Below are 144179 nucleotides of genomic sequence, written 5' to 3'. Positions count from 1 at the left end.
CTGCCTCTCACCACAAGTCGTGGTGGCTCTTCAGGTCGCATGGGTGCTAAGCCTTGCATAGCCTGGGCATTTTTTCAGATCGATAAAGATGACCCAACTCGTGTTATCTGTAACATTTGTCAGCAAAAGCTAAGTAGAGGCCAAAAAATACATAGTTTGAGTACTTCATGCATGAACCGGCACATGGACATGAAGCATAAGTTGCAGTGGGAAGCTCAGTGTGCTACAATGCGGTCTAGCCAGCCGGGCCAACCACCGTCTGCCATATCTTGTGCATCCGCGGCCTCTTCATCCTCTGTGACTGGGGGGACAGCAGTCACACCTGTTTTGGGGCACAGACCTGCCACCTCTTTACCCGCAACAGCCAGCGTGATTGGCAGGTCATCATTTTCTTTGGAGGTGGTAACACCAGCTGGTCTTGAGCGCTGTCCGACATCGATAGCACCACCTTTGGATCAAGGCAACCTAACATGTCCGCCTGCATCTTCCTCACAGACCGGCAGTTTGCCGGGGACACCCTTATCAACCCCGTCTAAGCACAATAGCCAGCCCTCGGTCCCTCAGATGTGGACAAGTAAAAGACCATTTCCTCCTAGCCATGAGAAAGCTAAGAGGTTGAATTTCACCATCTGCAAGCTCTTGGCTACAGAAATGCTGCCTTTCCGCCTGGTGGACACAGAGGATTTTCGAGACCTTATGTCCGTCGCAGTGCCCCAGTACCAGATGCCCAGTCGGCACTACTTCTCAAAGAAAGGTGTGCCTGCGCTCCACCAGCATGTCGCACACAACATCACCGCTTCTTTGAGAAACTCTGTGTGTGACAGGGTGCATTTCACCACAGACACTTGGACGAGTAGGCATGGACAGGGGCGTTACATGTCGCTGACTGAGCACTGGGTAACTATGGTGACAGCAGGACAAGGGGCTGCTGTCCAAGTCTTGCCGTCCCCACGAGTTGTGCGTCAATCCTCTTTATGTCAAAGTTCCTCCACTGCTTCTGCCTCCTCAACCTCCTCTCGGTCTTCCACCTGCACCCAAAGCCTGTCTGGTCATGCCACAAGCTTTCTAACTGCGCAGAAGGGATCCTGCACACCTCCTTACTATGCTGGCAGTAGGGCTCAACGTCATCAGGCGGATTTTACATTGAAATGTCTGGGAAATGTGAGTCACACAGCTGAGGAGTTGTGGTCAGCTCTGGAGAACCAATTTCATGAATGGTTGTCTCCACTGGACCTGAAACCAGGGAAGGCCGTGTGCGACAATGCTGCAAACCTGGGTGCGGCCCTTCGCCGGGGCAATGTCACACACGTGCCTTGTATGGCTCATGTGTTGAACCTGGTTGTCCAGCAATTTTTAGCCCACTATCCCAGACTAGATGGCCTTCTGCAGAGGGCACGGTCGCTGTGCGCTCACTTCCGCCGTTCGCATCCCGCAGCTCAGCGACTTACATCTCTACAGAAGTCGTTGGGCCTGCCACTTCACCGGCTAAAATGCGATGTGCCTACCCGGTGGAATTCAACTCTGCACATGTTGCAGCGACTGTGGCAGCACCGACATGCCCTGGTGCAATACGTTCTGACGTATAGCCTGGGCCAACGAGATTCAGAGGTGGGGCAAATCACGCTGGAGGAGTGGTCTCAGATCAGGGACCTATGCACCCTTCTGCACAGTTTTGAAATGGCGACGAAGATGTTTAGTGCTGACGATGCCATTATCAGCATGACTATTCCGGTGATTTACATGCTGGAGCACATGTTAAACAGAATTCGGAGTCAGGTGGTGGCACAAGAGGAGGTGGAGGAAGTAGAGGAGGAGGAGTTGTATGCGGAAGGGCTAACATCTGCAAGGTCCAGACGGTCGGCAGCACCAAGGCGGCAGGCATGTGAGGGTGGGGGAGATGATTTTACCAGGGCGCATGGTAGCAGCCAAACTAGTGAGGAAGGTGCAGGAGCCCAGGAAGAAGTGGAGGACGAACTGATGGAAGACTCATCAGATGAGGGAGACCTTGATCACATTTCTGTTGTGCGAGGTTGGGGGGAGAGGACAGAGGAAGGAAGCATGATTGTTACCTCGCCACCAACACAACAGGGACTTGGTGCTCCTGGATGCGCAACACACATGAGTGCCTTCTTGCTGCACTACCTGCAACATGACCCTCGAATTGTGAGAATTAGAAATAATCCTGACTACTGGGTTGCCACACTGTTAGATCCCCGGTACAAAAGTAAATTTGCAGAAATTATTCCTGCCATAGAAAGGGATGCACGCATGCAGGAGTATCAGCAGAGACTGTTGCAGAATCTTACATGTGCTTTTCCACAAAATACCAGTGGTGCACGTAGTGAATCTCACAGTTCCAACTTGCCAACCGTGGGACCGTCAAGTGTTCAGCACTCAAACCGTAACAGAACCACAGTATCTGCTGGTAACATCAATTTTGCGGAATCATTTCACCACTTTTTTAGCCCATCCTTTGCAAGGCCACAGGAGACAAGAAGTCTGACACATAGTCAACGCCTAGAGGCGATGGTACAGGAGTATCTCCAAGTAAACATTGAAGCCACGACTGTGTCACTGGACCCTTGCTCTTTTTGGGCTTCCAATCTGGATAAATGGCCGGAGCTAGCCACTTACGCCTTGGAGATCTTGTCATGCCCCGCAGCCAGCGTTCTGTCTGAACGTGTGTTCAGCGCTGCTGGTGGTGTGCTGACAGATAAGCGCACGCGGCTCTCCACTGATAATGTAGACAGACTCACGTTCATAAAGATGAACAAATCATGGATCCGAAACGACTTTTCTACCCCTGTGTCATCCTGGGGAGAGTAAAAGCTTGATGATTGGTTAAAATCACCATACCAACCGTTTTAAGCTTTCAAATTACTAATCATGTTTATCTGTATCTTGACTGGAAAATAATTTGGGCTTTGTAGCAGTGTGCAGCACTGATCCTATTAGGCCATCTATAATAAGCTTCACCAGATTTAAAATTAAAAATAATTTTTAGCTGCATCTAGCCCGGAAAATAATTTTGGGGCTCCGAGATGCGCAAGACACATAAGTGCCTTCTTGCTGCACTACCTGCAGCATGACCCTCATATTGTCAGAATTCGAAGTAATCATGACTACTGGGTTGCCACACTCTTAGATCCCCCAAACTTTTCGATCAACCTTTTCATTTTAATAAAGACCAAAAAAATGGTCATTTTTGAAATTATAAGCATTAGCAGGTTGTTAGAAACTGAAATCAAACAGTTTTCAACTCAAAACTTTATTCTAGGTGATGTTACATTTTCACATAGGACCCCTTGTTCGAAAGGAGCTTCTGAACTCTCTCGTCCATTGAATTTGTCAGGTTTTGGATGGTTTCTGCTTCAATTGTTTTGCATGAGGACAGAATACCCTCCCAGAGCTGTTGCTTAGATGTGAACTGCCTCCCGCCATCATAGACACTCCTTTTAATGATGCTCCAAAGGTTCTGAATGGGGTAGAGGTCAGGGGAGCATGGGGGTCACACCATAAGTTTGTCCCCTTTTATGCCCATATCAGCCAGAGATGCAGATGTTTTATGTGCAGCATGAGATGGTGCATTATCATGCAGAAAAATGATCTTGCTGTGAAATACACAGTTCTTCTTCTTGAACCATGGCAGGAAGTGCTGTTTGAGAAAATCCACATACATTATGGAGTTCATCTTTAGCGCCTTCAGGGATCCTAAAGGGGCCGACAATCTCTCTCCCCATGATTCCAGCCCAAAACATTACTCCACCTCCTCCTTGTTGGCGCTGTAGCCGTGTTTGCGTGGGGTGTCCATCAACCAGCCATCCTCCACTCCATTCATCTGGACCATCGAGCGCTGCACGGCACTCATCCGTGAACAAAACAGTTTTGAAATCAGTCTTCATGTAATGTTTGGCCCACTGGAGCCGTTTCTGCTTGTGTGAAGTGGATAGAGGAGGTCGACAGGATGGCGTATGCACAGCTGCAAACCTCTGAAGGACCCTGCATCTTGTTGTTCGGGGGACGTTGGAGGCACAAGCAGCTTCAAAAACTTGTCTGCTGCTATGACAAGGCTTTTTTGCCGCTGCTCTTTCAACCTGACGTAATTGCCTGTAGGAAAGAGTCCTCAATTTGCCCTTATCAGCACGCACACGTGTGTACTGTGAATCAGCTACATACTTCTTGATTGCCAAGACACTTCATCCTGATCATCGCACAATGTTGATTGTAGTCATGCCTTGACCTAAACACTCCACAATTTGTTGCTTCTCAGCAGCCGACACATCCTTTTTCTTTCCCATTTTGGCAGAAAATGTAGGCTGCTTAATAATGTGAGAGAGCCTTCTTAAGTAGTCTTGCCTTTCATTGGACACACCTGCCAAACTAATTAGCACAGGTGTCTGCAATTGCTTACAGTGATATAAAGAGCCCTGACACACATCACCATCAATGAGTTTAACTGACAAACAAACAAATTCTTCCCTTATCACTCCTAAACACTTTTTGCATAATAATTTGGAACGCGGTGTACATGTGCTTTTCCACAAAACACCAGTGGTTCACGTAGTGAATCTTACAGTTCTAACTTGCCCACCGTGGTCTGTATGGAATTGTTCAATAAAGGGCCCAAAATTAAGATAACATAGATGGGAGAGGTCTCTATGAATAGGAATTCCTAAGTATTTGATACCCTGTGAGGGCCAGGCAAAGGGAAAGTTGGACTGGATGGAATCCTATATGGATTTAGGGAGGGAGACATCGAGGGCCTCGGACTTCGCTGCATTGATTTTAAAATTTTACCATGTAACAAAGTGATCTATTTCAGCCATAACAGCAGGGATGGATATATGTGATTGAGTGATATATACTAGGACATCATCAGCAAATAGAGAGTACTTGTACTCGGTGCCTCCCACCTCAATCCACCTAATATTGGGGTTATGGCGAATTGATGAGAGCAGGTGCTCCGTCACTAGGATGTATAAGAGAGGGGACAGAGGACATCCCTGCCTTGTCCCATTGGTGATTGTGAAAGGTGATGAAAATGTTCTGACGCACCCCCTGGGCCTTGGGACACCCGGAGCCGGACCCTTTTCGGTGGATGCTGGTGGTTGTAGTCTTCGTGGCGGCGATCCGGTTCCGTGGCTCAGGGCGGTCAAACCAGTGGCGGAACTATTTATGTGGTTTTGATGTTTAAATGTCCGACTACGCCACCCGTGGATTGCGGTCAGAGTGAACCGCCGCTACAGGGCAGACCGCTAAGGCTGGTGTTGTGGGTGCAGCAGAGCGTAGCATAACTCCCCACGGGAGGAGTATAGCCTCAGGGCAGTGTATGCGGAGGATGGGGGTGATGGTGCAGGGCAGCAGCAGTAACGACACGGAGTCAGTGATGCAGTTCAGGGCCTTTACTCACAGTTCTTATTATCCAGACCACGTCTACAGGTAACGGCTGCCCACGTCGTACTGTGCTCACCAGGTGAGGGGCTCAGACAACTCCCAGATAACTTTGGAGCGCTTCACAGGACCCCCTTTGTGTGTCCTTTGTCTGGCCTTTCTTACCAACACTTCTGGCCGGCTGCCTCGGGCCTCCTCTTGGTAAACTTGGCGCCAGTTTCCCTGACCCTATGTGGTGCCTTCCTAGCGGGTGGAGCAAGGGGCTGCGCCACATAAAATGTCAGAGCCTCCGGTTTCTAGCTGAGGGTCGTTTCCTGCCTCCACTAGTTCGGGGACCGGTCTCCCCCTTTGGCCTGACCCCTCCACGCAGGTGGATTCGGGCGTGCGGTGGCGACTCGCCCGTCCGCACCCCTGGGATCCCTTCATTCCTCGTTCCTGGAGCCTTCTCCGCTCCTCTTCCTTCCTTCTCCCTCTTGCAGGCCTGGGCCTCTGTTACTAGGCCCGCCTCCGGAGCAGAGCTCATGCAGAGCCCCTGCTCCCTGCCACTTCTGCTCAGACTTCTCTGCACTGAACTAAGATGGTGCCCACCTTTTATACTCCCTTCTCAATGCACCCAGGAACTGCTTCCTCCCTGCTCCTGCACTGCAGGGTTCCCCTTCCTCAGTGTTCCCTCCCCCCACTCCAGCCAGGGACAGGGACTGTCGTGCCCATCTCAGGGGCATATTGGTCGCCCTGCCCCACGGCAATGTGGTGTAATGCATGCAGGTGTCGGGTCCTGATCCACACTCCATCCTTATCTGAGAGTGAGATATCACACCTCTGGGTGAGGTGCAATACGTCTGTAGCAACCGAGCCCTCGGTGCTACAGTTCCATTTATCTTCAGCCTAGGTGACGTATTGTGATACAGGGCCGTGATTTTGGCTATAAAAGGGTCCCCTAGACCCCTACCCCAAGCTTTTTAAGAGAATCATATATGGCGTGCCAGGAGACTCTATGGAATGCTTTCTCAGCATCCAACGAGAGTATCTACTTACAAATTTTTAACTGCATCTAGCCCAGGAAATACTTTGTGCCTAGTAGCAGTGTCTGCTAGTCAGCGGATTATCCCGGCTGTTAAGCAAGCTACACCACCTGTAGTTTGGACACTTAATTTTTTCAAAGGAAATGCTTCGGGACCACGGGATACTTAGTGAAGAGCATCAGGAGGCACCCCAAGGCATAGGGGCTGGGACTGGCAGTAGGATGCCTTGCGGTGGACAGCCGAGCTCGATCCTTATAAAAGCTTTTTAACTGCAGCAGCTTTAGTGGACGCTACTGGAGCTGGAATTACGCGGCTGCTGGCATGAGACTTGCCCTCCAATAGATCCTTGTAAATGGATTTAAAGTGTATTCATTCAAATTAGAGGGACAATTTAAATTAAAAAGCTTAGAGCTGCCTCCACCACAGGGGGGCTCTCTCGATCCACCAGCGGACAGGCACCAGTATTGGGAGAGGGGGGCTGGCCGTCAGGGTTCACCGCGGCTCTGGCACAAACCCGGCGACACGGAGGTGGCACGGGCAGGAGCGGACTGGCCGTCTCGGCTTCTCAGTTTTTGGATTTTAGAAGGGCATGACATGCCTATATCTGTGTCTCCCCCTCCTTTTACTCCTCCACCTCTTTTCTTTTCGCATGACTATATGTACTTGTCACTTTTCCATGTGTTAGTTGTGTCTTCTGAGCAGTTTGTCAGCTCTTGGACACCTTTGAAGGTGTTTTCTATGTGTTTCTATGTGTTTTTGTTTGCCTGCCATTGGTTTTAACGGTGTTCGAAGGTGTTCGACGAACAGTTCGGCGAACACACGGGTGTTCGACGAACCGAACCGAACTCGAACACTACGGGGGTGGCTCAACACTAATCATAATCTAAAGTGCTATTACGCTTAGTAGAAAGAAAATGTCTAGATCTCACCTATTTTTCGCATGTGAACACCATCCAGGATTTTCCGTCGGTCCTGGTCGATCTTTCTTAGGGACTAAAAGACTACCCTGTCATGTCCCTGGTGTCGACTCCCGATCTAACAAGGGCAGTATCCAATTGTACCTTCCAACATATCCCACAGAAAATCCCTCCCAGCGCGTTTATTTCTCCTTACGGAGAATTCATCAGGGAAGCATGTTTAGCATTTTGGGGAGGCAATAACAATGCAAAAGAGCGAAGGTGATTCTGTGCTAATAAAATGCCAAGTGACATAAAAATGAAATTTAATGAACCTGACAGTGGTGAGTGTTCATCCCAGTAGTGCAGAATGCTGCTACCACTTTCAAAAAATATCCCCAATGTCAACTTTGCCCTCCTGCTTTGTTAGTCTCTCCCCAAAATGCTTAACATACTCCCCTGATGAATTCTCCGTAAGGAGAAAGAAACAAGTCGGGGGGATTTTCTGTGGGATATGTTGGAAGGTACACTTGGGCACTGCCCTTGTTAGGGCGGAAGTCAACACCAGGGGCACAACAGGGTAGTTTTTTAGTCATTAAGAAAGATCTAGTAGGACAGATGGAACACCTTGGATGGTGTCCTCATTAGTGATGAGCGAGCATACTCGCATGGACTCGGTACTCGCCCGAGCATCTCAGTACTCGAGATGCTTGGAGCTCGCCGAGTACTTGCGAGATGCTCGGGCGGATGCTCGGGTCCCCTCCCTGCATGATTGGCGCTCTTTAGAGCGCCAATCAACATGCAGGGATTGCTTGCCACTCACTGTAATGCCGCAGCCATGTAGGTTGTGGCATTACAGTGATTGGCTGGCAGCACAGTTTCATCAGGTCTATATCCGACGTGGCAAGGCAATGCACGTCAGTCTACTCAGGTACTGAGCTAAGGAGAGATTTAGTTGTGTATTAGGTAGTGTAGGGAGAAAACAAGTACATTACACATATCCATCTCAACAAACAGTCCTTCTGAGGACTAATCCATCTGCAGAGATATCAGGCAGGCAGTGTATAAAGCCAGGGAGGCAGTGTATATAGCAGACTGCAGTGCATATAGCATAAGAGGCTCCATTCCAGTTCTGCCTTCTGCTGCTATTAGACATTTCTAGACAAAGGCCCAGGTGTCAAGGGCCAGGAATAATTTTTTTTTATCTTAATCCTCATTATTTGCTTAAAAAGCAATCCAGAGAACACCGTTTTTCTGCGCCATTTGCTTGTTTGTCCGTCACACGGATCACATATAATTGCGCTAAAAATACTGCCATTTCTGGCCTCCATTCTAATTTTTTTTCAGTGTGTCAGCAAAGTTTTTGACACCAGTTTGCTGTTCAATATAGTTACCTACAGGCCAGGTATTTAAAACTGTGGTTTCTCCATCACACGTATTACATATACATTTTCTGAAAATTCTGCCATTTCTGGCCTCCATTCTAATTTTTTTTCAGTGTGCCAGCAAAGTTTTTGACACCAGTTTGCTGTTCCTACAGGCCAGGAATTTAAAACTGTGGTTTCTCCTTCACACGGATTACATATAACTTCGCTCCAAATTCAGCCATTTGTAGTGAGCGTGGAAGATGTTGTCCTCTATCTAATATGGGCAAGTCGCATGGCAAGGGACGGGGAACTGGACGTGATGGTGATGGTGCATGAAAAGGCCGAGACTGAGGCCGTGGGCAAGCTGAAATTGTGCCACAACAAACACCCACATCTTCTTGCTCAACCTTCCTGTCCCAATTATAGGGGACCGCAGAACACCACTATTGAACACAGAGTAGTGTGAAAAGGTTATTGGTTGGATAGCAGAAAATACTTTTAGTAACTTAGCCACCACCACCACCCTGTCTTCCACACGGTCAAGTCTCAGTACTCGTGAGTGTAGACCGCATATTCCTCAACCTGAACGTCCCTCCTCCCACCATGCCGAGTGCCCAGAGACAACTTATCCCACACTTGGGCACTCTGAAGAGCTGTTCACTTTTCAATTTATAGATTAGGGGCTCTCGCCTGGTCCATTTGAAGTGGGGCAAGAAGAGATCGCATGTAGCGATGCCCAAATATTTGAGCAGCCATGGTCACACGAAGGCGACGGTGGGAAAGTGTCACAAGGGGTGGACGATGATGAGACACAATTGCCAGAAAGTCAGGAGGAGGACCAGGGTGCGTAAGTGGAAGACGAGGTGGTGGATGATATAGAAACTGACCCACCCGGGCAGAAGGACATCAGAGTGAGGACAGCAGCACAAAGGGGAACGGAGACAGAGCACCTCAATAGGCAGGAAGAAGCAGTGTGGTGGCCGCAGACAGAAGGCAGGCAACCATTCCCCATATCAACAACACGAAGGAAGTTGTCAGTACAACTGTTAGGTCTTCCTGAGTCTGGTTGTTTTTTAAAGACTCTGCCGATAACCCCAAAAAGGCAATTTGCACCACCTGCCAGGCCAGCATCAGCAGGGGTGGCAAAATTACCAGCCTGACCACCACCAGCATGATCAGGCACATGGCAGCAAAGCACCTGACTTGGTCGGCCGAACCCCAGGATCCAGGAACAGTGTCTGCGTGTGGCACCACTGCTTCTTCAGCAGTTATGCATGCAAGCCAATCCCCTGTCCATGGTGCATGTGAATATGCCTCCTGCCCTGCACCTGTCAATGTACACTCTCATGTGGCTGCTTCAGGAAGCACATCCATGTCCTTGTCCCAGCGCAGCGTTTAGTTGTCCATACCCAAGTCATTGGAAAACAAGTGCAAATGTGCAGCCAACGCCCCACAGGCCACACTACCACACTACTAAATTCCCACATTTCACGACTGCTTGTGCTCAAAATATTGCATTTTATGCTCGTGGAGATGGACGCATTCCGCAACCTGATGGCGGCTGCCATTCCTCTGTACTTGGTCCCCAGCCGCCACTGTTTCTCCCGGTGTGCCGTCCCCGCATTACACAAGCACGTGTCCCAAAACACTAGCCGTGCCCTCAACAATGAAGTTACCGGGAAATCCACCTAACCACGGAGACGTTGCCAAGTGCTTGTGGGCCGGGACGGTACATCTTGTTGATGACACACTTGGTTAACATAGTGGAAGCCGGAACCCAGTCGGACCTTGGGAAGGAACACGTCTTCCCGACGCCAAGGATTGCAGGCCCTAGGTCAATCAGGGTTGCCCCCACAGTCTACAGCTCCTGCACCTCATCCTCTTCAGCCTCCATCTCCGAAATGACCACATCAGCCACAAGCTGGAAGCACTGCAGCACTGCCTCTGCCCAGCAGCAACAAGCTGTGTTGAAGCTAATATGCTTAGGTGACAAACCGCACAATGCTGAAGAGTTGTGGACTGTTATGATCTGCTACAAGAACTAAGGAAAGATAGGAAAACAGTCCCTACAATAGGATTAAGCTGTTTCCCTACGATGCAGCGGGAAACCTGTTCCTTGTGAACAGACCCGCCTTCGTCCTCAGCTAGTCTGAACGCAGACCTATAGATATAAGGGAGGGGTCCCTAAAAGTAGTAAGGATTGGGACAAAATTGGACACCTCCTAGCAGAAGTTGTAGCGGAGCAAAAAACAAACAGACAAAAATACTTAGAGGTCCAAGGACCAAGCAAGCTATAGAGATAGGTACAAAGCACCTGGCTCGATTAAGAGTCAAAGTAACACTGAAGTCCAGCAAAGCCAGAAGGGCGGAGCTGGAATAAATAGGCAGCAGGTCACGTGACCACAAAATAGAAAAAAACTAACAGGAGGGTTCTAACAGTACCCCCTCTTCTATGAGGATCCACTGGATCCTCCAGGCCCAGGCCTATCAGGAAACCTCCTGTGAAACGCTCTGATAAGTATAGGAGAAGAGACATCATCTGCCCTTACCCAGGAGTTATCCTCGGGATCAAAACCTTTCCAAGCGACGAGATACTGCAATCTCCCTCTATGCCTTCTGGAATTCAGGATACTAGAAATTTCATATTCACCGTCTTCCACCACCGGAGGAACTGTGACAGTGGCATCCCTATCCGATACATCAGCTTTTTTCAACAAGGAAACATGAAACACCGGATTAATCTTCCAGGAGGAGGGAACATCCAACCTAACGGCAGACTGGATAACCACCTGAAGCACCTTAAATGATCCCACAAACTTCGGACCCAATTTCTTAGAATGAATCCTCAACCGCAGATTCTTTGAGGACAACCAAACCATGTCACCAACCGTAAACAAAACCTCTTGATGTTTCCTGTTAAAATACTTCTTAGACTTTTTGTTAGCCTCTTGAAGGTTACAATGTACATCAGTCCAAACTCTCTCCAAATCACCAGAAAAATTCTCCTCCTCGGCACAGCCGACACCAATTTGGAGAACGAACCAAACGACGGATGACTCCCAGTACAACAAAAAAATGGATAACACCCAGCAGAAGAGGATATATGGTTGTTAAGAGCAAATTCAGCAAGTGGCAGAAACTCAGACCACCCCTCTTGATTGTCTGCCACAAAACAACGCAAAAACTGCTCAACATCAAATTAAATGATTTCCTTCTGCCACCCAGGCCACCAAAAACTGCGACCTACCAGTCTCTTAGTCTCAAAAATTCCTGGTTGACCTGCCAACCAAGACTCATGATACTCCACAAACAACTCTCTCCTAAAGGTTCTAGGTACAAACAACCTCCCATGGGGAGTGTTAGATGGGGCATCCTCCTGGGCTTTCAGAATCCCATCTTCCAAAACGGAGTCCAATGCCGCTATCACAACTCCTGCCTGTAAAATGCTCTCCTCCTCCTCGGTACCAACCATGGGAGAAAAGCTGCGGGATGTAAGTAACAGAAAATTTAAACCGCGAAAAAAACAGTGCCCACCTAGCCTGACGGGCATTCAAGCGCTTGGCGGCATCTAGATAGATCAGATTCTTATGATCAGTGAAAACCTGAATGGGAAATTTAGCACCTTCCAAGAAATGATGCCAATGTTGAAATGCGAGTTTGATAGCCAGCAATTCCCGATTACCAACATTGTAATTAAGTTCGGTTTCAGAGATTTTTTTCGAAAAAAAAGCACAGGGATGAACCCCATCCTTGTTCTCCTGAAACAAAACCGCACCGACCCCCACTGAAGAAGCATCAACCTCGACCAAAAGAGGCTTGGTCTCATAAGGCTGCATAAGGATGGGGGCAGAACTGAACCTCTCCTTGAGATACACAAAAGCTTCAATGGCCTCAGTAGTCCACTGGACCGTATTCGCACCTTTCCTGGTGAGATCGGTCAGCGGCTTAACAATTATAGAAAAATTCTTAATGAATTTTCTGTAATAATTGGCGAAACCCAAAAATCTCTGTATCGATTTTAAACCAATAGGCCTAGGCCATTCCTGCACAGCCTGAACCTTCACCGGGTCCATCTCAAAGCCCTCGCTGGAGATAATGTAGCCCAAAAACTAATTCTCTGCACAGCGAACTCGCATTTCTCCAGCTTAGGAAAAAGTGAATTGTCACTTAACAACTGCAATACCTCACGTACGCTCTGCCAATGAGACTCCAGATCTGGCGAATAAATCAAAATGTCATCCAAATAAACCACCACATTCTTACCAATCAAAGGTCTCAGCATGTCATTAATAAGGTTCTGAAAAAATGCTGTTGCATTGGTAAGACCAAAAGGCATAACCAGAGTCTCAAAATGACCCACCGGAGTGTTAAAAGCAGTCTTCCATTCATCACCCTCCTTCATTCGCAACAAATTGTATACCCCCCGGAGATCAATTTTAGAGAACCACTTGGCCCCCACTAACTGGTTAAACAAGTCAGGAATTAACGGCAGTGGGTAGGAATTGCGTACGGTAATTTCATTAATTTCGCGAAAGTCCAGACATGGACTTAAACCGCCGTCTTTTTTTTTTTACAAAAAAAAATCCAACAGCCACAGGCGACTTAGAAGGTCTAATGTGACCAGCAGCCAAGCTCGTCTGTATGTATTCCTCCAAGGCTTTTCTTTCAGGGATAGTAAGATTAAATAAGCGACTCTTGGGAAGAGTAGCTCCAGGAACAAGCTCAATGGTGCAATCATAGTCCCTATGAGGAGGTAGAATTTGCGACTCCTCCTCTGAAAAAACCTTCCAAAAATCCTGAATAGGTACAGGTAATTCCCCTCTTTCCACAGCAGCAATGCGACCGTTACAACATTTATCATAACACTTAGGACTCCAAGATTTAATCTCATTAGTAGACCAGTCCAGTAAAGGATTGTGCAGTTTTAACCAAGGCAAACCTAATACTACTGGAGAAGGTAAATTATTTCATACCACTAAATCCAAATTCTCTTGGTGAATACCATTAATAGTGAGGGGGTATTCAAAAACCTTGTGAGTAACACATTTCATAGGAGTGTTATCAACAGCAACCACAGAAATAGGAGATGACAAAGGTTTAGGTTCCAATTTAAGTTTTTCCAAAATTCCCGTATCAATCACATTCAGTGTAAACCACAATCCACAAATACCTGAAATTCAATCAACTCCTTCTGCAATGAGGTACTCCCTGAAAGAAATACTCCCTTAGAGTTTAAACAAGCAATACGGGCATAACTGACCTTTTTTTTTCTTTGCTTAACAGAAGCTCACAGTTCTTAACAAAATGGTCAGATTTACCACAGTAAAAACACAATCCCTTGGAAAACCTGCGGTCTTTTTCCTGAGAGCGGAGTGTCAACACCCCAATCTCCATAGGTTCTCCATCGTCCGAGCAGACCCTCTGATGACTAGGAGCTGCCATAGCAGGAGTTTTCTCCTCATTAACCCTGGCACGCAGTCTCCTGTCCACCAGTATAGCTAATTGCATGGCTTCTTGCAAGTTTCCAGGTGCAGGGAAAGCAATCAGCAGATCCTTAACCCTTTCACTTAGACCAGCAAGAAACAAACATTTTAACGCCGAATCATTCCATCTCACTTCAGAAGATCACTTTCTGAAGTGTGTACAATAATTTTCAACATCACCTGACCCCTACTTTAAACGTCTCATTTGTGTCTCAGCAGAAGAGACTCGATCAGGATCATCATACAACAACCCCATAGCACAAAAAAAATCTTCCACTGATCTAAAAGATGGATCATTAGGTTGGAGAGAAAAGGCCCATCCCTGTGGTTCCTTGCGCAAAAGTGACATGATAAACCCAATGCGCTGTGATTCATTCCCAGAGGACCTGGGTCTCAAACGAAAATATAATAAACAAGCATTTTTAAAGGAAAAATAATCTTGTTGTTTACCATAAAAAAAATCAGGCAGTCCTACCTTCGGTTCAACAAAATGCGCTCCAGGACAGCTACTCACGTGTTGCTAGAGCTCGGCCACCTCCTGAGACAATCCCTGTAGGCGTTGAGCCAATTTCTGAACAGACACCATGCTGATCTCCAGATCTCTTTCCTTAGGATATTTTTTTGATTTTGGACTGTCCCTACAATAGGACTAAGCTGATTCCCTACGATGCAGCGGGCAACCTGTTCCTTGTGAACAGACCCGCCTTCGTCCTCAGCTAGTCTGAACGCAGACCTATAGATATAAGGGAGGGGTCCCTAAAAGTACTAAGGATTGGGACAAAATTGGAAACCTCCTAGCAGAAGTTGTAGCGGAGCAAAAAGACAAACAGACAAAAATACTTAGAGGTCCAAGGACCAAGCAAGCTATAGAGATAGCACCTGGCTAGATTAAGAGTCAAAGTAACACTGAAGTCCAGCAAAGCCAGAAGGGCGGAGCTGGAATAAATAGGCAGCAGGTCACGTGGCCACAAAATAGAAAAAAAATAACAGGAGGGTTCTAACATGGACAGCTCTGAAAGAGCAGGCAGATCTGTGGCTTACACTGCTGAACCAACAGCCAGGCATGGTCGTGTGTGACAATGGCCGGAACCTGGTGGTGACTCTGAGGCGAGGCAAGCTCACACACGTACCATGCCTGGCCCATGTGCTTAACCTCGTGGTTCAGTGGTTTCTCAAATCCTACCTGGAGCTTCCGGATCTGCTTGTTAAAGTACGCCGCCTGTGTGCCCATTTTAGAAAGTCAGCTACAGTTTCCGCCACCCTTGCCATGTTTCAGCAGCATTTCCAGCTTCTGGCTCACCGACTAGTGTGTGATGTCCCCACGCTTTGGAACTCTATACTGCAGATGTTGGGAAAGATTTGTGAGTAGGAGAGGGCAGTTGTTGAGTACCAGCATAAACAAGGCCGTCGATATTCAGTTCGGACTCCACAGATAAGACCTCAGGAGTGGACATAGATGTTAGACATATGTACCATCCTCCAAAACTTTGAGGACTCCAACAAGATGGTGAGTGGTGATGACGCCATAATTAGTGTCACCATCCCACTTCTCTGTCTTCTGAAATGCTCTCTGCTCCCAATCAAAGAGGATGCATTGCAGGCGGAGCCCGATTAAATGGAGCAAGGAACCATACAGGGTGATTACACACAGCCCAGCCTCATCTCATCCCAACGTGGAATGGGTGACAATGAGGAAGAGGCGGAGGAGGAGGAAGAACAGGAGCTAGTTTCATGCGCTATAGATGGTACTACCTGCACAACTGTCATACTGAATGCTCAGCGTGGATGGCCTCAGGACAGAGAGAAGGAGGAGGAAGAGTAGAGCATGGTCAGTCGTCCTCTTGGTGAGGACACGGAAGTCTTGCCTGTTAGCAGTCTGGCACGCCTGGTTGAGTTTATGTTACGCTGCCTATCCCATGACCCTCGCGTTCTCAAAATTTTGGGTGACAGTCATTACTGGTTGGTTACACTTCTAGACCCACGCTACAAGTAGAACTTTATAACTCTTATTTCTGAGATGGACAGGTCTACAAAAATGGGGCAGTAACAGACGGCCCTTGTTGCGGAACTATTAAAAAAATTCCCATCTGAAAACGCTGGCGGCAGAGGTCACAGTTCGCTGGACAACCAAGGAGTACAGGCGAGAGAGGCACAACTTCAATTCAGCAGAGGCAGGAGAACACTGTCAAAGTTCTGGGAGAATTTTCTCAGCCCCTCCCATCGCACAGGCCTGAGGCGCGGGGTACTCTCACAAGGAGTGCAAAGTTTGGTAAGATGCTGAGGGAGTACCTTGCCGACCGTACCAACATCCTTCGTGATTCCTCTGTGCCTTATAATTATTGGGTATCCAAGCTGGACATGTGGAATTAACTGGCTCTCTACGCCTTTGAGGTCCTGGCCTGCCCTGTCGTTAGCATTTTATCAGAGCAGGTTTTTAGTGTCGCTAGTGGAATTATAACTGATAAGCGCATCCGCCTGTCAACTGAAAATGCTGACAGGCTGACTCTTATAAAAATGAACAGGGGCTGGTTTGGGCGAGACTTTAACACCACTGAATGATAGCAGCGTAAAATAAACTCAAATCCAGTGTTTTTTTGTGTGGTGTATTCCCATGCACCTCTTCACACCCACACATGGGTGTATGCTTCCTGATTTTGTCTATTTGCTCTTGTTCTCCTCTTTCTCCTCATCCTCCACCACCATAACACCAGGGTGACCGTGGTCTGTGATGCAACACCCACATAATTTTTTTAAAGGGTATTTATGATGCTCGGAAATTTTTTTTTTCTACAGTATGTTCATTTATACCCCCCAGGGGTAAATGGTTGTCAGCCCATACACTTAGTGCATGGGCATTACAAGTATAGGAGACCCGCTACTTTCCAATGGGAACATTTTTTATAAGGCCCTCCTCCACTTCTCTTCCGAGGGGCATTGGAGTGCCTCCCAATTTTTGGCACCTTTGCATTCACTGCATAGGCCAACACTATGGGAGACCCCATTCCTAGTAATGGGAAAAAAAAATTTCAGGATACCCTCCTCTATGTCTCTTCCAAGGGGAATTGGAGTACCTCTAAATTTTTGGCAACCTTTGCATTCACTGAATAAGTAAACACAATGGGAGATCCTCTTCCTAATAAAGGGAACATTGTTTTCAGGAGGCCCTCTGACCTTGACGTCTCTTCCAAGGGTCATTTGAGTCCCTCCAAATTTTTGGCAACCCTTGCATTCACTGCATCGGCAAACACAATGGGAGACCACCTTCTAATAATGGGAACATTGTTTTCAGGAGGCCCTCTGACCTCCATGTCTCTTCCAAGGGACATTTGAAGCTGTTGAAAGCAATGCAAAAGTGCAAAAATGCATCAAAAATGCTAAGTGTGAACATAGCCCAAGGTGTGGAGTATTTTTGTTTTTGGTTATTTATTTTACTTTATATACAAGTCATTAACCTGGTAAGGATGTTACTTAACATATTTCCCAGGAAAATCCATTTTTATTTTTTTTTTGTATGTTTTGTTGTGAGTCCATAAAAGTGGCGTACTACCTCTGAGTAGCGGGAGTGAATGGACAGCTGAGCAGTAGTGTTGAGCGAAGATGCTCAACACTGCTCGGTACTCGCCTGAGCATCACGCTACTCGGGATGTTCGGCGAGCAACGAGCATTTCCGGGTTACTCGGGCGGGAGCTCGGGTCTCCGCCTTGCATGTTTGGCGCTCTTTACAGAGCCAATGAACATGCAGGGATTGCCAGCCAGTCACTGTAATGCCGCAGCCATGTTGTTTGTGGGCATTACAGTGATTGGCTGGCCGCACAGCGTCACCTCGAGAATTTAAAACCGGGCGCCGACATCTTGGACACAGTCGCTCCGGATCAGACAGTGTAGGGACAGCGCTGCTGATTTAGGGAGAGATATATCCTGCAAAATAGTTAGTGTAGGGTCTGTAAAGGCTGCCAGATCAAACAAACAGTCCTTCTCAGGACTAATATCCATCCCAAATATCATGCTGGCAGGCAGGCAGGCTGTATAGGAGATGCAGTGGTTGTACGAGCAAACGCTGCATTACAGTCCTGTGTGCTCCTGTTGCTGAAATTTCTGGACTTAGCTTCAGGTCCTGGGGGGCCAGGAAAAATATATATTTTTTTCATCTAAATCCTCTTTTCTTTTTCCTCCTTCACACTGTACAAATACCGATCTTATTAACCTTTTGGTGTCCCCCACCTAAAAAAAAAAAAAAAGTGTGTCTGTGACAGTTCAGACACAAATATATCTGTTTAAAATAGTCTGGTGTAGGACAGAGAAACAGAAGTGTAGTTTTGCAGTTCCACGGTTCAAACCTCTGTATTATCCACTTTTGGGCCATTTTTGCCTTAAAAAAAAATCAGTTTGAGTGTGTCGCTCACTGTTCAGCCTCGAATATATCTATTTAAAAAAGTCTGGTATACACCAGTAAATTATAAATATGGTTTTGCTGTTCCACGGTAAAAAATCTCTATTATCCAGCTTTTGGTATTTTTTCCGTAAAGAAAAACTGTAATAGTGTCTCCTGATTGTTCAGACACTAAAATATCTGTTTAAAAGAGTCTGGTATACACGAGTAAATTATAACTGTGGTTTTGCAGTCACACAGTAAAAAATCTCTATTATCCAGCTTTTGGTATTTTTTCCGTAAAGAAAAACAGTAATAGTGTCTCCTGATTGTTCAGACTCCAATATATCTGTTTAAATGAGTCTGGTATACACCAGTAAATTATAACTGTGGTTTTGCTGTCTCACGGTAAAAAAATCTCTATTATCCAGCTTTTGGTATTTTTTCCGTAAAGAAAAACAGTAATAATGTCTCCTGATTGTTCAGACACCATTATATCTGTTAAAAAGAGTCTGGTATACACCAGTAAATTATAACTGTGGTTTTGCCGTTCCACGGTAAAAAATCTCTAGTATCCTACTTTTGTCATTTTTTGCCGTAAAAAAATAACTGTAATAGTGTCTCCATGATTGTTCAGACACAAATATATCTGTTTAAAATAGTGTGGTGTAGGACAGAGAAACAGAAGTGTGGTTTTGCAGTTCCACGGTTCAAACCTCTGTATTATCCACTTTTGGGACATTTTTACCTAAAAAAAAACAGTTTGAGTGTGTCGCTCACTGTTCAGCCCCAAATACAGTTATATGAAAAAGTTTGGGCACCCCTATTAATCTTAAGCTTAATGTTTTATAAAAACAGTTTGATATATGTAATAACTGTTGGACACAGTAATGTTTCTGCCTTCAAATGAGGTTTATTTTACTAACAGAAAATGTGCAATCTGCATTCAAACAATTTGACAGGTGCATAAGTATGGGCACCCTTATCATTTTCTTTTTTTAAATACTCCTACCTACTTTTTACTGACTTACTAAAGCACTTTTTTTGGTTTTGTAACCTCATTGAGCTTTGAACTTCATAGCCAGGTGTATGCAATCATGAGAAAAGCTACTTAAAGTGGCCACTTGCAAGTTGTTCTCCTGTTTGAATCTCTTCTGAAGCGTGGCATCATGGGCTCCTCAAAACAACTGTCAAATGATCTGAAAACAAGGATTATTCAACATAGTTGTTCAGGGGAAGGATACAAAAAGCTGTCTCAGAGATTTAACCTGTCAGTTTCCACTGTGAGGAACATAGTAAGGAATTGGAAGAACACAGGGACAGTTCTTGTTAAGGCCAGAAATGGCAGGCCAAGAAAAACATCAGAAAGGCAGAGAAGAAAAATGGTGAGATCAGTAAAGGACAATCCTCAGACCACCTTCAGAGAGCTGCAGCATCAACTTGCTGCAGATGGTGTCACTGTGCATCGGTCAACTATACAACGCACTTTGCACAAGGAGAAGCTGTATGGGAGAGTGATGCGAAAGAAGCCGTTTCTGCAAGCACGCTACAAACAGAGTCGGCTGAGGTATGCAAAAGCACATTTGGAGAAGCCAATTTCTTTTTGGAAGAAGGTCCTGTGGACTGATGAAACCAAGATTGAGTTGTTTGGTCATACAAAAAGGCGTTATGCATGGCGGCAAAAAAACACAGCATTCCAAGAAAAACAATTGCTGCCCACAGTAAAATTTGGTGAAGGTTCCATCATGCTTTGGGGCTGTGTGGCCAATGCCGGCACCGGGAATCTTGTTAAAGTTGAGGGACGCATAGATTCCACTCAGTATCAGCAGATTCTTGACAATAATGTTCAAGAATCAGTGACAAAGTTGAAGTTACGCAGGGGATGGATCTTTCAGCAAGACAATGATCCAAAACACCGCTCCAAATTTACTCAGGCATCCATGCAGAGGAACAATTACAATGTTCTTGAATGACCATCCCAGTCCCCAGACCTGAATATCATTGAACATCTGTGGGATCATTTGAAGAGGGCTGTCCATGCTCGGCGACCATCAAACTTAAATGAACTGGAATTGTTTTGTAAAGAGGAATGGTCAAAAATACCTTCATCCAGGATCCAGGAAATCATTAAAAGCAACAGGTAGCGACTAGAGGCTATTATTTTTGCAAAAGGAGGATCTACTAAATATTAATGTCACTTTTCTGGTGAGGTGCCCATACTTATGCACCTGTCAAATTTTGTTTGAATGCAGATTGCACATTTTCTGTTAGCACAATTAACCTCATTTCAAGGCAGAAACATTACTGTGTCCAACAGTTATTACATATATCAAACTGAAATAGCTGTTGCAAAAACACCAATTTTTATAAAACATTAAGCTTAAGATTAATAGAGGTGCCCAAACTTTTTCATATAACTGTATATCTATTTAAAAAAGTCTGGCATACACCAGTAAATTATAACTGTGGTTTTGCCGTTCCACGGTGAAAAATCTCTATTATCCTGCTTTTGGCATTTTTTGCCATAAAGAAATACAGTAATAGTGTCTCCTGATTGTTCAGACACAAATATATCTGTTGAAAATAGTCTGGTGTAGGCCCGAGAAATAGAAGCGTGGTTTTGCAGTTCCATGGGTCAAATCTCTGTATTATCCTGTTTATGGCATTTTTGCCGTAATGAAAAACAGTAATAGTGTCTCCTGATTGTTCAGACCCCAATATATCTGTTTAAAAGAGTCTGGTATACACCAGTAAATTATAACTGTGGTTTTGCCGTCCCACAGTAAAAAATCTCTATTATACAGCTTTTGGTATTTTTTCCGTAAAGAAAAACAGTAATAGTGTCTCCTGATTGTTCAGACACCAATATATCTGTTAAAAAGAGTCTGGTATACACCAGTAAACTATAACTATGGTTTTGCCGTTCCACGGTAAAAAATCTCTTTTATCCAGCTTTTGGTATTTTTTCCGTAATGGAATACTGTAATAGTGTCTTCTGATTGTTCAGACACTAAAATATCTGTTTAAAAGAGTCTGGTATACACCAGTAAATTATGCCTGTGGTTTTGAAGTCCACAGTAAAAAATCTCTATTATCCAGCTTTTGGTATTTTTTCCGTAAAGAAAAACAGTAATAGTGTCTTCTGATCTTCTTTTTGTTCAGACACCAATATATCTGTTTAAAATAGTCTGGTATACACCAGTAAATTATAACTGTGGTTTTGCCGTCCCACTGTAAAAAATCTCTATTATCCAGCTTTTGGTATTTTTTCCGTAAAGAAAAACAGTAATAGTGTCTCCTGATTGTTCAGACCCAAATATATCTGTTGAAAATAGTCTGGTGTAGGCCCGAGAAATAGAACTGTGGTTTTGCAGTTCCACGGGTCAAATCTCTGTATTATCCTGCTTTTGGCATTTTTTGCCGTAAAGAAAAACAGTAATAGTGTCTCCTGATTGTTAAGACACCAATATATCTGTTTAAAATAGTCTGGTATACACACGTAAATTATAACTGTGGTTTCGCTGTCTCATGGTAAAAAATCTCTATTATCCAGCTTTTGGTATTTTTTCCATAAAGAAAAACAGTAATACTGTCTCCTGATTGTTCAGACACCAATATATCTGTTAAAAAGAGTCTGGTATACAGCAGTAAATTATAACTGTGTTGTTGCCGTTTCACAGTAAAAAATCTCTATTATCCTACTTTTGTCATTTTTTGCCGTAAAAAAACTGTAATAGTGTCTCCATGATTGTTCAGACACAAATATATCTGTTTAAAATAGTCTGGTGGATGACAGAGAAACAGAAGTGTGGTTTTGCAGATCCACGGTTCAAACCTCTGTATTATCCACTTTTGGGCCATTTTTGCCTAAAAGAAAAACAGTTTGAGTGTGTCGCTCACTGTTCAGCCCCAAATATATCTATTTAAAAAAGTCTGGTATACACCAGTAAATTATAACTGTGGTTTTGCCGTTCCACGGTGAAAAATCTCTATTATCCTGCTTTTGGCATTTTTAACCATAAAGAAATACAGTAATAGTGTCTCCTGATTGTTCAGACACAAATATATCTGTTGAAAATAGTCTGGTGTAAGCCCGAGAAATAGAAGTGTGGTTTTGCAGTTCCACGGGTCAAATCTCTGTATTATCCTGCTTATGGCATTTTTTGCCGTAATGAAAAACAGTAATAGTGTCTCCTGAATGTTCAGACACCAAAATATCTGTTTAAAAGAGTTTGGTATACACCAGTAAATTATAACTGTGGTTTTGCCGTCCCACAGTAAAAAATCTCTATTATCCAGCTTTGGTATTTTTTCCATAAAGAAAAACAGTAATAGTGTCTCCTGATTGTTCAGACACCAATATATCTGTTAAAAAGAGTCTGGTATACACCAATAAATTATAACTGTGGTTTTGCCATTCCACGTTAAAAAATCTCTATTATCCAGCTTTTGGCATTTTTTGCCATAGAGAAATACAGTAATAGTGTCTCCTGATTGTTCAGACACAAATATATCTGTTGAAAATAGTCTGGTGTAGGCCCGAGAAATAGAACTGTGGTTTTGCAGTTCCACGGGTCAAATCCCTGTATTATCCTGCTTTTGCCATTTTTTGCCGTAAAGAAAAACAGTAATAGTGTCTCCTTATTGTTCAGACCCCAATATATCTGTTTAAAATAATCTGGTGTAGGCATAAGCAAAGACTGTGGGAGACACACTCCCCAATAATGGGAATAAAATTTTTAAGATGCTGCACTGTATGGCTCTTGTAAGAGGCATTAAAACCCTCTTTCTAAGCTACTGCAACCTCCACCACTTTTCCAAGGGGCATTAAAACCATCCTGTTAAGCTACTGCGACCTCCGCGTCTCTTCCGAGGGGCATTAAAACCGTCTTGTTAAGCTACTGGGACCTCCATGTCTCTTCCAAGGGGCATTAAAACCATCTTGTTAAGCTACTGCGACCTCCACGTCTCTTCCGAGGGGCATTAAAACCGTCTTGTTAAGCTACTGTGACCTCCACCACTTTTCCAAGGGGCATTAAAACTGTCTTGTTAAGCTACTGCGACCTCCACGTCTCTTCCGAGGGGCATTAAAACGGTCTTATTAAGCTACAGGGACCTCCACGTCTCTGCCGAGGGGCATTAAAACCGTCTTGATAAGCTACTGCGACCTCCAACACTTTTTCAAGGGGCATTAAAACTGTCTTGTTAAGCTACAGTGACCTCCACCACTTTTCCAAGGGGCATTAAAACCGTCTTGTTAAGTTACTGCGACCTCCACGTCTATTCCAAGTGGCATTAAAACTGTCTTGTTAAGCTACTGGGACCTCCACGTCTCTTCCGAGGGGCATTAAGAGCGTCTTGTTAAACCACTCTGAACTCCACAGCTCTTCCAAGGGGCATTGAAATGTTGTTTTTAATTAACTCTAAACTTCACGACTCTTCGAATGGGCACTGCATTTCCTCCTAATTTTTGGCAGCTTTTGCTTGGAAGGCATAAGCAAAGACCATGGGAGACTCACTCACCAATAATGTGAATAATGTTTGTAATATGCTGTACTGCATGGCTCTTGTAAGGGGCATTGCAAGTTCCTCCATCCTAATTTTTGGCAGCTTTTGCTTGGAAGGCATAAGCAAAGACTATGGGAGACACACTCCCCAATAATGGGAATAATGTTTGTAATATGCTGTACTGCATGGCTCTTGTAAGGGGCATTGCAAGTTCCTCCTTCCTAAATTTTGGCAGCTTTTGTTCGGAAGGCATAGGCAAAGACTATGGGAGACTCCCTCCCCAACAATGGGAATAATGTTTGTAATATGCTGTACTGTATGGCTCTTGTAAGGGGCATTAAAACTGTCTTGTTAAGCTACTGCGACCTCCACCACTTTTCCAAGGGGCATTAAAACCATCTTGTTAAGCTACAGTGACCTCCACCACTTTTCCAAGGGGCATTCAAACTGTCTTGATAAGCTACTGTGACCTCCACCTTTTTTCCAAGGGGCATTCAAACCATCTTGTTAAGTTACTGCGACCTCCACGTCTCTTCCGAGGGGCATTAAAACCGTCTTGTTAAGCAACTGGGACCTCCACGTCTCTTACGAGGGGCATTAAAAGTGTCTTGTTAAACCACTCTGAACTCCACAGCTCTTCCAAGGGGCATTGAAATGTTGTTTTTAATTAACTCTAACCTTCACGACTCTTCGAACGGGCATTGCATTTCCTCCTAATTTTTGGCAGCTTTTGCTTGGAAGGCATAAGCAAAGACAATGGGAGACTCACTCCCCAATAATGTGAATAATGTTTGTAATATGCTGTACTGCATGGCTCTTGTAAGGGACATTGCAAGTTCCTCCTTCCTAAATTTTGGCAGCTTTTGCTTGGAAGGCATAGGCAAAGACTATGGGAGACCCACTCCCCAAAAATGGGAATAATGTTTGTAATCTACTGTACTGTATGACTCTTGAAAGGGGCATTAAAACTGTCTTGTTAAGCTACTGCGACCTCCACCTTTTTTCCAACGGTCATTCAAACTGTCTTGTTAAGCTACTGTGACCTCCACCACTTTTCCAAGGGGCATTAAAACCGTCTTGATAAGCTACAGTGACCTCCACCACTTTTCCAAGTGGCATTCAAACCATTTTGCTAAGCTACTGTGACCTCCACCACTTTTCCAAGGGGCATTCAAACCGTCTTGTTAAACTACTGCGTCTTGTTAAACTAACGTCTTGTTAAACTACCACGACTCTTCCAACGGGCATTGCATTTCCTCCTAATTTTAGTCAGCTTTTGCTTTTCAATGCACAGGCGAACACTAAGGGAGATCCACTCCCCAATAATGGGTAGAAGGTTTTTAGTACGCTGTAATCCACGTCTGTTTCAAGGGGCATTGCAGTTTCTCATAATTTTTGGAAAGCCTTCCATTCACTGCTTAGGCCAACAGTGGACAGGAGACCCAGTTTCTAGAAATGGAAAAATTGGTTTAGTTAAGGCCCTCTGACCTCCATGTCACTTCCAAGGGGCATTGGAGTGCCTCTAAATTTTTGGTAGGCATTGCACTCACTGTATGCCCTATAACTGTGTAGCCGAACCGCTCCTTTTGGTACAGAAACATATCCTGCAAGACATGTGTGGTTGACTGGCCTGATATTGATGTGAATGGTCCCTATTCCTCCTGCTCTTTCTCCTTTGCCACCACCTCTTCCATCATTTATCACCTGAAGCTTTGTTTTAACGGGAGTCATAGAACTGGGATAGTAGCAGGAAAATATCCATCAATCCTCTGAGGAGGTAGGATATGCGCAAAAACGCTGACCACCTCAGGCCTAGCAGCTACTACATACATGCGCTTGCATTCCAAGAAAACAAAGCAGATGCTAACTTCTATCATCATCATGCTCCTTACCTTGGCACTCTCAACTCCCCTGATGGAGAAACCAAGGCGCACCGGAGTAGTCTGGTTCTCTGGTGGACTCGTCCAATGCTGCCCTAAAGCATGCCAGGCTAAGAAATGTGTGTGGGAAGGCAACAGGAGAAATAGGGGCGGCTGGGGACCGAGTATGGACACCCGGCCGCCCCCTGGCGGCTGGGAGCCGAGCGTGGACACCCGGCCACCGAGCGGCTTGGGACTGAGTATGGATACCTCGCTGCCGAAGCCACCATGAGGTAGTGGCCAGTTCGGCCTCCTCCAAACGAAAAGGCCCCATTTCAAGTGAAAGCTAGCAGTATGGTATTGCAGCCTGCGGGTGGGTGGGTGGTTGGTTGGCTGCATATTTGCGCTTGCATTGCAAGGAATGGGGAGGTGCAATTGAACACTGCCCTGGGACAAGGACTTGCACGGGGATCGTTGCAAGTCTGCATCTTCTGATGTGGCAAGGATCACTTCTGATGGGCACACTTTTAGGCTGTGACCTGGGAGTCAGAGATGCTTCCAGGGGTCTTCCTTATGCTGTTCCCATGTCTTTTCAGCACTGTATGCATGTGTCACACAGCACATGGCCAGATAAGATTGTAAAATGTTAAGATGACATTTCCCGGTGAATGCATTTGTCACGGTTGAAAGCAATACAAAAGTGCAAAAACGCATAAAAAATGCTACTTGTGAACATAGCCCAAGGTGTGGAGGAGTATTTTTTCTTTTGGTTATTTATTTTACCTTATACACAAGTCTTTACCCTGGAAAGGAACTTCCTTAACATATTTCACAGGAAAACAGTGTCAGTTTCTTTTTTGAACGTTTTATTGTGAGCCCGTAAAAGTGGCTTAATACCTCTGACCACATTGTTGAAAGCAGTGACCTGGGGGTCAGAAATGCTTCCTTGGGTGATCCCCATGCTGTCCCCATGTCATTTGAGCACTATCACTATCATTTTATGCACTTGTTAGGCTTTTAAAAGACTGCCGGGGGTGCCGCCGCAAAAATGCTTGGGTCTCCCATAGACTAACATTGGGCTTGTTGCTCGTGTCGAGCACCTGAGTTTCACAGTGAGCTCGGCCTGAGCTTCGAGCACCCGAGTATTTTAGTGCTCTCTCAACACTACTGAGTAGTGATGTATGATTTTTCCACATTTTATATAACTCACTTTTATTATGCTCTGATGTCTAACTAGACCCAGAGCATAATATTGAATGCTAAATTTGCGGAGAATAACTTTGCTGCAAATAGAATTTCCTGGTAAAATCCGCATGAATTTGCGAATTCGAATTTTGTCAGATCCGTTCGTCTCTAGTTATATCTGTCATCTTGATAAGAAGAAGCATGTTGCAAGATCTATATAATGGAAACTTCCCTTACCTCTTGTGTTCATGCGATACTTCAGTAGTGAGTAAATGAAATAATCTAATGCCATTTCATATTTACCATTTTATAAGGGATCACAAAGTAAATCAGTTTAGGTCAATTTTAAATATTTTCTTTTTGGAATGAAAAACAAAAAGTTAGAAAACAGAACTTAGCAAATCATTACGTCAGGACCCAAAAGACATGAATTCTCTAATCTAAACATACACATACTTTTTACCCCCGTGGGTAATTATACATCTGTGCTAATCAGTCCATGATGGTCCTAGCATAATATAAATCTCATATGCGGCCCTGTTACCTCTCCAGCAAAGAATTTTACATCACGACTAGCACTGTGTTACTAGACCGGTAAGTCAGCTAGACATCGGCATCTTTTTTTTATTATTTGTATATGATTTATTACACTGCATGGATATGGATCAGATATATATATATATATATATATATATATATATATATATATATATATACATATATACAGTACAGACAAAAAGTTTGGACACACCTTCTCATTTAAAGATTTTTCTGTATTTTCATGACTATGAAAATTGTACATTCACACTGAAGGCATCAAAACTATGAATTAACACATGTGGAATTATATACTTAACAAAAAAGTGTGAAACAACTGAAAATATGTCTTATATTCTAGGTTCTTCAAAGTAGCCACCTTTTGCTTTGCACACTCTTGGCATTCTCTTGATGAGCTTCAAGAGGTAGTCACCGGAAATGGTCTTCCAACGATCTTGAATGAGTTCCCAGAGATGCTTAGCAGAAAAATCTTTAAATGAGAAGGTGTGTCCAAACTTTTGGTCTGTTCTGTATATATATTTTATTACTAAAAAATAGTTTCTGGTAAGAAATCATCTACGTTAAACCTTAAGGTTTACAAAATCTAGAATTTTATAATGTTGGTTTATTTTATGTGGTTTATTTTCTTTTTTTCCCTTTAATTTTTTTCCTCATTGTGGATTTTTGAAAAATTTAATTTACCAATAAAGTAACAAGTGAATATCTGCACAACATCCTCTCATGTCAGCAGTAAAGTCTTCCCTTGGCTACTGTCATAATTAGGATTGTTACATAAAAATGTAATTAAATTAAATGTAAGCCTAAAAGTCACCACCTAAAATCTGCAAGTGATGGAAATGATCTCTATAAAAACTTTTCACTTTTCTACCTTGTAGCTGTGTTGAAATGATTAAAGCGTTTCCATATGTATGGAGGAAGGTGTATAAGCCGAGCTGAAAAATACATTTGGGAGGAATAACAAGGACTTCACAGTCAAAATTAACCATTTAATCTTTAATAAATTGCCAAAATAGTAGATTTATTAAAATTTATATTTATTTTTTGTTAGGCTTATTATTGTCTTATTGAACAATATAATCCTGGATTCTAGAATTTTATAAATGAGAATTGAAGGGGCTCACATCTTGTTTTTAGAATGTACAATATTGGAGCTTACATTTTAGTAGTAAGTAGAGATGAGCGGTGTTTGACTAGAACTGTTCGCCAATCTCAAATTCGAGCTGTTTTGGGCGGTGTTCGAGTTGTTCGACGAACCCGAACGATTTGCAAAAAATTCGGCTGTTCGAGGTTATGTTCGATAACTGTTCGTGCACAAAAAGCGTGTCCTGCATGTCTGGCGCTATTTAGAGCACCAATCATGCAGGGATTGTCTGCCACTCACTGTAATGCCACAGCCATGGTGGTTGTGGCATTACAGTGATTGCCCAAATCGATGGGAACAGTGCCAACAGTGAAACATGAAAAGCCGGCAATTCATCAGCGGCATACACCTGTACACGACAATTTAGAACCGAAAGAATAGAGCTTCACACATAGATTAGATAGATAGAAACATGTCAGTCACATATATATGAAGTACAGTGACAGTGTTGCTTACTGTACTTGTCATTTAGTGTAAAGGATTTATCAAAAAAAATAATAGTGTTTTCATGCACCGTCTCTTTAAAAAAGCCGGCCGGCAATTCAGCATCTGTACCCGACAATTTATAACAGACAGAATAGAGCTTCACACATAGATTAGATAGAGAGAAACATGTCAGTCACATATATATGAAGTACAGTGATAGTGTTGGTTACTGTACTTGTCATTTAGTATTAAAATAAAGGATTTATTATTAAAAAAATTGGCGTGGGGTTCCCCTTAATTTTAGGCTCTAGCGGAGGTTAAGCAGACGGCCGGGGCAGATGTTTGAAGCCTGGGAAGGGGGTAATACCCACGGAGCTTCCCAGGCTACTAATATCAGCCCCCAGCTGAATACATAGCCTTTTCTAGCTATTAAAATGGGGGACCCCCCCAAAAAAATGACGTTGGGTCCCCCCTAATTTAATAGCTAGCAAAGGCTAGGCAGACAGCTGGGGGCTGATATTAATAGCCCAGGAAGGGAGCCATGAATATTGGCCCCCTCCCAGGCTAGAAACACCAGCCGTCAGCCGCCCCAGAAATGGCGCATTCATAGGATGCGCCAATTCTGGCACTTAGCCTCGCTCTTCCACGCTGCCCTGGTGCGGTTGCAGGGGGTAATAGGGTTGGGGTTGATGTCAGCTTATAATGCCAGCTGACATCAAGCCCAGGTTAGTAATGGAGAGGTGTCTATAAGACACCCCCATTACTAACCCCATAGTCAAAGTTAAAAAAAACACAAACACCCAGAATAAAGTCCTTTAATTGAAATAAAGACACAATCCTTTATTGTTCTAAATTAAACCATACTTACCGTCACGCCCATTCCAGCTGAAGCCAACGATCTCCTGCAATAAAAGAAAAATAATAAAGCAACCTCATCCTTACCTTTCCATGGTTCCCACGACAGCTTCAGCTCTGCTACATCGAGATGACAGGCTGGACCGCAGCAGAACGCTGCCATCCAGCCTCTCATCCCGCAGACACTGAGAAGCGCAGGCTTGCTTGCGCTGCTCAGCGTCTCTCTGTGACGACATCCAGATGAGCCGAGTTCATGTCCAATGAACTCGGCTCACCTCATGCACGTCACTGACAGCGTGGGAAAATTCTCACGCTGAAGCGGTGAGTGCAGGAGAATTCTCCCACGCTGTCAGTGACGTGCATAAGGTGAGCTCATGTCCAATGAACTCAGCTCACCTCCTGCACGTCACTGACAGCGTGGGAGAATTCTCCTGCACTCAGCGCTTCAGCGTGAGAATTCTCCCATGCTGAAGCGCTGAGTGCAGGAGAATTTTCCCACGCTGTCAGTGACGTGCATAAGGTGAGCTCATGTCCAATGAACTCAGCTCACCTCCTGCACGTCACTGACAGCGTGGGAGAATTCTCCTGCACTCAGCGCTTCAGTGTGAGAATTCTCCCACGCAGAAGCGCTGAGTGCAGCAGAATTTTACCACGCTGTCAGTGACGTGCATGAGGTGAGCCGAGTTCATTGGACATTAACTCGGCTCATCTGGATGCCCTCACAGAGAGACACTGTGGAGCGCAAGCAAGCCTGCGCTTCTCAGTGTCTGCGGGATGACAGGCTGGATGGCAGCGTTCTGCTGCGGTCCAGCCTGTCATCTCGATGTAGCAGAGCTGAAGCTGTCATGGGAACCATGGAAAGGTAAGGATGATGTTGCTTTATTATTTTTCTTTTATTTCAGGAGATCGTTGGCTTCAGCTGGAATGGGCGTGATGGTAAGTATGGTTTAATTTAGAACAATAAAGAATTGTGTGTTTATTTCAATTAAAGGACTTTTTTCTGGGTGTTGTGTTTTTTTTAAATACTTTACTAGAAATTCATGGTGGTCATGTCTAATATTGGCGTGACCCCATGAATTTCGGGCTTAGGGCCAGCTGATAATGCCAAGCTGGCCCTAACCCCTTTATTACCCAGTGAGCCACCGCACCAGGGCCCTGGATGAGTTGGGTACAGCGCCAGAAGATGGCGCTTCTATGATTGCGCCATTTTCCGGGGTGGCTGCGGACTGCAATTTGCAGCGGGGGTGGCCCAGAAAGCTTGGGCCTCCCTGCGCTGCGGATTCCAGCCCCCAGCTGCCTAGTTGTACCTGGCTGGACACAAAAACAGGGCGAAGCCCCACGTCAATTTTCTTTAAATTATTTCATGAAATAATTAAGAAAAAAAGGGCTTCCCTATATTGTTGTGTCCGGCCAGGTACAAATAGGCAGCTGGTGGTTGGGGGCAGCCCGTTCCTGCCTGCTGTACCTGGCTGGACACAAATATAGTGCGAAGCCCCACGTCAATTTTTTTTAAATTATTTCATGAATTTCCTGAAATAATTTAAAAAAATTGAAGTGGGGCTTTAATAAATCCTTTACACTAAATGACAAGTGCAGTAACCAACACTGTCACTGTGCTTCTTATATGTGTGACTGACATGTTTCTATCTATCTAATCTATGTGTGATGCTCTATTCCTTCTTGTCTAAATTGTCGGGTACCGGTGTATGCCGCTGCTGAATTTGCCGGCCGGCTCTTTTAAAGAGAGTGTCTTCTGAGCAGTTTGTCAGCTTTTGGACACCTTTGCAGGTGTTTTCTATGTGTTTCTATGTGTTTTTGTTTGCCTGCCATTGGTTTTAACGGTGTTCGACGGTGTTCTAAGGTGTTCGACGAACGGTTCGACGAACAGTTCCTCGAACATCCCGGTGTTCGACGAACCGAACCCGAACTCTACGGGGGTGGCTCAACACTAGTAGTAAGTAATAAAAAATGATTTTAAGAAGTTCTCGAGGACTACAAAATGGATAGCTTAGACATAGGATAGACCATCAGTTTTAGATTGGTGGGAGTCTAATAGCATCCTTCCTGAGTCCAGCCTTAGATTACGGAGTTCCAAAAAGAGAAGTTTTGCTTAAAATTCGGATTCGAAGATAATTTTTATTTCAAACTAAAATACAACCGGTTTCGACTTCTTTGAGCCTTCCTCAGGTTTAATATCACGCATAAAAATAATCTTCGAATCCGAATATCGAGTTCCATCATCATCCTTCAGGAGCGCATATTGATGGGAAAAACATTTACAAAGTGGTATGGCCCATGAAAGCTCTGTCCAGTGCTCTCATCATATCCCAGATTTCTGCAGCAAACTGAATGGAAAGAGGAATGGAGTGATCCACTGATTGGATTTACATGTAGAACCTCAAGACACCAAAGAGGTGAGTGGATTTATACTGAGTATATACCAGTGGAATCCAACTTCTACACTTAGAAGCCTGCGCTTCCCATTTTCTCTTCCTATAAACCCCTCTCGTTTCAAAAAAAATATATCGGAATTATGGACTTATAATAATCAGTAACACATCTCTATGTGACACATGCAATTTTACGGTGATGTAAATTTCAGTAACTAATAACAAACATTATTTTCTCTTCTCATCTTAATAAACATATGTTTCTAAACTAAAATCTTAAATGTTATTTTTAGTTGACTGTTAGTCTGTGTACACACCTGTGCTGCAGTATATACCACTATGTATGAAGCTTGTGCAGATCATTGTGTCTCCTCATGTAATCTCAGAAAGGCTTGATGATGATGAGATCAGGGCTCTGTGGGCCATATAAAAACTTCCAGGACGCCTTTCTCCTTCACAATGTAGATAGTTCTTAAAGAAGTGCTCCCATTAAGGTTTTTCCCCTAAACATGTGTATATGTGTGCTTCAGTGTGTTAATATACTCACCTACTGCCATCTTTTCCGGTATCCAGCAGCGTTCTGCTCCTCTTCTCAGTGACATCACTGCTCTTCACACTATCCAGTCCACTTTATGCGTGAGCAAGAAGCCTCTTTTACAATGAACATCTATGGAACAATGCTCCTTAGGGTTACAATGTATGAGCCATTTCCGGGTCACCCAGTAACTCATAGAGTCTGAAGAGCGATGATGTCACTCAGAAGAGTAACAGAACGACTCTGGATACTGGAGTAGATGGCATCAACGGGCTAGTACATTAACACACTGACACTACAGATCATATACATTTATACATGATTAGTTCATGGGAGGGCTTCTTTAATTGCATTGTTTAGAGTTATTCTCCTGTTCTAGAATACATTTGGAGCCGATACCTTCCTAATGGTTTTGCATGATTTGTAAGTATCTGCCTGTATTTCTCAGCATTGGGGACACCATTAATCCGGACCAACTCCATTTGCTGAAATACACCCCCAAACTTGCAGGACCCACCACCATGTTTCACTGTTGTAGCAGACACTCATTATTGTACTGTTCTCCAGCCCTGCGGTGAACAATCTGCCTAACATTTTGATGCATCAGTCATAGAGTTTCTCGACCTTGTTTCCATGCAGAAGGAATGGTTTTGGCATCAATCTGTCCATGAAGATCAATTCTGGCCAGATTTTTCCGAACAGTAGATGGGTGTAGCTGATCACATTGGTTTGCTGCCAGTTTTGAGTTGATGGCACTGCTGGACATTTTCCAAATTTGTAGAGAAATAAGAATCCTATGTATTTCATCTGCTGCACTAATCTTTTTTTGGCAAACCACTGCATCAATGGTCCTCATTTTTGTCCATTTGTCTGTGTCCTCAACGTTGAGAATTGCTACTGTGTACATTCCAGTCTACAGCAATAATGTTTTGGCTTTCCTTTATAGACTATCCAGCCATAATTTATCAGTGATACATTTGAATAGAAAAAACATAATTTAACTTTCAGTGAACCCCCCAAAAAAGCAAAACAATAAAAAAACAATCCAAACATTGGGGCTCTGAATCCCCATCTTGAATGCCCCACTTCTGCTGCACTAATTGACATGGAATTGCAGAGTACTGAACGCAGGTATTTCTTTCAGTCCCACAGACAATGAATTGAACAGCAGTCAAGCACACATACCTCCACTTCATTCAAGAAGAGATTACAGAGCCTGTTCTTGGGCATCCATAGCCCTGATCTCAAGATCTTATGGATATGGGATAATTTTTTTCTCAGGGAATAAATCTTTAATGTAAGGAGGAGTAGGCAAAAAACATCTAAAAATATATTTAGAACCTTAAAACAAATAAACTGGGTGAGAAATTAATAAACTTTGAGGGAATGTCATTAAGTATTTGGATTACCAGGAAAACCACTGGTGTGCCAAGGATGACCATCTGATCACCAGATTAGGTATTCTATCTTTACTTTTCACTATTTTAGAATTTACTGATATGATATTTTTATTTTGCTATGGAAATGTTAACGAAGAATGAAACGTCTTTTAAATATTTTTACATTTTACCATTTTCTGGAGAACAATGTATATTCCACTCATTTCTCTTGTCTTTTTCATGGTATATTCAGTCGGAGTACTCGTCAATTCTTCCATTATCACGGTCATATGTCTGGAAATTCAATTACATAAACCAATGTATCTCTTTATCTGTAATTTATCCATTGTAGATATATTTTATACATCAGTCACACTTCCTAAATTACTGCACATGTTATTGTCCGGGGATCACTTTGTTTCCCTCTCACAATGTTATACTCAGTTATATTTTTTCTTATCTGTGACAACTACAGAAGACATTCTTCTTTTTGTTATGGCTTATGACCGATATGTTGCCATCTGCCTCCCATTACATTATCATCGAATCCTAAGTTGCAGAAATTGCATCCTAATAACATTGGGGCTTTGGGCTGCTGGCTTTGTAAACTCTTTATTGCTTGTAGTCTCAACCTTATACATGACCTCCTGCCAATCCAACATCCTTGGACATTTCTTCTGCGATTTTAAATCATTAACAAAGACCACCTGCACAGGCACGCAAATGTTTTTTGCTATATTAGTCATTGAAATTTTGATCTTGGCGTTTATACCCTTTATGTGCACTCTTATTTCCTATGCCAATATTTTCTCAGTCATCTTCAATATGAAGTCAAAAGAAAAACAAAGAAAAGCCTTCTCCACCTGTTCATCGCACGTGACCATCATTTCTCTTTATTACGGGACATGGTTAATAGGTTATCTGATTCCATCTAACTCCGATGTTCTGGATTTAGTCTTCAGTATAGTATATTCAGATATTGTCCCCATGATAAATCCAATCATATACAGTCTACAGAATTCCAATGTACAATCTGCATTGCTGCGGTTAGGGAAGCATTTGTGTTTTCAAAGTAACAAATTGATAAGAAAAGTCAATGTAAATTAGGAAGCTGCCAAACATTGCTTTATAGTATAGACAGTTTGTACTTCAAGTACATAAAAGATCTACTTATCTACTAAAACACCAATAAAATCTACTAAAGATTTTAATAAGAGCTACTAAAACACCAATAAAAATGGAAAAACCTTTCTTTTTCTTCATCGACTTGGCTTCCTGCTGGAATGTGTCCAGCTAAATTCAGTCATTGGTGGTTACTGGTCATGGTATTCATTGGTGTGGCCATCAGCTGGTAATCTGGCATACGCAAGAAATGTGTCCTTTTGTCTATGTTTGTGCTAGTTTAATCAGGATCTTCCGACTATGTTTAAAACTATGTTTTACTGTATAGTAAGTTAGGATTCTTGATTTTATATATTCAATTGCATCTAACAAATAAAATGCCTGGCTAGATGAGGACTTCCAAAGTGCTTAATTCAAAACCTTTGGTGACTGATAAGCAAAAAGAGTGCATAGACAAAGATCAGATGACATCTCATAGTGTCATCAGGAAAATAAAAATTTGTAGATATTATCTATGCTATTGACAAAGGTCATTCTTCAGGGCAAGAACCATTCAGCCAAGACTGAACTGCAGAGCCAAAAGGTTAAGGGTCTGTTTACACTAGTGTTTACAAAAACCTGTCCTCACGGGCCCCAAACCCATCATGCTTTCAGGATTTCCTTAGTATTGCACAGGTTAGAAAACCCATGGCAGTTTCTGATGCCTTAAAATAATCCCATCACCTGGGCAATACTAAGGAGATCCTGAAAACATAATGTATTGGGGTCCGTGAGGACTAGAGTTTGGGAAACACTGGTTTACACAGACCGACCGGCGGTACGATACGACTGCCGATCAGTAAACTTTAACCGGATGGTCATTTGACTTACTGTTTATTGAGGCAGACTAAAGCAAACAATGTGCACTAAGTAATCTATGCTAGATCTCTTAGCGGGTGTAGGCTGTCATTGTTCTTGGCAGTATGAGTCCCGTTTATACAGGACCACTGAGAATGATGAATTTTTTATGCAGCATAAATGATCATTTCACCCTACGAATGAGCATTTTACTTGTTCACAGGGAGAAAGACAGCCTGTTTACATGGCAAGATAATTGTGAGAAAAGCGTTTTTAACAACACTTATTCATAAATATCTTGCAGTATAAATACACATTAAGTCAACCCTTGTTGAATGAAATTCAGATATTGTACAGATAGTAAGGGCCTCCTCCAGCTGAAGTCATAATAATCCATGTTTATTGCTTCATACGATGTTGATATACTATTGGCATATCCTGTATATTTCATTGTCTTGTATGTAGCTGTTGATCTATCTTTGAAACAGTTGTATATCTTTTGATATCTTGTATGGATTTGTATGTTCTTCCAGAAATGTACTGCAGATGCAGAAGGTTAAGTCTACCCTTGTTGGATAAAATCTAAACATTGTAAGGAATACAGTAAGGGGCTCATACAGCTGAAATCATACAAATTCATGTTTATTGCTTCATATATTATTGATATACAGTTTGCATATTATTTCTGTATTATGTCATTGTATTTTATGTAGCTGTTAACATATCTTTTAAAAAGTTGTATATTTTAATATAGTTTAGCCGTTCATATGTTTTGTCTATTTTCACTTAAGTATACTGTATAATTTCACTGAGCCATTTTGTGTGAATTTTTGTACTTTTGCGTCTTTGAATCCATCGTAAAACAATAGTAGACTCCAGATCATAGAAAACATAGGTAAAACAAAATAAAAAATATATACTACATGTATATACTTACCTGTCCCACCATGTAGCCTCAATACCATGATGTTTTTATTTCTGGTTACCAAAGCGGTTTCTACTAAAGTATCTTCGTTGGCCAGGACCTCTGGCATGGAATAGGCCCAGAGATGTCAAGATGCCATATGGTGAACATCATTGTCAGAACTGTCTGTCTCATCACAAAAAAGGAATAATTTTTGGACCATGTTTCTTATTTTATAAAATCAAAAAATTCTGTCAGTGTATTATTAAAAGGAGAGTTTTTTTTACCACTGGCAAATGGTTATTCATAATCATATAACTTGAGGGCACTCCCTTTGACATTGCTATGTTTGTGTTGGCTTGAATGGGGTTATATACTGTCTAGTATCATAAAAGTGTCATACACATATTTTCAAGGCAATTTTCTGAGAACATTGAGCAAAACTGTCAAACTCGAATTTCAAAAGATTTACTCATTTCAAATAAAAAAAATTATGAAGGATCAACACTAGTGTTGAGCGATACCTTCCGATATTGAGAAATATCGGATTGGATTGGATCGGACCGATACCCAAAAAATATCGGATATCGCCTATTCCGATACCGGAAACCAATGCAAATCAATGGGACACAAATATAGGAATGAAAAAAAACCCTTTCTTTCCTTGTAGGTTAATTCTACATGAAGGAAAACAACTAAGAATAATGTAGAATGTATTGGGGGAGGTGGGGGAGACAATAAAGGCATAGAGGTTTAGCCCAATCAAATGGAATAGCAGGAATTAATATTTTTTTTAAGACGCTCTGAGTTATGGAAATATTGACTGTGTTAAGTTTTTTTTATATTTTGTCGGATATTTATGTTTCACTACTTCCATGCTCTTCACCTTCTTTTTTACCTCTCCCACACATTCTCCTTCATCATCCTCAGCATCTTTTTCATCAACTTCTTCTTCACCTTCTTCATCTTCTTCTTCTTCACCTTCTTCGTATTATTCTTTTTTTTACATTCTTCATATTCTTCTTATTCAACTATTATTCTTCTTCATATTCTAATTCTTCATCTTCTTCATATTCTTCTTCTTCATCATATTCTTATTTGTGACAGGCATTCCTGTAGTTGTTATCTATAAAAGTTTGAACATTACACCTTTCGTTCTGCCCGTCACAAAAGATTTACAACAGGATTTGTCCGCGTTCAGTTTGGCCTGCAGCAGCAGGTCTTTTCCAGGGGCACCACTTCTGCTTATAATTTAGATAATATCTTTTGCTCTGATTTTTAGTCTTATGCTTAATGTTCTCCAACTTTTTGCTCTGCAGCTTCTTGTTCTTCTGCTTCTTGGTTTTCTGTCTCTTATTATTCTGTATCTTGGTGGTTGTCTTCTTGTTCTTTGTCCTTTTGGTCATCTTCTTCAGGGTCATCTTCTTGGTCTTCTTCGGGGTGGTCTTCAGGGTCGTCATCTTCGGGGTCCTCATCTTCTTCGGGGTGGTCTTCAGGGTCCTTTTCTTCAGGGTCATCGTCTTCGGGGTCCTCGTCTTCTTCGGGGTGGTCTTCAGGGTCGTCGTCTTCAGGGTCGTAGTCTTCGGGGTCCTCATCTTCTTCGGGGTGGTCTTCAGGGTCATCGTCTTCAGAGTCGTCATCAGGGAGATCCAGAGTGATTACCAAGAGCCATTTCAAAGAGCTTGAACTTGTAAATGTAGCAGAAGGTACAAGAAGGCTGAGGAACTGCCAAGAACCAGCTGACGGTACTGGAACCTGGATGGGTAGCAGAAGGTACAAGAGCCAATGGAACTACCGAGGACCAGCTGATGGTATTGGAACTCAGTTACTAAGCAGGAGGTACCTGTGCCAGAAAGCACTACCAAGGGCCAGCAGACTTTGGTGGAACTTGGATACCGAGAAGGAGGCACCTAAGCCAAAGGCACTGCCGAGAGCCAGCTGACGGTACTGAAACCCGGATGGGTAGCAGAAGGTACAAGAGCCAATGGAACTACCGAGGACCAGCTGACGGTACTGGAACTCGGTTACTAAGCAGGAGGTACCTGTGCCAGAAAGCACTACCAAGGACCAGCAGATGTTGGTGCAACTTGGATACCGAGAAGGAGGCACCTAAGCTAAAGGCATTGCTGAGAACCAGCTGACGGTACTGGAACCTGGATGGGTAGCAGAAGGTACAAGAGCCAATGGAAGTACCGAGGACCAGCTGACGGTACTGGAACTCGGTTACTAAGCAGGAGGTACCTGTGCCAGAAAGCACTACCAAGGACCAGCAGACATTGGTGGAACTTGGATACCGAGAAGGAGGCACCTAAGCCAAAGGCACTGCCGAGAGCCAGCTGGAACCCGGATGGGTAACATAGTAAAATAGTAACATAGTTTTTAAGGTTGAAGGAAGACTAAGTCCATCTAGTTCAACCCATAGCCTAACATGTTGATCCTGAGGCAGGCAAAAAAAAAACATGTGGCAAACACTAAGCTCCACATTGGGGAAAAAAATTCCTTCTCAACTCCATACGACAATCAGACTAGATCCCTGGATCAACACCCTATCAAGGAATCTAGTATTTATAACCTGTAATATTATACTTTTCAAGAAAGGCATCCATGCCCTTCTTAAATTTTAACAGTGAATCACTCATTACAACATCATGCGGCAGAGAGTTCCATAGTCTCACTGCTCTTACAGAAAAGAATCCCCGTCTGTGATTATGATTAAACCTTCTTTCCTCCAGACGTAGAAGATGCCCCCTTGTCGCCGTCTCAGGCCTCAGAGTAAAAAGATCAGTAGAAAGGTCTTTGTACTGTCCCCTCATATACTTGTACATAGTAATAAGATCACCCCTAAGCCTTCTTTTTTCCACGGTAAATAACCCCAAGTGTAATAACCTGTCTTGGTATTGCAGACCCCCCAGTCCTCTAATAACCTTGGTTGCTCTTCTCTGCACCCGCTCTAGTTCAGCTATGTCTTTCTTATACACCGGAGACCAGAACTGTACACAGTATTCTAAGTGTGGTCGCACTAATGACTTGTATAGAGGTAAAATTATGTTCTCCTCATGAGCATCTATGCCTCTTTTAATGCATCCCATTATTTTATTTGCCTTTGCAGCAGCTGCCTGACACTGGCCACTAAACGTGAGCTTGTCGTCCACCAATACACTCAGGTCTTTTTCAGTTACAGTTTTGCCCAGTGTTTTACAATTAAGCATATAATTATACATTTTATTTCCTCTGCCCAAGTGCATTACCTTATATTTATCCCCATTAAAGCTCATATGCCATTTATCAGCCCAAGCTTCTAGTTTACATAGATCCTCCTGTAATATAAAATTGTCCTCCTCTGTATTGATTACCCTGAAGAGTTAAGTGTCATCTGCAGATATTGAAATATTACTCTGTATGCCCCCTACAAGGTCATTAATAAATATGTTAAAAAGAAGGGGGCCCAATACTGACTCCTGTGGTACCCCACTGTTAACTGAGACCCAGTCTGAGTGTTTTCCATTAATAACCACCCTTTGTTTCCTATCACTGAGCCTATTCTTAACCAACATACATATATTTTCCCCTATCCCCATTGTTCTCATTTTATGTATCAACCTTTTGTGTGGAACCGCATCAAAAGCATTTGAAAAGTCCATATACACAACATCCACTGTGTTTCCTTGGTCCAGTCCCGAACTTGCCTCCTCATAAAAACTGATCAGATTAGTTTGACAGGAACGGTCCCTCGTAAACCCATGTTGATATTGGGTCATGAGTAGAGATGAGCGTTGTTCTACTCGAACTGTTCGCCAATCTCAAATTCGAGCTGTTTTGGTCGGTGTTCGAGCCGTTCGGCGAACACGAACAATTTGAGAAAAATTCGGCTGTTCGAGGTTATGTTCGATAACTGTTCGTGCACCAAAATCATAACTGGATTTTTTCTCAGTAATGATGAAAATTAGTGTTAATACGCAGTTTGAGTGTACAGCGGGGTGGGGGGAGGGGCAGGGGATGGATCTCTGCAGGAACAATGAAGATCTCCATTTTTTTTTCTCTTTCCCGCATTTACAGTGGGGAGGTGCAATCTGTCAGCCTATCAGCAGCGCACACACGGAGCGAAGTGCTTTTTTTCACACAAGCAAGGGCATGTGTCATTGGCAGTGTATGTCACATGTCCTTGCCCTATAAGACCAAGCCATTTTCCCCGTCGCCACCATTTTCTCACTGCTGCAGCTGCGTGTTAGAGGGCACCGCTGTTGCTGTGTGCGCTATACCTTGTTAATTTCAAGCCAATTTTCGCACAAATATACAGATAGCTTGGGAGTAGGGAATAGTTGTGATTGCAGTCCTTTTAAGGACTAGGTTACAGCATTTCCTACGACTTTTATCAGGGAGGTCTGTGCTCTTAAATAGATAGGTTGTGGGAGTAAAGACTAATTGTAATTGGAGTCCTTTTCAGGACTAGGTTACATGAGTTCCTATCAGTTTTTGCCAGGCAGGTCTGTGCCAGTGCTGTGCAAGTTTTTTTCACAGCATTTGGCTGAATCTAGCAAAGCTAATCCTTTTTGGCCTATTGCAGAGTGTGTTAGTCAGTGGAGTAGCCTATCTGTGTTGCAAGATATACCACCTGTGTATAGAATACCAATTTTTTTACTGCACCTAGTGAAGTAAAATCTTTTGGGCATAGCATCATTCTATTAGTCCATCTATACTGACCTCCATCAGGTTGCAAATTAAAACTAATTTTTATCTGCATCTACATTACCTCTGAAAAAATATTTGGGCTTCTAGCAGTGTGTGGGACTTGTTCTATTAGTCCATCTATACTGACCTCCATCAGGTTGCAAACTGAATATATTTTTTTCTGCATCTACCTCTGAAAAAATATTGGGCTTCTAGCTGTGTGTGGGTCTTGTTCTATTAATCCATCTATACTGACCTCCATCAGGTTGCAAACTGAATATAATTTTTTTCTGCATCTAGCTCTGAAAAAATATTTGGCCTTCTAGTAGTGTGTCGGACTTTCTCTATTAGTCCATCTATACTGACCTCCATCAGGTTGCAAATTAAAACTAATTTTTATCTGCATCTACAGTACCTCTGAAAAAATATTTGGGCTTCTAGCTGTGTGTGAGACTTGTTGTATTACTCCATCTATACTGACCTCCATCAGGTTGCAAACTGAATATATTTTTTTCTGCATCTACCTCTGAAAAAATATTTGGCCTTCTAGTAGTGTGTCGGACTTTCTCTATTAGTCCATCTATACTGACCTCCATCAGGTTGCAAATTAAAAATAATTTTTATCTGCATCTACAGTACCTCTGAAAAAATATTTGGGCTTCTAGCTGTGTGCGGGACTTGTTGTATTAGTCCATCTATACTGACCTCCATCAGGTTGCAAACTGAATATATTTTTTTCTGCATCTACCTCTGAAAAAATATTTGGCCTTCTAGTAGTGTGTCGGACTTTCTCTATTAGTCCATCTATACTGACCTCCATCAGGTTGCAAATTAAAACTAATTTTTATCTGCATCTACATTACCTCTGAAAAAATATTTGGGCTTCTAGCAGTGTGTGGGACTTGTTCTATTAGTCCATCTATACTGACCTCCATCAGGTTGCAAACTGAATATATTTTTTTCTGCATCTACCTCTGAAAAAATATTTGGCCTTCTAGTAGTGTGTCGGACTTTCTCTATTAGTCCATCTATACTGACCTCCATCAGGTTGCAAATTAAAACTAATTTTTATCTGCATCTACAGTACCTCTGAAAAAATATTTGGGCTTTTAGCAGTGTGTGGGACTTGTTCTATTAGTCCATCTATACTGACCTCCATCAGGTTGCAAACTGAATATATTTTTTTCTGCATCTACCTCTGAAAAAATATTGGGCTTCTAGCTGTGTGTGGGTATTGTTCTATTAATCCATCTATACTGACCTCCATCAGGTTGCAAACTGAATATATTTTTTTCTGCATCTACCTCTGAAAAAATATTTTGCCTTCTAGTAGTGTGTCGGACTTTCTCTATTAGTCCATCTATACTGACCTCCATCAGGTTGCAAATTAAAACTAATTTTTATCTGCATCTACAGTACCTCTGAAAAAATATTTGTGCTTCTAGCAGTGTGTGGGACTTGTTCTATTAGTCCATCTATACTGACCTCCATCAGGTTGCAAACTGAATATATTTTTTTCTGCATCTACCTCTGAAAAAATATTGGGCTTCTAGCTGTGTGTGGGTCTTGTTCTATTAATCCATCTATACTGACCTCCATCAGGTTGCAAATTAAAACTAATTTTTATCTGCATCTACAGTACCTCTGAAAAAATATTTGGGCTTCTAGCTGTGTGTGAGACTTGTTGTATTAGTCCATCTATACTGACCTCCATCAGGTTGCAAACTGAATATATTTTTTTCTGCATCTACCTCTGAAAAAATATTTGGCCTTCTAGTAGTGTGTCGGACTTTCTCTATTAGTCCATCTATACTGACCTCCATCAGGTTGCAAATTAAAAATAATTTTTATCTGCATCTACAGTACCTCTGAAAAAATATTTGGGCTTCTAGCTGTGTGCGGGACTTGTTGTATTAGTCCATCTATACTGACCTCCATCAGGTTGCAAACTGAATATATTTTTTTCTGCATCTACCTCTGAAAAAATATTTGGCCTTCTAGTAGTGTGTCGGACTTTCTCTATTAGTCCATCTATACTGACCTCCATCAGGTTGCAAATTAAAACTAATTTTTATCTGCATCTACATTACCTCTGAAAAAATATTTGGGCTTCTAGCAGTGTGTGGGACTTGTTCTATTAGTCCATCTATACTGACCTCCATCAGGTTGCAAATTAAAACTAATTTTTATCTGCATCTACAGTACCTCTGAAAAAATATTTGGGCTTCTAGCTGTGTGTGAGACTTGTTGTATTAGTCCATCTATACTGACCTCCATCAGGTTGCAAACTGAATATATTTTTTTCTGCATCTACCTCTGAAAAAATATTTGGCCTTCTAGTAGTGTGTCGGACTTTCTCTATTAGTCCATCTATACTGACCTCCATCAGGTTGCAAATTAAAAATAATTTTTATCTGCATCTACAGTACCTCTGAAAAAATATTTGGGCTTCTAGCTGTGTGCGGGACTTGTTGTATTAGTCCATCTATACTGACCTCCATCAGGTTGCAAACTGAATATATTTTTTTCTGCATCTACCTCTGAAAAAATATTTGGCCTTCTAGTAGTGTGTCGGACTTTCTCTATTAGTCCATCTATACTGACCTCCATCAGGTTGCAAATTAAAACTAATTTTTATCTGCATCTACAGTACCTCTGAAAAAATATTTGTGCTTCTAGCAGTGTGTGGGACTTGTTCTATTAGTCCATCTATACTGACCTCCATCAGGTTGCAAACTGAATATATTTTTTTCTGCATCTACCTCTGAAAAAATATTGGGCTTCTAGCTGTGTGTGGGTCTTGTTCTATTAATCCATCTATACTGACCTCCATCAGGTTGCAAACTGAATATATTTTTTTCTGCATCTACCTCTGAAAAAATATTTTGCCTTCTAGTAGTGTGTCGGACTTTCTCTATTAGTCCATCTATACTGACCTCCATCAGGTTGCAAATTAAAACTAATTTTTATCTGCATCTACAGTACCTCTGAAAAAATATTTGGGCTTCTAGCAGTGTGTGGGACTTGTTCTATTAGTCCATCTATACTGACCTCCATCAGGTTGCAAACTGAATATAGTTTTTTCTGCATCTACCTCTGAAAAAATATTGGGCTTCTAGCTGTGTGTGGGTCTTGTTCTATTAATCCATCTATACTGACCTCCATCAGGTTGCAAACTGAATATATTTTTTTCTGCATCTACCTCTGAAAAAATATTTGGCCTTCTAGTAGTGTGTCGGACTTTCTCTATTAGTCCATCTATACTGACCTCCATCAGGTTGCAAACTGAATATAATTTTTTTCTGCATCTAGCTCTGAAAAAATATTTGGCCTTCTAGTAGTGTGTCGGACTTTCTCTATTAGTCCATCTATACTGACCTCCATCAGGTTGCAAATTAAAACTAATTTTTATCTGCATCTACAGTACCTCTGAAAAAATATTTGGGCTTCTAGCAGTGTGTGGGACTTGTTCTATTAGTCCATCTATACTGACCTCCATCAGGTTGCAAACTGAATATATTTTTTTCTGCATCTACCTCTGAAAAAATATTGGGCTTCTAGCTGTGTGTGGGTCTTGTTCTATTAATCCATCTATACTGACCTCCATCAGGTTGCAAACTGAATATAATTTTTTTCTGCATCTAGCTCTGAAAAAATATTTGGCCTTCTAGTAGTGTGTCGGACTTTCTCTATTAGTCCATCTGTACTGACCTTCATCAGGTTGCAAATTAAAACTAATTTTTATCTGCATCTACAGTACCTCTGAAAAAATATTTGGGCTTCTAGCTGTGTGTGGGACTTGTTGTATTAGTCCATCTATACTGACCTCCATCAGGTTGCAAACTGAATATATTTTTTTCTGCATCTACCTCTGAAAAAATATTTGACCTTCTAGTAGTGTGTCGGACTTTCTCTATTAGTCCATCTATACTGACCTCCATCAGGTTGCAAATTCAAAATAATTTTTTTCTGCATCTAACCCAGCCAATAGTTTTGGCCTAAAACCACAGTTTGGCCACTCAGCTCTGCTCGGTTACCATCCATTGTTTTTTTGTGCAAACAACTCCAGAGTTGTGAATTAGTTAACCACCAAAATGAGTGGAAAAAGGCCTGCTGCTGGTGGAAAGGGGAATAGGCGTGTTGGGAAGGGGAAAAAAGGTTGTGTCCGTGGGGTAGGTGTTAAAGCAACAGTAACATCTGCAGAAGAAAGACCATCTTCCAGCCAAACTAAAATGTCTACTTCTTTTAGCGGAAAATGTGATAAGATCCCTTTCTTACGGCCACGCCAATCGCTACAAATTCCAGATGAGGCACAAAAACAGCAGGTGCTTCAACGGATATCAAGTGCTCCTTTAAGTGGGCTCTCCTCCACATCAACTTCAACATCACAAATACTCCAGTCCTCAAAGATGTCACCCAAATCGCACTTGCTTCCTCACAGCTCCCAAATCTCCGGCTGCCCGTCTGAGTATGAGGTAGAACAGATAGTTGAGTCTGCAGAGCTGTTTACTCATACTATAGCCTGGGAATCAGAGGTCGACTCCAGCGCTTCTGTGAATCCAGACGAGGAAATGATCTGCACTGATGCCCAGAATCTTTATGAGTCGGATCCAGGACCAGACGCAGAAGGTTCTGACCATAATGTAGACCCTCATTCCCAAACTGTAACTCCTGTTGGTGGAGACAATGAGGAAGACGATGATAAGACTCAAATACCTGATTGGAGCGACAACTTTAGTTTTTTGTCAGGGCAGGAACAGGTTGGCTCTGAGGACGACGGGTGTGATAACGCACAGGGTGATGATGATGAGGTCGGAGATCCCACTTACTGTCAACCCACAGTCAGCCAAGAGATGAGGTCAGCAGAGGAGGTGGAGGAAGATGCTAGTGACGACGAGGTCAGGTTGCGCCTTCCTGGACAGAGACGTAGTACTGGAAGCACGTCAACAACTGCATCCTCAAACACAACTCTGCCTCTCACCACAAGTCGTGGTGGCTCTTCAGGTCGCATGGGTGCTAAGCCTTGCATAGCCTGGGCATTTTTTCAGATCGATAAAGATGACCCAACTCGTGTTATCTGTAACATTTGTCAGCAAAAGCTAAGTAGAGGCCAAAAAATACATAGTTTGAGTACTTCATGCATGAACCGGCACATGGACATGAAGCATAAGTTGCAGTGGGAAGCTCAGTGTGCTACAATGCGGCCTAGCCGGCCGGGCCAACCACCGTCTGCCATATCTTGTGCATCCGCGGCCTCTTCATCCTCTGTGACTGGGGGGACAGCAGTCACACCTGTTTTGGGGCGCAGACCTGCCACCTCTTTACCCGCAACAGCCAGCGTGATTGGCAGGTCATCATTTTCTTTGGAGGTGGTAACACCAGCTGGTGTTGAGCGCTGTCCGACATCGATAGCACCACCTTTGGATGAAGGCAACCTAACATGTCCGCCTGCATCTTCCTCACAGACCGGCAGTTTGCCGGGGACACCCTTATCAACCCCGTCTAAGCACAATAGCCAGCCCTCGGTCCCTCAGATGTGGACAAGTAAAAGACCATTTCCTCCTAGCCATGAGAAAGCTAAGAGGTTGAATTTCACCATCTGCAAGCTCTTGGCTACAGAAATTCTGCCTTTCCGCCTGGTGGACACAGAGGATTTTCGAGACCTTATGTCCGTCGCAGTGCCCCAGTACCAGATGCCCAGTCGGCACTACTTCTCAAAGAAAGGTGTGCCTGCGCTCCACCAGCATGTCGCACACAACATCACCGCTTCTTTGAGAAACTCTGTGTGTGACAGGGTGCATTTCACCACAGACACTTGGACGAGTAGGCATGGACAGGGGCGTTACATGTCGCTGACTGGGCAATGGGTAACTATGGTGACAGCAGGACAAGGGGCTGCTGTCCAAGTCTTGCCGTTCCCATGAGTTGTGCGTCAATCCTCTTTATGTCAAAGTTCCTCCACTGCTTCTGCCTCCTCAACCTCCTCTCGGTCTTCCACCTGCACCCAAAGCCTGTCTGGTCATGCCACAAGCTTTCTAACTGCGCAGAAGGGATCCTGCACACCTCCTTACTATGCTGGCAGTAGGGCTCAACGTCATCAGGCGGTTTTTACATTGAAATGTCTGGGAAATGTGAGTCACACAGCTGAGGAGTTGTGGTCAGCTCTGGAGAACCAATTTCATGAATGGTTGTCTCCACTGGACCTGAAACCAGGGAAGGCCGTGTGCGACAATGCTGCAAACCTGGGTGCGGCCCTTCGCCGGGGCAATGTCACACACGTGCCTTGTATGGCTCACGTGTTGAACCTGGTTGTCCAGCAATTTTTAGCCCACTATCCCAGACTAGATGGCCTTCTGCAGAGGGCACGGTCGCTGTGTGCTCACTTCCGCCGTTCGCATCCCGCAGCTCAGCGACTTACATCTCTACAGAAGTCGTTGGGCCTGCCACTTCACCGGCTAAAATGCGATGTGCCTACCCGGTGGAATTCAACTCTGCACATGTTGCAGCGACTGTGGCAGCACCGACAAGCCCTGGTGCAATACGTTCTGACGTATAGCCTGGGCCAACGAGATTCAGAGGTGGGGCAAATCACGCTGGAGGAGTGGTCTCAGATCAGGGACCTATGCACCCTTCTGCACAGTTTTGAAATGGCGACGAAGATGTTTAGTGCTGACGATGCCATTATCAGCATGACTTTTCCGGTGATTTACATGCTGGAGCACATGTTAAACAGAATTCGGAGTCAGGTGGTGGCACAAGAGGAGGTGGAGGAAGTAGAGGAGGAGGAGTTGTATGCGGAAGGGCTAACATCTGCAAGGTCCAGAAGGTCGGCAGCACCAAGGCGGCAGGCATGTGAGGGTGGGGGAGATGGTTTTACCAGGGCGCATGGTAGCAGCCAAACTAGTGAGGAAGGTGCAGGAGCCCAGGAAGAAGTGGAGGACGAACTGATGGAAGACTCATCAGATGAGGGAGACCTTGATCACATTTCTGTTGTGCGAGGTTGGGGGGAGAGGACAGAGGAAGGAAGCATGATTGTTACCTCGCCACCAACACAACAGGGACTTGGTGCTCCTGGATGCGCAACACACATGAGTGCCTTCTTGCTGCACTACCTGCAACATGACCCTCGAATTGTGAGAATTAGAAATAATCCTGACTACTGGGTTGCCACACTGTTAGATCGCCGGTACAAAAGTAAATTTGCAGAAATTATTCCTGCCATAGAAAGGGATGCACGCATGCAGGAGTATCAGCAGAGACTGTTGCAGAATCTTACATGTGCTTTTCCACAAAATACCAGTGGTGCACGTAGTGAATCTCACAGTTCCAACTTGCCAACCGTGGGACCGTCAAGTGTTCAGCACTCAAACCGTAACAGAACCACAGTATCTGCTGGTAATATCAATTTTGCGGAATCATTTCACCACTTTTTTAGCCCATCCTTTGCAAGGCCACAGGAGACAAGAAGTCTGACACATAGTCAACGCCTAGAGACGATGGTACAGGAGTATCTCCAAGTAAACATTGAAGCCACGACTGTGTCACTGGACCCTTGCTCTTTTTGGGCTTCCAATCTGGATAAATGGCCGGAGCTAGCCACTTACGCCTTGGAGATCTTGTCATGCCCCGCAGCCAGCGTTCTATCTGAACGTGTGTTCAGCGCTGCTGGTGGTGTGCTGACAGATAAGCGCACGGGGCTCTCCACTTATAATGTAGACAGACTCACATTCATAAAGATGAACAAATCATGGATCCAAAACGACTTTTCTACCCCTGTGTCATCCTGGGGAGAGTAAAAGCTTGATGATTGGTTAAAATCACCCTACCAAACGTTTTAAGCTTTCAAATTACTAATCATGTTTATCTGTATCTTGACTGGAAAATAATTTGGGCTTTGTAGCAGTGTGCAGCACTGATCCTATTAGGCCATCTATAATAAGCTCCACCAGATTTAAAATTAAAAATAATTTTTAGCTGCATCTAGCCCGGAAAATAATTTTGGGGCTCCGAGATGCGCAAGACACATAAGTGCCTTCTTGCTGCACTACCTGCAGCATGACCCTCATATTGTCAGAATTCGAAGTAATCATGACTACTGGGTTGCCACACTCTTAGATCCCCCAAACTTTTCGATCAACCTTTTCATTTTAATAAAGACCAAAAAAATGGTCATTTTTGAAATTATAAGCATTAGCAGGTTGTTAGAAACAGAAATCAAACAGTTTTCAACTCAAGACTTTATTCTAGGTGATGTTACATTTTCACATAGGACCCCTTGTTCGAAAGGAGCTTCTGAACTCTCTCGTCCATTGAATTTGTCAGGTTTTGGATGGTTTCTGCTTCAATTGTTTTGCATGAGGACAGAATACCCTCCCAGAGCTGTTGCTTAGATGTGAACTGCCTCCCGCCATCATAGACACTCCTTTTAATGATGCTCCAAAGGTTCTGAATGGGGTAGAGGTCAGGGGAGCATGGGGGTCACACCATAAGTTTGTCCCCTTTTATGCCCATATCAGCCAGAGATGCAGATGTTTTATGTGCAGCATGAGATGGTGCATTATCATGCAGAAAAATGATCTTGCTGTGAAATACACGTTTCTTCTTCTTGAACCATGGCAGGAAGTGCTGTTTGAGAAAATCCACATACATTATGGAGTTCATCTTTAGCGCCTTCAGGGATCCTAAAGGGGCCGACAATCTCTCTCCCCATGATTCCAGCCCAAAACATTACTCCACCTCCTCCTTGTTGGCGCTGTAGCCGTGTTTGCGTGGGGTGTCCATCAACCAGCCATCCTCCACTCCATCCATCTGGACCATCGAGCGCTGCACGGCACTCATCCGTGAACAAAACAGTTTTGAAATCAGTCTTCATGTAATGTTTGGCCCACTGGAGCCGTTTCTGCTTGTGTGAAGTGGATAGAGGAGGTCGACAGGATGGCGTATGCACAGCTGCAAACCTCTGAAGGACCCTGCATCTTGTTGTTCGGGGGACGTTGGAGGCACAAGCAGCTTCAAAAACTTGTCTGCTGCTATGACAAGGCTTTTTTGCCGCTGCTCTTTCAACCTGACGTAATTGTCTGTAGGAAAGAGTCCTCAATTTGCCCTTATCAGCACGCACACGTGTGTACTGTGAATCAGCTACATACTTCTTGATTGCCAAGACACTTCATCCTGATCATCGCACAATGTTGATTGTAGTCATGCCTTGACCTAAACACTCCACAATTTGTTGCTTCTCAGCAGCCGACACATCCTTTTTCTTTCCCATTTTGGCAGAAAATGTAGGCTGCTTAATAATGTGATAGAGCCTTCTTAAGTAGTCTTGCCTTTCATTGGGCACACCTGCCAAACTAATTAGCACAGGTGTCTGCAATTGCTTACAGTGATATAAAGAGCCCTGACACACATCACCATCAATGAGTTTAACTGACAAACAAACAAATTCTTCCCTTATCACTCCTAAACACTTTTTGCATAATAATTTGGAACGCGGTGTACATGTGCTTTTCCACAAAACAAAAGCGGTTCACGTAGTGAATCTTACAGTTCTAACTTGCCAACCGTGGTCTGTATGGAATTGTTCAATAAAGGGCCCAAAATTAAGATAACATAGATGGTAGAGGTCTCTATGAATAGGAATTCCTAAGTATTTGATACCCTGTGAGGGCCAGGCAAAGGGAAAGTTGGACTGGATGGAATCCTATATGGATTTGGGGAGGGAGACATCGAGGGCCTCAGACTTCGCTGCATTGATTTTAAAATTTTACCATGTAACAAAGTGATCTATTTCAGCTATAACAGCATGGATGGATATATGTGATTGAGTGATATATACTAGGACATCATCAGCAAATAGAGAGCACTTGTACTCGGTGCCTCCCACCTCAATCCACCTAATATTGGGGTTATGGCGAATTGATGAGAGCAGGTGCTCCGTCACTAGGATGTATAAGAGAGGGGACAGAGGACATCCCTGCCTTGTCCCATTGGTGATTGTGAAAGGTGATGAAAATGTTCTGACGCACCCCCTGGGCATTGGGACACCCGGAGCCGGACCCTTTTTGGTGGATGCTGGTGGTTGTAGTCTTCGTGGCGGCGACCCGGTTCCGTGGCTCAGGGCGGTCAAACCAGTGGCGGAACTATTTATGTGGTTTTGATGTTTAAATGTCCGACTACGCCACCCGTGGATTGCGGTCAGAGTGAACCGCCGCTACAGGGCAGACCGCTGAGGCTGGTGTTGTGAGTGCAGCAGAGCGTAGCATAACTCCCCACGGGAGGAGTATAGCCTCAGGGCAGTGTATGCGGAGGATGGGGGTGATGGTGCAGGGCAGCAGCAGTAACGACACGGAGTCAGTGATACAGTCCAGGGCCTTTACTCACAGTTCTTATTATCCAGACCACGTCTGCAGGTAACGGCTGCCCACGTCGTACTGTGCTCACCAGGTGAGGGGCTCAGACAACTCCCAGATAACTTTGGAGCACTTCACAGAACCCCCTTTGTGTGTCCTTTGTCTGGCCTTTCTTACCAACACTTCTGTCCGGCTGCCTCGGGCCTCCTCTTGGTAAACTTGGCGCGAGTTTCCCTGACCCTATGTGGTGCCTTCCTAGCGGGTGTAGCGAGGGGCTGCGCCACATAAAATGTCAGAGCCTCCGGTTTCTAGCTGAGGGTCGTTTCCTGCCTCCACTAGTTCGGGGACCGGTCTCCCCCTTTGGCCTGACCCCTCCACGCAGGTGGATTCGGGCGTGCGGTGGCGACTCGCCCGTCCGCACCCCTGGGATCCCTTCATTCCTCGTTCCTGGAGCCTTCTCCGCTCCTCTTCCTTCCCTCTCCCTCTTCCAGGCCTGGGCCTCTGTTACTAGGCCCGCCTCCGGAGCAGAGCTCATGCAGAGCCCCTGCTCCCTGCCACTTCTGCTCAGACTTCTCTGCACTGAACTAAGATGGTGCCCACCTTTTATACTCCCTTCTCAATGCACCCAGGAACTGCTTCCTCCCTGCTCCTGCACTACAGGGTTCCCCTTCCTCAGTGTTCCCTCCCCCCACTCCAGCCAGGGACAGGGACTGTCGTGCCCATCTCAGGGGCATATTGGTCGCCCTGCCCCACGGCAATGTGGTGTAATGCATGCAGGTGTCGGGTCCTGATCCACACTCCATCCTTACCTGAGAGTGAGATATCACACCTCTGGGTGAGGTGCAATACGTCTGTAGCAACCGAGCCCTCAGGGTGCTACAGTTCCATTTATCTTCAGCCTAGGTGACGTATTGCGATACAGGGCCGTGATTTTGGCTATAAAAGGGTCCCCTAGACCCCTACCCCAAGCTTTTTAAGAGAATCATATATGGCGTGCCAGGAGACTCTATGGAATGCTTTCTCAGCATCCAACGAGAGTATCTAATTACAAATTTTTAACTGCATCTAGCCCAGGAAATACTTTGTGCCTAGTAGCAGTGTCTGCTAGTCAGCGGATTATCCCGGCTGTTAAGCAAGCTACACCACCTGTAGTTTAGACACTTAATTTTTTCAAAGGAAATGCTTCGGGACCATGGGATACTCAGTGAAGAGCATCAGGAGGCACCCCAAGGCATAGGGGCTGGGACTGGCAGTAGGATGCCTTGCGGTGGACAGCCGAGCTCGATCCTTATAAAAGCTTTTTAACTGCAGCAGCTTTAGTGGACGCTACTGGAGCTGGAATTACGCGGCTGCTGGCATGAGACTTGCCCTCCAATAGATCCTTGTAAATGGATTTAAAGTGTATTCATTCAAATTAGAGAGACAATTTAAATTAAAAAGCTTAGAGCTGCCTCCACCACAGGGGGGCTCTCTCGACCCACCAGCGGACAGGCACCAGTATTGGGAGAGGGGGGCTGGCCGTCAGGGTTCACCGCGGCTCTGGCACAAACCCGGCGACACGGAGGTGGCACGGGCAGGAGCGGACTGGCCGTGTCGGCTTCTCACTTTTTGGATTTTAGAAGGGCATGACATGCCTATATCTGTGTCTCCCCCTCCTTTTACTCCTCCACCTCTTTTATTTTCGCATGACTATATGTACTTGTCACTTTTCCATGTGTTAGTTGTGTCTTCTGAGCAGTTTGTCAGCTTTTGGACACCTTTGAAGGTGTTTTCTATGTGTTTCTATGTGTTTTTGTTTGCCTGCCATTGGTTTTAACGGTGTTCGAAGGTGTTCGACGAACAGTTCGACGAACAGTTCGGCGAACACACGGGTGTTCGACGAACCGAACCGAACTCGAACACTACGGGGGTGGCTCAACACTAGTCATGTGGTTATTCTTCTTCAGATACTCTAGTATAGCATCTCTGAGGAAACTCTCCAGGATTTTACCCACAGTAGAGGTTAAGCTTACTGGCCTATAATTTCCAAGTTCAATTTTTGTCCCCTTTTTGAATATTGGCACCACATTTGCTATACGACAGTCCTGTGGTACAGTCCCTGTTATTATGGAATCTTTAAAGATTAAAAATAATGGTCTATCTATGACGTTACTTAATTCCTGCAGTACTCGCGGGTGTATCCCATCTAGTCCCGGGGATTTGTCAACTTTAGTGATTTTTAGACGTCGCCTTACTTCCTGCTGGGTTAAGCAAGTGACATTTAATGGAGAATTTTTGTTATCACTAATCATGTTTTCTGTCATGCGATTTTCTTGTGTAAATACGGTTGAAAAAAAATCATTTAGCATATTGGCTTTTTCCTCATCCTCATCCACCATTTCACCCAGACTATATTTAAAGGGGCCATCACTATCATTTTTTATTTTTTTACTATTTATGTAGTTAAAGAATATTTTGGGGTTATTTTTACTTTCTCTGGCAATGATTCTCTCTGCCTCAATCTTTGCTTCCTTGATTTGTTTTTAACATAATTTATTTAATTTTCTATATTTATTTAATGCCTTGTCACTGCCTACATGCTTTAGTTCTCTCAATGCTTCTTTTTGTCACTTATTGTGCCCCTTACAGCTCTATTTAGCCATAGTGGTTTCCTCCTATTTCTAGCATGTTTATTCCCATAGGGTATATATTGTGCACAGGTCCTATTCAGGATGTTCATAAATGTCTCCCATTTGCTTTGTGTAGCTTTATGTCTCAGGATATCGTCCCAGTTTATTGCACTAAGATCATCTCTCAACCGTTGGAAATTAGCCTTCCTGAAGTTTAGTGTCCTTGTAACCCCTCTACTACACATCTTATTAAAGGTTACATGAAAACGTATTATTTTGTGATCACTATTACTCAAGTGACCCTCAACTCGTATATTTGATATGCGGTCTGGCCTATTGGTTAATATTAGGTCTAGCAGTGCCCCCCTTCTTGTTCGGTCCTGAACCAGTTGTGAAAGGTAATTGTCTCTCATAGTTGTCAAAAACCTATTACCTTTGCTTGAACTACATGTTTCTGTCCCCCAATGTATTTCAGGGTAGTTGAAGTCTCCCATAATAATGACTTCTCCTTGAGTCGTTGCTTCATCTATTTGCTTTACGACGATATTCTCCACTACTTCCATTATTTTTGGAGACTTATAACAAACCCCTATCAGTAATTTATTATTTTTTCCCCCTCCCCTTATATCCACCCACAGGGACTCTACATTTTCATTAGATTCACATATATCCTCCCGCAAGACAGGTTTTAAGGATGATTTTACATATAAACACACCCCCCCCCTCGCTTGTTTGTACGGTCATTTCTGAACAGACTATAGCCCTGTAAATTAACTGCCCAGTCATGGCTCTCATCCAGCCACGTCTCAGATATCCCTACCATGTCAAAATTATTTTCCAACAAAATTAATTCTAATTCCTCCATTTTGTTGGGGAGGCTTCTGGCATTAGTGTACATGCATTTTATGTATCTCTCGGTACCTCTATTCCTTCTTACTTTATTGACTGTTCTAATCCCACCCCCAATTTCTTTATTTGTGCCCAGGTCACTATTTGCACTATCTTCCCCTTCTATAAAATGAATACCCTCCCCCTCAATGCCTAGTTTAAACACTCCTCCATCCTTCTAGCCAATTTCTCCCCCAGCACAGCTGCACCCTCCCCATTAAGGTGCAGGCAGTCCCTAGCGTAGAGTCTGTAGCCAACTGAGAAGTCGGCCCGGTTCTCCAGGAACCCAAATCCCTCCTTCCTACACCAGTTCTTGAGCCACTTATTTATCTCCCTAATCTCCCGTTGCCTCTCTGGCGTGGCACGTGGTACCGGTAGTATTTCAGAGAACACCACCTTGGAGGTCCTTGCTTTCAGCCTGCAGCCTAATTCCCTGAAATCATCTTTAAGGACCTTCCACCTACCTTTAACTTTGTCATTTGTGCCAATGTGCACCATGACCGCTGGGTCCTCACCAGCCCCTCCCAGTAATCTGTCAACCCGATCAGCGATGTGCCAAACTCGGGCACCAGGTAGGCAGCACACTGTTCGACGATCCCTGTCTTTGTGACAGATTGACCTATCTGTTCCCCTAATAATTGAGCCCCCACTACCAGCACCTGCCTAGCCTGCCCTATTCTCCTATTTCCCTCTTTACTGGAGCCGACACTCCTCCGGCTTTCAGGGGACATGCCTTGCTGCAGCAGTGCTACCCCTGTACCGTCACTACCCTCATCTGCCAACTTTGCAAACTTATTGGGGTGTGCCAGATCAGGACTAGCCTCCCTGACACTCTTCCCTCTACCCCCCCTTCTAACTGTCAGCCAACTAACGGCCTCACTGTCCTGCAGCTCCCGACTACCACCCTCCCCCACATCTACCCCAGTGAGCTGCTGCTCAGTGAGCAGCAGACTCCTTTCCATGTTGTCAATGGATCTCAGTGTTGCCAGCTGCTCATTTAGATCCAGTATCTGGGCTTCCAAATGCACAACGTGCACACATCTCGCGCAGCAGTAAGCAACCCTGACCGGCTGTTCAGGGATTGCATACATGTGGAAAGATGTACACTGGATAGCATTGTCAATAATGGAGCTGATTTCCTAATGGGGATTGCAATAGACAGAATGTTAAGTAAAAAGAAAAGCAAAGAATTAATGAAATACAGACAGCAATTCAGTCCAAAGTCCTCCCTTCCAAACTCCCTGAATCCAAGTCACTGAAAAACAAGTCACACACTTACTTTCATTCGCACTTACGCTCCAGTCACACTCAGCTCGTTCACACTCGCAGATTAAGAGATTTAAAGAGTTTTGTTTTTTTTCGCTTTTCCAACAATGCACCCTTCACCTCAATGCACTTCCAAAGGACTGGATGCACAACCAACTGCCCCTTATAAACCTTTAATTATGACCCCTTCCCCTTAATTAACCCCTTGTGAGTAAAGCTACACCTCAGGATTTTAGTGCAATGTAGTTAACCCTTAAATACACAGGTAGTAAACTAAGAAACTAAAACTGTAATGAGAAAATAGGTTTTAAAAAGCCCAATAAAACTAAACAGGTAGAAAAGCACTCAGCAGGTCACAATGCAGCAACTCACTGCAATTCACACAGGTATTTTCTGCAGGATTCCAAAATACCTCTTCACTGAAAAACAAGTCACACACTTATTTTCGTTCGCACTTACGCTCCGGTCACACTCAGCTCGTTCACACTCGCAGATTAAGAGATTTTAAGAGTTTTTTTTTTTTCCCTTTTCCAGCAATGCACCCTTCACCTCAATGCACTTCCAAAGGCAGAGGGTAGCAGAAGGTACAAGAGCCAATCGAACTACCGAGGAACAGCTGACGGTAAAGGAACTCGGTTACTAAGCAGGAGGTACCTGTGCCAGAAAGCACTACCAAGGACCAGCAGACGATGGTGGAACTTGGATACCGAGAAGGAGGAACCTAAGCCAAAGGCACTGCCAAAAACCAGCTGATGGTACTGGAACCCGGATGGGTAGCAGAAGGTACAAGAGCCAATGGAACTACTGAGGACCAGCTGACGGTACTGGAACTCGGATACTAAGCAGGAGGTACCTGTGCGAGAAAGCACTACTAAGGATCAGCAGACATTGGTGGAACTTGGATATCGAGAAGGAGGCACCTAAGCCAAAGGCACTGCCGAGAACCAGCTGACGGTACTGGAACCCAGATGGGTAGCAGAAGGTACCCATGAAAAAAAAAGTTGCTAGGCCGCGAGCCGACCGCAATTACCGAAACCCACAGTCCTACAGGGGGTGCTTGTTTTATTGGCACTATGGAACCAGCCTTCATTGCCAGATCCTGCAGCCCATATAGGAGTCACCTAAACTGCAGGCAACATAGAGTCGGCTAACCCGACCGCAACTCGACAGGACAACACATTGGAGGCAAAGTGACGTTGACACTACCCGGAAACAGCTGGCGTGCTGGAACCAGGCTGGGCTGGGGGGAGTATCCGTGCCAAAGACACTCCTGGGAAACAACTGGCGGTGCTGGAACCCAGGGTATATACTAAAAACAGAGTGGAGCCGGAGGCCTAATTGGAGCAAGTTTAAAATCAGTAGTAGACTAGTAGTGTGAATGTGGACAGAGCAGGAGAAATTGCCGGACACACAGCTGGGGATGAGCTGACGTTACTGAACCCCAATAACACTGGAGCAAGTGTTGACTGTGCAGACGGCACTTTTGAGCAGAAAGTGGTGGTGTTGGAGCCGAGGGTAAATACTAAAAACAGAGGAGCCAGAGGTCTAATTGAAGCAAGTTTTAAATTAGTAGTAGAGTGGATGTGAACAAAGCAGGAGAATTTGCCAGACACACAGCTGGGGATCAGCTGACATTACTGAACCCCAATAACACGGCAGCAAATGTTGACTGTGCAGACGACACTTCTGAGCAGCAACTGGTGGTTTTGGAGCCCAGGGTAAATACTAAAAACAGAGGAGCCAGAGGTCTAATTGGAGCAAGTTTAAAATCAGTAGTAGACTAGTAGTGTGAATGTGGACAGAGCAGGAGAAATTGCCGGACACACAGCTGGGGAACAGCTGACGTTACTGAACCCCAATAACATTGAAGCAAGTGTTGACTGTGCAGACGGCACTTCTGAGCGGCAACTAGCGGTGTTGGAGCCCAGGGTAAATACTAAAAACAGAGGAGCCAGAGGTCTAATTGGAGCAACTTTAAAATCAGTAGTAGTGAGAATGTGGACAGAGCAGGAGACTTTGCCGAACACACAGCTGGGGAACAGCTGACGTTACTGAACCTCAATAACACGGCAGCAAGTGTTGACTGTGCAGATGGCACTTATGAGCAGCAACTGGCGGTGTTGGAGCCCAGGGTTAATACAAAACAGAGGAGCCAGAGGTCTAATTGGAGCAAGTTTATAATCAGTAGTAGACTAGTTGTGTGAATGTGAACAGAGCAGGAGAAATTGCCGGACACACAGCTGGGGAACAGCTAACGTTACTGAACCCCAATAACACTGGAGCAAGTGTTGACTGTGCAGACGGCTCTTCTGAGCAGCAACTAGCAGTGTTGGAGCCCAGGGTAAATACTGAAAACAGAGGAGCCAGAGGTGTAATTGGAGCAAGTTTTAAATCTGTAGTACAGTGAATGTGGACAGAGCAGGAGAGTTTTCTGGACACACAGCTGGGGATCAGCTGACGTTACTGAACCCCAATAACACGGCAGCAAGTGTTGACGGTGCAGACGGCACTTCTGAGCAGCAACTGGCAGTGTTGGATCCCAGGGTATATACTGAAAACAGAGGAGACACAGGTCTAATTGGAGCAAGTTTAAAATCAGTAGTAGACTAGTAGTGTGAATTTGGACAGAGCAGGAGAAATTGCCGGACACACAGCTAGGGAACAGCTGACGTTACTGAACCCCAATAACACGGCAGGAAGTGTTGACTGTGCAGGCGGCACTTCTGAGCGGCAACTACTGGTGTTGGAGCCCAGGGTAAATACTGAAAACAGAGGAGCCAGAGGTCTAATTGGAGCAACTTTAAAATCTGTAGTAGTGAAAATGTGGACAGAGCAGGAGAATTTGCCGGACACACAGCTGGGGATCAGCTGACGTTACTGAGCCCCAATAACACGGCAGCAAGTGTTGACTGTGCAGACGGCACTTCTGAGCATCAACTGGCGGTGTTGGAGCTCAGGGATTACAATTCAGGTGGTAGAAACATGAACACAACAAGAGACCTGGATACTTTTGCCAAACAATTATTTATTCTGGAAGAGGACTGGCAAATTCATGCGAGATCCAGGCCTTGCTCATTTTCAGAAAATTAAGCCGGTCAACATTATCGGAGGATAGGCGCATGCGACGGTCTGTTAGTACACCACCTGCGGAACTAAAGACACGTTATAATAATACACTGGCAGCAGGGCAAGCCAGCACCTCCAAAGCATACTGGCTAAGCTTTGGCCATGTATCCAGCTTAGAGACCCAAAACTAGAAGGGGGAAGAGCCGTCTGGGAGTACACTGAGAGGGCAAGACATGTAGTCTGTCACCATCTCACGGAATTGTTGCCTCCTGCTGACTGGAGCCGTCTGTGATGGTGTAGACATTTGTGGCGGCGGGGACACAAAACTTTGCCACATTTGGGCCATACTGGTCTTGCCTTGTGCTGAGGCACTCCCTCTTTGTGCAGAGCTTCCTCCACTGCCTCGACACACTGAGCTGCTTTTTAAAGCACTAGCAGCACTGCTCTTGGTTGGAATGGAGAACATGATGGAATGCACCAGTGTGTCTTGGTACTCCTGCGTGTTATGAGGCTTTGTAAGTTGTCCCGGTAGCGAGGATCTAGGAGGGTGGATGCCCAATAATCAGCCGTGTTGAGAATGTGGGCGATGCGGTGGTCATTACTGAGGCACTGCAGCATGAAATCAACTATGTGCTGCAGACTGCCAACTGGCCTAGAAACGCTGTCCCCTGCTTGAGAGGTGATCTCTGCCTGCTCTGCATCACCCCACCCTCCCTCTAGATACTGACTACTTGAGCATTGTGTACCTCCCTCCTCTGGACAGATATCTTCCTCCTCCATTGATTCCTCCTCATCCTCCTCACAAAGTATCCCCTGCCTAGGCCTTTGTGAGGAACCACGTTGCGCAGACTGTACAGAAGCAGATGGCATTTGTGACTCCTCATCCTCCACCTCTTCCAAAACCTCCTCCCTTAGTGCTTGCAGTGTTTTTTCAAGCAGGCAGATAAGGGGGATTATCATGCTGACTAGTGCATCATATGCTCTCGCCATCTACGTGGAATAATCGAAGGCACGCAAAACATGGCAAATGTCCTTCATAGAGGCCCACTCAGTGGTGGTGAAGTGTGAACGGCGCGCACTGCGACTTGTTTGCGCCTGCTGCAGCTGGTGCTCCATTACTGCTGCCTGCTGCTCACACAACCTCTCCAAAATATGTAACGTTGAATTCCACCTGGTGGGTAGGTCACATATGATGTGATGTTCCAGAAGACGTAATCGGCGCTGCAGAGCTGCAATGCGCGATCTTGCATTGCTGGAACGCCGCAAGTGAGCTCACTCTATGCAGGCCTTGTGCTGCAGTGTATCAAGATCCGGATAGTCCCTCAAAAAACTCTGCACGACCAAGTCGAGCACATGTGCCAGACATGAGATGTGAGTGAGGTTGCCTAGGCCCAGAGCTGCCACCAGATTTCGGCCATTGTCACACACTACCATGCCTGGCTGGAGATTCGCTGGCACAATCAACACGTCACTCTGCTGCTTGATGGCATTCCAGAGCTCCTGCGCTGTGTGGTTTCGATTCCCCAAAGAAATTAATTTTAATTAATGTGTACAGACTGGATTCCTGCAATCCTTGGAGTTGGCAGAACACGTACAGCGCCACTATCAAGATCTGTACCCGGCTCCACAACATTTACTCAATGGGCAGTGATGGAAAGGTATCGTCCCTGTCCATGCTTACTGATCCACGCATCGGTGGTCAGGTGGACCTTGCTACTGATGGCGTTTTGTAGCGCATGTTTAATTTTTCCCTCCACATGCTGTTGCAGGGCAGGGACGGCTTGCCTGCTGAAATAAAAGTGGCTGGACACGTTGTATTGTGGGACTGCCAATGCCATAAAGTTACAGAAGGTGTCAGTCTCCACCAGCCTGAATGATAGCATTTCAAGGGCCAGTAGTTTTGCAATGCCATCATTCAGAGCCTGTGCTCGGGGGTGGTTTGCTGAGTATGGGCGCCTTTTCTCCCATACCTGTGCTAACAATGGCTGTAGACTGGCCTGCGAGTGTGAGGATGACAGGGAATGTGGTGCTGTGTGTGAAATGACACTGTGTCTCTGTACAACAGTGCCAGAGGTTCTTCCATGGCGATCCTGTGAGGAAGCCGAACCAGCTGTGTGTGAGCTGGAGGAAGAGGCTACAACACGAGCTGAAGAGGTGGTAGGTGGCGATGTAGGTTGTCCTATGTCTTCAGTGTGTTTTTGTAACTCCACCACATGCTTGGTCCGCACATGTTTCCACATATTTGTGGTATTGAGGTTGAGGACACTTTTCCCTCTTTTCACCTTCTGATTACAAAGCTAGCATTTGACAAAGCAAATATCATCTGCAACTGTGTCAAAAGTCTTGGGAGTGCCCGCTTTGGATTTTGGAAGAGCCATGCTCCTAATGGGTTCCGAAATGGAGGCTACAGGCAACCAAGTCTGCTTCCTCCCTCTCCCTCCTTTTTGGGCTGTTCGGGGAATCTCTTCCTCAGAGCTGCTCCCACCCCCTTCCTGTCCCTCACGCCATGATGGGTCTAGGACCTCATCATCTACACCACCCTCTTCAAACAACTGCTTCTCCTGGGTTGTCTCGACAGCACAGTACGCACCAGAAAGTGGCACCTGAGTCTCACCATCACCAGATACGTACTGAGGTGTGCTGCTGACCATAGGCACTGGCCCATCCGCCTCTTCAGATTCCGAGAGACAAAACAGCTGCGCATCACTGCATACTACCTCTTCTTCAAATTCTCGAATTCTGCTTGGCTGGCCCCCTCTTTCCAAGCCAAGAGATTCAGAGAACAGAAGTAGAGATGGCTCCAGTCCAGGGCTCTCTGACTGCCTGGGCAATTTGACAGGTGGTGAAGAGACAGATGGGTGCTCATCAGTGCTCAGGACCTGAGAGGATCTGGAACTAATTGAAGTCGATGTGTTAGCTGCCATCCATCCGACAACGGCTTCATTTGGTCCTCCCACAGCAGTGGAGTATGGCTTGCTCCTTCAAAGCTGCGCATAAAGGACTATTCCCTGGTAAAACTGGGGGATGCTGAGTCACTGGTGCCCGCAGCAGGCACAGAATCCCCACGTCCTCTCCCTGCAGGCACAGAATCCTCACGTCCTCTCCCTGCAGAAACTCCACTCCCACGCCCACGACCACGACCACATGCCTTACTCCCTGCCTTCTTCATCTTTGTAGACTGATAAAGATAGGCAGAAAAGTACTAAGGGCTTAGTGTGCTTATTCCTGAACAGCTGCTAATAGGTATAAGAAACACTAATTTTATAAAGAGTGGACTAGACTTTAATATGAGCTAATGTGGCCTACACAACTGTAAAGTGGAGTGTTTGGTGAACTTTATTTAGTTTTTTTTTGTCACAAAAAGACACTGGATGTGCCCAAAGATGTAATACCGATAGTATCACAAACTTTTTGTAGCTATTACAATGCAGGAAGGTAACCTACAATGCAATAGATGAGGCTACAAAAAATAGGCTAATACTAATCAGGCTGGGGCTGCAGGACACAATGCTGCAGAAAGGCTCCTCTATCTACTCCTATTTAGTGTGTTTGGACCAATGTAGCTGAATACGGATGGAACCACCACACTAATAGGAGAAATCAGGAAAAATGATCAATTAGCAAAAATGGACAATGTATGAGGCAGTGACGCACGTTGAGCACACTACAACCAGACATGGCTGAAGCACACACTACAGCGTGAGCTGCACTCACACACAGAGACCTTGCAGACAGCGGTGAACAGCACAGAGAACAGTGCACTAGCACTGCAAGGCACAGCGATTTATAAAGTAGCTTGGGTAAAGCAGAATAGAGCAAATAGGTAGCTAAAACTATCCCTCAGAAAAACAGCGTCCTATCCCTAACTGAATTCACAGCAGAGTGAGCTCAAAATGGCGACGGCGGCTTTTATAGTGCATCATGACATCATTTCAGCAGCCAATCACAGCCATGCCATTAGTTAACATGCCTACTTGCCTACCAGGATGTGCCCACACTTCTTAGGATCCTCATTGGCTGAACAAAATGAAACTGGCTCATTGCATTATGGGAACTTCTCATTCCGATATTCTAAAAGTATCGGAATTAAGTATCGGAATTCCGATACCGCGAATATCAGCCGATACCCGATAATTCAGTATCGGAATGCTCAACAATAATCAACACATTATCATATTCTTCTATGTGCAACTTCAGTAGCAAAATATTAAAAATATTTGGTATAATAAATCCAAATAACATTATCAGAATGTTGGTATAACTGTCATTGTTCTAAAATTGATCCAACATAAATTTTAAAATTGATGGACAAGGGTTAATATCAGGGGCTGAAATGTATTGCGACACAGAGACCTGTCATTTTCCTGCACTGCAATATATGCTGCTGGCCAACCAGAGGCTGGCAGCTGACTGCGGTGTGCAAATCACTGGCAGCACTTGGTAGTGACGTCATATGCTTCCTGACGATTGCACGCTGAAATCAGCTGCTGGCTTCTGTGCTGGTTATGGAGGAGATCTCACGCAAGGTAAGGGAAGGAACAAGTGTACAATGATGGGAAGAGGGGTAAGGGAGCCCAACAACTAGTGAAAGTGGGAGTGGAAACCCCTGTGCAGAACTAATATCACCCTGACTACCCTATCATCCCTAAATAGTTTCCGCACCTATCGCTGAGCAGGAAACCTAATCCCTGAATGTCCCTACAGTTAGGCCCTAGGTAGGGAGGGGATGGAGTGAACACTAGTCAGGCTCCACTATAATTAAAGACAATAAGGTAAACAAACAAAGTGGAAACACAGCTTGAGAAGACACCAGAGAGATCACGCCAACTGTCCTCCAAGGGAATGCCAAGAAGAAACTAGCCGACTACTAGTACCCCAAGCCTGGACAGAGGAACATAGAACTATCACCGCTGACTATGTAGAGACACTGACAGTTTTTAGCTACCAAGCAAGGGTGTGTCAATTAGCAGCAGAAGGTGGAGGTCACTGCTGGGTCCTAAAGCGAGAAGGATATTATTACACTACAGAGATGAGACAATCGAGTAGGCATCTGCAATGCCAAGCGCAGTGACCTTCTACAGCCGGATCCAGAATGAATGTCACACTTGATACACCCGTGACAGTACCCCCCTATTCTACGAGTGGCCTCCGGAAACTCAGGACCAGGTTTCTCTGGATGAAAGGTGCGGAATGAATGAACCAGCCTAGGGACATTCACCTCTGATGCTGAAACCCACATCCTTTAATCTGGACCATAACCCCTCCAGTGCACCAAGTACTGTGGGGAACGATGCTGGGGATCAGAATCCACAATCCTAGAAATTTGAAACTCCAAATTACCATCCACCATGATTGGGGGTGGCGGCAGGGGAGAGGACTCAAGAGGTTCTACATATTTCTAGAGCAGAGACCTTTGAAACACATTGTGGATCTTAAAGGCCTGAGGTAACTCAAGACAAAATGCTGCTGAGTTAATGACGGCAGTTATTTTGTAGGGACCAATAAATCTAGGTCCCAGATTTTCCTGGTTAACAACCACAAAAAGTCATTCACACTTAGGTCCGGACCTGGCGAGTGTTTCCTGTCAGCCATACGTTTGTACCTGTCTCACATGATCTTCAAATTACTCTGAACCCCCCCGCCACACAGAGAAGAGCGATGAAGCAAAACATTACTCCTCAGTAACTCCTGAGACCTCTCCCCCCATGAAAAGTACCAAACTGTGGATGGAAACTGTATGCACCAAAGAATGATGACCTACTGGTAGATTCTTGGTGATGATTATTAATAGCAAACTCGGCCATCGGTAAGTAAGATGCCCAATCCTCCTGGTTCTCAGAGACAAAACACCTGAGTTAAGTCTCTAAATTCTGATTAATGCTCTCGGTCTGTCCATTTGACTGAGAATGGAAGGCAGAAGAAAAGGACAGCTGCACCACCAGTCAAGTACAGAAAGCTTTCCAGAACATAATAATAAAAAACAAGTACAATAATCTTAAGCAATACAAATCATGGACTGGTAGAAGAGGAGAGAGGACCCTGCCCATGAGGGCTCACAGTCTACAAGAGATGGGTGAGGATACAGTAGGTGAGGGTAGAGGTGGTCGTGCAGTGGTATGGTGGAACAAGAGTTACTGCAGGTTGTAGGCTTGTCGGAAGAGATAGGTCTTCTGGTTCCTTTTTGAAGGTTTCCATGGTAGGCGAGAGTCTGATATGCTGGGGTAGAGAGTTCCAGAGCAGGGGGGATGCATGGGAAAAATCTTGTATGCTATTGTAGAAAGAGTAGATTAGAGCAGAGTTGAGAAGGAGATCAGAGGTTGCATGCAGGTAAATACCGGGAGATCAGGTCACAGATGTATGAAGGGGACTGGTTGTGGATGGCTTTGTATGCCATGGTTAGGGTTTTTAACTGAAGTATCTGGGCAGTGGTGAGCCAGTGAAGGGATTGACAGAGAGGAGAGGCCAGGGAATAGTGGGGGGACAGGTGAATTAGTTGGGCAGCAGAGTTTAGGATAGATTTGAGGGGTGCAAGAGTGTTAGAAGGGAGGCCACAGAGCAGGAGGTTGCAGTAGTCTAGACGGAGATGATGAGGACATCCACTAGTGTTTTTGAAGATTCTTGATTAAGGAATGTACAGATCCTGAAATATTTTTAGTTGTAGTTGGCAGGAAGTGGAAATGGCTTGGATATGTGGTTTGAAGGAGAGATCAGAGTCAAGAGTTACCCCAAGGCAGCGAGCTTCTGGGACTAGGTAGAGTGAGCAGCCATTTACTTTGATGGATTGATTTGTTGGGGGGATTAAGTGCAATGGAGGAAAGTTGACTAATTCTGTTCTGTCCATGTTAAGTTTTAGAAATCTAGCTGAGAAGAAAGATGAAATAGCGGACAGACCTTGTTATTCTGGTTAGTAAGGAGGTGATATCAGGTCCAGAGAGGTAGATCTGTGTGTCATCAGCATAGAGGTGATGCTGAAAGCTTTGGGACTCTGTGTGCTGTTCCAGGCTGAAGGTGTAGATAGAGAAGAGCAGGGGTCCTAGAACTGAACCTTGGGGGACACCGACAGATAAGGGGTGAGATGAGGGTATGGTGTGTTATTGGGAGACACTGAATGTCCAGTCAGCTAGTTATGAAGAAATGCAAGATAGGGCCAAGTCTGGGATGCCAAGAGATGAGAGAATCTGTAGTAAGAGGGAAAGGTACATGAAGGCAGAGGACAGGTCAAAGAGGAGGAGGACAGAGTAGTGTTGCTTGGATATGGCAGTTAGTATTTCACTGGTGACTTTAGTCAGGGCAGCTTGAGTGGAGTGAGGCGATCAGATGCCAGATTGTAAAGGGTGAAAGAGGGAGCATGAGGAGAGGTAGGAGGACAGTTCATGATAGATGTGTTGTTCCAGTAGTTTTGAGGCATAGCGGAGAAGTGATAAGGGGCGATAGGTAGACACAGAGGATGGGTCAAGGGAGGGCTTTTTGAGGATGGATGTGATTGAGGCATATTTGAATCATAACAGGAAGACACCAGTTGTTAGTGATGGGTTGAAGAGATGGGTTAGGGTTGGAATGAAGACTTTGGTGGGGTTTGGGGTGAGGTGGGATGGGACTGGATGAGGGGGGTGATTGATTCGAGAGCTGTAGCTGTTGTGATATTATATAAAGCGGCAGCAGCATCTGCGTCATATAATGAACCTAAGTCTGCAAAGGGGGAAGGGACTCAGAAAGTGAGTGTAAATCAAGGTGTTTGAGAGTTCTGTGAAGGTTTGCAAGTTTGTGAAGTGGGGATTGTGCACCTGGAGAGAAGAGGGAAGAGAATGTGAGTAGGTTGTGGTCAGACAGAGGGAGAGGTGAGTTAGAGAGGTTAGATAGGGAACAGAGGAAGGTGAAGATGAGGTCCAGTGTGTGGTCATCTTTATGAGTGGCTGCGGATGATCATTGAGCGAGGCCGAAGAAAGAAGTGAGAGTTAGAAGCTTAGAGACAGCTGAGTGGGAAGTTTCAATTGGGATGTTGAAGTCACCCTTGATGATAGCGGAGATGTCATCTGACAAACATGCAGGTGGGATCCCAGGTCCAAATTTTGCACCAAGGCCCATCAAAGTCTAGTTATGCTAATAGTTAAGATGGATGAATGAAGATCTAAATAATGTTCTAAATAATGAAGACTTTGTTTCCCTCTCGTGTCCATGCTATATTTCCATTTGAAATGAATGAAATAAACAAGCTGCTTTCTATTTATGGATTGATAAGCAATCACAGAATAAATCAATCCAGATCAATTTCAAATATTTTCTTTATAGAATGTAAAACAAAAATTTAGAAGACAGAACTTAGCAAATTATTATACCAGGACCCAAGAGACATAATTTCTGTTATGTAAAAATAAACATATTTTTTCCTCATGGGTAATTATAAATCAATGATCATCAGGCCTTGATTGTCCCAGCACAATATAAATCTCCTACACAGCTCTCGGTCATTACACTAAAGAATTTTACATCAGGACGAGCCCCGTGCTACTGTACCGGTAAATAAACCAGACATTGAAATCTTTATTCTATTATTTCATTATTTGTATATAATTGGTCATATAGTTGTTTTTTTACTAAAAATACAATCTGGTAAAAAAAGACTGAAGGTTTGGAAAATGCAATATGTCGTGGATGTAGACATTTACTGTATTGGTATCTTGGTTCATTTTATGTGATTTACTTTTCTTTTTACCGTTTGTTATTTTTGTTTCAGAAAAATATAATTAATTGAAATGCACACAGAAAAAAGCTCAAAAGATATAGATAATGTTTTAAAAATATTTTGTTTACAAAAAATAAATATTTCCAGAACTGATGGAGATTGACATTTTATTTTATTATTATTATTATTTATTATTATAGCACCATTTATTCCATGGCGCTTTACATGTGAAAAAGAGGGTATACATAGCAAAAACACTTACAATAATCCTAATAAAACGAGTCAGCGACTGGTACAGGATGAGAGAGGACCCTGCCCGCGAGGGCTCACAATCTACAAGGGATGGGTGAGGATACAGTAGGTGAGGGTAGAGCTGGTCGTGCAGCAATGTCGTGGAGTGGTGGTTACTGCAGGTTGTAGGCTTCAGGTTCCTTTTGAAGGTTTCTGTGGTAGGTGAGTGTCTGATATGTTAGGGTAGAGAGTTCCAGCGTAGGGGGGATACATGGGAGAAATCTTGTATGCGATTGTGGGAAGAGGAGATAAGAGGGGATTAGAGCAGGATATCTTGTGAGGATCAAAGGCTGCATGCAGGTAAGTACCGGGAGACTAGGTCACAGATGTATGGAGGAGACAGGTTGTGCATGGCTCTGTAAGACAGGGTTAGGGTTTTGAACTGGATTCTTTGGGTAATGGGGAGCCAGTGAAGGGATTGACAGAGAGGAGAGGCCGGGAATAGCGGGGGGACAGGTGGATTAGTCAGGCAACAGAGTTTAGGATAGATTGGAAGGGGGCGAGAGTGTTGGGAGGGAGGCCACAGAGCTGGAGGTTGCAGTAGTCGAGGCGGGAGATGGTGAGGTGGGAAGCTGAATATTTTGCAGATTTTTTGTTAGTAACTGTGTAGAAATGATGAGATGAAAGATTCCCAAATGTATAGAGGAATGTATGTCAACCAAGCTGAAAAATACCTAGAAGAATAGAGAACACATCACTCAAACGCAACTCTTTAAGCTGTAATAAATACCAAAAATGACAGATTTAATGTTTTGAGATTTAAAACTGAAGCATACATTTTTTAATCATATATTGCATCTACTATTATCAATACTCATCAAGACGGACAAACCTTTATTTCTCTTCATCCTAATAGTTTGCCCCTCTTACTATGTGATCAGATATATTCACAAAGTATTAATAGTTTTTTTTTTTCATTTACCAAAATGCAAAATGAACAAAAGAAAAATATAACTCCCATCAGTATCTGGTGACCGACCGTCGTCTCCATCACTTCTTCTTATCACTTGTACACAATTTTTGAAGGATCTCAGCAGGAGGTTGTACCAAACATCTTGGAGAACTGACCGAAGATCTTCTGTGTATGAGGCTTGTGCGGTTCCTTCTGTCTCTTCATGTGATCCCAGACAGGCTGAATGATGATGAGATTAGGCCTCTGCGGGGAGCCGGATCATCACTTCCTCAACTCCTTGTTATTCTTTACACTGAAGATAGGTCTTAATGACATTGGCTAGATATTTGGGGTCATTGCTCTGCTGTGGAATAAATTTGGAGTCAATCACACGCCTCCCTAATGCTATTACATGATAGATAATAATCTGTCTGTTTTTAAAAAGACTCTCCAACAGTAAAACTTAAAATCAAGATTTCAGAATGGAAATTTGACCAATAAAGGGCCAAGACATTATCATATTCTGGTGTTTAACCCCTTTACAGCCCATGACATATTAATACGCGTCTGTGCCCTGGGACTTAAGAGCCTGACCCGTATTAGTACGTCATTGCGATCACGCGCGCACGCAGGCTGTGCGGGTGCGATCGCCGCCGGGTGTCAGCTGATTGTCACAGCTGACACCCGGTACTATGTGCAGGGAGCCGTCCCGCACCGCTTCCGGCACATTAACCCCCGCAATGCTGCAATCGAAGTCGATCGCAGCATTGCGGTGGCTAAGGGGAGGTGACCGCAATACTCACCTCCTCTTCCGGCCTCAAGCGCTGTCTTCCGCGGCTTCCCGGGTGTTGCCATGATGACCCGATGTCGTCATGACAACATCCGGGTCACCAAACAGCAGGAAGATTGTTTGCTCATGCGCAGTGCATGAGCAAACAATCGTCTCGCTGTGCAGCACTGACTGCCTGCATAGCACAGGGATGGTGCTCCATCCCTATGCTATGCAGGCGATCAGAATAAAAAAAGTGAAAGTCCCAGAGTGGGACAAAGTAAAAAAGTGTAAAAACTCTCAGAAAGTGAAAAAAAAAAATTAAAAAAAATTGTAAAAATATAAAAAAAATAAATAAAAAAAAGAATCCACCAAAAATAAAAATATAATGTACCTATCAATAAATATTATGAAAAAAAAACAAAATAAATAAATAAAAGTACACATATTTTGTATCGCCGCATCCGGAACGACCCAACCTATAAAACTGTCCCACTAGTTAACCCCTTCAGTGAACATGGTAAAAAAATAAATTAAAAAACGAAGCAAAAAACAATGCTTTATCATCATTCCGCCAAACAAAAAATGGATTAACACGCGATCAAAAAGACGAATATAAATAAAAATGGTACCACTGAAAACGGCATCTTGTCCTGCAAAAAACAAGCCACCATACAGCTCCATCATCCGAAAAATCAAAAAGTTATAGCTCTCAGAATAAAGCGATGCAAAAAAATTATTTTTTCTATAAAATGGCTTTTATTGTGTAAAAGCGCCAAAACATAGAAAAATGATATAAATGTTGTACCACTGTAAACGTACTGACCCAAAGAATAAAGCTACCTTATCAATTTTACCACACGCGGAGTAGAGTAAAAAAATAAAAATAAAAACAATTTCTGAATTGTTGTTTTTTGTTTATTCTGCCTCCCAAAAGCTGGAATAGAAAGCGATCAAAAAATGTCACATGCCTGAAAATGGCACCAATAAAAACGTCAACTTGTCCCGCAAAAAACAAGCCATCACATGACTCTGTCACTTATACCGCAGTAGGAACGGCGTAAAAAATAAACGCTAGGGCTGGGGTTGGGGTTAGGGTTGGGCTAGGGTTAGGGTTGGGGTCAGAGTTGGGCTAGGGTGGGGTTAGGGTTGTTTTTTTTTTATTAAAAAAAAAAAAAAAATGACGATATGGCAACTAGTGTTGAACGCAAGTGCTCGCTACTTGACTTTGCATCGGGTGCTCGGGTATGCATTGGGTATTGCGGGTGCTCGAGTCTCCGCCCCATATGCTTCACGGCCAAAAAACCTCGTGGGGATTGCCTGCCATGCTCGAGCGATCCCCGCATGTTTTTTTTGGGGTGTCTAATAACTGTGAAACATGCGGGTGGGGACTCGAGCATTTCACTTGAGCAACCGTCATACATGGTGCATACCTGAGTACCCGATGCAAAATCAAGTAGCGAGCACTTGCGCTCAAGACTAATGACAACTTATTCAATATGATGACCTAATGTCATCTAATTCTGTGTCGTACCTCTGGGTTCAAAATGTTCACTATACCCCTTGATAAAATCCTTGAGGGGTGTAGTTTCCAAAATGGGGTCACTTGTGGGGGGTTTCAACTATTTAGGCACATCAGGGGCTCTTCAAACGCGACATGGCATCCGCTCTCGATTCCAGCCAATTTTGCGTTCAAAAAGTCACAAAGTGCTCCTTCCTTTCTGAACTCTGCCGTGCGCCCAAACACTGTATTTTCCCCACATATGGGGTATTGGCGTACTCAGAAGAAATTGGGCAAAAGTTTTTGGGGTCCTCTCCTTTTACCCTTGTGAAAATAAAAAATTGGGTGTAAAACATCATTGTTGTGGAAAAAGTTTGATTTTTTTATTCTCAGGGCTCCATGTTATAAACTTCTGTAAAGGACTTGGGGGTTCATGGTGCTCACCACACATCTAGATAAGTTCCCTGAGGGGTCTAGTTTCCAAAATGGTGTCACTTGTGGGGGGTTTCCACTGTTTAGGCGCATCAGGGGCACATTCGCTAATTATTCAATCAAATTTAACATTCAAAAAGTCAAATGGCACTCCTTCCCTTCCGAATCCTGCCGCGCGCCCAAACAGTTGTTTTCCCCCACATATGGGGTATCTTCTTACTCAGGAGAAATTGAACAACAAATTTTGGGGTCCATTTTTTCCTGTTACTCCTGTGTAAATAAAAAAATTGGGTCTAAAGTAACATTTTTGTGAAAAAAGTTAAATGTTAATTTTTTTCTTCCACATTCCAAAAATTCCTGTGAAGCACCTGAAGGGTTAATAAAGTTCTTGAATGTGGTTTTGAGCACCTTGAGGGGTGCAGTTTTTAGAATGGTGTCACTTTTGGGTATTTTCTCTCATAAAGACCCCTCAAAGTGACTTTAAATATGATGTGGTCCCTAAAAAAAATGGTTTTGTACATTTTTTGGGAAAAATTAGAATTCGCTGGTCAACTTTTAACCCTTATAGCTCCCCAATAAAAAAAAATTTTGGTTCCAAAATTGTGCTGATGTAAAGTAGACATGTGGGAAATGTTATTTATTAACTATTTTGTGTAACATATCTCTCTGATTTAAGGGCATAAAAATTCAAATTTTGAAAATTGCAAAATTTTCAAAATTTTTGCCAAATTTCCATTTTTTTCACAAATAAACGCAAGTGATATCGAAGAAATTTTACCACAATCATGAAGTAAAATATGTCACGAAAAAAACAATCTCAGAATCAGGGGGATCTGTTGAAGCATTCCAGAGTAATTACCTCATAAACTGACAGTGGTCAGAATTGTAAAAATTGGCCCGGTCATTAACGTGCAAACCACCCTCGGGGGTAAAGGGGTTAAAGTCTTTATTGGTAAAATAAAAAGTTGAAAAGTTCTGCTACAATGAATCTATAAACTACCAAAGTTTTCTTACAACTGTCATATTGATAAAATTGGCAGCAGAGAAATTTTAGAGTAGACTGATTGGGGTGAAATGGATGTCGGAAAGATCTAAATAATGGGTCTTCATTAGTGATGAGAGAGCATGCTCGCTACTGCTCGGTGCACGCCGAGTATTTCCGGAGTTGCTCGGTGGGAGCTCGGGTCCCCTCCCTGCATGTTTGGTGCTCTTTAGAGAGCTAATGAAAATGCAGGGATTGTCTGCCACATACTGTAATGCCGCAGCCAGGTTGGTTGTGGCATTACACTGATTGGCTGGCCACACTGCGTCATCAGGTGTATATCAGACCTGGCGCCACCATGATCGTCACAATCACTCCGGAATCAGACACTGTAGGGAGAGCTGCTGCTGAGCTAGGGATAGATTTGCTTGTTTCTAGTTAGTGTAGGTATACCATACTATATTAGAGACATATATCCATTTCAACTAACAGTTCTTCTAAGGACTAATCCAGCTGCAAAGATATCAGTGCTAGGCGGGCAGACAGTGTATATAGCAGATGGCAGTGCACATAGCAAAGGGGTCCATTCCAGTTCTGTCTCCAGGTGCTTTTACAGATATTTGTAGAAATAGGCCCAGGTATCAGGGGCCAGGAATATTTTCTTTTATCTTAATCCTGATTATTTGCATAAAAAGCAATCCAGAGAACACCGCTTATCTGCACCATTTGCTTGTTGGCACTGCAGAATACAGCCAGGTCCTTTCCATATTACAGCAATAAAATTCCAGCTATTTTAAAGTGTGGTTTGTCCATCACACGGATCATATATAATTGTGCTGAAAATTCTGCCATTTCTGGCCTCCATTAAAATTTTGTTTCAGTGTGTCAGTGAAGTTATTAACACTGTTTTGCTGTTATAAATAGTTACCTACAGGCCTGCTATTTAAAACTGTGGTTTGTCCGTCACACAGATCACATATAAAATCGCTCCAAATTCAGCCATTTGTACTGAGCATGGAAGATATTGTCCTCCATTTAAAATGGGCAAGGCACGTGGCAAGCTATAGGGAACTGGAAGTGATGGTGATGGTGCATGCAGAGGCCAAGGCCGTGGGCAAGCTGAAATTGTGCCACAACAAACACCCACATCTTCTCGCTCGACCTTCCTGTCCCAATTAATAGGGGACCGCAGAACACCACTTTTGAACACAGAGCAGTGTGAAAAGGTTATTGGTTGGCTATCAGATAATGCTTCCAGTCACATAGCCACCACCACCACCTGTCTTCCACACGGTCATGTCTCAGTCTGGACCGCATATTCCTCATCCTGTCACGGTCATATGAAGGCGAAGGTAGTAAAGTGTCACAAGAGGTGGACAATGATGAGACACAATTGCCAAAAAGTCAGGAGGAGGACCAGGGTGCGGAAGTGGAAGACGAGGTGGTGGATCGTAGAGTAACTGAACCAACCAGGCAGGAGGACATGTAGAGTGGGGACAGCAGTACACAGGAGGAGGGAGGCAGAGCACCCCAACAGGCAGGAAGAAGCGGTGTGGTGGCTGCAGACAGAAGGCAGGCTGCCATTCCCCGTAACACCAACACAACGGACGTTGTAGTACAATTGTTGGGTCTTCCCGAGTCTGGTTGTTTTTAAAGACTCTGCCGATAACCCCAAAAAGGCCATTTCCACCACCTGCCAGGCCAGCATAAGCAGGGGTAGCAAAACTACCAGCCTGACCACCACCAGCATGATCAGGCACATTGCAGCAAAGCACCCGACTAAGTGGGCCAAACCCCAGAGTCCAGGAACAGTGTCTGCGGGTGACACCACTGCTTCTTCTGCTGTTGTGCGTGCAAGCCAATCCCCTATCCATACTGCATGCGAAGATGCCTCCTGCCTTGCACCTGTCATTGCACACTCTCAACTAGCACCATAAGAAACCACGTCCTTGTCCCAGTGCAGCATTCAGTTGTCCATACCCCAGTCCTTGGAATGCAAGCACAAATATGCAGCCAATGCCCCACAGGCCACACTACTAAATCCCCACATTTTACAACTGCTTGAGCTCAAAATATTGCCTTTTAGGCTCTTGGAGATGGAAGCTTTCCGCAATCTGATGGAGGCGGACGTCCCTTGGTAATTGGTCCCCAGCCGCCACTATTTCTCCCGGTGTGCCATCCTCACATTACACAAGCACGTGTCCCACAACATTAGCCGTTCCCTCAACAATGCAGTTACAGGGAAAGTCCACCTAACCACAGACACGTGGACAAGTGCTTGTGGGCAGGGACAGTACATCTCGCTGAAGGCAAACTGGGTTAACATAGTGGAAGCCGGGATCCAGTCAGACCTTGGGACGGAACACGCCCTCCCGACGACGAGGATTGCGGGCCCTAGGTCAGTCATGGTTTCCCCCACAGTCTACAGCTCCTGCACCTCATCTTCCTCAGCCTCCTCCTCCTCTTCAGCCTCCATCTCCAAAATGACCACATCAGTCACAAGCTGAAAGCACTGCAGCACTGCCTCGGCTAAGCGGCAAGAGGCTCTGCTGAAGCTAATATGCTTAGGTGACAAACCACACAATGCTGAAAAGTTGTGGACAGCTCTGAAAGTGCAGGCAGATCTGTGGCAGACACTGCTGAACCTACAGCCAGGCAAGGCCGTGTGTGACAATGGCTGGAACCTGGTGGCGGCTCTGAGGTGAGGCGAGCTCACACATGTACAATGCCTGGCCCATGTGCTTAACCTCGTGGTTCAGCAGTTTCTCAAAAGCTACCCAGAGCTGCTGGATCTGCTTGTCAGAGTACGCTGCCTGTGTGCCCATTTTAAAAAGTCAGCTACAGCTTCCACCGCACTTGCTGTGCTTCAGCAGCGTTTGCAGCTTCTAGCTCACCGACTGGTGTGCGATGTCCCCACGCTTTGGAACTCTACACTGCAGATGTTGGGAAGGCCTTGTGAGCAGAAGAGGGCAGTTGTTGACTACCAGCATCAACAAAGGTCACCGGTATTCAGTTCAGACTCCACACATAAGACCTCAAGAGTGGACATGGATGTCAGACATATGTAGCATCCTCCAAAACTTTGAGGACTCCAACAAGATGGTGAGCGGCAATGATGCCATAATTAGCATCACAATCCCACTTCTCTGTCTTCTGAAACACTCTTTGCTCACAATCAAATAGGATGCATTGCAGGCAGAGCACGATGTGATGGAGCAAGGAACCATACAGGGTGATCACACACAGCCCAGCCTCATCTCATCCCAATGTGGATTGGGTGACAATGAGGAAGAGGAGGAGGAAGAAAAGGAGCTAGTTTCATGCGCTATAGACGGTACTACCTGCACATCTGTCATACCGTCTGTTCAGCGTGGATGGCCTGAGGATAGGGAGGAGGAGGAGGAGAAGAGCATGGTCAGTCATCCTCTTGGTGAGGACACGGAAATCTTGCCTGTTAGCTGTCTGGCACGCATGGCTGAGTTTATGTTACACTGCCTTTCGCATGACTCTTGCGTACTAAAAAATTTTGGGTAACAGTCATTACTGCTTGGTGACACTTCTAGATACACGCTACAAGGAAAACTTTATATCTCTTATTCCTGAGGCGGACAGGTCTACAAAAATGGTGCAGTACCAGAAGGCCCTTGTTGCGGAACTATTAAAAAAATTCCCTTCTGAAAACACTGGCGGCAGAGGTCAAAGTTCGTTGGACAACCAAGGAGTACAGGCGAGAGAGACACAACTCCAATACAGCTTAGGCAGGGGAACACTGTAAAAGTTCTGGGAGAGTTTTCTCAGCCCTTCCCATCGAACAGGCCCTGAGGCACGGGGTACTCTGACAAGGAGTGCAAAGTTTGGGAAGATGCTGAGGGAGTACCTTGCCGACCGTACCAACTAGAGATGAGCGGTGTTCGACTAGAACTGTTCGCCAATCTCAAATTCGAGCTGTTTTGGGCGGTGTTCGAGTTGTTCGACGAACCCGAACGATTTGCAAAAAATTCGGCTGTTCGAGGTTATGTTCGATAACTGTTCGTGCACCAAAAGCGTGTCCTGCATGTCTGGCGCTATTTAGAGCACCAATCATGCAGGGATTGTCTGCCACTCACTGTAATGCCACAGCCATGGTGGTTGTGGCATTACAGTGATTGCCCAAATCGATGGGAACAGTGCCAACAGTGAAACATGAAAAGCCGGCAATTCAGCAGCGGCATACACCTGTACCCGACAATTTAGAACCGAAAGAATAGAGCTTCACACATAGATTAGATAGATAGAAACATGTCAGCCACATATATACGAAGTACAGTGAAAGTGCTGCTTACTGTACTTGTCATTTAGTGTAAAGGATTTATCAAAAAAAATAATAGTGTTTTCATGCACCGTCTCTTTAAAAAAGCCGGCCGGCAATTCAGCAGCGGTACCCGACAATTTATAACAGACAGAATAGAGCTTCACACATAGATTAGATAGATAGAAACATGTCAGTCACATATATATGAAGTACAGTGATAGTGTTGGTTACTGTACTTGTCATTTAGTATTAAAATAAAGGATTTATTATTAAAAAAATTGGCGTGGGGTTCCCCTTAATTTTAGGCTCTAGCGGAGGTTAAGCAGACGGCTGGGGCAGATGTTTGAAGCCTGGGAAGGGGGTAATACCCACGGAGCTTCCCAGGCTACTAATATCAGCCCCCAGCTGAATACATAGCCTTTACTAGCTATTAAAATGGGGGACCCCCCAAAAAAATGACGTGGGGTCCCCCCTAATTTAATAGCTAGCAAAGGCTAGGCAGACAGCTGGGGGCTGATATTAATAGCCCAGGAAGGGAGCCATGAATATTGGCCCCCTCCCAGGCTAGAAACACCAGCCGTCAGCCGCCCCAGAAATGGCGCATTCATAGGATGCGCCAATTCTGGCACTTAGCCTCGCTCTTCCACGCTGCCCTGGTGCGGTGGCAGGGGGTTATAGGGTTGGGGTTGATGTCAGCTTATAATGCCAGCTGACATCAAGCCCAGGTTAGTAATGGAGAGGCGTCTATAAGACACCCCCATTACTAACCCCATAGTCAAAGTTAAAAAAAACACAAACACCCAGAATAAAGTCCTTTAATTGAAATAAAGACACAATCCTTTATTGTTCTAAATTAAACCATACTTACCGTCACGCCCATTCCAGCTGAAGCCAACGATCTCATGCAATAAAAGAAAAATAATAAAGCAACCTCATCCTTACCTTTCCATGGTTCCCACGACAGCTTCAGCTCTGCTACATCGAGATGACAGGCTGGACCGCAGCAGAACGCTGCCATCCAGCCTCTCATCCCGCAGACACTGAGAAGCGCAGGCTTGCTTGCGCTGCTCAGCGTCTCTCTGTGACGACATCCAGATGAGCCGAGTTCATGTCCAATGAACTCGGCTCACCTCATGCACGTCACTGACAGCGTGGGAAAATTCTCACGCTGAAGCGGTGAGTGCAGGAGAATTCTCCCACGCTGTCAGTGACGTGCATAAGGTGAGCTCATGTCCAATGAACTCAGCTCACCTCCTGCACGTCACTGACAGCGTGAGAGAATTCTCCTGCACTCAGCGCTTCAGTGTGAGAATTCTCCCACGCTGAAGCGCTGAGTGCAGGAGAATTTTCCCACGCTGTCAGTGACGTGCATGAGGTGAGCCGAGTTCATTGGACATTAACTCGGCTCATCTGGATGCCCTCACAGAGAGACACTGTGGAGCGCAAGCAAGCCTGCGCTTCTCAGTGTCTGCAGGATGACAGGCTGGATGGCAGCGTTCTGCTGCGGTCCAGCCTGTCATCTCGATGTAGCAGAGCTGAAGCTGTCATGGGAACCATGGAAAGGTAAGGATGATGTTGCTTTATTATTTTTCTTTTATTTCAGGAGATCGTTGGCTTCAGCTGGAATGGGCGTGATGGTAAGTATGGTTTAATTTAGAACAATAAAGAATTGTGTGTTTATTTCAATTAAAGGACTTTTTTCTGGGTGTTGTGTTTTTTTTAAATACTTTACTAGAAATTCATGGTGGTCATGTCTAATATTGGCGTGACCCCATGAATTTTGGGCTTAGGGCCAGCTGATAATGCCAAGCTGGCCCTAACCCCTTTATTACCCAGTGAGCCACCGCATCAGGGCCCTGGATGAGTTGGGTACAGCGCCAGAAGATGGCGCTTCTATGAACGCGCCATTTTCCGGGGTGGCTGTGGACTGCAATTTGCAGCGGGGGTGGCCCAGAAAGCTTGGGCCTCCCTGCGCTGCGGATTCCAGCCCCCAGCTGCCTAGTTGTACCTGGCTGGACACTAAAACAGGGCGAAGCCCCACGTCAATTTTCTTTAAATTATTTCATGAAATAATTAAGAAAAAAAGGGCTTCCCTATATTGTTGTGTCAGGCCAGGTACAAATAGGCAGCTGGTGGTTGGGGGCAGCCCGTTCCTGCCTGCTGTACCTGGCTGGACACAAATATAGTGCGAAGCCCCACGTCAATTTTTTTAAAATTATTTCATGAATTTCCTGAAATAATTTAAAAAAATTGAAGTGGGGCTTCGCACTATATTTGTGTCCAGCCAGGTACAGCAGGCAGGAACGGGCTGCCCCCATCCACCAGCTGCCTATTTGTACCTGGCCGGACACAACAATATAGGGAAGCCCTTTTTTACTTAATTATTTCATGAATTTCATGAAATAATTAAAAAAAATTGAAGTGGGGCTTCGCACTATATTTGTGTCCAGCCAGGTACAGCAGGCAGGAACGGGCTGCCCCCAACCACCAGCTGCCTATTTGTACCTGGCCGGACACAACAATATAGGGATGCCCTTTTTTTCTTAATTATTTCATGAATTTCATGAAATAATTAAAAAAAAAGTACGTGGGGCTTCGCCCTATTTTTGTGTCCAGCCAGGTACAACTAGGCAGCTGGGGGCTGGAATCTGCAGCGCAGGGAGGCCCAAGCTTTCTGGGCCCCCCCCCGCTACAAATTGCAGTCCGCAGCCACCCCGGAAAATGGCGCGTTCATAGAAGCGCCATCTTCTGGCGCTGTACTCAACTCATCCAGGGCCCTGGTGCGGTGGCTCACTGGGTAATAAAGGGGTTAGGGCCAGCTTGGTATTATCAGCTGGCCCCAAGCCCAAAATTCATGGGGTCACGCCAGTATTAGACATGACCGCCATGAATTTCTAGTAAAGTATTTAAAAAAAACACAACACCCAGAATAAAGTCCTTTAATTGAAATAAAGACACAATTCTTTATTGTTCTAAATTAAACCATACTTACCATCACACCCATTCCAGCTGAAGCCAACGATCTCCTGCAATAAAAGAAAAATAATAAACCAACCTCATCCTTACCTTTCCATGGTTCCCACGACAGCTTCAGCTCTGCTACATCGAGATGACTGGCTGGACCGCAGCAGAACGCTGCCATCCAGTCTGTCATCCCGCAGACACTGAGAAGCGCAGGCATGCTTGCGCTCCTCACTGTCTCGCTGTGACGGCATCCAGATGAGCCGAGGTCATGTCCAATGAACTCGGCTCACCTCATGCACGTCACTGACAGCGTGGGAAAATTCTCACGCTGAAGTGCTGAGTGCAGGAGAATTCTCCCACGCTGTCAGTGATGTGCATGAGGTGAGCTCATGTCTAATGAACTCAGCTCACCTCCTGCACGTCACTGACAGCGTGGGAAAATTCTCCTGCAATCAGCGCTTCAGCGTGAGAATTTTCCCACGCTGTCAGTGACGTGCATGAGGTGAGCCGAGTTCATTGGACATGAACTCGGCTCATCTGGATGTCGTCACAGAGAGACGCTGAGCAGCGCAAGCAAGCCTGCGCTTCTCAGTGTCTGCGGGATGACAGGCTGGATGGCAGCGTTCTGCTGCGGTCCAGCCTGTCATCTCGATGTAGCAGAGCTGAAGCTGTCTTGGGAACCATGGAAAGGTAAGGATGAGGTTGCTTTATTATTTTTCTTTTATTGCAGGAGATCGTTGGCTTCAGCTGGAATGGGCGTGATGGTAAGTATGGTTTAATTTAGAACAATAAAGGATTGTGTCTTTATTTCAATTAAAGGACTTTATTCTGGGTGTTTGTGTTTTTTTTAACTTTGACTATGGGGTTAGTAATGGGGGTGTCTTATAGACGCCTCTCGATTACTAACCTGGGCTTGATGTCAGCTGGCATTATAAGCTGACATCAACCCCAACCCTATTACCCCCTGCCACCGCACCAGGGCAGCGTGGAAGAGCGAGGCTAAGTGCCAGAATTGGCGCATCCTATGAATGCGCCATTTCTGGGGCGGCTGACGGCTGGTGTTTCTAGCCTGGGAGGGGGCCAATATTCATGGCTCCCTTCCTGGGCTATTAATATCAGCCCCCAGCTGTCTGCCTAGCCTTTGCTAGCTATTAAATTAGGGGGGACCCCACGTCATTTTTTTTGGGGGGTCCCCCATTTTAATAGCTAGTAAAGGCTATGTATTCAGCTGGGGGCTGATATTAGTAGCCTGGGAAGCTCCGTGGGTATTACCTCCTTCCCAGGCTTCAAACATCTGCCCCAGCCGTCTGCTTAACCTCCGCTAGAGCCTAAAATTAAGGGGAACCCTACGCCAATTTTTTTAATAATAAATCCTTTATTTTAATACTAAATGACAAGTACAGTAACCAACACTATCACTGTACTTCATATATATGTGACTGACATGTTTCTATCTATCTAATCTATGTGTGATGCTCTATCTTTCTGTTCTAAATTGTCGGGTACCGCTGCTGAATTGCCGGCCGGCTTTTTTAAAGAGACAGTGCATGAAAACACTATTATTTTTTTAAATAAATCCTTTACACTAAATGACAAGTACAGTAAGCAACACTATCACTGTACTTATTATATATGTGACTGACATGTTTCTATCTATCTAATCTATGTGTGAAGCTCTATTCTTTCTGTTCTAAATTGTCGGGTACAGATGCTGAATTGCCGGCCGGCTTTTTTAAAGAGACGGTGCATGAAAACACTAATATTTTTTTTAATAAATCCTTTACACTAAATGACAAGTGCAGTAACCAACACTGTCACTGTGCTTCTTATATGTGTGACTGACATGTTTCTATCTATCTAATCTATGTGTGATGCTCTATTCCTTCTTGTCTAAATTGTCGGGTACCGGTGTATGCCGCTGCTGAATTTGCCGGCCGGCTTTTTTAAAGAGAGTGTCTTCTGAGCAGTTTGTCAGCTTTTGGACACCTTTGCAGGTGTTTTCTATGTGTTTCTATGTGTATTTGTTTGCCTGCCATTGGTTTTAACGGTGTTCGACGGTGTTCTAAGGTGTTCGACGAACAGTTCGACGAACAGTTCCTCGAACATCCAGGTGTTCGACGAACCGAACCGAACCCGAACACTACGGGGGTGGCTCAACACTAGTACCAACATCCTTTAGTGATTCTTCTGTGCCTTATAATTATTGGGTATCCTAGCTGGACACGTGGAATGAACTGGCTCTCTACGCCTTGGAAGTTCTGCCAGCCCTGTCGTTAGCATTTTATCAGAGCAGGTTTTTAGTGTTGCTAGTGGAATTATAACTGATAAGCGCATCCGCCTGTCAACTGAAAATGCTGACAGGCTGACTCAAATGTATACCCCCAGGGGTAAATATTTGTCAACCCATACACTTAGTGCATGGGCATTACAAGTATAGGAGCCCCGCTCCTTTCTAATGGGAACAATTTTTGGCAGCCCTTGCATTCACTGTATAGGCCAACACTATGTGAGACCCACTTCCTAATAATGGGAACATTTTTTTCATGAGGCCCTCTACGTCTCTTCAAAAGGGGAATTGGAGTGCCTCCCAATTTTTGGCAACCCTTGCTTTCACTGCATAGGCCAACACTATGGGAGACCCACTTCCTAATCATGAGAACATTGTTTTCAGGAGACCCTCTTACCTTCACGTCTCTTGCATGGGGCATTGGAGTGCCTCCAAATTTTGAAACCCTTGCATTCATTGTTTAGGCAAACACAATGGGAGACCCACTTCCTAATAATGGGAACATTGTTTTCAGGAGGCCCTCTGACCTCCACGTCTCTTCGAAGGGGCATTGGAGTGCCTCTATATTTTTGGCCACCCTTGCATTCACTGCATAGACAAACACAATGGGAGACCCACTTCCTAATAATGGGAACATAGGTTTCAGGAGGCCCTTCTTTACGACTCTTCCAAGGGGCATTGGGGTGGGTCCAAATTTTTGGCAGCCCTTGCTTTCACTGCATTGGCAAACAATATGGGAGACCCACTTACTAATAATGGGAACATTGTTTTCAGGAGGCCCTCCTCTAAGTCTCTTCAAAGGGGTATTGGGATGTGTCCAAATTTTCAAAGGGGTATTGGGTGCGTCCAAATTTTGGGCAGATCTTTCACTCACTGCATACGCAACAACAGTATAAGAGACCCACTCTTTAGTAATGGGAACAAAAAAGCATAGCCGGCTGATGACTCTCTAAGAATAGCAAGGGCTGACTGCTGGCCCTTTAAAAACAGTAAAGGCCGCCAGATGGCCTTATAAAAAAAGACTTTGTGACTTTAAGAGTCCCTCCTTCATAAATGAAACAGGATGTTTCTTATCATGTCTCACACACCATATGGCCAGATAAGGTTGTAAAATGTTAAAATTGTTAGAACCCTCCTGTTTGTTTTTGTTTCTATCTTGTGTTTTGCAGTCACGTGACCATCTTCCTATATATTCCAGCTCCGCCCTTCTGGCCTTGCTGGACTTCAGTGTTGTTTAGACTGTCTTTCTAGCCAGGTGCTTTTGTGCCTATCTATCTCTTGTTTGCTTGGTCCTCTGGACCTCTAGTACTTTTGTCAGTTTATCTTTTGCTCTGCAACAACTTCTGTTAGGAGGTGTCCCATTTTTTGTCCCAGTCCTTAGTTCTTTTAGGGACCCCTCCCTTTCTCTATAGGTCTCCGTTCAGACTAGCCGAGGGCGAAGGTGGGTCTGATCACAAGGAACAGGTCGCCCGCTCCAACGGAGGGACTCAGCTTAGTCTTACTGTAGGGACAGCTCTCCCCTTCTTTCCCTAGTTTATGTTGCAGATCATAACAAAAATGACATTTCCCAGTGAATGCATTTGTCTTTGTTGAAAGCAATGCAAAAGTGAAAAAACGTATCAAAATTGCTAAGTGGGAACATAGCCCAAGTTGTGGAGGAGTATTTTGTTTTTGGTTATTTATTTTGCCTTATATACAAGTCATTACCCTGGAAACGATGTTCCTTAACATATTTCCCAGAATATCCATTTTGGTTTCGTTTTTGTATGTTTTATTGTGAGTTCGTAAAAGTGGCGGAATAATCTGAAAACGTTGTTGACAGCAGTGACCTGGGGGTCCGAAATGCTTCCAGGGGTCTTCCCCATGCTGTTCCCATGTCATTTGAGCACTTTTCCCATCGATTTGGGCTCCCCCTCTGCAGACCGCCCGGGGGAACCGACAGAAAAAAGCTTCAAGTTTCCCATAGACTTACATGGAGCTCGTTGCTCGGGTCGAGCACCCAAGTATTCCAATGTGCTTGACCCGAGCATTGAGGACTCGAGCATTTTAGTGCTCGCCCATCACTAGTCTTCATTTACCTGTTGTGTCCCTGTTATACCTCTGCCCTAAATAAATTAAATAAACATATAATTTCATATGTGTAGATTTATAAGTTATCACAGAATAAATCAGTTCTTGTCAATTTCAAATATATTTTTTTTAGAATTTTTAGAATGTAAAATGAAAAGTTAGATGACAGAATTTAGAAAATCATTTCGTCAGGACAGAAAATAAATAAATTCTGTGATATAATCATAAACATCTTTTTCTCCCCATGGGTAATTGAATTCGATGATCAAAAGACTGTGATTGTTCCAGCACAATATAAATCTATTTCACATCCAGGGGCATACATAGAAATTTCTCCCCACACACATACACACACACAAAAAAGAATTTGGGCGTGGTCACAAAAGAGCATATTTCCCAACTTTATAGCCTTTACAAAATAATTTTTGAAAGTTAATGTGAAAATGAGGGTCCGTGTTATAGTCCAAATGTAGCTTACCCGGAAAGGTGGAGCGGGTTCGCAGGAGGCAGGGTTGCCGCTGCAGAAAGCTGGCGGTGGCAGGAGTTGGGCGATTGTGCGGGTCCTTGGCTGGGAGGAGGGGGTGTGCTTGCAGTGCAAGGCAGGATCCATTGATCTCCCGTGGTGGGCTTCAGGAAAATGGTGCTGGTGTCGGATGCACAGATTTAGATCTCGACTCAATGATGAGCCAAGATCTCAATCTGCGCATGTGCCCCCTCCGGTGCCATTTTCCTGACGCCCACCCCTGGGAGATCAGTGTGCACAGTGGGGACTCTGCTCCTGCCTCACACCACTGACATTTTCCAGAAGGCCATCGTCGGATAGTCAATGGCTCCCGCCTCACACAACCGGGACACCCCCTCATCCTAGCCCTGGGCCATCAGCATCTCCCCACTCCTGCCACTACTGGCTTCCTGTGACCCCTCTCCACTGCAGCCACAGCTTCCCCCGGTAAGCTAAATTCAACTATAAGACGAACCCCTATTTTTATGCTAAGAATTATTTTTTTCCCTATTTTCCTCCTCCAAATTTGGGGTGCGTCTTATGGTCCATGTCATCTTATAGTTAGAAAAATATGGTATTGGTTACTAAAAAATACATTCTGGTAAGAAATGACTTATATTAATCTAAGGATTTAGAAATTACTCAGTGTTTTGGACACGTTGTTGCTATATTGGTTCATTTTGTGTGATTTATTTATTTCTATCATTTGTTTTTATGAACAAATATATTTTAGCAATGAAGCAACAAGTTAATATATAGATATATAGCATCCGCTCATGTCAGCAGTGATGTCTCTTGGGCTATTTCTTTATAATTATTATTATTGCTACATTAAATGTAATTGAATGAAATCTAAATCTAAAATGTAACACCTAATATTTGCAAATGAGGGAAGCTAACGTACATAAAAACATTTTTAATAAAAAATATTCTCATTAATTGATGGAGCTTTACATTTTATTTGCTGATTTTTGCCTGTAACTGTAAAAAAGACAAGATGGAAGGGTCACAAATAGAGGAAAGTGAAGTGATTGGTAGGACCTTGATCAGCCTCCAAGTATTATGTGGCAGCTGGATGGGAGCCCTGTGAACCGCCTCCTACCTACCACATCCATGGCTCCTCTTTTGATTAGCCGGCCTGGTAAAACCTCATTTTTATGAGGAGACGAACACACAACATCATGCAAGGCCATCACAGGTAGGAGGCAGTTCACACTGCTCCCATGCAGTGGCCACGGAACATTGACTTATTTTCTCATCTCTAATTGTCAAAATTGTCAAGCTAAAAAAAAAATACATATGAGTAGAAAAAAAGCAAAATTTGACATTTTAGGCTCTGAACCCTTTTAAGACCGGCAATTTTTCATTTTTGAGCATTAATTTTTTTCCTCCTCTTTTTCCAAGAGCCAGTACCTTTTTTTCTAAATTATTTTTCTGTCCACATAGCTCTCCAACTTTGAGGGCTTGTTTTTTTTTTGCAGGGTGAGTTGCAATTTTTAATGGCACAATTAATTTTTCCATAAAATGTACTAAAAAAAATGGGCAGGAAAATTTCAACTGGGGTGAAATAGTGAAGAAAATGCTTTTTTACCACGGTTTTGGGGTTTTTGTTTTTACAGTATTGATTGTATGGTAAAATAACCCAACCGCATGATTTTCCAGGTCAGATTATAATAATACCACAATTAAATTCTTTTTTTATTTCAGTGGTAAAAAAAAATGCAGAATTGTTTTCTATATTTTGGTCTTGTGTCACCAAGTCAGTAATATTTTTAGCTTTCCATAGATGGAGGTGTGTGGGGGCTGATATTTTCATTGATAATGTTTTGGGCTACATTTTCATCTCTTTTTATTGCATTTTAGTGAGGTCTGGTAATCGGAAAAAAAGCAATTATGGAGTTTTTCTTTTTTTCCTCTTTTCTAGACATGTCCATAATATTTTGACAAACCTGAATTTTACGAACGATAATGGAAATGTTTTTTTTTTATTTCTTTAATTATTTTTTAATAGGGGAAAAGGGACAGGAAGTGATTAAAATTATTTTATTTATTTTTTTTTCATTTTTAAAATACTTTTTTTAGTTTTTTACTTCTTCTTTTAGTGTTCTTGAGGGGACTTGAGCTCCTTCCACAATACGCCCAGATGTATGAAGGCATTAATGTGCACAATCATGTGTTAAATTGTAAGGTGTAATTTGTAAGAGGTGTTTATTTGTAAAAACAGTCAAATTTAATTTTAGTTTGTCTTTTTTTTCATAGTGCATCCGGGTGATATCGACTAGTGTAATCAAAAACAATATAATTGTATGAAAAATTAAATGAAACTAAGAAATTGAGCTTCAATTTTAATATCATTCCTATATTTTTTTTCACGTCTTAAAGACTTACACTTTAGTAGTTAAAACAATAGTTTTAAAGATATTTGCTGGGACTTCAAAATGATTGGTGTATAGTTTGGGTAGGCTGAAATGTTAGATTGATGGGGGCCTGATAAATAACATCAACATAAAAGTCTGCTACAAAATTTGCATCTGTGATTTTAGCCTTAGATTGCAGCTTTTCAAAAGTTGACCTTTTGCATTGGGCATGAAGGCTTACAACACTTCTGGGGTTATGAAAGAGTTAAACGAGACACATGGTTCTATCTGTCTTAGTGCTCATTCACACATCTCCAATTTTCTCATACAAGTGCTATCCTTGGTTTTCACTGATTGCACTCGTACCTATGATATTCAATGGGGCTGTGGACATGTCTGATCTTTACCTCGAATCGAGTGGTCTGAGAAAATCACAGTCATATCGGCTTTTGAACCAAGGGTCGGATCAAAATCAGCAATGCAAGCCAATGTCCTTGAAAAAATTGAACTGCGCTTGAATGACAGCCTAGGGTGGTCTGATTTTCATGGAATGGAGAAGGTAGAGAATTTTTTTTTTCATTTTCTCTACATACAAGGAAAACGGACCCCCCTCTGATCAGAATAATCGGCCCGTTTTTCTCGTAATTGGAAAAATCAGACGTGTGAATGAGCTCTTATTGTTTCATGTGCTTAAAAACTATTTTTTGAAAAAACTTTATTTTTACTTACTTAAAAGAACAACATAATTACAGTCTTGGAGAGAGAAGTGCATTGGATTCCGGGTGCTGCCACTGACAAAGGTTATTCCAGGCAGTAAGTATAAAAAAAAAGCTCCCAATTTATTGCAACGTGTTGTCTACTCTTAAACGCGTTGCAATAAAATAGAAGTTTTTTTTATACTTACCGCCTGGATTAACCTTTGGCAGGATTAACCTTGCTATGTCCTCTCTCCGTTTGGAGTGAGTACAGTGGCCGGAGCAGCAGCCATGATTGGTTTATGCATCACTCTTTACGTCGTTGTGCCGTTCACAGCCTGATCAGGTGAACGATCAAACCTCCAAATCACCCTCGCCTGTAGTCCACGATGTTACACAGGGAGCACCACTTATTGTTTATCTCTCTAGAATTACAGTCTTATGACAAACAGGAACATATTTTGGACAGATGTCTCTGGCACACAATGTACCCCGCAGATAAGGAGATTAATAAACTTTCAGAGTGTCACAAGATGGCTGAATCACTCGTAATCACCCACAATAGATTAGGTTTTCCATCCTGACTTTTCTGTATTGCTCTTAAGTTTGTTAACATTAGATATATTTGATATTTTAATACATTTTGTGTTTTTTATTTACTAAGGGAATGCAGAATGAAACTTCTTTTAAATATTTTTACATTTTGCCATTTTCTGGAGAGACAAGGAATAAACCGATCATTTCCATCGTCTTTTTCTTGATATATTTGGTCGGAGTTCTCATCAATTCTTCCATTATCACAGTCATATGTCTGGAAGTTCAGTTGCATAAACCAATGTATATCTTTATCTGTAATTTATCCATTGTAGACATATTTTATACATCGGTCACGGTTCCTAAATTACTGTACATGTTATTGTCCGGAAATCACTTTGTTCCCGTCTCACAATGTTATACTCAGCTCTATTTTTTCTTATCTGCAGCAACAGCGGAGGATATTCTCCTCTTCATTATGGCTTATGACCGATATGTTGCCATCTGCCTCCCCTTACATTATCATCAGATCTTAAGTCGGAGAAATTGCCTCCTGATAACTATTGGGATTTGGGCGGCCGGATTTTTGAACTCCTTATTACTTGTATCTTCAGCTTTATACATGACCTTCTGCCACTCCAACATCCTCCACCATTTCTTCTGCGGTACTAAGGCACTAACAAAGACCAGCTGCACTGGCACACAAATGTTTTTTGTTATAGTGGGGATAGAAATTTTATTTTTGGTGATTACTCCATCCATGGGCACTTTCTTTTCTTATGTTAACATTTTCTCCGTCATCTTCAAGATGAAATCAAAAGAAAGCCAAAAAAAGCCTTCTCCACCTGCTCATCCCACATCACTGTTGTTTCTCTTTATTATGGAACATGGTTAACAGGGTATCTGATTCCATCCCATAGTGATGTTCTGGATTTAGTCTTCAATATAGTACATACAACTATCACCCCCATGCTAAACCCAATCATATACAGTCTACAGAACTCCAATGTACAATCTGCGCTGCTGCGGTTAATGAAGTAAATGTGTTTTTTTAAAGAACTAAGAAAATAGGAAAAGAAATGAAAGTAAATTAGGAAGTTGTAGTTTTTGTACATACTACACTATTTTTTACATATATTGTGCACTTACCATATATTCAGCTAAAATCACATCATACATGTGGTGATCTATTAATTCACATGCTGACATAGCCATAGACCAGTGCACAAGTATACACCAAAAGAGGTATCCTTTGGTATAGCTCTTTGCTAGTTGTGTAGCTAGTAAATAACACCATACTCACAAGGATTTCAGGAACATCACGTCCAACTCCATTGAAAATCTAATTCACAAACAAGACTCTCAAGAATAAGAGAGCTTATACGACCAGAGTTTTTCAGAAAAAATAATACTTTATTTAAACATTACATTTTAAAATATTATGGTGCTGCAAAAAGAGGGTACAGCTAACTCACATATAATTCAACAGAAGTATATGTCAGAGATATAATAGTCCAGCGTCATTGAAGTGCATACAAGGTATATCAAAAGTAAGCATTGGGCTATGGATAATGTATGTCCTTCAACCATAATATAGAATCCAGTCAATATTGTAATATAGCAGGTTAAAGTGAACAGTGCATAGTGCATAATAAGTCATGTAAACATTCACAACCTAGTTGGACTCATAGATAGCCCGTCGATTTATAACAGCACATTCATGTGCCTATAGATCTATTAATCACTCTGACATTAGGACTATGTCTGGCATTCAGACCCTAATATAAGGTTCCGCCTCTGTCAAAAATTCATCTGGCTAATAGCCATACCTCCACATATTAATCAAGAGTACCTACCTGTGGAGGTGAATGAGTGTCGCTCGTGCCCTCGCGCCCCTACGCACGTTTCGCCCTCGCTTCGTCGGGGGCGGGTATTTTAGAAATGAGTGCATATTGCCTTAAATAGCAGCTTGTGGTGTCGCGGTCTAATGTGAAAGATTGTTTCCGGGTAGTCTCCCTGATAACGGCGCATGCGCCGCCGCATGTCACTTCCTGTGGGGCACTTCCGCCGGCCGACAGTGAGACGCAAGCGTGCCAGCGCTGCTAAGCAGCGGCGCCCACGCTCACGTACCTGGTGTCAGCAAGCGGAAGGTCCGAAGCGGCCGCGGCGCGCATGCGCACCAGGGAGGATAGCGGAGATTAAGTGGTCATAGATAAGTATAAGATCTATTTAGCGTTATATAAGTATAACTATATGAATGTACTTTAATCCATGCATATTTGTGAAACAGAAATGAAGGCACAAATTCCTATATCCCATTGATTCCTCTCACATATCCCCACAGACAAGCTCCAACTAACGTATACTGAGCTTGATCTCAAGCGGAAAAAATATATCCATGGGGGGGAAAAAGAACGCAGGGAAAAAGGGAAATTGACATTCCATTCCATTTATCATTATCACCGTTTCGGAATACCTAATTCTCCATAATAAGCCTCAAATGGAAAATCTAAGATCATTGTAACCCAAAAGCAATATGCTCAGGAATAATTCGAAGGCTAATCTAAAGAAAGGGGAGGAGAGAGAATTGGTGAGGAGGGGGATTAACTATTTTTATCTGGTGGCCTTGTTATAATTTCAAACAGTGGAGCATCTCCCTTATATATGGATAATCATTCAATGGCTTCCCCAATCTTATATATATCAAACATTGATCCATCCATAACATTACAAATCAAAAGAATGTAATTTCTCTATATATTCAGAATAAAGTCCATTGCAGACCAATCTCATAAGGTTCTGACAAGTCACTCGTGGCTTCACTTGTTTTCCGAATCACACAGGAAACTGAATCTTGAGCGAACACACAAGTTCGACATCGAATGATCTAAAACTAAGTACATTCATATAGTTATACTTATATAACGCTAAACATATCTTATACTTATCTATGACCACTTGATCTCCGCTATCCTCCCTGGTGCGCATGCGCGCCGCGGCCGCTTCGGACCTTCCGCTTGCTGACACCAGGTACGTGAGCGTGGGCGCCGCTGCTTAGCAGCGGTGGCACGCTTGCGTCTCACTGTCGGCCGGCGGAAGTGCCCCACAGGAAGTGACATGCGGCGGCGCATGCGCCGTTATCAGGGAGACTACCCGGAAACAATCTTCCACATTAGACCGCGACACCACAAGCTGCTATTTAAGGCAATATGCACTCATTTCTAAAATACCCGCCCCCCGACAAAGCGAGGGCGAAACGTGCGTAGGGGCACGAGGGCACGAGCGACACTCATTCACCTCCACAGGTAGGTACTCTTGATTAATATGTGGAGGTATGGCTATTAGCCAGATGAATTTTTGACAGAGGTGGAACCTTATATTAGGGTCTGAATGCCAGACATAGTCCTAATGTCAGAGTGATTAATAGATCTATAGGCACATGAATGTGCTGTTATAAATCGACGGGCTATCTATGAGTCCAACTAGGTTGTGAATGTTTACATGACTTATTATGCACTATGCACTGTTCACTTTAACCTGCTATATTACAATATTGACTGGATTCTATATTATGGTTGAAGGACATACATTATCCATAGCCCAACGCTTACTTTTGATATACCTTGTATGCACTTCAATGACGCTGGACTATTATATCTCTGACATATACTTCTGTTGAATTATATGTGAGTTAGCTGTACCCTCTTTTTGCAGCACCATAATATTTTAATATGTAATGTTTAAATAAAGTATTATTTTTTCTGAAAAACTCTGGTCGTATAAGCTCTCTTATTCTTAAGAGTCTTGTTTGTGAATTGTGTAGCTAGTAGTCTGTATCCAGCAGCCCCATCTGTCATTATAAGCATAATTGTGTAATACCATATTTTGCGCATTATAAAGTCCCTGAAATTTTGGGAATTTTTTTTTGAAAAAAAAAAATAAATAATGGTGAGTCTTATAGTCCACTTTTACAGTAGCTTCTCGTTGGGGATGGGGTGTGCGACTGAGGTAGAAGAGGGTCCCAGGACGCAAGGTGGCTGTTGCAGGAAGCTGTCAGAGGCAGCAGGAGAGGGACGATGCAGCTGGCCCCGGGCTGGGAGGAAGGGGTGTTCAGCGATGCCAGGCAGCGGTAGGCTTCAGTCTTTCAAAAAATGTCGATGGTCCCCGCACTTCCCATCCTTTTCACTGTGGCGGACTTTGGGAAAATGGCGGCAGCTCGTGTGCAGATTGAGATCTTGGGAGCCAAGATTTGAAGAGCCAAGATCTCAATCTGCGCATGGTGGCCATTTTCCCAAAGTCCACATTTTCTAAAACGCCGTAGCCCGCCGCAGCCCCTTAGCCTCAAACACCCCATCATCCCAGCCCGGTGTCCACAGCATTACCCCACTCCTGCCACCATCACCAGATTTCTGTAGCAGTGACTCTGCTTCCTTGGACCCCGATTCACCGCAGCCACCCCCCCCCCCAGTATACTACATTCAGATTATAAGATGCACCTCCATTTCCCCCATTTGGGGGAAAATAATTGTGTCTTATAATCTGAAAAAACAGCATGTTTGGTGTGTTGATTTTAACTGTTTGATCACATGTAACAACGTAAGGCCAAGACAGAATATCTAACATAAAAACAAAATGCACAAATACTCTACAGTAATTAAATAAATAAATAATGATAGTACATGTAAAAAATATAGGATAATTAGTTAACAATATATTGATCAAAAATAGAATTAAAGCCATCCTACCTACAAGGTTTACTCAATCCGGATGGACCCTAACTCTTGTAGTTCTCCTCACTATGTGTCAGCAGACCTCAATGTAGATGGGGACAGAGCAGGAGCCAGACATTTCTTTGCTTTTGCTTTAACACAAGGCCACGGTGGACAAGGATGGTTCAGACTGCTTAGCCCAAGACTACAGATGAGTGAACCGATTCAGAACAGATCAAATTCACTATGAATTTCTCCAAAATTCTGGCAGAATTTAAAATGTCTGTGATTTAATTTGCGCGAATCCAGGAAAATTATGGCGTAGTAATCCTCGCTGGAAGACCAGAAGGAGTGAGGGGAAGACAAAGCGTGGAGCTTCAGTGACAGGACAGGTGTGGAAGGAGGAAAGTATAAAAAGTTATTATTTTTTTGAAGCCTTCCATCCCTATTCTTTATGATCTGGGGTCTAAATATGTCTCAGAGTATAATAAACATCTTTGCATGGCAGTTCAGGCACTTTCCTTTCTCACTGAACATATTTGATGTGAATCATATTTTCCTGAAAAGAAAATCAGTATCTTCACTCACTTCTACTTAAAGTATCGGTCAATAATAAGCCAGACTTGAACTGCAGTTGAGGAAGGTTAAGTCTACCCTTATTGGATGAAATTTGGGAGTTACATGGAATTCAAAAGGGGCTCTCCCAGATGAAACCATAGAGTCTGAGTATGATGAATGTTTATTATTTAGTATCTTGTTGATATACATTCTGTATATCCTGTATGCATCTTTTGATTGTCTTGCTGCAGCTATCTTTCAATATGTTGTAAATTTTTTGATTTTGTGTGTTTGCCTGTTTTGACTTTTTTTCAGTTTAATAAAATGTATCACGTGTCAACCTATCTGTTCTTCTATCATTGAATCTTTTTGAAAACATTAATACATTGCACTTTTCAATACAACTGTATATCCAAATTATCCTTTAAGGTAGATGCATACAATTGTATAGCCATGCTGTTGCATAGCTCTGTGTATACATTTGGCGAGCCTGTCAAGCAGTATTTACTGCTGTTTAACCCTAGCATAATACAGGAAAAATGGAGGACAAGAGGTCGGTAAAACTTTAATATTTATTAGATCATATTAACAAGGGAAAAGATTAAAACAAGGGTGCAACCACAGCACCAGAAACGCGTTAGAACTTGTTATAATCTTTTCTCTTTTTAATATGATCTAATAAATATTGAAGTTTTATGTGTTGGAATGCCGACCTCTTTCCCTCTGTTTTTCCTGTGTTATGGCTGTGCTCACCAGCAGGAGCTGCACCCTTCAGTGAATCACTGCTATCCCAGCCCGGATCCAGCGTGGAAGCTCCCCTACCCTCTCTCCAGTCTAACCGTATCATAGACTGGGTAGAGCAGGGAAGTTGCTCCAAATTTTAGACATTTTTGAAAATTGGAAATCTGTTCTTCGAGAATAAGTAGATGAATTAGCTTGACTTAATCTCATTATATTTTCACATTGCTGATAGTTGTCTCTGGTATTCAAAAAACTCACATGGTTGCTCAATATAGTATTTCTTGGATGTTCCTTTTTGGGAAGAAATTGTGTTAAAAAATGCCAAAGAAAAGTACAAAAGTACAAAAATTTAATGCTGCCTCATGAAATATGAGTCTCTCACAATATACAGATTTTTTGCACACCTGTTTTATTAGTCTAGTTTGATGTATGTACAAGCTGCACCCGCACTGCTGTCTGTAGCTTGCTGCTGCCATTGTTTTATAGGTATGCATTTTTTGGTTGCTTTTTTTTTAACAAAGGAGAAATTGTGGTTAAAAAAGAGTTAATTCTAGTTAAGTAAAATTGCATGGTAAAATTAAAAGTGGCAATGGCAATGTACAAGGTAATGTAAAAGAAAAAAATCATACCACTTTGTCTGGTAAAGAGAATGTGGGAGCCACACATTGCAGTAGTACCATCACTGTCACCAGGCTTCTGGGCAGTAGTACTACCAATCACAGGTCACAATTGACCTACTTTGTCCCCTGCAAGTGTATTGAGAGGGAGGAATCATGTGTGCATGAATACAAGATCAGAATCGCTGTCAGAACATGAATACACCACAAGAACCTCCATCAGTATATGAACGCAGTTCCAGAACCACGATCAATACATGAATTCATTGCCAGATCCACTGTCAGCACATGATTGAAGTGTCAGAACCACCGTCAGTACATGATACATGAATGCAGCAGCATAACCATCGTCAGTAAATGAATGCAGCACCAGAACCACCATCAGTACATAAATGCAGTGCCAGATCCAAGATCATTAGATGAATACAGTGCAAGAACCACCATCAGTACATGAATGGAGTGCCAGTACAACTAACAGTACTTGCATATAGCACAAAGCTTGGTACAGCAATTAATTGTAATGTCAGGTCTGCCCCACATACAATTGTATTGCTTTAACCTACAATTCCCAGTATATCCTCTTAAAAATGGTAAGGAGAAACTAGGAGTTGTTAACAGCTATTATCAGACTGTGAACTTCACAGGAACTACCACACTGATGAGACATGGGCAGTATCAGAAATAAACATTTACATCCAGGTACATTATAGGTGACATCTTCTCTGATTGGAGTCATTCCCATCCCTTTAGCCTCCATGTTGTACAGACACCATGATGAGATTTAAGACCCACAGTTCATCTCTTCAGAGGTCCTCCCACACTGCCGCTCTGCATAATGTCCCCCTCACTGCTTCCCTCAATAATGTCTCCTCTCCACACTACCCCTCTCCATAATGTCCCCCCCACTGCCTCTCTCCATAATGTCTCCTCTTAACACTACCCCTCTCCATAATGTCCCCCCACAGTGTCCTTCTTTATAATGTCCGCCCATACTGCCTTTCTTAATAATGTCAATCCACCCTTCCCCTCTCCATAATATCCCCCACTTTGCCCATCTCCATAGTGTCCCCCCATTGCCTCTCTCCATAATGCCCCTCTACAATGCCTCTCACAATATTATTCTCCACACTACCTCTCTCCATAATGTCTCCTCACACTGACCCCTCCATAACGTCCACCAAATTCTGCCCTTCTTCATCATGTCCCCTCCCCACATTGACCCTCTTCATAATGTCTCCCCATACTGTCCCTCTCCATAATGTCCCCCCACACTGCCCTTTCCCTGTACATAATGTGTCCGACACTGCCCCTCTCCATAATGTCCCCCCACACCTCCCCTCTGCATAGTGTATATATACATTATATTGTTTATATGGGCAGCATGGTGGCTCAGTGGTTAGAACTGCAGCCTTGCAGCACTGGGGTTCTGTGTTCAAATGCCCCCCAAGGACGACATCTACAAGGAGTTTGTATGTTCTCCCCGTGTTTTTGTAGGTTTCCTCCAGGTTCTCCGGTTTCAACCCACACTCCAAAGACATCCTGATAGGGAATGTAAATTGTGATCCTCAATGGGGACAGTGCCCATAATGTCTGTAAAGCATTGTGGAATTAATGGCGCTATACAAGTGAGTAAAATAAATAAATAAAAATATCCTACTATGACAAGTGTGATGTATTTAATGGCAAATATGAAGAGACCAATATTAAGCATACCTTACCATCTGCAGGCTTTCCAAGTTAATAAAATAACTGTCTATATGCAGGATAAGTCTAAAAATATAAAACAAAATTGTAGCCCAGATTTTTTGATATTTTTAGACTTATCTTACTGTTAGACATTTATTTTACTAAAAAATAAAAATATATATTTTACGACGCAACATCACTACCAGGCATTTTTATGCTTTAGTACCATACAGCTCTTGAAAGACTCCCTTGTAAAATTTAAATCATCAGTTTCCTATTTTAGGAACTATGCAAACTGCTGTGCAAATTGTTTAACTATACTTATATAGACCAAAACATTATAGGCACTCCTAAATCAATCAGAACCTACAAGAACACTTGGAGCAAAAAGCCAAAATATTAAAAAGTCAAATTTTATGAAATATAATTATTAAAAATACAATTATAGACAAGATAATTTTAAAGGAGAATAATTGTCACAGGCTAGCGAAATAGGCTTTGCTCAAAAAAATAACAATCCATATTCCAAATAGGGAGCTAGATGAGAGAAGTCAGTGACCATACACAATATAAACTATCACCAGCAAGTTGGTGCATAGATGTATCATAGACATATACAGTTATATGAAAAAGTTTGGGCACCCCTATTAATCTTAAGCTTAATGTTTTATAAAAATTGGTGTTTTTGCAACAGCTATTTCAGTTTGATATATGTAATAACTGTTGGACACAGTAATGTTTCTGCCTTGAAATGAGGTTTATTGTACTAACAGAAAATGTGCAATCTGCATTCAAACAAAATTTGACAGGTGCATAAGTATGGGCACCCTTATCATTTTCTTGTTTTAAATACTCCTACCTACTTTTTACTGACTTACTAAAGCACTTTTTTTGGCTTTGTAACCCCATTGAGCTTTGAACTTCATAGCCAGGTGTATGCAATCATGAGAAAAGCTACTTAAAGTGGCCACTTGCAAGTTGTTCTCCTGTTTGAATCTCCTCTGAAGAGTGGCATCATGGGCTCCTCAAAACAACTGTCAAATGATCTGAAAACAAAGATTATTCAACATATTTGTTCAGGGGAAGGATACAAAAAGCCGTCTCAGAGATTTAACCTGTCAGTTTCCACTGTGAGGAACATAGTAAGAAAATGGAAGAACACAGGGACAGTTCTTGTTAAGGCCAGAAGTGGCAGGCCAAGAAAAACACAGGAAAGGCAGAGAAGAAGAATGGTGAGATCAGTCAAGGACAATCCTCAGACCACCTCCAGAGAGCTGCAGCATCAACTTGCTGCAGATGGTGTCACTGTGCATCGGTCAACTATACAACGCACTTTGCACAAGGAGAAGCTGTATGGGAGAGTGATGCGAAAGAAGCCGTTTCTGCAAGCACGCCACAAACAGAGTCGGCTGAGGTATGCAAAAGCACATTTGGAGAAGCCAATTTCTTTTTGGAAGAAGGTCCTGTGGACTGATGAAACCAAGATTGAGTTGTTTGGTCATACAAAAAGGCGTTATGCATGGCGGCAAAAAATCACAGCATTCCAAGAAAAACACTTGCTACCCACAGTAAAATTTGGTGGAGGTTCCATGCTTTGGCGCTGTGTGGCCAATGCTGGCACCGGGAATCTTGTTAAAGTTGAGGGACGCATGGATTCCACTCAGTATCAGCAGATTCTTGACAATATTGTTCAAGAATCAGTGATAAAGTTGAAGTTACGCAGGGGATGGATCTTTCAGTAAGACAATGATCCAAAACACTGCTCCAAATCTACTCAGGCATTCATGCAGAGGAACAATTACAATGTTCTGGAATGGCCATCCCAGTCCCCAGACCTGAATATCATTGAACATCTGTGGGATCATTTGAAGAGGGCTGTCCATGCTCGGCAACCATCAAACTTAACTGAACTGGAATTGTTTTGTAAAGAGGAATGGTCAAAAATACCTTCATCCAGGATCCAGGAACTCATTAAAAGCTACAGGAAGCGACTAGAGGCTGTTATTTTTGGAAAAGGAGGATCTACTAAATATTAATGTCACTTTTCAGGTGAGGTGCCCATACTTATGCACCTGTCAAATTTTGTTTGAATGCAGATTGCACATTTTCTGTTAGTACAATAAACCTCATTTCAAGGCAGAAACATTACTGTGTCCAACAGTTATTACATATATCAAACTGAAATAGCTGTTTCAAAAACACCAATTTTTATAAAACATTAAGTTTAAGATTAATAGGGGTGCCCAAACTTTTTCATATAACTGTATTTATATAGTGGAAAAACTTCTACAAAAAATGAACAGATACATAGACATCAAGTGAGGTCCCCAATGAAGTATAAGTCAATACATGAATCAATATGGAAAGAATGGGAGCAACCAGAAGACAGTAAAGATAAAGGTAAGATACATGACTTGTTTGGCTGCCACTGAGACCCCTGACGCGCGTTTAGAGAGAGTGGACCGGATTCCTGATTGAAGCGGCTGTTTGCAGCGCTCGCGGCTCCCATGACTCCAACTGGATGCCACGGCTATCGGCATCCAACGTCACATCCGCCCACGCCATGAGACGCGCCATGATGGAGGAGGGCTGACAAGAGGCAAGAGACTCATCACCCCTGACAACCAACTGGAGGCCGGGAGACAGAGCGCACGCTGCAGGATAGAGTGGAGAGGTAAGTATACAGGGAGGCTCAACGTCAGTGTGCTCACATACAACAGCAACAGCTAAAGTCCACAATGGTAGTTGTAAATGTATGAAATTAAAGTTACAGATAACCAATAGTATGGACACCATCAGATCAAAGGGATATACCAAGTGAATCAAACAAAATAAAGAATTATAAATATAATTAAATGCAAATGAAATATGGTGTAGCGATTATTAAATAAATAGCATAGAATATGAGTGAAAGTGAAAATGTGAACATAGAAAGAAAAAGGGGAAAATCAAGGACAAGGTTCATATAAAAGTTTAGTAAAATATAAGGTTTCAGACATAGAAAACCTCGACTCTGAGGACAAATAAACTGATAGTAAAGTATTATCACCACTTATAAGAACTGGATAAAGTGTAGTGCAATAAATAATATTTAATATAGGCAAAAAGTGACAAAGTGCAAGAAGAACAGGTGTAGTATATCTTATATATGTAACACGGGTACTTTAGATGCAGTGACACAGAAACACAGAGCAGCCAATACAGGGTTAATAAACAGGGGAGGTTTATGATAACAGGGTAAATCTCCACGGAGGGACTAACAGGAGAAAATATGGGGAAAAACAAGGGAAATAGCAGGTAGAAGTCTATAACTGACAGTTCACAGTTTAACTAGATGTAGCAGAGTCAAACTGGTTGTAATTTACAGTTTTTACACTTAGCTGACTATTATCCTCCACAAGGCAGTTGCCAGCTGATGCTGGTGATGCTTTCTTCAGGCTTCCCCGCCCAAACAATGCTCCGTCTTCTGGCGGCAGCGGGCGGTCTCCAGTTTTACCCGCTGAGCCCCTAGTCCATAACAGTGCACCTCACGTGCTCGGCTCTGCGGAACCCTGCGTCTCTTCTCCCTCTAGTCGGCTTGACTCCTCTGTTCCACTACACTCGGATCTTGCTCCCAGTACTGGAGCCAGGAGCCTGGACCCTCTCACACTGCTCTCCTGAGCATAACTCACTGCTTTACCGTGCAAAAGTCCTCGCCTCCCCCTCTCTCTAGCCACGCTACCAGTTTCCCAGTCACATGACCTCCCTCCTCTCACTCTGGACATGCCCCCAGCTTCCCAGTCACCTGATTCCTGTGCTCGCAGTCTGTCTTCCCCCCTGCAACCAGTGGTATGGCCCCAGCAGTTCCATATCCCTTCTTCTGAAAGTACTTACACCCCATTCTTCCCCCTTACAGCCCCGCTCTCCTTCAACTTGCCATTCCATGGACGAGAGTTCCGTCACCAAACGTTCACATTCTTGGACTTTCTGGAAGATACGGTGCCATATGAATTGATCTTGTTTGTAACGGTGAGGAGGCACTCCTGCTGTTGTCCATTTTGACCGGCGTAACTCAGTTTGACCGATGGGGGTGCACGGTCACTCGTGTTCCCAATCTCCGCCTGCTCGGTTGCTTCTACCGATGTTGTTCCCTTGACGCCTGCACTGGGGACTGCAGGTAATCGAGTGCTGGGGCTCGGAGGTAGAATCAACAATTCTTCTTCGTCCACATTGTGACTTGGGGCAACTGTGACAGGACCCTCTCTAGAAGCAGGTGATTCTTCTCCATCCTTATCATCTTTAGACAGACAGGGTCGCAGCATACTACGATGAACCACTCTGGTAGGGGCTCCTTCAGCCCCCTCCGGTTGAACTTCATACACAGGTCCTTCAGCGCCAATCCTGCGCTTCACTTGGTGCGGGATCCGTTCCCACTGCCTACTCAATTTGCCCCGGGGCCGCCTGTCCTGAACCAACACCCGCTCCCCGGGCTTCAGAGTTTTCCCTCGAAGAGGCAATGTCTCATGATGTTTCAGCTCCTGAAACTTTTGTTGTACCAACCGTCGGAGGGTCTGCAGTAGATGCCGATGTTACCGGACTTTGGAAGAGATCCCTATCCATGGGTAGTCCTCCTTGGGGTCCAGCTCTAACTCAGTAATCTCTCGCCCCTTTCACCTGAACAGCAAGGTATAAGGAGTGAACCCCGTCATACTATTCACTCGGTTGTTGTAGACCCACACCAGCTAGGCCACAAACTCAGGCCATCGTACCTTCCGATCTTCCTCCAACGTGCAGAGCATTTGGATCAGTGTCCAATTAAAGCATTCACAGGCCCCATTTCCTTGAGGGTGGTAAGGTGTAGTCCGTGACTTCTCGATCTTGTACAACCGGTGCTGCTCTTCCATCACCCGGCCTTGGAAGCAGGCGCCTTGATCGGAATGGATCCTCTTTGGGCAGCCGTACACCGGAATGAAGTCTCAGCAGATGGCCTCCGCAGCTGACTCGGCGGTCTGGTCTCTGGTCGGGGTTACTACTGCAAACTTTGTGAAGTGGTCTGTCATTACCAGGCAATGTTCATACCCGAGATGCGCCGGTCCAACAGTCAAATAGTCAATCATCAGCACCTCCAAGGGGGCAGAAGTCACAATGTTTTGTATGTGGACCCGCTGTTCCGGGGGCTTAACCAGCACACAGCTCCGACATATTCGACAAGTGTCTTCTATTGTTGCTCGCAGTCGAGGATGATACACCACCCTCTGCAACCACTGAAACGTCTTCTCTCGTCCGAAGTGAGCCCCTCATACATGAGCCTCCTTAGCCAGTAATCCGACCAACTTCTCTGGGATCACGACTTGCCAGGTAGTCCCGAACTATCGCAGTAGCTGCACCCATTGGTACAGCAGCTCGTCTCACAAGCACAGTCTCTCCCATTGTCCCAGCATTTTCAGTGCTCTCGTGGACAGGGTACTCCTCTCTTCTCGACTGGGGACTTGCCGCAAAGCCACCCATTGACGTAATTGAGCAACTTCTCTGTCAGTCTGTTGAAGTCAGATCCAGTCATCTCTTGGCCGCCCTAGCACTTGTTCTTCCGATGTCTCTGCGATCTGTCAAAGAGCCGCGGCCAGCCATCCCACAAAACTTCGGAAGCTAGGGGTCTCATCCGCCTCCAAATCTTCATCGCGGTCATGATTAGGCCATTCATATGTCACTCTGGAGAGGGCGCCTCTGCCTTAGGCCGGTAGGCGATCTTATACCGGTACCTGGCCATGCGGGCGACCCACCGCTGCTCCAGGGCCACCAATTTCACATTCTCCAGGTGGGCCAGCTGGTTGTTATCTGTTCTCACCAGTACTTTGGACCTGGAGAAATACTCTGCAAACTTCTCAGTCATTGCCCAAACCAGAGCCAGCAACTCTAATTGAAAGAGCTATAATTATTTGGGTTCCTCTCGGAGTCGTGAAGGGAGCGGCTGGAGTACGCAATCACGTGCTCTTTCCCCTCCTGTACTTGGGAAAACACGGCTCCCAAACCATGTAGGCTCCCATCAGTGTGGAGTATGAATGGTTGGGAGAAATCCGCATAGGCAAGTATTGGGGCCTCGGTCAGGGCCATTTTTAGGGCATGGAAGGCCTCTTTCTGGCTGCTTCCCCACCGAATTGCCTGATTCTTGGAGCCCACCGGCACTCCCTTAAGTAGCTCCAGCAATGGGTTGGCTCTGCAGTGAAGTTCTTCACAAATCTTTGGTAGTACCCGGCAAGTCCAAGGAAGTCCCGAACGTCCTTCACTGTCTTCGGGGTAGGCCACTCCTGTACTGTGGCCACCTTTTCCTGGGTGGAACTGACTCCTTCACCGGACACAGTATGACCGAGAAATTCAATCTGTTTGCGGAACAGGTGGCACTTCTGGGGCTTCATCTTTAGGCCATGACTCTGGAGGCAACTCAGTACTTGCTCCAGTCACTGTAGGTTCTCCTCGAAGGTGGCGGCATAGACAATTATGTCATCAAGGTAAATCAGTGTCGCCTCAAAGTTCAAATTGCCCAGGCACCTCTCCATCAGATGCTGGAACATTCCGGGGGCATTAGTCAGGCCGAAGGGCATCTGATTGAACTCTAACAGTCCCATGGGTAATATGAACGCAGTCTTCGCACAGTCATGTTCGGCCATGGGCACCTGCCAGTACCGTTATAGGATTCTTCATCCCCTCTTTGCACTAGCCCGGTGGGATTCCGGCGGCACGGTGACCACCAGAGTCCAGGGGTCTCCTCATACAGCGGACAGTTGTACCACATCAGGTCATACCAACTTCTCTGGCATTCCAAGAATCTTGGCTATTTCCGCCCTGGGAGGGAGTGGGAGATCATCTTCTCCCAGATTAACACACCGCACTATAAAATTGCCACCCTGGCCAGTGTCCGAGCCACCAAGAGTCGGGGGGTACTTTGTCCATCGATGTTGGTTCTATCTGAACTTCGACCTCCTCAAGAGGTGTGCAGGCCTGTGCGGATAACGTGAGTACAGTTTGTCCGGGCGGTAAGGTGAGCGTTGTAGCTGCTGGCACTATTATTTTCCCCAGGACTTTCCCTCCACTCGACGTCTCCTGAGCCTGGGCAGATTAGTTGTTGAAAGGCCCTCCTTTGGGGGGTTCGCGGGTCCCACTGGTCTAGAGTAATCTCCTTCGGCTCACTAATCAGGATTTGCTCGATCTCTTTCAGCACATTAATTCCGAGGGTCACCGGGGGTCCACTTCCGGTTCCCCCTGTGACCAGGATGACTCCTTTTTTTTCCCACATCTTTTCCACACACTTGGATCTTCATCCACACCACCCCTGCGACTGAGATGGGTAATTGATTAGCTGCAGTGAGTCTAATAACTGGTCCCCATTCAGGCCGCGCTATCTCTGGAAATCGCTGTCATCATAGCTGTAGGTTTCTGTCATCGTAGTCCCCGGTCTTCCCCCTTACATATATCATAGACATGAATAGCACATATGAAAGTGACTGATAATACGTAAAGTGACGTGCATTATCAAATCTATTATAATCTATGAACATACATATAGGTGACATAAACTGGTGAGAAAAATATATATATGACCTTACATGAACATCATATGTCAATTAAATCTATCCTATATACGTCTCAATATAAGTCATGTTTGGATTAAAGAAAAAATTATTATAAGTATAAATATATATATATATATATATATATATATATATATATACATGCATATAATAAAGTGACCGTTCAATATAAGGAAACTTTGAATCAGGACAATGATGGCATGGTGCATAGATATCAAACATCAATTTGGAAAGTCCTATGCCATACATATTTCAATGTAGGTTCTGTATAAAGTGAAGAATAATAATAAATAAATAAAATGACAGTGCAATATTGGAGACCATATATATCATGTCGATTAATGTCACATACACATGGCCAACGTGAGTAATACTAATAGTGTATAAATTCTATTTCCTAAAATTATAACAGTGCATGCATAAAACAAAATCCACATAAAAATATATATTTTTAATATTTTTCACATATCCACTTAATGACGTAGAGTTAGATATTCCCTGGAGTCTCTGGTCAAGAAAACGTGGTAATAAGTACATACACCACAGTAGGGACGTGTGTTTACATAGAGTCTCTCATTTAGGAACCCTCATCAGGAAATCTAAGATAGAGAGTGAGATAGTTAAAAACAGAATAAATAAATATACAACACATAAACAGACATCCTAAAAGGATAAATAACTCACAAATAAGGGTCAAAGCTCAAACATCATTAAGTCCATAAGGGCGAAGACACCCAATTCTCAGAATCCATTTGGTTTCCATCAAAAATAAAGTCTTCTTCCAGTCACCCCCGCGTGAACTGATGTGGACACGATCAATGTCAAATGCTGTCAACAGAGAGGTATCAGAGTCAAGTCATCACACTGTTTAAAGTGTTTAGGAAGTGGTTTGAGTTGACTAACATTTTCAACATTTTCGGCATTGGTGATGTCTCTAACATACTCCCGAATTCTCTTCTTAAGTTGTATTGATGCCAGACCGACCTAAACCATTTTGCATGGACAAATAGCATAATATATCACGAGCGGGAACGTTGTCGTGTGGCCTGTAAATCATTACGAAAGAGAAGCTTTCAGACAACTCAAGGATGGATCTTGTTATAAGAAACTTACTTTTAATCCAACTTCCTCTTTCCAGGGTGAATTGTATGACATCGTGGATACTGCTTATCAGGATGGGATCATTTCCTAAGAAACAAAGGAAGGTCTAATACCGAAATCACCGAAGGTGGCCTGTTTGTATCTACTACCTAAGCTACATAAAAATGCATTAAATCCTTCTGATCCCCCGATTATTTCAGGCAACGAAAGCTTGTGTGAACAAGTATGTAAATATCTGGATCACCATTTAAGACCAATGGTGGTAAACTTGCCCTCCTATTTGAAAGACACTAATGATTTTTTGAACAAAATTGACAATATTTACCTAGAGGATGATATGTGGTTAGTGACAATGGATGTAGAAACACTGAACAATGCCATCCAACATGACGATGACCTGGACGCTGTGAAGACCCTTCTGTATATGTCCTGCATGGTGTCCATACTTGTAGAGTTTCTTTTTGTTCTCCTCAAATTTGCACTAACCCATAAAATTTTCATCTTTAAAGATCATTTCTATCTACAGTTACAAAGAACCGATATGGGGGCAGCTTTTGCACCCTCCTATGCAAACATCTTCTTGGGTATTTAGGAGAGGGAAATTTTTCTTACCAGTCCTGTCCAGTCAATAGAGGTGGTCCTTTTATGGACCTGCTTTATTGACGATATATTTTTCATCTGACAGGGTTTGGAAATAGGACTGAAGAACTTTATTGGCCATTTAAACAACAACCACTAGAATATCAAACTATCCAGCATCTATAGCCAGACCACCATTGATTTCTTATATGTGTGGATTCAGAAGGGAAATGGGGGAATCTTGAAAACTGAGGTATTCAGGAAGGAGACAGCGGTCAACTCTTTGCTGCATTCCACCTTATCTCATCCATTTCACCTTACAAAGGGAATACCTGTGGGACAATTTCTGCGGCTGCGAAGGATCTATTCATCTGATGAATCCTTTATTCTACTGGCTGAGGATCTCATGGAGAGATTTCTTGAACGTGGATATTTTAAGAGAAGTGTGAAAAGGAGTTACCATAGGGCCCTGAATACTAAGAGAGAGGATCTCCTCAATCGTCAAAAAAGCAAAAATCTCAAACCTAAGAATGAGGTGAAATTAATTTCAACATTTAACAACAATTGCTATAATGTAAAACAGGCATTGTCTAAATTTTGGCCCATCTTAAGGATGAATCAAACACTGTCAGGATGCGTTAACAAATACCCTTCCATTATGTATAGGAGAACACCAAGTTTGAAAGATCTTTTGGTACACAGTCTCCATGAGAGACCCAAAATTGAGAGAGCATTTGGATCTAAGGGCACCAAATGTTTTTTCTATATATGCAGGAAATGTATCGCATGCCCCAACTTGTTACATGCTACAGAATTTACGTCAAGTGATAGCAGCAACCAATTTTGCATAACTCAACATATTACCTGTAATATCTTATTTGTCCATGCAAATTGGTTTAAGTCGGTCTGACGTCAAGACAACTTAAGATGAGAATTAGGGAGCATGTTAGAGACATCACCAGTGCCGAAAAAGTTGAATATGTTACTCAACTCAAACCACTTCCTTAACACTTTAAACAGTGTCATGACTGTGATGTCTTTCTGTTGAGAGCATTTGGCATTGATCGTGTCCACATGAGTTCACACGGTGGTGACTGGAAGAAGACTTTATTTCAGATGGAAACCAAATGGATTATGAGAATTGGATGTCTTCGCCCTTATGGACTTAATGATGTTTTGAGCTTTGCCCCTTTTTTGTGAGTTATTTATCCTTTTAGGATGTCAGTTTATGTGTTGTATATTTATTTATTCTGTGTTTAACTATCTCACTCTTTATCTTACATTTCCTTAGAGTTCCTGAATGAGAGACTCTGTGTGAACACACGTCCCTACTGTGGTGTATGGACTCATTACCACTTCTTCTTGACCAGTGACTCCAGGGAATATCTAACTCTACGTCATTAAATGGAGATGTGAAAAATATTTAAAATATACAGTACAGACGAAAAGTTTGGACACACCTTCTCATTTAAAGATATTTCTATATTTTCATGACTATGAAAATTGTACATTCACACTGAAGGCATCAAAACTATGAATTAACACATGTGGAATTATATACTTAACAAAAAAAAAGTGTGAAACAACTGAAAATATGTCTTATATTCTAGGTTCCTCGAAGTAGCCACCTTTTGCTTTGATGACTGCTTTGCAAACTCTTGGCATTCTCTTGATGAGCTTCAAGAGGTAGTCACCGGAAATGGTTTTCACTTCACAGGTGTGCCCTGTAAGGTTTAATAAGTGGGATTTCTTGCCTTATAAATGGGGTTGGGACCATCAGTAGTGTTGTGCAGAATCTGGTGGATACACAGATGATAGTCCTACTAAATAGACTCTTAGAATTTGTATTATGGCAAGAAAAAAGCAGCTAAGTAAAGAAAAATGAGTGGCCATCATTACTTTAAGAAATCAAGGTCAGTCAGTGCAAAAAATTGGGCAAACTTTGAAAGTGTCCCCAAGTGCAGTTGCAAAAACCATCAAGTGCTACAAAGAAACTGGCTCACATGAGGACCGACCCAGGAAAGGAAGACCAAGAGTCACCTCTGATTCTGAGGATAAGTTTATCTGAGTCACCAGCCTCAGAAATCGCAGGTTAACAGCAGCTCAGATTAGAGATCAGGTCAATGCCACACAGAGTTCTAGCAGCAGACACATCTCTACAAATAGGAGACTTAGAGCAGCAGGCCTTCATGGTAAAATAGCTGCTAGGAAACCACTGCTAAGGACAGGCAACAAGCAGAAGAGTCTTGTTTGGGCTAAGGAACACAAGGAATGGACATTAGACCAGTGAAAATCTGTGCTTTGGTCTAATGAGTCCAAATTTCAGATCTTTGGTTCCAACCACCGTGTCTTTGTGCAACACAGAAAAGGTGAACGGATGGACTCTACTTGCCTGGTTCCCAATGTGAAGCATGGAGGAGGAGGTGTGATGGTGTGGGGTTGCTTTTCTGGTGACGCTGTTGGGGATTTATTCAAAATTGAAGGCATACTGAACCAGCATGGCTACCACAGCATCTTGCAGCGGCATGCTATTCCATCCGGTTTGCATATAGTTGGACCATCATTTATTTTTCAACAGGACAATGACCCCAAACACCTCCAGGCTGTGTAAGGGCTATTTGACCAAGAAGGAGAGTGATGGGGGGCTACGCCAGATGACCTGGCCTCCACAGTCACCAGACCTGAATCCAATCGAGATGGTTTGGGGTAAGCTGGACCGCAGAGTGAAGGAAAAAGGGCCAACAAGTGCTAAGCATCTCTGGGAACTGCTTCAAGATTGTTGGAAGACCATTTCCGGTGACTACCTCTTGAAGCTCATCAAGAGAAAGCAAAGAATTTGCAAAGCAGTCATCAAAGCAAAAGGTGGCTAGTTTGAAGAATCTAGAATGTAAGACATATTTTCAGTTGTTTCACGCGTTTTTGTTAAGTATATAATTCCACATGTGTTAATTCATAGTTTTGATGCCTTCAGTGTGAATGTACAATTTTCATAGTCAAGAAAATACAGAAAAATCTTTAAATGACAAGGTGTGTCCAAACTTTTGGTCTGTACTGTATATATATATATATATATATATATATACTTATATAATAATTTTTTCTTTAATCCATACATGACTTATATTGAGACGTATATAGGATAGGTTTAATTGACATATGATGTTCATGTAATGTCATATATATACATATATATATTTTTCTCACCAGTTAATGTCACCTATATATAGGTTCATACATTATAATAGATTTGATAGTGTACGTCACTTTACGTATTATCAGTCACTTTCTTATGTGCTATTCATGTCTATGATATATAAGATATGATATTACACCTGTTCTTCTTCTTGCACTTTGTCACTTTTTGCCTATATCAAATATTATTTATTGCCCTGCACTTTATCCAGTTCTAATATGTGGTGATAATACTTTACTATCAGTTTATTTGTCCTCAGTGTCATGTTTTTCTATGTCTGAAACCTTATAATATATTTTAATACACTTTTATAAGAACCTGGTCCATAGCTTTCCCCTTTTTCTTTCTATGTTCACATTTTCACTTTCACTCACATTCTATGTTATTTATTTAATAATCACTACACCATATTTCATTTGCATTTCATTTTTTTTATTACTCTTTATTTTGATTCAGTTGGTATATCCCTTTGATCTGATGGTGTCCATACTATTGGTTTTCTGTAACTTTAATTTCACACATTTATAGCTGCCTTTGTGTACTTTAGCTGTTGCTGTTGTATGTGAGCACACTGACGGTGAGCCTCCCTGTATACTTACCTCTCCACTCTATCCTGCAGCGTGCGCTCTGTCTCCCGGCCTCCGGTTGGTTGTCAGGGGCAGCGCGTCTCTTGCCTCGTGCCTGCCCTCCTCCATCATGACACATCTGATGGGCGTGGGCGGATGTGACGTTGGACACCGATACCCGTGTCTTCTGGTCGGCGGCATGGGAGCCGCCAGCGCCGCAAACAGCCACTTTAATCAGGGATCCCCTATATCTTTATATATCAGGACAGACTCCTTTACCAGTACCCCTCCAAGGAATTGTACAGTGAAACGTGCATCAGGGGTCTCAGTGGCAGTGCAAACAGGTCATGTATCTTACCTTTGTTTTTACAGTCTTCTGGTTTCTCCCAGTCTTTCCATATTGATTCATGTATTGACTTATACTCCATTGGGGACCTCACTCGATGTCTATGTATCTGTTCATTTTTTGTAGTAGTTTTTCCACTATATAAAATACACTGTCCAAAAAAAAAAGGGAACATTGAAATAACCCATCCTAGATCTGAATAAATGAAATATTCTCATTGAATACTTTGTTCTGTAATAAGTTGAATGTGCTGACAACAAAATCACACAAAAATCAACAATGGAAATCAATTTTATTAACCAATGAAGGCCTGGATTTGGAGTCACCCCCAAAATTAAAGTGGAAAAACACACTAAAGGCTGATCCAACTTTGATGTAATGTCCTTAAATCAAGTCAAAATGAGGCTCAGTATTGTGTGTGGCCTCCACGTGCCTGTATGACCTCCCTGCAATGCCTGGGCATGCTCCTGATGAGGCTCAGTATTGTGTGTGGCCTCCACGTGCCTGTATGACCTCCCTACAACGCCTGGGCATGCTTCTGATGAGGTTGCGGATGGTCTCCTGTGGGATCTCCTCCCAGACCTGGACTAAAGCACCCGCCAACTCCTGGACAGTCTGTGGTGCAACGTGACGTTGGTGGATGGAGCGAGACATGATGTCCCAGATGTGCTCAATCAGATTCAGGTCTGGGGAAAGGGTGGGCCAGTCCATAGCTTCAATGCCTTCATCTTGCAGCAACTGCTGAAACACTCCAGTCACATGAGGTCTGGCATTGTCCTGCATTAGGAGGAACCCAGGGCCAACCGCACCAGCATATGGTCTCACAAGGGGTCTGAGGATCTCATCTCAGTACCTAATGGCAGCCAGGCTACCTCTGGCAAGCACATGGAGGGCTGTGGCCCTCCAAAGAAATGCCACCACACACCATTATTGACCTACTGCCAAACCGGTCATGCTGAAGGATGTTGCAGGCAGCAGATCGCTCTCCATGGCGTCTCCAGACTCGGTCATGTCTGTCACATGTGCTCAGTTTGAACCTGCTTTCATCTGTGAAGAGCACAGGGCACCAGTGGCGACTTTGCTAATGATGGTGTTTTGTGGCAAATGCCAAGCGTCCTGTACAGTGTTGGGCTGTTTGCACAACCCCCATCTGTAGACATCAGGCCCTCGTACCACCCTCATGGAGTTGATTTCTAACCGTTTGTGCAGACACATGCACATTTGTGGCCTGCTGGAGGTCATTTTGCAGGGCTCTGCCAGTGCTTCTCCTGGTCCTCCTTGCAAAAAGGCCGAGGCAGCAGTCTTGCTGCTGGGTTGTTGCCCTCCTATGGCCCCCTCCACATCTCCTGGTGTACTGGCCTGTCTCCTGGTTGCGCCTATAGCCTCTGGACACTACGCTGACAGACACAGCAAACCTTCTTGCCACAGGTCGCATTGCTGTGCCATCCTGGATGAGTTGCACTAACTGAGCAACTTCTGTGGGTTTTAGAGTCCGTCTCATGCTACCACAAGTGTAAAAGCACAACCAACATTCAAAAGTGACCAAAATATCAGCCAGAAAGCATTGGTACTGAGATGTGGTCTGTGGTCCCCACCTGCAGAACCACTCCATTATTGAGTGTGTCTTGATAATTGCCAATAATTTCCATCTATTGTCTATTCCATTTGCACAACAGCATGTGAAATTGATTGTCAATCAGTGTTGCTTCCTAAGTGGACAGTTTGATTTCACAGAAGTTTGATTCACTTGGAGTTATATTCTGTTGTTTAAGTGTTCCCTTTACTTTTTTGAGCAGTGTATATGTCTGTGATACATCTATGCACCAACTTTCTGCTGATATTTGTAGCATCGGCGTCTCTGCCTCCTGCTAGGCAGAGACGCCATCCATCTCACCTTCCTGTTCAGCGCGCGGCGTCCTCCAGCGCTCCTTTCCTCGCTAGTGCCGGCGCATGCTCCTTCCCGGGTACTGTGCTTAGGGTGCGCGCTCCCTCTCTCTTAAAGGGGCCGCGCGCATCTTCCAAAGGAGTCCCCGGCCAATTGCCGGAGGACTTCCTATATATAAGGCACCTCCTCCAAAATGGAGGTGCCTGAGCAAAGTTGTTTGCACTGTGTCTGATCTGTGCTTCAGCCCTCTGGTTCCGCTGCTAGCCTGACTTCTCGTCCTGCCTGCCAGCCTGTTATCTGCCCGTTACCTGCCGAGCCTGCCAGCCTGCTCACCTGGAGCGCTCACCTGTTACCTGCCTGTTACCTGCCTTGGCTATCTGTCCGCTCACCTGTGAGCATCCGCCTGCTCTCTCTGTCAGACCGCTCACCTGGGTGCGTCCACCAGTTACCTGCCCGTTACCTGCCTCGTCTGTCAGACCGCTCACCTGGGAGCGTCCACTAGTTACCTGCCTGTTACCTGCCTCATCTGTCAGACCGCTAACATGGGAGTGTCCACCAGTTACCTGCCTGTTACCCGCCTCGTCTGTCTGCCCGCTCACCTGGGAGCACCTGCCTGTTTCCTGCCAGCCTGCCTGGAGACCCTGCCGTCACTTGCTGTGACCACCTTCCTGGTAAACCTAAAGACTGCTACTTGCCCTGCTTTCTCGAACTGTGACCACCTGTCAGCTACCAGAGACTTCTGCCTGCTTGCCGTGTCCATCCGCCATACCGGTCAGTCCCAGCCATCTGACCCGTGGGAGCCACCTGCTCTCTTACAAGGTTATCCCCAGAGTAGCACCTGGTCCCTCAGCCCGGATCCTCCCTGGTCACGGTGTCGTTAGCTGCCGTACGACCAGGGTCGGTTCGGGTGGATACTTAGTCACGCCCCTCTGGGTCCCTTCTTGCACCTCGGCACAGAGGTTCCACCACCCGGACCCGTAACAATATTTATATTGTGTATGGTCACTGACTTCTCTCATCTAGCTCCCTATTTGGCATATGGTTGTTATTTTGTTTGAGCAATGCCTGTTTCGCTAGCCTGTGACTATTATTCTCCTTTTAAAATTACCTTTTCTATAATTGTATTTTTAATAATTATATTTCATAAAATTAGACTTTTTAATATTTTGGCTTTTTGCTGTGCAAATCGTTCCAATCTCAGATCATGATGCAAGGACCCGTAACAGTTTGCTCAGGCCATGGAACCCGGTGGCACCCAAGCTTCCTCGCTCTCTGACCTATACCAGGAAGTCTCCCATCAGAGATCCCAGCAGGAGTCCATCCTGAACCACCTGCAGAATGTCCACTCCCGCCTGGACACACTGACTGCTCTACCAGCAACCACTGCTAGTTGCACATCTCACACCCTGGCAGCGCCGTTGCCCATCAGTACCATGGCATCCTGCTCTGGACCCCGGTTTTCTGCACCTCCTCATTTCGGAGGCGACCCCGCTCAAGCTCGGGGCTTCATAAACCAGTGCACCCTGCACTTTGAACTCTTGGCACATCACTTTACCACCGACCGGGCAAAAGTGGCTTTCATCTTGTCCCATCTCACTGGGGAAGCACTGGCTTGGCTAAATCCCCTGTGGGAGAGAGGGGATCCCTTAGTATCCAAATTGTCAGCTTTCCTCACTGTTTTCCGGAAAGTCTTCGACGAACCGGGACGAAAGACTGCGTCAGCCTCCTCTCTGCTACGTCTCCGCCAAGGGAGTCTCACCGTAGGCCAATATGCCATACGGTTCCGTACCCTCGCTCCTGAACTTGTCTGGGATAACGAGGCCCTGCTGTCCGTCTTCTGGGAGGGTCTTTCCGGTTGGATTAAAGATGAACTTGCCGGTCGGGACATCCCTACCACCCTGGATGACCTGGTGTCACTGGCTACCCGGATTGACATCCGGTTCCAGGAACGTACCAAGGAAACCACCCGTGAGAGAATGTTTCCCCGCCTTGCTCTTAACTTCCAGAGAACTGTCTCTTCTTCAGTCGCTCCCTGGGCGCACTCACCTGAGCCCATGCAGGTCGACCAGATCAAGTTGGTCAAATCCCGCCAGGAGTCACGCCGGGCCGAGGGGAGCTGTTTCTATTGTGGCAGCAAGGAGCACCTGATCTGTTCCTGCACGGAGAGGCCGGGAAATGCCGGTGTCTAGGATCGCTCGGAGAGGTCGTCCTAGACAAAAGTAAGTCCTCTCGCTCCCTGACTTTGTCTGTCTCTCTCTCCTGAGGAGAGGATCGGCACTTTGAAAACGCTCACCTGGACTCTGGAGCGGCTGGGAACCTCATCTCCCAGTCCTTAGTAGAGAGATACCGTATTCCCACCAAGCCTCTCACTGAACCTTTGTCAGTTGCCTCCGTGGATGGTAAACTCCTTCCAGTACCCATCCTGCTCGTATCTGAGCCCTTAACTCTGCAGATGGGAATGCTGCACTCTGAGAAGATCTCCTTCCATGTGCTATCTGGACTCTCTCACTCCCTGTTGCTAGGTCTACCTTGGCTCCAGACACATGAACCCGTATTGAACTGGCTCTCCGGCGAAGTACTCCGGTGGGGTCGAGACTGCCATAAGACCTGACTGGTTCCCATCCGCCCAGATCGCCCTCTGCCTACTCCAGCTAATTTTCCCGGTCTCCCGGATCCATACTGGCCCTATGCGGATGTCTTCGGTAAAAAGGAAGCAGAGACGTTGCCACCCCATAGGCCATACGACTGCCGGATCGACCTAGTACCTGGAGTCACTCCTCCCCGTGGGCGTATCTACCCATTGTCTGCGCCCGAAACCCGGGCCATGTCTGAATACATTGAAGAGAATCTGGCGAGGGGATTTATCTGAAAATTTACCTCCGCGGCTGGATCCGGATTCTTCTTTGTCAAAAAGAAAGATGGCTCGCTACGTCACTGTATTGACTACAGAGGACTCAATCTAATCACTGTAAAAAACAAATACCCCGTGCGGCTCATCTCCGAATTGTTTGACCATCTCAAGGGCGCCAGGATCTTCTCCAAGCTGGATCTACGAGGAGCATATAACCTGGTCCGTATCCGTCAAGGAGACGAGTGGAAGACAGCATTCAATATCTGGGACGGTCACTATGAGTACCTTGTGATGCCCTTTGGTCTCTGTAACGCCCCCGCTGTCTTTCAAGAGCTGGACAACGACATCTTCCGTGACCTCCTTTACTCCTGCGTAGTGGTTTACCTGGACGATATCTTGGTCTTCTCTCCGGATCTCCCCACACACCGGAGGGATGTTCGTCAGGTCCTGCTTAGGCTTCGGCAGAACCACCTCTATGCCAAATACGAGAAGTGCCTCTTCGATCAGACCTCCCTTCCATTCTTGGGCTATGTTTTCTCTCAGACAGGTCTACAAATGAATCCAGAGAAGCTCTCTTCTGTTCTAAAATGGCCTCGTCCAGAAGGTTTGAAGGCGATACAGCGATTCCTAGGCTTCGCCAATTACTATCATCTTTTCATCCCACACTTCTCGTCCTGGACTGCTCCCATATCTGTGCTTACCCGTAAGGGGGCAAATCCCAGGGTGTGGTCGCCTGAAGCCGAGGAGGTCTTCCTTTCCTTAAAGAGAGCCTTTGCCTCTGCCCCCGTCCTGCATCTTCTGGACTGTAATAAACAATTCTACCTGGAGGTTGATGCCTCCTCCTCCGGAGCCGGACCGGTACTCACCCAAAAATCTTCTACCAGGAGAATGGTAACCTGTGGCTTTTTCTCCAAAATCTTCTCCTCATCTGAGCGCAACTACTCCATAGGAGACCGTGAATTGCTAGCCGTCAAATTGGCAATGGAGGAGTGGCGCTATCTGCTAGAAGGGGCTCTTTACCCGGTAATCATCTACACGGATCCCAAATCCGGGCATATCTCCAAAATGCCCAGAGACTCAATCCTCGCCAGGCCCGTTGGTCATTGTTTTTTGCCCGCTTTGACTTCATTCTTCATCTCCGCCCGGCGGACCAGAACGTCTAAGCTGATGCCTTGTACCGGTGATTCCTGTCCTCCAATCAAGAGGAGGAGCCTTCGCACATCATTGACTCCTCCAAGGTGATGAATGTGGCCCCCTTGGATCTGACTCGTCTTCCACCCGGTAAGATGTTTGTAGCAGTACCAGATCGGGAGAGGGTTCTTCGCTGGGGACATTCTTCTAAACTAGCTGGCCATGCTGGCCAAAAGAAGACCTTCCAGCTCATTGCTCAGCATTACTGGTGGCCTACCCTGCGTAAGGACGTTGTAGACTTCGTCACGGCCTGTTCACCCTGTGCCCGTAACAAAGTTCCAAGACATCTACCAGCTGGCCATCTCTTGCCCTTGCCCATACCTGCTGCTCCATGGTAGCACATTGCTATGGACTTTATCACCGATCTTCCTGTTTCTGCCGGTTGTACAGTCATTTGGGTGGTCGTTGACCGCTTTTCTAAAATGGCCCACTTCATTCCCCTGCCTGGTCTCCCATCTGCACCCGAGCTGGCTAAAGACTAGAGATGAGCGTTGGTCTACTCGAACTGTTCGCCAATCTCAAATTCGAGCTGTTTTGGGCGGTGTTCGAGCCGTTCGGCGAACACGAACAATTTGAGAAAAATTCGGCTGTTCGAGGTTATGTTCGATAACTGTTCGTGCACCAAAATCATAACTGGATTTTTTCTCAGTAATGATGAAAATTAATGTTAATACACAGTTTGAGTGTACAGCGGGGTGGGGGGAGGGGCAGGGGATGGATCTCTGCAGGAACAATGAAGATTAGAGATGAGCGTTGTTCTACTCGAACTGTTCGCCAATCTCAAATTCGAGCTGTTTTGGGCGGTGTTCGAGCCGGTCGGCGAACACGAACAATTTGAGAAAAATTCAGCTGTTCGAGGTTATGTTCGATAACTGTTCGTGCACCAAAATCATAACTGGATTTTTTCTCAGTAATGATGAAAATTAATGTTAATACGCAGTTTGAGTGTACAGCGGGGCGGGGGGAGGGGCAGGGGATGGATCTCTGCAGGAACAATGAAGATCTCCATTTTTTTTTCTCTTTCCCGCATTTGCAGTGGGGAGGTGCAATCTGTCAGCCTATCAGCAGCGCACACACGGAGCGAAGTGCTTTTTTTCACACAAGCAAGGGCATGTGTGATTGGCAGTGTATGTCACATGTCCTTGCCCTATAAGACCAAGCCATTTTCCCCGTCGCCACCATTTTCTCACTGCTGCAGCTGCGTGTTAGACGGCACCGCTGTTGCTGTGTGCGCTATACCTTGTTAATTTCAAGCCAATTTTCGCACAAATCTACAGATAGCTTGGGAGTAGGGAATAGTTGTGATTGCAGTCCTTTTAAGGACTAGGTTACAGCATTTCCTACGACTTTTATCAGGCAGGTCTGTGCTCTTAAATAGATAGATTGTGGGAGTAAAGACTAATTGTAACTGGAGTCCTTTTCAGGACTAGGTTACATCAGTTCCTATCAGTTTTTGCCAGGCAGGTCTGTGCCAGTGCTGTGCAAGTTTTTTTCACAGCATTTGGCTGAAACTAGCAAAGCTAATCCTTTTTGGCCTATTGCAGAGTGTGTTAGTCAGTGGAGTAGCCTATCTGTGTTGCAAGATATACCACCTGTGTATAGAATACCAATTTTTTTACTGCACCTAGTGAAGTAAAATCTTTTGGGCATAGCATCATTCTATTAGTCCATCTATACTGACCTCCATCAGGTTGCAAATTAAAAGTAATTTTTTTCTGCATCTAGCTCTGAAAAAATATTTGGGCTTCTAGCAGTGTGTGGGACTTGGTCTATTAGTCCATCTATACTGACCTCCATCAGGTTGCAAATTAAAAATAATTTTTTTCTTCATTTATCTCTGAAAAAATATTTGGGCTTCTAGCAGCGTGTGGGACTTGTTCTATTAGTCCATCTATACTGACCTCCAACAGGTTGCAAATTAAAAATAATTTTTTTCTGCATCTAGCTCTGAAAAAATATTTGGGCTTCTAGCAGTGTGTGGGACTTGGTCTATTAGTCCATCTATACTGACCTCCATCAGGTTGCAAATTAAAAATAATTTTTTTCTGCATCTAGCTCTGAAAAAATATTTGGGCTTCTAGCAGTGTGTGGGACTTGGTCTATTAGTCCATCTATACTGACCTCCATCAGGTTGCAAATTGAATAAAAAAATTTTCTGCATCTAGCTCTGAAAAAATATTTGGGCTTCTAGCGGTGTGTGGGACTTGGTCTATTAGTCCATCTATACTGACCTCCATCAGGTTGCAAATTAAAAATAATTTTTTTCTGCATCTAGCTCTGAAAAATTATTTGGGCTTCTAGCAGTGTGTGGGACTTGGTCTATTAGTCCATCTATACTGACCTCCATCAGGTTGCAAATTAAAAATAATTTTTTTCTTCATTTAGCTCTGAAAAAATATTTGGGCTTCTAGCAGTGTGTGGGACTTGTTCTATTAGTCCTTCTATACTGACCTCCAGCAGGGTGCAAATTGAATATAATTTTTTTCTGCATCTAGCTCTGAAAAAATATTTGGGCTTCTAGCAGTGTGTGTGACTTGTTCTATTAGTCCTTCTATACTGACCTCCAGCAGGGTGCAAATTGAATATAATTTTTTTCTGCATCTAGCTCTGAAAAAATATTTGGGCTTCTAGCGGTGTGTGGGACTTGGTCTATTAGTCCATCTATACTGACCTCCATCAGGTTGCAAATTAAAAATAATTTTTTTCTGCATCTAGCTCTGAAAAAATATTTGGGCTTCTAGCAGTGTGTGGGACTTGGTCTATTAGTCCATCTATACTGACCTCCATCAGGTTGCAAATTAAAAATAATTTTTTTCTGCATCTAGCTCTGAAAAAATATTTGGGCTTCTAGCAGTGTGTGGGACTTGGTCTATTAGTCCATCTATACTGACCTCCATCAGGTTGCAAATTGAATAAAAAAATTTTCTGCATCTAGCTCTGAAAAAATATTTGGGCTTCTAGCGGTGTGTGGGACTTGGTCTATTAGTCCATCTATACTGACCTCCATCAGGTTGCAAATTAAAAATAATTTTTTTCTGCATCTAACCCAGCCAATAGTTTTGGCCTAATACCACAGTTTGGCCACTCAGCTCTGCTCGGTTACCATCCATTGTTTTTTTGTGCAAACAACTCCAGAGTTGTGAATTAGTTAACCACCAAAATGAGTGGAAAAAGGCCTGCTGCTGGTGGAAAGGGGAATAGGCGTGTTGGGAAGGGGAAAAAAGGTTGTGTCCGTGGGGTAGGTGCAGAAGAAAGACCATCTTCCAGCCAAACTAAAATGTCTACTTCTTTTAGCGGACAATGTGATAAGATCCCTTTCTTACGGCCACGCCAATCGCTACAAATTCCAGATGAGGCACAAAAACAGCAGGTGCTTCAACGGATATCAAGTGCTCCTTTAAGTGGGCTCTCCTCCACATCAACTTCAACATCACAAATACTCCAGTCCTCAAAGGTGTCACCCAAATCGCACTTGCTTCCTCACAGCTCCCAAATCTCCAGCTGCCCGTCTGAGTATGAGGTAGAACAGATGGTTGAGTCTGCAGAGCTGTTTACTCATACTATAGCCTGGGAATCAGAGGTCGACTCCAGCGCTTCTGTGAATCCAGACGAGGAAATGATCTGCACTGATGCCCAGAATCTTTATGAGTCGGATCCAGGACCAGACGCAGAAGGTTCTGACCATAATGTAGACCCTCATTCCCAAACTGTAACTCCTGTTGGTGGAGACAATGAGGAAGACGATGATAAGACTCAAATACCTGATTGGAGCGACAACTTTAGTTTTTTGTCAGGGCAGGAACAGGTTGGCTCTGAGGACGACGGGTGTGATAACACACAGGGTGATGATGATGAGGTTGGAGATCCCACTTACTGTCAACCCACAGTCAGCCAAGAGATGAGGTCAGCAGAGGAGGTGGAGGAAGATGCTAGTGACGACGAGGTCAGGTTGCGCCTTCCTGGACAGAGACGTAGTACTGGAAGCACGTCAACAACTGCATCCTCAAACACAACTCTGCCTCTCACCACAAGTCGTGGTGGCTCTTCAGGTCGCATGGGTGCTAAGCCTTGCATAGCCTGGGCATTTTTTCAGATCGATAAAGATGACCCAACTCGTGTTATCTGTAACATTTGTCAGCAAAAGCTAAGTAGAGGCCAAAAAATACATAGTTTGAGTACTTCATGCATGAACCGGCACATGGACATGAAGCATAAGTTGCAGTGGGAAGCTCAGTGTGCTACAATGCGGTCTAGCCGGCCGGGCCAACCACCGTCTGCCATATCTTGTGCATCCGCGGCCTCTTCATCCTCTGTGACTGGGGGGACAGCAGTCACACCTGTTTTGGGGCGCAGACCTGCCACCTCTTTACCCGCAACAGCCAGCGTGATTGGCAGGTCATCATTTTCTTTGGAGGTGGTAACACCAGCTGGTCTTGAGCGTTGTCCGACATCGATAGCACCACCTTTGGATCAAGGCAACCTAACATGTCCGCCTGCATCTTCCTCACAGACCGGCAGTTTGCCGGGGACACCCTTATCAACCCCGTCTAAGCACAATAGCCAGCCCTCGGTCCCTCAGATGTGGACAAGTAAAAGACCATTTCCTCCTAGCCATGAGAAAGCTAATAGGTTGAATTTCACCATCTGCAAGCTCTTGGCTACAGAAATGCTGTTTTTCCGCCTGGTGGACACAGAGGATTTTCGAGACCTTATGTCCGTCGCAGTGCCCCAGTACCAGATGCCCAGTCGGCACTACTTCTCAAAGAAAGGTGTGCCTGCGCTCCACCAGCATGTCGCACACAACATCACCGCTTCTTTGAGAAACTCTGTGTGTGACAGGGTGCATTTCACCACAGACACTTGGACGAGTAGGCATGGACAGGGGCGTTACATGTCGCTGACTGGGCACTCGGTAACTATGGTGACAGCAGGACAAGGGGCTGCTGTCCAAGTCTTGCCGTCCCCACGAGTTGTGCGTCAATCCTCTTTATGTCATTTTTCCTCCACTGCTTCTGCCTCCTCAACCTCCTCTCGGTCTTCCACCTGCACCCAAAGCCTGTCTGGTCATGCCACAAGCTCTCTAACTGCGCAGAAGGGATCCTGCACACCTCCTTACTATGCTGGCAGTAGGGCTCAACGTCATCAGGCGGTTTTTACATTGAAATGTCTGGGAAATGTGAGTCACACAGCTGAGGAGTTGTGGTCAGCTCTGGAGAACCAATTTCATGAATGGTTGTCTCCACTGGACCTGAAACCAGGGAAGGCCGTGTGCGACAATGCTGCAAACCTGGGTGCAGCCCTTCGCCGGGGCAATGTCACACACGTGCCTTGTATGGCTCACGTGTTGAACCTGGTTGTCCAGCAATTTTTAGCCCACTATCCCAGACTAGATGGCCTTCTGCAGAGGGCACGGTCGCTGTGTGCTCACTTCCGCCGTTCGCATCCCGCAGCTCAGCGACTTACATCTCTACAGAAGTCGTTGGGCCTGCCACTTCACCGGCTAAAATGCGATGTGCCTACCCGGTGGAATTCAACTCTGCACATGTTGCAGTGACTGTGGCAGCACCGACAAGCCCTGGTGCAATACGTTCTGACGTATAGCCTGGGCCAACGAGATTCAGAGGTGGGGCAAATCACGCTGGAGGAGTGGTCTCAGATCAGGGACCTATGCACCCTTCTGCACAGTTTTGAAATGACGACGAACATGTTTAGTGCTGACGATGCCATTATCAGCATGACTATTCCGGTGATTTACATGCTGGAGCACATGTTAAACAGAATTCGGAGTCAGGTGGTGGCACAAGAGGAGGTGGAGGAAGTAGAGGAGGAGGAGTTGTATGCGGAAGGGCTAACATCTGCAAGGTCCAGACGGTCGGCAGCACCAAGGCGGCAGGCATGTGAGGGTGGGGGAGATGATTTTACCAGGGCGCATGGTAGCAGCCAAACTAGTGAGGAAGGTGCAGGAGCCCAGGAAGAAGTGGAGGACGAACTGATGGAAGACTCATCAGATGAGGGAGACCTTGATCACATTTCTGTTGTGCGAGGTTGGGGGGAGAGGACAGAGGAAGGAAGCATGATTGCTACCTCGCCACCAACACAACAGGGACTTGGTGCTCCTGGATGCGCAACACACATGAGTGCCTTCTTGCTGCACTACCTGCAACATGACCCTCGAATTGTGAGAATTAGAAATAATCCTGACTACTGGGTTGCCACACTGTTAGATCCCCGGTACAAAAGTAAATTTGCAGAAATTATTCCTGCCATAGAAAGGGATGCACGCATGCAGGAGTATCAGCAGAGACTGTTGCAGAATCTTACATGTGCTTTTCCACAAAATACCAGTGGTGCACGTAGTGAATCTCACAGTTCCAACTTGCCAACCGTGGGACCGTCAAGTGTTCAGCACTCAAACCGTAACAGAACCACAGTATCTGCTGGTAACATCAATTTTGCGGAATCATTTCACCACTTTTTTAGCCCATCCTTTGCAAGGCCACAGGAGACAAGAAGTCTGACACATAGTCAACGCCTAGAGACGATGGTACAGGAGTATCTCCAAGTAAACATTGAAGCCACGACTGTGTCACTGGACCCTTGCTCTTTTTGGGCTTCCAATCTGGATAAATGGCCGGAGCTAGCCACTTACGCCTTGGAGATCTTGTCATGCCCCGCAGCCAGCGTTCTGTCTGAACGTGTGTTCAGCGCTGCTGGTGGTGTGCTGACAGATAAGCGCACGCGGCTCTCCACTGATAATGTAGACAGACTCACGTTCATAAAGATGAACAAATCATGGATCCGAAACGACTTTTCTACCCCTGTGTCATCCTGGGGAGAGTAAAAGCTTGATGATTGGTTAAAATCACCCTACCAACCGTTTTAAGCTTTCAAATTACTAATCATGTTTATCTGTATCTTGACTGGAAAATAATTTGGGCTTTGTAGCAGTGTGCAGCACTGATCCTATTAGGCCATCTATAATAAGCTTCACCAGATTTAAAATTAAAAATAATTTTTAGCTGCATCTAGCCCGGAAAATAATTTTGGGGCTCCGAGATGCGCAAGACACATAAGTGCCTTCTTGCTGCACTACCTGCAGCATGACCCTCATATTGTCAGAATTCGAAGTAATCATGACTACTGGGTTGCCACACTCTTAGATCCCCCAAACTTTTCGATCAACCTTTTCATTTTAATAAAGACGAAAAAAATGGTCATTTTTGAAATTATAAGCATTAGCAGGTTGTTAGAAACTGAAATCAAACAGTTTTCAACTCAAAACTTTATTCTATGTGATGTTACATTTTCACATAGGACCCCTTGTTCGAAAGGAGCTTCTGAACTCTCTCGTCCATTGAATTTGTCAGGTTTTGGATGGTTTCTGCTTCAATTGTTTTGCATGAGGACAGAATACCCTCCCAGAGCTGTTGCTTAGATGTGAACTGCCTCCCGCCATCATAGACACTCCTTTTAATGATGCTCCAAAGGTTCTGAATGGGGTAGAGGTCAGGGGAGCATGGGGGTCACACCATAAGTTTGTCCCCTTTTATGCCCATATCAGCCAGAGATGCAGATGTTTTATGTGCAGCATGAGATGGTGCATTATCATGCAGAAAAATGATCTTGCTGTGAAATACACGGTTCTTCTTCTTGAACCATGGCAGGAAGTGCTGTTTGAGAAAATCCACATACATTATGGAGTTCATCTTTAGCGCCTTCAGGGATCCTAAAGGGGCCGACAATCTCTCTCCCCATGATTCCAGCCCAAAACATTACTCCACCTCCTCCTTGTTGGCGCTGTAGCCGTGTTTGCGTGGGGTGTCCATCAACCAGCCATCCTCCACTCCATTCATCTGGACCATCGAGCGCTGCACGGCACTCATCCGTGAACAAAACAGTTTTGAAATCAGTCTTCATGTAATGTTTGGCCCACTGGAGCCGTTTCTGCTTGTGTGAAATGGATAGAGGAGGTCGACAGGATGGCATATGCACAGCTGCAAACCTCTGAAGGACCCTGCATCTTGTTGTTCGGGGGACGTTGGAGGCACAAGCAGCTTCAAAAACTTGTCTGCTGCTATGACAAGGCTTTTTTTGCCGCTGCTGTTTCAACCTGACGTAATTGCCTGTAGGAAAGAGTCCTCAATTTGCCCTTATCAGCACGCACACGTGTGTACTGTGAATCAGCTACATACTTCTTGATTGCCAAGACACTTCATCCTGATCATCGCACAATGTTGATTGTAGTCATGCCTTGACCTAAACACTCCACAATTTGTTGCTTCTCAGCAGCCGACACATCCTTTTTCTTTCCCATTTTGGCAGAAAATGTAGGCTGCTTAATAATGTGAGAGAGCCTTCTTAAGTAGTCTTGCCTTTCATTGGACACACCTGCCAAACTAATTAGCACAGGTGTCTGCAATTGCTTACAGTGATATAAAGAGCCCTGACACACATCACCATCAATGAGTTTAACTGACAAACAAACAAATTCTTCCCTTATCACTCCTAAACACTTTTTGCATAATAATTTGGAACGCGGTGTACATGTGCTTTTCCACAAAACACCAGTGGTTCACGTAGTGAATCTTACAGTTCTAACTTGCCAACCGTGGTCTGTATGGAATTGTTCAATAAAGGGCCCAAAATTAAGATAACATAGATGGGAGAGGTCTCTATGAATAGGAATTCCTAAGTATTTGATACCCTGTGAGGGCCAGGCAAAGGGAAAGTTGGACTGGATGGAATCCTATATGGATTTAGGGAGGGAGACATCGAGGGCCTCAGACTTCGCTGCATTGATTTTAAAATTTTACCATGTAACAAAGTGATCTATTTCAGCCATAACAGCAGGGATGGATATATGTGATTGAGTGATATATACTAGGACATCATCAGCAAATAGAGAGCACTTGTACTCGGTGCCTCCCACCTCAATCCACCTAATATTGGGGTTATGGCGAATTGATGAGAGCAGGTGCTCCGTCACTAGGATGTATAAGAGAGGGGACAGAGGACATCCCTGCCTTGTCCCATAGGTGATTGTGAAAGGTGATGAAAATGTTCTGACGCACCCCCTGGGCCTTGGGACACCCGGAGCCGGACCCTTTTTGGTGGATGCTGGTGGTTGTAGTCTTCGTGGCAGCGATCCGGTTCCGTGGCTCAGGGCGGTCAAACCAGTGGCGGAACTATTTATGTGGTTTTGATGTTTAAATGTCCGACTACGCCACCCGTGGATTGCGGTCAGAGTGAACCGCCGCTACAGGGCAGACCGCTAAGGCTGGTGTTGTGGGTGCAGCAGAGCGTAGCATAACTCCCCACGGGAGGAGTATAGCCTCAGGGCAGTGTATGCGGAGGATGGGGGTGATGGTGCAGGGCAGCAGCAGTAACGACACGGAGTCAGTGATGCAGTTCAGGGCCTTTACTCACAGTTCTTATTATCCAGAAAACGTCTGCAGGTAACGGCTGCCCACGTCGTACTGTGCTCACCAGGTGAGGGGCTCAGACAACTCCCAGATAACTTTGGAGCGCTTCACAGGACCCCCTTTGTGTGTCCTTTGTCTGGCCTTTCTTACCAACACTTCTGTCCGGCTGCCTCGGGCCTCCTCTTGGTAAACTTGGCGCCAGTTTCCCTGACCCTATGTGGTGCCTTCCTAGCGGGTGGAGCAAGGGGCTGCGCCACATAAAATGTCAGAGCCTCCGGTTTCTAGCTGAGGGTCGTTTCCTGCCTCCACTAGTTCGGGGACCGGTCTCCCCCTTTGGCCTGACCCCTCCACGCAGGTGGATTCGGGCGTGCGGTGGCGACTCGCCCGTCCGCACCCCTGGGATCCCTTCATTCCTCGTTCCTGGAGCCTTCTCCGCTCCTCTTCCTTCCTTCTCCCTCTTGCAGGCCTGGGCCTCTGTTACTAGGCCCGCCTCCGGAGCAGAGCTCATGCAGAGCCCCTGCTCCCTGCCACTTCTGCTCAGACTTCTCTGCACTGAACTAAGATGGTGCCCACCTTTTATACTCCCTTCTCAATGCACCCAGGAACTGCTTCCTCCCTGCTCCTGCACTGCAGGGTTCCCCTTCCTCAGTGTTCCCTCCCCCCACTCCAGCCAGGGACAGGGACTGTCGTGCCCATCTCAGGGGCATATTGGTCGCCCTGCCCCACGGCAATGTGGTGTAATGCATGCAGGTGTCGGGTCCTGATCCACACTCCATCCTTATCTGAGAGTGAGATATCACACCTCTGGGTGAGGTGCAATACGTCTGTAGCAACCGAGCCCTCGGTGCTACAGTTCCATTTATCTTCAGCCTAGGTGACGTATTGTGATACAGGGCCGTAATTTTGGCTATAAAAGGGTCCCCTAGACCCCTACCCCAAGCTTTTTAAGAGAATCATATATGGCGTGCCAGGAGACTCTATGGAATGCTTTCTCAGCATCCAACGAGAGTATCTACTTACAAATTTTTAACTGCATCTAGCCCAGGAAATACTTTGTGCCTAGTAGCAGTGTCTGCTAGTCAGCGGATTATCCCGGCTGTTAAGCAAGCTACACCACCTGTAGTTTGGACACTTAATTTTTTCAAAGGAAATGCTTCGGGACCACGGGATACTTAGTGAAGAGCATCAGGAGGCACCCCAAGGCATAGGGGCTGGGACTGGCACTAGGATGCCTTGCGGTGGACAGCCGAGCTCGATCCTTATAAAAGCTTTTTAACTGCAGCAGCTTTAGTGGACGCTACTGGAGCTGGAATTACGCGGCTGCTGGCATGAGACTTGCCCTCCAATAGATCCTTGTAAATGGATTTAAAGTGTATTCATTCAAATTAGAGGGACAATTTAAATTAAAAAGCTTAGAGCTGCCTCCACCACAGGGGGGCTCTCTCGACCCACCAGCGGACAGGCACCAGTATTGGGAGAGGGGGGCTGGCCGTCAGGGTTCACCGCGGCTCTGGCACAAACCCGGCGACACGGAGGTGGCACGGGCAGGAGCGGACTGGCCGTCTCGGCTTCTCACTTTTTGGATTTTAGAAGGGCATGACATGCCTATATCTGTGTCTCCCCCTCCTTTTACTCCTCCACCTCTTTTCTTTTCGCATGACTATATGTACTTGTCACTTTTCCATGTGTTAGTTGTGTCTTCTGAGCAGTTTGTCAGCTTTTGGACACCTTTGAAGGTGTTTTCTATGTGTTTCTATGTGTTTTTGTTTGCCTGCCATTGGTTTTAACGGTGTTCGAAGGTGTTCGACGAACAGTTCGACGAACAGTTCGGCGAACACACGGGTGTTCGACGAACCGAACCGAACTCGAACACTACGGGGGTGGCTCAACACTAATGAAGATCTCCATTTTTTTTCTCTTTCCCGCATTTACAGTGGGGAGGTGCAATCTGTCAGCCTATCAGCAGCGCACACACGGAGCGAAGTGCTTTTTTTCACACAAGAAAGGGCATGTGTCATTGGCAGTGTATGTCACATGTCCTTGCCCTATAAGACCAAGCCATTTTCCCCGTCGCCACCATTTTCTCACTGCTGCAGCTGCGTGTTAGACGGCACCGCTGTTGCTGTGTGCGCTATACCTTGTTAATTTCAAGCCAATTTTCGCACAAATATACAGATAGCTTGGGAGTAGGGAATAGTTGTGATTGCAGTCCTTTTAAGGACTAGGTTACAGCATTTCCTACGACTTTTATCAGGCAGGTCTGTGCTCTTAAATAGATAGGTTGTGGGAGTAAAGACTAATTGTAATTGGAGTCTTTTTCAGGACTAGGTTACATCAGTTCCTATCAGTTTTTGCCAGGCAGGTCTGTGCCAGTGCTGTGCAAGTTTTTTTCACAGCATTTGGCTGAATCTAGCAAAGCTAATCCTTTTTGGCCTATTGCAGAGTGTGTTAGTCAGTGGAGTAGCCTATCTGTGTTGCAAGATATACCACCTGTGTATAGAATACGAATTTTTTTACTGCACCTAGTGAAGTAAAATCTTTTGGGCATAGCATCATTCTATTAGTCCATCTATACTGACCTCCATCAGGTTGCAAACTGAATCTAATTTTTTTCTGCATCTAGCTCTGAAAAAATATTTGGCCTTCTAGCAGTGTGTCGGACTTTCTCTATTAGTCCATCTATACTGACCTCCATCAGGTTGCAAATTCAAAATAATTTTTATCTGCATCTACAGTACCTCTGAAAAAATATTTGGGCTTCTAGCTGTGTGTGGGACTTGTTGTATTAGTCCATCTATACTGACCTCCATCAGGTTGCAAACTGAATATATTTTTTTCTCCATCTACCTCTGAAAAAATATTGGGCTTCTAGCTGTGTGTGGGTCTTGTTCTATTAATCCATCTATACAGACCTCCATCAGGTTGCAAACTGAATTTAATTTTTTTCTGCATCTAGCTCTGAAAAAATATATGGCCTTCTAGTAGTGTGTGGGACTTTCTCTGTTAGACCATCTATACTGACCTCCATCAGGTTGCAAACTGAATATATTTTTTTCTGCATCTACCTCTGAAAAAATATTGGGCTTCTAGCTGTGTGTGGGTCTTGTTCTATTAATCCATCTATACTGACCTCCATCAGGTTGCAAACTGAATATATTTTTTTCTGCATCTACCTCTGAAAAAATATTGGGCTTCTAGCTGTGTGTGGGTCTTGTTCTATTAATCCATCTATACAGACCTCCATCAGGTTGCAAACTGAATATAATTTTTTTCTGCATCTAGCTCTGAAAAAATATTTGGCCTTCTAGCAGTGTGTGGGACTTGTTCTATTAGTCCACCTATACTGACCTCCATCAGGTTGCAAATTCAAAATAATTTTTTGTATGCATCTAGCTCTGAAAAAATATTTGGCCTTCTAGCAGTGTGTGGGACTTTCTCTATTAGTGCATCTATACTGACCTCCATCAGGTTGCAAACTGAATCTAATTTTTTTCTGCATCTAGCTCTGAAAAAATATTTTGCCTTCTAGCAGTGTGTCGGACTTTCTCTATTAGTCCATCTATACTGACCTCCATCAGGTTGCAAATTAAAAATAATTTTTATCTGCATCTATAGTACCTCTGAAAAAATATTTGGGCTTCTAGCTGTGTGTGGGACTTGTTGTATTAGTCCATCTATACTGACCTCCATCAGGTTGCAAACTGAATATATTTTTTTCTGCATCTACCTCTGAAAAAATATTGGGCTTCTAGCTGTGTGTGGGACTTGTTGTATTAGTCCATCTATACTGACCTCCATCAGGTTGCAAACTGAATATATTTTTTTCTGCATCTACCTCTGAAAAAATATTGGGCTTCTAGCTGTGTGTGGGTTTTGTTCTATTAATCCATCTATACTGACCTCCATCAGGTTGCAAACTGAATATAATTTTTTTCTGCATCTAGCTCTGAAAAAATATTTGGCCTTCTAGTAGTGTGTCAGACTTTCTCTATTAGTCCATCTATACTGACCTCCATCAGGTTGCAAATTAAAAATAATTTTTATCTGCATCTACAGTACCTCTGAAAAAATATTTGGGCTTCTAACTGTGTGTGGGACTTGTTGTATTAGTCCATCTATACTGACCTCCATCAGGTTGCAAACTGAATATATTTTTTTCTGCATCTACCTCTGAAAAAATATTTGGGCTTCTAGCAGTGTGTGGGACTTGTTCTATTAGTCCACCTATACTGACCTCCATCAGGTTGCAAATTCAAAATAATTTTTTGTATGCATCTAGTTCTGAAAAAATATTTGGCCTTCTAGCAGTGTGTGGGACTTTCTCTATTAGTCCATCTATACTGACCTCCATCAGGTTGCAAACTGAATCTAATTTTTTTCTGCATCTAGCTCTGAAAAAATATTTGGCCTTCTAGCAGTGTGTCGGACTTTCTCTATTAGTCCATCTATACTGACCTCCATCAGGTTGCAAATTAAAAATAATTTTTATCTGCATCTACAGTACCTCTGAAAAAATATTTGGGCTTCTAGCTGTGTGTGGGACTTGTTGTATTAGTCCATCTATACTGACCTCCATCAGGTTGCAAACTGAATATATTTTTTTCTGCATCTACCTCTGAAAAAATATTGGGCTTCTAGCTGTGTGTGGGACTTGTTGTATTAGTCCATCTATACTGACCTCCATCAGGTTGCAAACTGAATATATTTTTTTCTGCATCTACCTCTGAAAAAATATTGGGCTTCTAGCTGTGTGTGGGACTTGTTGTATTAGTCCATCTATACTGACCTCCATCAGGTTGCAAACTGAATATATTTTTTTCTGCATCTACCTCTAAAAAAATATTGGGCTTCTAGCTGTGTGTGGGTCTTGTTCTATTAATCCATCTATACAGACCTCCATCAGGTTGCAAACTGAATATAATTTTTTTCTGCATCTAGCTCTGAAAAAATATTTGGCCTTCTAGCATTGTGTGGGACTTGTTCTATTAGTCCACCTATACTGACCTCCATCAGGTTGCAAATTAAAAAATAGTTTTAATCTGCATCTACAGTACCTCTGAAAAAATATTTGGGCTTCTAGATGTGTGTGGGACTTGTTGTATTAGTCCATCTATACTGACCTCCATCAGGTTGCAAACTGAATATATTTTTTTCTGCATCTACCTCTGAAAAAATATTGGGCTTCTAGCTGTGTGTGGGACTTGTTGTATTAGTCCATCTATACTGACCTCCATCAGGTTGCAAATTGAATATAATTTTTTTCTGCATCTAACCCAGCCAATAGTTTTGGCCTAATACCACAGTTTGGCCACTCAGCTCTGCTCGGTTACCATCCATTGTTTTTTTGTGCAAACAACTCCAGAGTTGTGAATTAGTTAACCACCAAAATGAGTGGAAAAAGGCCTGCTGCTGGTGGAAAGGGGAATAGGCGTGTTGGGAAGGGGAAAAAAGGTTGTGTCCGTGGGGTAGGTGTTAAAGCAACAGTAACATCTGCAGAAGAAAGACCATCTTCCAGCCAAACTAAAATGTCTACTTCTTTTAGCGGACAATGTGATAAGATCCCTTTCTTACGGCCACGCCAATCGCTACAAATTCCAGATGAGGCACAAAAACAGCAGGTGCTTCAACGGATATCAAGTGCTCCTTTAAGTGGGCTCTCCTCCACATCAACTTCAACATCACAAATACTCCAGTCCTCAAAGGTGTCACCCAAATCGCACTTGCTTCCTCACAGCTCCCAAATCTCCAGCTGCCCGTCTGAGTATGAGGTAGAACAGATGGTTGAGTCTGCAGAGCTGTTTACTCATACTATAGCCTGGGAATCAGAGGTCGACTCCAGCGCTTCTGTGAATCCAGACGAGGAAATGATCTGCACTGATGCCCAGAATCTTTATGAGTCGGATCCAGGACCAGACGCAGAAGGTTCTGACCATAATGTAGACCCTCATTCCCAAACTGTTAGTCCTGTTGGTGGAGACAATGAGGAAGACGATGATAAGACTCAAATACCTGATTGGAGCGACAACTTTATTTTTTTGTCAGGGCAGGAACAGGTTGGCTCTGAGGACGACGGGTGTGATAACACACAGGGTGATGATGATGAGGTTGGAGATCCCACTTACTGTCAACCCACAGTCAGCCAAGAGATGAGGTCAGCAGAGGAGGTGGAGGAAGATGCTAGTGACAACGAGGTCAGGTTGCGCCTTCTTGGACAGAGACGTAGTACTGGAAGCACGTCAACAACTGCATCCTCAAACACAACTCTGCCTCTCACCACAAGTCGTGGTGGCTCTTCAGGTCGCATGGGTGCTAAGCCTTGCATAGCCTGGGCATTTTTTCAGATCGATAAAGATGACCCAACTCGTGTTATCTGTAACATTTGTCAGCAAAAGCTAAGTAGAGGCCAAAAAATACATAGTTTGAGTACTTCATGCATGAACTGGCACATGGACATGAAGCATAAGTTGCAGTGGGAAGCTCAGTGTGCTACAATGCGGCCTAGCCGGCCGGGCCAATCACCGTCTGCCATATCTTGTGCATCCGCGGCCTCTTCATCCTCTTTGACTGGGGGGACAGCAGTCACACCTGTTTTGGGGCGCAGACCTGTCACCTCTTTACCCGCAACAGCCAACGTGATTGGCAGGTCATCATTTTCTTTGGAGGTGGTAACACCAGCTGGTGTTGAGCGCTGTCCGACATCGATAGCACCACCTTTGGATCAAGGCAACCTAACATGTCCGCCTGCATCTTCCTCACAGACCGGCAGTTTGCCGGGGACACCCTTATCAACCCCGTCTAAGCACAATAGCCAGCCCTCGGTCCCTCAGATGTGGACAAGTAAAAGACCATTTCCTCCTAGCCATGAGAAAGCTAAGAGGTTGAATTTCACCATCTGCAAGCTCTTGGCTACAGAAATGCTGCCTTTCCGCCTGGTGGACACAGAGGATTTTCGAGACCTTATGTCCGTCGCAGTGCCCCAGTACCAGATGCTCAGTCGGCACTACTTCTCAAAGAAAGGTGTGCCTGCGCTCCACCAGAATGTCGCACACAACATCACCGCTTCTTTGAGAAACTCTGTGTGTGACAGGGTGCATTTCACCACAGACACTTGGACGAGTAGGCATGGACAGGGGCGTTACATGTCGCTGACTGGGCACTGGGTAACTATGGTGACAGCAGGACAAGGGGCTGCTGTCCAAGTCTTGCCGTCCCCATGAGTTGTGCGTCAATCCTCTTTATGTCATAGTTCCTCCACTGCTTTTGCCTCCTCAACCTCCTCTCGGTCTTCCACCTGCACCCAAAGCCTGTCTGGTCATGCCACAAGCTTTCTAACTGCGCAGAAGGGATCCTGCACACCTCCTTACTATGCTGGCAGTAGGGCTCAACGTCATCAGGCGGTTTTTACATTGAAATGTCTGGGAAATGTGAGTCACACAGCTGAGGAGTTGTGGTCAGCTCTGGAGAACCAATTTCATGAATGGTTGTCTCCACTGGACCTGAAACCAGGGAAGGCCGTGTGCGACAATGCTGCAAACCTGGGTGCGGCCCTTCGCCGGGGCAATGTCACACACGTGCCTTGTATGGCTCACGTGTTGAACCTGGTTGTCCAGCAATTTTTAGCCCACTATCCCAGATTAGATGGCCTTCTGCAGAGGGCACGGTCGCTGTGTGCTCACTTCCGCCGTTCGCATCCCGCAGCTCAGCGACTTACATCTATACAGAAGTCGTTGGGCCTGCCACTTCACCGGCTAAAATGCGATGTGCCTACCCGGTGGAATTCAACTCTGCACATGTTGCAGCGACTGTGGCAGCACCGACAAGCACTGGTGCAATACGTTCTGACGTATAGCCTGGGCCAACGAGATTCAGAGGTGGGGCAAATCACGCTGGAGGAGTGGTCTCAGATCAGGGACCTATGCACCCTTCTGCACAGTTTTGAAATGGCGACGAAGATGTTTAGTGCTGACGATGCCATTATCAGCATGACTATTCCGGTGATTTACATGCTGGAGCACATGTTAAACAGAATTCGGAGTCAGGTGGTGGCACAAGAGGAGGTGGAGGAAGTAGAGGAGGAGGAGTTGTATGCGGAAGGGCTAACATCTGCAAGGTCCAGACGGTCGGCAGCACCAAGGCGGCAGGCATGTGAGGGTGGGGGAGATGGTTTTACCAGGGCGCATGGTAGCAGCCAAACTAGTGAGGAAGGTGCAGGAGCCCAGGAAGAAGTGGAGGACGAACTGATGGAAGACTCATCAGATGAGGGAGACCTTGATCACATTTCTGTTGTGCGAGGTTGGGGGGAGAGGACAGAGGAAGGAAGCATGATTGTTACCTCGCCACCAACACAACAGGGACTTGGTGCTCCTGGATGCGCAACACACATGAGTGCCTTCTTGCTGCACTACCTGCAACATGACCCTCGAATTGTGAGAATTAGAAATAATCCTGACTACTGGGTTGCCACACTGTTAGATCCCCGGTACAAAAGTAAATTTGCAGAAATTATTCCTGCCATAGAAAGGGATGCACGCATGCAGGAGTATCAGCAGAGACTGTTGCAGAATCTTACATGTGCTTTTCCACAAAATACCAGTGGTGCACGTAGTGAATCTCACAGTTCCAACTTGCCAACCGTGGGACCGTCAAGTGTTCAGCACTCAAACCGTAACAGAACCACAGTATCTGCTGGTAACATCAATTTTGCGGAATCATTTCACCACTTTTTTAGCCCATCCTTTGCAAGGCCACAGGAGACAAGAAGTCTGACACATAGTCAACGCCTAGAGACGATGGTACAGGAGTATCTCCAAGTAAACATTGAAGCCACGACTGTGTCACTGGACCCTTGCTCTTTTTGGGCTTCCAATCTGGATAAATGGCCGGAGCTAGCCACTTACGCCTTGGAGATCTTGTCATGCCCCGCAGCCAGCGTTCTGTCTGAACGTGTGTTCAGCGCTGATGGTGGTGTGCTGACAGATAAGCGCACGCGGCTCTCCACTGATAATGTAGACAGACTCACGTTCATAAAGATGAACAAATCATGGATCCGAAACGACTTTTCTACCCCTGTGTCATCCTGGGGAGAGTAAAAGATTGATGATTGGTTTAAATCACCCTACCAACCGTTTTAAGCTTTCAAATTACTAATCATGTTTATCTGTATCTTGACTGGAAAATAATTTGGGCTTTGTAGCAGTGTGCAGCACTGATCCTATTAGGCCATCTATAATAAGCTCCACCAGATTTAAAATTAAAAATAATTTTTAGCTGCATCTAGCCCGGAAAATAATTTTGGGGCTCCGAGATGCGCAAGACACATAAGTGCCTTCTTGCTGCACTACCTGCAGCATGACCCTCATATTGTCAGAATTCGAAGTAATCATGACTACTGGGTTGCCACACTCTTAGATCCCCCAAACTTTTCGATCAACCTTTTCATTTTAATAAAGACCAAAAAAATGGTCATTTTTGAAATTATAAGCATTAGCAGGTTGTTAGAAACTGAAATCAAACAGTTTTCAACTCAAAACTTTATTGTAGGTGATGTTACATTTTCACATAGGACCCCTTGTTCGAAAGGAGCTTCTGAACTCTCTAGTCCATTGAATTTGTCAGGTTTTGGATGGTTTCTGCTTCAATTGTTTTGCATGAGGACAGAATACCCTCCCAGAGCTGTTGCTTAGATGTGAACTGCCTCCCGCCATCATAGACACTCCTTTTAATGATGCTCCAAAGGTTCTGAATGGGGTAGAGGTCAGGGGAGCATGGGGGTCACACCATAAGTTTGTCCCCTTTTATGCCCATATCAGCCAGAGATGCAGATGTTTTATGTGCAGCATGAGATGGTGCATTATCATGCAGAAAAATGATCTTGCTGTGAAATACACGGTTCTTCTTCTTGAACCATGGCAGGAAGTGCTGTTTGAGAAAATCCACATACATTATGGAGTTCATCTTTAGCGCCTTCAGGGATCCTAAAGGGGCCGACAATCTCTCTCCCCATGATTCCAGCCCAAAACATTACTCCACCTCCTCCTTGTTGGCGCTGTAGCCGTGTTTGCGTGGGGTGTCCATCAACCAGACATCCTCCACTCCATCCATCTGGACCATCGAGCGCTGCACGGCACTCATCCGTGAACAAAACAGTTTTGAAATCAGTCTTCATGTAATGTTTGGCCCACTGGAGCCGTTTCTGCTTGTGTGAAGTGGATAGAGGAGGTCGACAGGATGGCGTATGCACAGCTGCAAACCTCTGAAGGACCCTGCATCTTGTTGTTCGGGGGACGTTGGAGGCACCAGCAGCTTCAAAAACTTGTCTGCTGCTATGACAAGGCTTTCTTGCCGCTGCTCTTTTAACCTGACGTAATTGCCTGTAGGAAAGAGTCCTCAATTTGCCCTTATCAGCACGCACACGTGTGTACTGTGAATCAGCTACATACTTCTTGATTGCCAAGACACTTCATCCTGATCATCGCACAATGTTGATTGTAGTCATGCCTTGACCTAAACACTCCACAATTTGTTGCTTCTCAGCAGCCGACACATCCTTTTTCTTTCCCATTTTGGCAGAAAATGTAGGCTGCTTAATAATGTGAGAGAGCCTTCTTAAGTAGTCTTGCCTTTCATTGGACACACCTGCCAAACTAATTAGCACAGGTGTCTGCAATTGCTTACAGTGATATAAAGATCCCTGACACACATCACCATCAATGAGTTTAACTGACAAACAAATTCTTCCCTTATCACTCCTAAACACTTTTTGCATAATAATTTGGAACGCAGTGTACATGTGCTTTTCCACAAAACACCAGTGGTTCACGTAGTGAATCTTACAGTTCTAACTTGCCAACCGTGGTCTGTATGGAATTGTTCAATAAAGGGCCCAAAATTAAGATAACATAGATGGGAGAGGTCTCTATGAATAGGAATTCCTAAGTATTTGATACCCTGTGAGGGCCAGGCAAAGGGAAAGTTGGACTGGATGGAATCCTATATGGATTTGGGGAGGGAGACATCGAGGGCCTCAGACTTCGCTGCATTGATTTTAAAATTTTACCATGTAACAAAGTGATCTATTTCAGCCATAACAGCAGGGATGGATATATGTGATTGAGTGATATATACTAGGACATCATCAGCAAATAGAGACCACTTGTACTCGGTGCCTCCCACCTCAATCCACCTAATATTGGGGTTATGGCGAATTGATGAGAGCAGGTGCTCCGTCACTAGGATCTATAAGAGAGGGGACAGAGGACATCCCTGCCTTGTCCCATTGGTGATTGTGAAAGGTGATAAAAATGTTCTGACGCACCCCCTGGGCCTTGGGACACCCGGAGCCGGACCCTTTTTGATGGATGCTGGTGGTTGTAGTCTTCGTGGCGGCGACCCGGTTCCGTGGCTCAGGGCGGTCAAACCAGTGGCGGAACTATTTATGTGGTTTTGATGTTTAGATGTCCGACTATGCCACCCGTGGATTGCGGTCAGAGTGAACCGCCGTTACAGGGCAGACCGCTGGGGCTGGTGTTGTGGGTGCAGCAGAGCGTAGCATAACTCCCCACGGGAGGAGTATAGCCTCAGGGCAGTGTATGCGGAGGATGGGGGTGATGGTGCAGGGCAGCAGCAGTAATGACACGGAGTCAGTGATGCAGTCCAGGGCCTTTACTCACAGTTCTTATTATCCAGACCACGTCTGCAGGTAACGGCTGCCCACGTCGTACTGTGCTCACCAGGTGAGGGGCTCAGACAACTCCCAGATAACTTTGGAGCACTTCACAGGACCCCCTTTGTGTGTCCTTTGTCTGGCCTTTCTTACCAACACTTCTGTCCGGCTGCCTCGGGCCTCCTCTTGGTAAACTTGGCGCCAGTTTCCCTGACCCTATGTGGTGCCTTCCTAGTGGGTGTAGCGAGGGGCTGCGCCACATAAAATGTCAGAGCCTCCGGTTTCTAGCTGAGGGTCGTTTACTGCCTACACTAGTTCGGGGACCGGTCTCCCCCTTTGGCCTGACCCCTCCACGCAGGTGGATTCGGGCGTGCGGTGGCGACTCCTGGGATCCCTTCATTCCTCGTTCCTGGAGCCTTCTCCGCTCCTCTTCCTTCCTTCTCCCTCTTCCAGGCCTGGGCCTCTGTTACTAGGCCCGCCTCCGGAGCAGAGCTCATGCAGAGCCCCTGCTCCCTGCCACTTCTGCTCAGACTTCTCTGCACTGAACTAAGATGGTGCCCACCTTTTATACTCCCTTCTCAATGCACCCAGGAACTGCTTCCTCCCTGCTCCTGCACTACAGGGTTCCCCTTCCTCAGTGTTCCCTCCCCCCACTCCAGCCAGGGACAGGGACTGTCGTGCCCATCTCAGGGGCATATTGGTCGCCCTGCCCCACGGCAATGTGGTGTAATGCATGCAGGTGTCGGGTCCTGATCCACACTCCATCCTTACCTGAGAGTGAGATATCACACCTCTGGGTGAGGTGCAATACGTCTGTAGCAACCGAGCCCTCAGGGTGCTACAGTTCCATTTATCTTCAGCCTAGGTGACGTATTGCGATACAGGGCCGTGATTTTGGCTATAAAAGGGTCCCCTAGACCCCTGCCCCAAGCTTTTTAAGAGAATCATATATGGCGTGCCAGGAGACTCTATGGAATGCTTTCTCAGCATCCAACGAGAGTATCTAATTACAAATTTTTAACTGCATCTAGCCCAGGAAATACTTTGTGCCTAGTAGCAGTGTCTGCTAGTCAGCGGATTATCCCGGCTGTTAAGCAAGCTACACCACCTGTAGTTTAGACACTTAATTTTTTCAAAGGAAATGCTTCGGGACCATGGGATACTTAGTGAAGAGCATCAGGAGGCACCCCAAGGCATAGGGGCTGGGACTGGCAGTAGGATGCCTTGCGGTGGACAGCCAAGCTCGATCCTTATAAAAGCTTTTTAACTGCAGCAGCTTTAGTGGACGCTACTGGAGCTGGAATTACCGCGGCTGCTGGCATGAGACTTGCCCTCCAATAGATCCTTGTAAATGGATTTAAAGTGTATTCATTCAAATTAGAGAGACAATTTAAATTAAAAAGCTTAGAGCTGCCTCCACCACAGGGGGGCTCACTCGACCCACCAGCGGACAGGCACCAGTATTGGGAGAGGGGGGCTGGCCGTCAGGGTTCACCGCGGCTCTGGCACAAACCCGGCGACACGGAGGTGGCACGGGCAGGAGCGGACTGGCCGTGTCGGCTTCTCACTTTTTGGATTTTAGAAGGGCATGACATGCCTATATCTGTGTCTCCCCCTCCTTTTACTCCTCCACCTCTTTTATTTTCGCATGACTATATGTACTTGTCACTTTTCCATGTGTTAGTTATGTCTTCTGAGCAGTTTGTCAGCTTTTGGACACCTTTGAAGGTGTTTTCTATGTGTTTCTATGTGTTTTTGTTTGCCTGCCATTGGTTTTAACGGTGTTCGAAGGTGTTCGACGAACAGTTCGACGAACAGTTCGGCGAACACACGGGTGTTCGACGAACCGAACCGAACTCGAACACTACGGGGGTGGCTCAACACTACTAAAGACTTTATCCGCCACATCTTCCGTCTCCATGGCCTACCCCTCCACATCATGTCGGATTGTGGGGTTCAGTTCACCTCACGCTTCTGAAGAGCCACATGTAAGCTGCTAGACGTCACCCTGGATTACTCCTCTGCTTACCACCCACAGTCCAATGGTCAAGTGGAGCGGATCAATCAGATCCTGACCAGCTACCTCCGGCACTTCGTTAATGCCCACCATTCTGATTGGGTGGATTTCCTACCATGGGCCAAGTTCTCTTATAATAACCATGAGAGCAAATCCTCTTCCCAATCTCCGTTCTTTATTGTCTATGGCCAATACCCTCGGATTCCAGTTCCTGTCTCCGCTTCTGTGGACAACCATGCCGCAGAGTCTCTTGTCAGCGAATTTTCTACTATTTGGGAGAGTACCAGGTCCGCTCTTCTTCTGTCCTCCAAGCGGATGAAGAGATATGCTGATAAGAGACGTCTTTATCCACCTCAATTCCGTCCGGGAGACAAGGTTTGGCTCTCTTCCAAATATGTGTTGCTTAAAGTACCCTCCTACAAGTTGGGCCCTCGGTCCATCGGACCCTTCGAAGTCCTCAGGCAAATTAATCCAGTGGCCTACAAATTAAAACTCCCAGCCACCCTATGCATTCCCAACTCCTTCCACGTATCCCTCCTCAAACCCGTTGTCCTTAACACTTTTTCCGACAATCCAGGTACTCCTCCTACTCCGGTTTCTGCTGAGGACGTCTTTGAAGTGGAGAGTATCCTGGCCACCAAGAGGGTAAGAGGGAGAACCTTTTTCTGGTGGATTGGAAGGGGTTTGATCCTGAGGAAAGAACTTGGGAACCCAGGGAGAACATCAACGCTCCGCTTCTCCTTGAGAAATTTCTCTCTGGCCTAAAAAGGGGGGCCTAAAGAGGGGGGTACTGTAGCATCGGCGTCTCTGCCTCCTGCTAGGCAGAGACGCCACCCCTCTCACCTTCCTGTTCAGCACGCGGCGTCCTCCAGTGCTCCTTTCCTCGCTACTGCCGGCGCGCGCTCCTTCCCGGGCACTGTGCTTAGAGCGCGAGCGCGTGCTCCCCCTCTCTTAAAGGGGCCACGCCCGTCATCCTAAGGAGTCCCCGGCCAATTGCCGGAGGACTTCCCATATAAAAGGCACCTCCTCCAAAATGGAGGTGCCGGAGCAAAGTTGTTTGCACTGTGTCTGATCTGTGCTTCAGCCCTCAGGTTCCGCTGCTAGCCTGACTTCTCATCCTGCCTGCCAGCCTGTTATCTGCCCATTACCTGCCGAGCATGCCAGCCTGCTCACCTGGAGCGCTCACCTGTTACCTGCCTGTTACCTGCCTTGGCTATCTGTCCGCTCACCTGGGAGCATCCGCCTGCTCTGTCTGTCAGACCGCTCACCTGGGAGCGTCCACCAGTTATCTGCCTGTTACGTGCCTCGTCTGTCTGACCGCTCACCTGGGAGCATCCACCAGTTACCTGCCTGTTACCTGCCTTTTCTGTGTGCCCGCTCACCTGGTAGCACCCGCCTGTTACCTGCTGTGTCTGTCAGCCTGCTCACCTGGGAGCGCCCACCAGTTACCTGCCAGTTAACCGCCTCGTCTGTCTGCCCGCTCACCTGGGAGCACCTGCCTGTTTCCTGCCAGCCTGCATGGAGACCCTGCCGTCACTTGCTGTGACCACCTTTCTGGTAAACCTAAAGACTGCTACTTGCCCTGCTTTCTCGAACTGTGACCACCTGTCAGCTACCAAAGACTTCCGCCTGCTTGCCGTGTCCATCCGCCATGCCGGTCAGTCCCAGCCATCTGACCCATGGGAGTCACCTGCTCTCTTACAAGGTCATCCCCAGAGTAGCACCTGGTCCCTCAGCCCGGATCCTCCCTGGTCACGGTGTCGTTAGCTGCCGTACGACCAGGGTCGGTTCGGGTGGATACTTAGTCACGCCCCTCTGGGTTCCTCATTGCACCTCGGCACAGAGGTTCCACCACCCGGACCCGTAACAATATTTATATTGTGTATGGTCACTGACTTCTCTCATCTAGCTCCCTATTTGGCATATGATTGTTATTTTGTTTGAGCAATGCCGGTTTTGCTAGCCTGTGACTATTATTCTCATTTTAAAATTACCTTGTCTATAATTGTATTTTTAATAATTATATTTCATAAAATTTGACTTTTTAATATTTTGGCTTTTTGCTGTGCAAATCGTTCCAATCTCAGATCATGATGCTAGGACTAGTCATGTCTTTCCAGATCCGAGCTTCACAACAGCATTGAATTATATGAAGCTGTCATGCTTTGATTGGGAGACCAGCGGCTAGGCACAGATAAGACCAATTTGGATGAACTTCTGCATGAGTCCTTAAAAAAGTTAAGCAATTTGAATCAATTTTTAGAGATAAACAAATTTAATCTAATTTAATCAAATTTGTTACATTTTATTTTTCAAATTTAATGTAGCTGGCAAACTTGAAGAACCCTCCGATTTGTCTGAAATGGTCACCAATATTTTTTAAATTGTATAAGATTGCATCAGCCATAGAATGATCACAGAATAAATCAATTCAGGTCAATATCTAATATTTTCTTTATAGAATGTAAACTAAAAATGTAGAAGACAGAAATTAGCAAATCATTAGGCCAGGACCCAAAAGACAGGAATTTTGTGATATAATCATAAACATCTTTTTTCCTCAAGGGTAATTATAATTCGATGATCATCAGGCCACAATTGTCCCAGCAGAATATAAATATGTCCTACATAGATCTGTATCTCTGAAAGAAAGGATTTTACATCTGGACAAGCCCTGTGTTACTCTGCCGGTAAATATACCAGACATTGAAATCTTTATCCTAAATTATCTGATGCAAGTCTGGGGTCCTGGGTTCAAATCCCACCAAGGACAACATCTGCAAGGAGTTTGTATGTTCTCCCTGTGTTTGTGTGGGTTTCCTCCGGGTACTCCGGTTTCCTCCCACACTCCAAAAGATATAATGATAGAGAATCTAGATTGTGAGCCCCAATGGGGAAAGTGATGATGTCTGTAAAGCGCTGTGGAATTAATGGTGCTATATAAGTGCCTAAAATAAATAAATACCAGTCATGACCAAAAGTTTTAAGATGGAATCAAATTTTGGTTTTCATGGTTTTCTGCTTCTGTGAGTTTTATTTTTCGATCTTGTAGTCAGATGGTTCTATTGTTATCAGAATTTCATACATTTTTACATATTTAATTACAAATGCATAAAGTTTATGCAAATACTTCACATTTACAATGTTTGCCCTGATTTTACAGAACTTCTGCCCTTCATCCTGGCTTTCTGGATATATTATTTTTCATGGTAAGGAAATTTGCAATTCAACTGATTACTCTTTATAACAATCTAGAGTTCATAGAAATTGCCACTATAAATGAAAGAGCAAAACATTGTGAAAACCAAAATTTGTTTCAGTCTCAAAACTTTTGGCCATGACAGTATGATCTATTGTACTACATTGGTTGATAATTGGTTTCTTACTAAAAACACATCCTAGTAAAAATGACTTATATTAAACTAATGATTTAGAAATGACAGAGTGCTGTAGATACTTACTTAAGTGTTCATTTTATGTGATTTCTTTTTTATCATTTGTATTTATGAAAAATGTAATTTAGCAATGAAGCGAAAAGATAATATTTAGCTATACATATTGAAAATTCAACCTCTTAGGCTCTGATTAACCTCTTTAGAACCTGGCAAGTTTTCCTTTTTGTACATTTAGTTTTTCCTCCTCTTCTTCCAAGAGCCATTAATTACCTTTTATTACACTTTTTAGTCCACGTAACCTTTTGTTTTTGATGAATAGTAGTTTTGAATTACACCAATCATTTTTACCATAAAAATGTTCTGAAAAACAGGAAAAAATTCAGCTGAAAGGAAATAGTGAAGATAATGCAATTCTGCCACTGTTTATTTTGTTTTCTTTTTTTTTATATGTTTTTAGATTTGTGTTACCATTTTCTGAGTAATATGGTAAGAGTTTTAGATTTCCGTGGCTTGAGTTTTTTTCTTCATTACATTCTCATTGATACCGCTTTGGGGAACAAATGACATTTTGATCGCATTTTATTGTATTTTGCTAGTGAAGTGTGGTGACTGAAAAAACACAATTTTGGAGTATTGACGTTTTTTTCTTTCTTTGTCGTTTACCGTATGAATTTTAGTAACTAAATATTTTTATAAAGTGGACTTTTAAGGACTTTAACAGATATATATTTTTTGTTTTTTTTAATTTTTTTAATACGGAAAAAGAGGGGAG

The sequence above is a fragment of the Phyllobates terribilis genome, unplaced genomic scaffold (assembly GCF_046119375.1).
Source record: "Phyllobates terribilis strain yellow unplaced genomic scaffold, ASM4611937v1 Scaffold_33__1_contigs__length_13283291, whole genome shotgun sequence".
Lineage (NCBI taxonomy): Eukaryota > Metazoa > Chordata > Amphibia > Anura > Dendrobatidae > Phyllobates > Phyllobates terribilis.
The sequence above is the reverse complement of the archived record's forward strand: the minus strand, read 5'-3'. Positions refer to the sequence as shown.